A 121,896-nucleotide genomic window follows, 5' to 3' on the forward strand; every position below is an offset into this window, starting at 1 on the left:
GTGTGGTGTGTGTGTATGTCCTGTTTTAACACCATGATCTGATGAAGGCCACTCAATGCCTGGAGGGCAGTGTGAATCCATACTCCCCAGGCCATGCTCAGTACTTGACCCATCTGGTGTCTGGGGTGGAAATTAATCTTGGCCTAGGAGTGCCACTAGGGTTGCCATACTTCCAGAATTTTCTGGACATAGCCAGTATTCAGCATCTGGGGGGCGAAAATCACTGAAATGTCCATGAAAATCTGGATACATGGCAGCCCATGTCTCTTTTTTGTTGAGATCAACAACTTTGGCCAAAAAAAAGCTCAGCAAATTTTGTGCCCAGACTTTCTCTTTTATAAATATGGCAACCCTAGGGACAACCTTCACAAGCTTACGCTTTAGCCTGTTTTTCCACCTGCTTTATTTCTATGTGTCAGGCTAGCTAATGGATCTGTGGGTTAAACCACAGAGCCTAGGACTTGCCAATCAGAAGGTCGGCGGTTCGAATCCCCGCGATTGGGTGAGCTCCCGTTGCTCGGTCCCTGCTCCTGCCAACCTAGCAGTTTGAAAGCCCGTCAAAGTGCAAGTAGATAAATAGGTACCGCTCCGGCGGGAAGGTAAACAGCGTTTCTGTGTGCTGCTCTGGTTCTCCAGAAGCGGCTTAGTCATGCTGGTCACATGACCCGGAAGCTGTACGCCAGCTCCCTCGGCCAATAAAACGAGATGAGCGCCACAACCCCAGTCGGCCACAACTGGACCTAATGGTCAGGGGTCCCTTTATCTTTACCTAGCTAAGACCCCAGAGCTCTCCCTCCACCGGCCAAAAGTGAAACCCGTAGCTTGATCTTTTCCTGACACCCCCCTCCCTTGTTGATGTTAAATAGTGAGATTTTCTGCTTTACAACATTGTCATCTCCTCCACCCCACTGCACCGTCCCCGCAGCCCCATATTGTGTGATTGCCGCCTTTGTCTCTGTGCGTTTAACACACTGCCAGATGGGCAAAACATCAACAGGTACATTTCCCCCTATCGCTGTATTTTAAGGTATGGCTGCTAAATTTCTGCCTGCCGTGCTGCTTACATAATGCCTCGGTCGGGGGGGGGGGGTGTGTGGAGTGGCAATCCTAGCATGTGTGTTTAGAGATTTGATTATGCAGAATATTGCCTAGTGATGAGGAAGGGAAAGGGGAGGAGGAAGAAGAATTACAGTGGCTCATCTCCAACCCGGAGAGGAACAGAACATTCCTGCTTGGAAAGCAGACACTGTCATGTAATGTTACATCATTAAGCGGTTGTGGGAAGGCCCTGCAGGGAGGGAGCAGAGAGGAGGGGATCTCATTTTGGAAGCTGCTAGTCATAGGGCTAAGCAAAGGGAAGAACCTGCAGAGCAAACAATATCAGTCACCTAAGGAAGAAGACTTGGGAAGGGTTATCTGCCACGGGCAGTCCAAAGTTACTCGGGAAATCTATGACTGAAGACAAGAATGGGGAATGTTCCTCCTGCTTGTCCTGTTTTATGGAGATGAAGTAGGAAAACCTAAGCTGCTGAATTTGTGTTGTGTTGTGCTGCTCTCAAAGGCAGGGCGGTGAGGAAGTTGGTGACTGACAGCAGCTGTCAGAGCAGCTTCCCATTCCCTCTGCTTGCAATTCCCCCTCTTCGTATCTGCTAACTGAGGATAAGCTTCACTGTGGAAGATGAAGGGCAGATAATTGCTCCTGAACCAACCTTCTCATGAAGGCATAAAGTGGTGCCAAAAGGCCATTAAGTAATTAATTCTAGGCCTTAATTGACATGAACAACAAGTAAATCACCGGGCCCGGATGGCATCCATCTGAGAGTTCCCCAGGAACCCAAATATGAAATTGCTGGTCTTCCACCAAAAATAGGTAGCTTGTCCATAATATCAGCCTCCACGTTTTAGGATTGGAAAGAGACTAATGCAAAACCATTTTTTTTTAAAAAAAGGGATGGGGGTTCTGGCAAACTGCAGGCTGGCTAGTTTAACATGTGTTCCAGGAAACTTGTGAAAAACTAGGACTCATCCAGGAAAGACAGTCAGACCGTCATATATTCTGAAAGGCCTCAGCTCCTGTGGATCTCTAAGATTTGGCATCCCCTTCCCTTAAATTTGGCAACGTAACGTTCTGTAAATCTTATCCACACTTTCACTGAAATTGAATCCTGTAACACTGAATTTGGGAGGCTGCGTTCTAAGTGGTGTGCAAACTTGCTTACTTGTGTGTCTGCACTGATTACTGCTCCTTCTCTTCACGTTGTGCGTTTTGTCGTCTAGTAGAGGAGAAACAAGAGCCCTTTACTTCTCCTGTTCTGATCCAGAATATTTTTCATTGCAAGCACCCCCTTTTCCTCCGAACTGGACCATTTCGGGTCCTTAAGGCTCAACCTCTTATCTGAAGGTTGCAACTTTTAGTAAGCTGGAAGCCATTTCTCTCTAGCCTCAGATACGTGTGACATGACTTTGGCTATTTGTGAGTGGCAAAGCACTCTGCCCATGCTCAGAGGCACTTTCGAGTTAATTTGCTTGTTTGTTTCTGATCTTCTACTTTTTATCCGTGTCAAATGAATCTGCATTTAAAAGTTTTATTTGGTTTTACTCCAGAAGTATTCCAACACATCTCGCCATAAGTCAAGGGCTCTGGCTGTGCATTCATCCTGGGATATGACCTCTTTTGCAGGCTGTAAGCCTCGCTGCCCCAGGGAGGTGACGCAGACTGGGAAGTAGGTCATGCTTCTGTTCATGCCCCAGCTCGCTGCATCCTGGTTGCACACACCCAGCCCATCCTGCTGGCAGCTCCACGTGCCACCAAGACATGAGGCCAGAGCCCATAGGCGGGTCAGGGTGTGGGGTTTGGGTTGTTTAGCTGGAAAATTATTTTCTTGACTTGACCCAGAATGAGAAATAAATGCATGGGTCAAGGAAAGAGCTGAAGGAGAAGATGTGGCCCAGGAGCAACTAGGGTGAAGAAAGTAGTGCAGGAAGCTCAACAGATTTCAGCACAAAACAGAAATGTAGAGTTGGAATGGACTCCAAGGGTCATCTAGTCGAACCCTCTGCAGGAATCCTTTTGCACAACGTGAGGTTCGAACCCATAACCCTGAGATTAAGAGTCTCATGCTCTACCAGCTGCACATTAGCATTCACATCCTTTCAGCTGGATAGTGTTTGTTTGTTTGTTTAAAGCATTTTGACCTGTTCTTTCAGCTGAAAAGGCCCCTAGAGTGACTTAACTACAATCAGTAGCAAGACAGCCCCTGGCCTCAGGTTTATATTCCAAAAGACATGGCACACAAGGAAAAAGGGATGGGGAGGGAGGAGGGGGAAAGCAAGCTCAGGCACCCAGGTACAGTTATTGCGCCAACCAGCTGGGATGAAAACAGGCAAAATAACATCTGGCTCCAAACTCCCATCATTTAAGTGAACACGTCCTAATTTATATAGTCACATAGGAAGCTACCTTATACAAAGTCAGACCGTTGTCTGCACTGTCTTGCAAAGGCCCTCACGTGTTTCAGGCAGGGGTCTAATAATAATAATAATAATAATAATAATAATAATAATAATAATAGGATTTATATACCACCCTATACCTGGAAGTCTCAGGGCGGTTCACCGAATCAAATCAAAATATAAAACCAAAAAATACATAACCAAAATAAAAACAACAACCTAATAACGCCCCCCCAAAAAACCCCCACCACATTTTACTTGGCAGGTATATAGTGCAGTACCATTAGCAACAAGGCACACTGACACTCATTTGGTCCGCAGTTGGGGTGGTAAGATTTGGTGACGAGCTGCATAGCAGAGTTTCATATCTGATCGTCAAGGGATCTTGCGGCTTTGGGTTGTATCATATTTTCCATTTATTTTTGAAGGGAGGGGGAGAATAATAGAGACCTGCTTTTTTTTAAAATACTCTTTTTAGCACAAATTGCTTTTATGAAATATGAAACACCCCCACTTAACGTTTCTCCCCCCCCACACACAATGGTTTGGCCAGTGAATTCTAGTTCCTTCCAGTCTGTTCATATGAAACAAATAAAGCTTTTTCCTTAAAAGAAAAAGGGAAATGTTTGCACAGCGCCCTGCCTAAGCAATGGTGCTCCCATTGCTTCCTCTATAAAAATTATGCGTGTCAGAAAAAAAAGTTGTGCTTCATTTTTTTTTAATGAATATTTATTAAGTTTTCAAAAAAGGACAGAAAAAAAAACATAGAAACAATACCAAAAATACAAAAATACAAAACTTTTAAAAAAGAAACACTTAAAAAAACCACACACATAAAATTTCAATTACTTATTTTCTTTAAACTTGTTTCTCAGACCTCCTCACACCTCCCCTTCTTGTATTCCAATTTAAATTGTTAACTCAGCAAATCCTTATACTTATTTCTCAGCTTTAACTTAATAATTTATTTTAACATGTTGTTATTATATTTTTCCTCCTCTTCCATTTTCTCAAATTATTTTTGCAAACCTTATTTTCATTTAATTTCATTTTGAAAACCGATTTTAACTTGTCCAATCTTAAACATAAATACTTATACACCGTTCCTAGTAAAGTTGTGCTTCATTAAAAAAGCCCAGAGCAGCAGCCAAATGAGCAAACCACGTCTGGGGTGTGTGCCCTGGTGGGATATTCTCCCCCCGCCCCAGCTGTGGGCAAATGGCACAGCAACATGCCAGTCACATTGAAGGCTGCCCTGGACAATGCCCTAGTTGTTTGCAGCCTCCTCCTGCTGCAGCTCCACGTAATATCTCCCCCTGCCTCCCTGCCTCTATTGTTTCTTTGTGCAGAAACAGTTTCTAGGCCAGTAGGTTGTTGGCGCTGTGCCTGCGCTCTCTTTCTGGAGCTGTTGTGCAATCCATAATCATCAGACCTGTTTTGACTGCTTGGCTTGATAAATATTCAGTGTTTACTGACCTATATTCCTGCTGCTTGTGCCTGATGCGCGTAGATCACATGCAAAGGGAAAGAAGAGGGGGGAGAGTGCCACCGCCATGGGGGAGCGTGCCACTACGTACACATGGCCCTGGCTTTCTCAGGGGAGGGGAGCTGGAGCATTCCTCTGTATGTGTCAGGGTGTCCAGGAGGAGTGGCGGCATCGCTTTTCCTTATACAACCTCCTTTGCCTGGTGGCCTGATTCCTTGGTAGTCAGAACGGGACCTGGAGAACCCTGCTTGCCTCGGATCCATAGGTTTTGCAGATCGTATTCTCAGCCTGGCACCGTTCATCACACACACAAACACCGTAAGCCCTACAGCCAGAGCCTGGATGAGGTTGTGCGAGAGAGAGAGAGAAGTGGGATTAGTTTTCCTGTGGGAGGGGAAAGAGAAAGCTCTACTCAAGGTTTGCGAAATAACAGGCAGCTGTGCATGGACATGTTTGGGGACGGCACTGGAGTAAATGGAATACATCCCCTAGTTGTTGTTGTTTAGTCGTTTAGTCGTGTCCGACTCTTCGTGACCCCCTGGACCAGAGCACGCCAGGCACTCCTGTCTTCCACTGCCCCCCGCAGCTTGGTCAGACTCATGTTTGTAGCTTCGAGAACACTGTTCCACCATCTCGTCCTCTGTCGTCCCCTTCTCCTTGTGCCCTCCATCTTTCCCAACATCAGGGTCTTTTCCAGGGAGTCTTCTCTTCTCATGAGGTGGCCAAAGTCTTGGAGCCTCAGCTTCAGGATCTGTCCTTCCAGTGAGCACTCAGGGCTGATTTCCTTAAGAATGGAGAGGTTTGATCTTCTTGCAGTCCATGGGACTCTCAAGAGTCTCCTCCAGCACCATAATTCAAAAGCATCAATTCTTCGGCGATCAGCCTTCTTTATGGTTCAGCTCTCACTTTCATACATCACTACTGGGAAAACCATAGCTTTAAATATACCCTAAATCCAGGTTGCAACCATTTCCTTGCTTTAAGGCCCCCCTCTGTGCTGCAAATAGTGTGCATTCAGCTCCCCTTCCTTAGATTGGCGTGTGCCCTTTATATACGCCATGCGCCCCTTCTATGTCCAGAAGTCGTTACAATGTGCGGTGCTGCCAGGGGCCCATGTAGCAGAAGACTGGTTTGGGTCGCATGCTTCAAGTAGGTGGGGATATGGTACACAGTGTGCGTTGACCAGCAAGCAGAACTTGTGTATGTATATGCATGAAATCCTTTTTTGGGACGGTGTGTTTGGGGGCTCCCCAAAGGGAGTGACCCCACGCAGGTGTGACCCCACCCACTGTGTGCTAGCACTCATATTTCTGGAGGGAACTGGAATGTGGGGTGTGGCCCTTGTCTGCCAGGGGCTGTGGCACTGCTGCCTGAACCTGCTGGATTATGTAAATGGAGCCTGAGGTGTGTGACAGCACTGGGCAGAGATGTAACAGCCTCCTTTTGTGTCCTTCCTCCTTAGGCGTTTCACTCCCTTCTGGGCCTGACGCAGCGGTTGCCACTGATTCCTTCATTTCCCACTGCGCCTGCCAGCCGGTAACATCTCTGCTCTTGCCGTCGGCCGGTGTCTGGATTCAAAGCCCCGCAGGTCTTCCAGTGATTCATCATCCGGATAGCAAAGAGTGACCAGAAAGTCTTCGATTGCCTGGGCCTCCCGCCGAAAGAATTCCTGCTTCTCTGGGTGTCCTGGAAGATGCTCTCCTTGTGCTGGACAGTTCCCTTTGCACCGGTGGGAACTCGGAGCCCGTTTGACTGTTGCAGCTGGAGGACAGCGCAAGGCTATATTGTAAGTAGCGCCTCTGGCAGTACAGTTTGACAACAGCGTTGGGCGTAGGGTTCGGCAAGAACTGCCCTTTCCAGCTTCAGCAATTGGAGGGTAAACGTCAAAAAGGGCAGGCAGGCAACGAGCACCTGAACGTTTGTGCCGAGGGATCGCCAGCGACGCCATGGAGAGTCTCAACTCGCCCACGCTGTGTTCGGCAGGGAGCTTCCCTGGATTCCACCAGGACGGCATGATGCAGCGAGCCCGGGCGCTGAAGGGCAAGCCGAGTGCCAACTGCCGACGGAAGCGGGAATTTATCTCTGACGAGAAGAAGGACGCCAGCTACTGGGAAAAGCGCCGGAAGAACAACGAGGCCGCCAAGCGCTCGCGGGAGAAGCGGCGTTTCAACGACTTGGTCCTGGAGAACAGGGTGATGGCGCTGAACGAGGAGAACGTGCGGCTCAAGACAGAGCTCCTGCAGCTCAAGCTGCGCTTCGGCCTCATCAGCACGGCGGCCTTTATGGAGAAGAGCCAGCAGCTGAGCGCCGCCAGCGCCAACGCTATGGCCCACTTCTACGAGAGCAGCGACGGCAGCATGTACTCTGGCAGCTCTTTGTCCCGGGCGAATCACTCGGAGGACTCCTCCGAGACGGAGCAGTCGAGTCGGGACAGCGGCAGTGTGTCCGCGGCCAAGTATTCGTCCCGGGGCTCCCTCTCGGACATGTCGGACGGCTCGTCTCGGGACAGCCCCATGCCGCAGACGCTGGGGGAGGCCCAGGCAGTCAGCCGAGCCTACGGCGAGGCTCCCCCGCAGCACCACCCGGAGCCCAAGACCCCGGTTCCTCGCGGGGTCATCCTCTTCAGCGCCAATGGCTTTACCGCAGTGGCAGCCCCCCAGCCTTTGCTTCCGGAGCGGGAGGAGCGGGCAGGAGGACGCGGTGCTGGCGAGGCCCCCAAAAGCCCCTGCATGGAGCAGGAGGGCCGCAGCCAGCGGGAGGAGCTGCCCCCCCACCCAGGGTACTGCACAAAGCCCCCCAGCTACAGCACGCCCAGCGGTTATTTGGAGGCGGATCTGCCCCAAGTGGAGCACATGAGGAAGGCTCAGGAGCCCCAATCCCCCTTTGAGGGCTACAGCAGCGAGGAGAGCGGGGAAGAGCGCAGCTGGGGCGGCTCGCCTGTTCCCTATCCGGGGCCGCTGGATGCTCACCCCGATGTCCGGACAGCAGCTCTCCCTCACAAGCTTCGCCTCAAGTGCAGGGCCCACAGTAGCGGCGTCCAAGAGCTGTTTCCTGGTCCTAGCACTGTCCCGGCCGGCTGCTGTCAGGAAGCTCCTGTGGCACCGGACTGGGCCGGCGACCGGCCCGAGGAAATGTCGGCCTTGGTGCGGCAAGCGCTGCTCCTCAACGAGCAGCCGGCCACAGGGGGTGGTGCCCTGGAGAGACTTTTGTGCCGCAGCTCCGGCGTCCACTCGGACAACTCAGTGCCCAAGGACCTTGTCAGCCGGTGGGAGGAAGGTTGCCATGACGACGGCCCTCGGGCCACTTGAAGGAGGCTCGGGTGTGGGTAAAAGATGGTGGGCTTTTGTTTTTGAAACTGATCTGGGGTTTTGTATACAAGAGAAATTCTGCACAGCAGGATCAGCCTTGGATTTGGGGAGCGGACGCGGGCCTTCGTCCACTCAGACCCCAGGGCCACAGGATCGAGCAGAGGGGCAATCATGAGACACGAAGGGATCGTGACCAGGCTGGACTTGAAAGGGGTCTCGTGAGAAGGCAGGCTGTGGAGCTACTGAGACCTGGAAGTTGGTGGCCTCCCTGCTTGGATGGGCCAGGGATTCAGCACGTGGAAGGAACCTGTCTCTGAGCTCTGCTGGCTGTCCAGTCAGTCCCTGCAAGGATATTGTTACTTGAGCTGATTTTGGGGCATCGAGATCCACGGAAAAGTTGGCATCTAATCCACCCTTCGCTGGTGCCGAGGCTCCTGGGTAGCTTCAGCTGGCACAGCTGGTGGTTTGCCAGGGACTGCTTCATCTTCTGAGGCAGGAACTGCTTGGTTGGACAGAAATATTTGTGATTTTAAATACTAAAATAAATGTGCAGAAAATTTCAAGAAATGCTGAGGAATTGCTGAGTATTACTTGGGAGTGGAAACAGATTAGCATAAAAGGGATGTACAAGACTGGTGCCTTATCTTTCAACCAGGGCAGCCAAATGTACAGGAAAGGACTGTGTTTTGTCTGTTTACATATATTTATACAGTGTGTCACCTTCCAACATCCACCAGGTGGCTAAATCCATAGCAATTTTACAGTGCCCCCCACCCTCCATTGAAGTAGTGAATTTGAACTGTCCATCCTAAGAGATGCATATAAGAACAGCATAAGGTCGATAACTTATTCTTCATAAGCCTGACAGAGTAAGAAAGTCTTAACCTCATTTCTCAAAATCCAGCAGGGAGTATGAATAGGCCAAAGCTTTCCCCTAGATTGCTGCTGCCACAAAGGGCCCTTCTCCTCTGCTCGAGGTTGGACCTTTCCAAAGATCCTGCTGTCCAAGGAAGTTAATAAGAGAATTGCCGTGACCCCAATCCATGTGGAATTGTGAAAGTCAGCATTTAACATAGAAACAGGTAGTCAGGGCAGTTATTTCAGCCCACGTGTTAGGAATCTTGTAGGTACATCGTAAGTTCAAAGCCTCATTTGGGAGGGCTTTGCACTGTGTGACTTGAATCATTTCGCCGCCTCTTGGAGGAACCAAAACCACACCTGGCTTTCTCCCTGCCAGTGAGTCTAGGACATAGATGCTGAAAGCCAGGCCCTTTGAGTGTTGTTGGATTCCAGCTCTCATCAGCCCCCACCAACACGGCCAGTGTGGTCAGGCATGAGGGGAGCTGCTAGAGGACCACAAGTTCCCTGTTCCTGCCCTCAAGGATGTTTAGGATTGCAGGTGTGGGGTATTTGAGAGGTTGAGGTGTGTCGAGGGTTGGGTCTGGCCTCTGCTTCAGGCTGCGTAAACCTGGCCAGGTGCCTGTAAGTTTCATACGGTTTGTCTCGTTTTCCTACCAGTGGTACAATAGGAGGAGGAGAACACATTTACCTTTTTTTTTTGTAATGATGAGAAATGAAAGTGTCTGCTGCTGGATACAAAACCCTGCATGTGGCGCATAGGAAGAGTCTGGTGGGCTCAAACATTGGACCGTCACAAGTCAGCCTCCCCTCTCCCACAATAGCCAATGAAATGCTTTTGGGAAGGTCACACATTGTGCATTAGAGCAGCAGCCTTACCTCACTGGGTGCCCTCTAGCAACTGGTCGGAGGTGCACTGCCCCGGAACATGGAAGCTCCACTTAGCTATTATGGTTAATCGAATCAATTATTGCTGTCCCTGCAATATGAGTGTAAGATGTAAACTAGCTGTAGGGACAGCAAAATGTGTCAGACTGCCTGTGGGATTCAGAGACGAGACTCCTGCGATGCTAATGTGGCCGTTCTAAAAATTTGAGGGTTGGCCTCCACTGAAGGTTTATTTAGAATTTCCACCTTAGCGCAGGCATTCCTATTAACAGACTAGGAGCAGGTAGGGTCTGAGTAACAGTAGCAGTCGTGTTCCCCCACTATGTTGAGCCTGCTACTTTATCCTGGCTTTTTGCATCTCTTTGAAGCCTGTCCCCGCGCTTCCTCATTCTGCCACATCTCTGGGTCAGGGTAGGATTATCCACGATTAGCAAGGGCAAGAAGAAAGTGCCGTTAAAAGTAGGTCATCGGCTACACACACACACCCTGCCTGCCCGCCCCTTCTGCTTGCACACACACTGCTTGAGGGTGGCTGGCAGCCAGTGTTGTGTACCATGAAAGCAGCCCATCAGAATGCCTGGCCTGTGTTGCCATGGCAGCGGCAGCCTGGGATAAAAAGATAGAGCGGAGAACAGCCTGGGATAAAAAAGATAGAGAACAGAATAGGATAGCCAGGATGGGGGTTGGGGGCAGCCCATGTAGTGTTCCATATGGACAGCTTTGGAGGCGAGCAAGCTCCCGAATTTGTGGCACCAAATTACAAGGGCATTGCCATATTTTTGAGGCAAACAGGCAGTGAAGAGACAAAGGCTCAATACTTACAGAGAGGTATTGAGCAGGTGGCAGCTTTCCACTCATGGGGATGAAGCAGGGTGGAAAACTTACACCCCTCTAGTTTGTGTGTGTCAGGATGCTCTAAAGGCAGAGGAGCAGAGCTAGCAAAAATAAAAAGGAAATATCACAGCATCACCTCCAGGCCCCACCTTGGCAGCCCTACGGGCAAAGGTGGCACAACTCAGAGCTGGAATTTGCGAGTCAAAACAAAGTGGCTCCCTAACCCGTTTATGAATTGAGACTCTGGAATGTCTTAACGGTAACACTGTACATGACACCCGGGTGTTACTTAACTGTGGTGTCAGTCGGCAGCCTCCACCTTCTGCCACAAGCTGCCTTTGAAACATAATCATTGGTTTGGTTTCCACCCAGCTTTCTTGCTTCTCAAGCAATATCCAATTGCCTTAAGCTCTCTGTGATTGCCATGCAGAAGGCAGCCGGTGAAGCAGTTATGCAAGGAAGGGCTAGGGACCAGCTTCATTCCACCGTAATCCTGATCGAGACACTCAGCGCAAGTGTCATGAAAACTCTCCATGGTAATTCAGTTGTATAATATGGGGGGTGGAAAATTTATCAGGTCAAAAACGACAGCTAAGGGGAGGGACTTGCTCAGCGACATATCCTGCCCTTTGTATGCAGAAGGTCTCAGATTCAATTCCTGGCAGTCTCCAGCGAAACATCCGCAAGTAGGTGATGGGGAAGACTCTGCCTGCCGGCCCAGGGGCTTCCCCCATCCCCATGCCCTCCAGATATTTTGAACTACCAGCTCTCATCTGCCCCAGTCAATGCAGCCTGGAAGGTACCAGGCTGGGGAACACTGGCTTTGACAACACTGGCTCAAAGCTGGCCCTACCATTAGGCAGAGTGAGGCAACCAATTTTGAGTCTCATGAATGGGCAGCAAATTATTGCTGTGTTGTTATTGCCAGGGCGGGGGAGAATTATTTGTGGGGATTTCATGCCTCAAATGCCAAAATACATTGACTAGCCATGGTATTATGCACCTTGACTTGGGAGTGGGCACAGGATTGGGGGGAGGGGGAGTATTTGAAACTCTGCTTCAGACAGCAAGATTTCTTGGACCAGCCCTGACTGGACTACACAAGTAGAGGTAAGGACATTTCCTGTGTTCCTGTGAAGATGTAGTGCTGCTAGAAGACACGCGGTAATTGGGAATAGATGCTCTGTATGACTAGCATCCAGAAGGACAGTTCCCAATTGCTGGCTTAACTGAAGCAAGTTTAATCTTTGCTCCCTTCATTTTTGCATTCTGAGCATTTTATTCCCTTTGTTGAAAACAATATTGCTGTTTCACACCAGTTCTGGTGAGACCACCTAAGCTCAAATCGGCACAAATGCAGGTTCTCATGCTGCCTTCCTTTTATGCAGCATTTACAGTGGTACCTCAGGTTACATACGCTTCAGGTTACACACTCCGCTAACCCAGAAATAGTGCTTCAGGTTAAGAACTTTGCTTCAGGATGAGGACAGAAATCGTGCTCTGGCAGTGCAGCGGCAGCAGGAGGCCCCATTAGCTAAAGTGGTGCTTCAGGTTAAGAACAGTTTCAGGTTAAGAACGGACCTCCGAAACGAATTAAGTGCTTAACCCGAGGTACCACTGTAAATAGAAATCAAGGCCATTACGCCCACAAAGATGGGGCTTCCCCCTCTTTGTCCTCTCAGTTTAGGTGGTTCGTGTTTTTTAAATGGTTCGGCCCTTCTCTTTTGGTTGATTGGAGCATCTTGGTAGTTTCCAATGGGTCATTTACTCAAAACATAACCTTTCCACTGTGTAATCCTCAAGGTGGCTTGCAACAACCCAAATGAATACCCACATAAGTAAATAATAATAAATCAAAGTCAACAGAACCAAAACAATCGTGGCCTCCCTTGTATCTAAGATGCATTCATTGAAGATAGGTCTGTCTGCAAAATAGAGCCCCCATGGACAAAGTTAGCCTACCTTTCAGTATCAGCTGCTGGTGACAAAAAGGGAGAGTTATTGGTTTTAGGCCTTGTGATCCTCCCACAGGCAATTGGTTGGCAGCTGTCAGCTAGTATGATGCTAGGCTGGATGGAATAAGGATGTTTCTTAGTGTTTGGGATCTGCCGTTAGTAAGGGTAGGCAGGATCCTGGACTGGACTCCTGGAGAAGAAATTACAGAAGCACAGCTTGGCTCAGGTATGGCCAACCCACATCACCATGTCATTCTGTTAGCATGAATTGGCCCTGGAAAGCTAGTGCACTGGGGGAAACGGGGGCTTCCGGGTTTAGCGCCATCGGTAATGGCGGAATCCTTCTGACCAGGAGGGATTTGCTTCGAGGGAAGTGGGTCTTACCGCTATGGCGAAAGCGGGGACCCTTCAAAAATCACAGGCAGGTGAAGCCTGTGAACGTGGGGATTTGGTGGGCACCTTTTGTGCCCCCCCAATTCGCAGGGAACCCCGACTACGGGTTCCGGAGCGAAGCGGGGTGAGTGGCGCAGTGCTGTGAATCGACTGCTTCTTCCTCGGAGCGAAGCCGCACAGCCGTTACCGGAGAGCGCTGACTTCTTCTTGGGACAATTCGATCTTAAAAGCAACTACCCGTGAGTAGGGGAATTTTGGAAGTATAAAGAGAATTAATTTGACACCGAAGCGGGGAAGCTTTAAACAGGAAGTCCGCCTTCCGCTTTTGTAAATAGATCAAAGCAAAGAGATTACAAGCCAAAGCCTCGGAAAACTGACTGGAAAAGGCTAAATTTCTGACACAAAAAGCATCGAACCCCCCTCCCAAGAAAGCAGGGGTAGGAGGGGGGAAGTTTTGGACTATATATACCTGCAGAGAGAGGGAAAGAACTTAAAATCCATTGTTCAAAACTTGGCAACGGGCTGCCAATAGACAAAAGACTGTGTGCTTTGAACTGCGCATTAACTTTGAACTAAACGTGTGATGGACCACTTGCTTTAAAGCCTAGATGTGAAACAAGGTCTCCTTTGCAGTATATGCACCCAAAGTCAGGGTACTTGAGGGAGGAAGCAAAGACGCATACAATCACTTGCCTATTCAGACATAGTAGAACCTGCTTCTTGAAATCCTGAAAACATTTGAACCCAAAGCCATTTGTGTAGAATGTGGACCCAGAACAGCCTTCTTCTTGGCACTGAGGTGTTGGAGTGCTGGAAACGTGGAAAATGCTCACAAAAGCTCGTATTACCTAATGTGATGGCTTATTATTGTTCCTGTGTCTCTCTGCCATTTGGAAACATGTGTTGCTAAGCTGGGCGATGAGGTGGCAAGCTACCAGGCTCGCCTTGAATTAAGAAACGATGAGTGACCCAGAAACTGCACGGAGCCATTTCCACTGGCTGCTGGGATCCAGGTGACTGCCCGGTCACCTTTCCTCTCAGGAGCCACTACCTTCCAGGCACTGCTGAGTCACTTTGCAAGGCAAGGAGATGTTGACAACTCAGTCCAGACTGCCATGAGTACTTAGTGGGTGTCTCCAGGAAAGAAGCTGCACCTTCCTCTTAACCAGTGCCCCTGTGGAGATGCTGCCTATCATTAAGAATTGCACCACTTGGCTCAGGCATTCTTGTTTTTCCAATTCCAGGGCCAGCAGGCAGAAGGCACCAAGGTTTAGCAGGATTAGAGAGCAAAGGCAGAAACCAAGATTGACGAGTGGGGAGGGGGCACGGAGAATGATTAAGATGCCATGTGAGGTGCAATGGTGCCCAATACCCAGAATTAGGCATAGATGCTTTGTTGGCCTATTATGCTTTCAACTTTGCTCTCTCAAGAGAAAGCTGTGCGTGTCTGAATGTGCTCATTTCACATTACGCGTCCGAGAATAACTGCCACCGTGTGCCATCATCTCTACCTGCCCAGTTGGTTTCTCTCTTCATCTGCAGGCATATACTAGAAAGTTTGGGGAAATCTTTGTTGTTAATACCCTGCCTTTGCCAGGCATTCATGTGGGGACTGGAGGACCAAAGCATCATCATCATTTATTAAATTTGTATCCCGCCCTTCATCTGAAAATCGAAGGTGGCTCACAACTTAAAAAGGTTCCCCTTTCATCCTAAGGTAAAGGTAAAGGGACCCCTGACCATTAGGTCCAGTCGTGACCGACTCTAGGGTTACGGCGCTCATCTCGCTCTATAGGCCGAGGGAGCCGGCGTACAGCTTCCGGGTCATGTGGCCAGCATGACTAAGCCGCTTCTGGCGAACCAGAACAGTGCACGGAAACGCCGTTTACCTTCCCGCCATAGCGGTACCTATTTATCTACTTGCACTTTGATGTGCTTTCGAACTGCTAGGTTGGCAGGACCTTTCATCCTACATATTTATAATTTCAACAGCATACTGAGGAGTCTTGGCAGCTCAGTGAGGGAAGGGTTGCGTTGAGAGCTAACATACCTCTGTTGAGAGACAGGCAGGGTGTACACGGCCAGCCCAAAACATTTTGGTACCTGATGTTGAAATCCCTAGTGGCACCCACCTTCCCACTCACTAACATGGGGGCACAGTCCGCTGGGAACTTGTCTTGTACAAGCCCCGTTGAAGTGTACAGTGCTTGTCTGATTTCTGTTCATGTTAGTGGGGCTTCCATAGGACAATTTCCTACTGGAAATTGAACCTAATAGAAAGATGTTCTTGATTGGTTCTTGACTGATAAGCAACACATTAGATTGCCTACTTGGTTCATCGCAGGACCATCCTTGGGGTGTATGGGAGGGTTGCCCCAGGTGTTGTTGGAGCCCAACTCCCATGGGCCCCAGGCAACCTGGACAAAGGCCAGGGATTTTGGGAGTTGCAGTTGAAGAACAATCCCAATCCCTGGTGTAGCGGTTGGGATGACACCTACTTTTCTGTTTTGGAGGTGACAGAAGGAGGTCCCTTGACATTAGCAGAGGACTGAACTCATTGTCTCCTTGTGGTCAACACTGGCTCTTCCTCATGCTTTGCCCAACACAGCAGGTACAGAATCAGATGGAAATCAAGAGGCTGTGTAGGAACAAGTCTAGGAACTGGCAGATGTGCTGATTAACCAAGCGCAGCAGAGTGTTACGGCACCCAGGTCAGGATGGGGAAAAGATCCTACCATTCGTTCACCGTTCTAAGAGGGGTGGGGGAAAATGATCCAGATAATGAGAGAACCCCAGGCGGAGTCAGAGACTGGCCACAAGAGGCCAGCCCTTGAGTCAGAGGCCCGGATTTCCTATTCCAGGCAATTCAGGGTTGCTCAGTGAGTCAACTCGTCAGCTATGCAGAAAGGGCAGCCCCACAGAAGGAAAACTAGCAGTGGGTGGCACCTTTGCCAATGCGCCCTGCCCTGGTTTCCTTGTCCTGGCACAGAGGGCTGTGTGAGACGAGCCTCACGTGTACAAGAGGCACCTTGTTTGTAATACTAACCTCCTGGCACAATGCCCTGGCTGTTATGTAAGCACTGGGGTTGTAGGCTGCTGGAGGGAAGCCAGGTCCATGCAGGAGGGAGGAGACCTGAGGGCAGAACAGGGAAAATAAGCTCCAAAGAGCCGAGTGATTCGGGCATCACGTGGGAGGGAGGGAAACCCTGAGCCCTAGGCCCTGCTGGGGCCGCTCGTTCTTTGAACCGAACCCCACACCCTCAACAGTGAATGAGGAAACGACCCCAACCCCAGATCCAGCTCTTCTGCCCCAGTCTCTTCTGGGTCTGGCTTCCTTTCCTTGGAGCTCAGGGAATAAGAAGGTGGGAGCTCTCTGGTCCCCTTCCCTCCGTCCCAAACAGGCAGCAATAAGAGAGAAGCTAAAGGCCAGATTTGCTGTACAGGTTGGTTTATTAACATGACACAGTGTGCCTGCCTTAATAAGCCTGGAAACAAGTTATAATGGCCCAGAAGACACACACTGCGGGCAGACACTGTGTGGCTGTCAGCTTCTTATCTCCTTGTGAGGGAGGTGGGCTATATGCCTTTATCCACATTACAGATAGATGCCAACATAGCAGGGGGTGCTTCGGGAGTCGTTCATGCATGTCAGAGCTTGGAGGGCGCAACAGCCATTGACACACACTCCCTGCAAGGTGGACAGACTGGCAGGAGCTCCTACTTCCCTGGAGTTCTCCTCCTGCTCTCCGAGTGCCTTCCTTCCTTGTGGGTCCAGCAGCTCTGGATTGGTGAAGAGAATTACTCAACCAGATAAAGCATTTCCCCACTCGCTTTCCTCCCAGTTTAGGACTTATCCCTATCTCCCCGGCTGTAGGTTCCTCAGCCCATGCATTGCATCTTGCAGACTCACCTGGAGCAACCTCTATGACTAGCACTAGGTCTCGTATGGTTTGGGGGACAGAGAATGCATATTGGTCAGGCTCACACAGCTTGCAACCCACCAGGTCAAACACAGTCCACTTGCCACGTACCCTGGCTTCCCACATGCTTCCCAATCCCTTTTTTGTTGCCCCAGGCAGGGAAGGAAGATTGATCAAGCCCAATGGGCTAAATTTGGTTTGGTCAGACAACAGAAATACTACATGGGTTGTAAAGTCTCAACGGAAGTGAACCCGGCTTCCCCCTAAAGCCCAGCTTCATTACTATTATTATTTCCAGTGGAATATCTGATGCCCTGGGATCCAGCTCTCTTCAGGAAAACAAGTGATTTTTTTCACCATCAGGATAGCTGAGGAAAGATGAGTTAATGGCTGCTGCAGGATAACGAGAGGGAAATTTGAGAGGGAGGGCAAAAGTAAAAAAAAGACTTCTGCCATCAGCTCGCATTGCATAGAGGGTATCTCTCACTTCAGAGGTAACTGGACTGGGAGAGGACCAGTGAGTGAGGAAGGCGGCTGGAGACAGACTGGGAGCTGAACCAGGCGGAAGAATGGTCAAGAATACACATGGAAGAACCCTAGTGGTTAGGGTTTGATGTTGCCATTTGCAGCAGGGCTGCCAACTCTCTGACCATAACCCAAAGTTGCAGGGTTTTTTGCTTCTTAAGATTTACAGGCCAAAGAATAAAACCTCAGAGTGAGGGGGCAGATGCAAAGAGGGAAGAGAAGGCTATTTTTCTCATATGGTGCATCCAGGACCTAACCACTTAGTGTTGGTAAATGGTAAACGGCAAAGGACCCCTGGATTGTTAAGTCCAGTCAAAGGATGACTATGGGGTTGCGGCGCTCATCTCGCTTCAGGCAGAGGGAGCCGGTGTTTGTTCACAGACAGCTTTCTGGGTCATGTGGCCAGCATGACTAAACCGCTTCTGGCGCAACGGAACACCATGATGGAAGCCAGAGCGCACAGAAACGCCGGTTACCTTCCTGCCACAGTGGTACCTATTTATCTACTTGTACTGGTGTGCTTTCGAACTGCTAGGTTGGCAGAAGCTGGGACAGAGCAATGGGAGCTCACCTCATCGTGGGGATTTGAACCGGCAACCTTCCGATCAGCGAGTCCAAGAGGCTCAGTGGTTTAGACCACAGCGCCACCACGTCCCTTAGTGTTGATTTAACTTACCACTAAATAACCTTGGGCACTGTAGGTTTAATGAGAGTTTAGGATTTTCAGCCAGGAAACTGCAGTCACATTTACAAGGCTACAATCCCCAAGGTTTAAGTGGATGCACCTGCCATTTCTCCACTGGGCTCCATCCTCCTCCCATGTTCTTAAGAACAAGGTAAGGATTGTGAAGCGGACTGAGCACTGGAAGGAGTTTAAAGCCACGAGTGGGTGGTGAGAAGTTCGGTTGAGAATTTTTGCCCATTTCCTCTGAAATCAGATTTCACCCATGACCCACCAGGCATCACTAGGCCCCGCCCCTGCCCTGGCAGGCTCCACCCCCTCTTATGCCAAGCTGTACCCTGTATTTCAGGGTCTGAGTCTTTGGAGGCCTGGCGACATTGTGCCTCTGGGCAGAAGCTGCAGACATGCTCTGAGGTTACAGTTCTACAGCAAAACAAGACACTGCCAACTTACAGAACCATCATGCATGATGACTTCATTGCCCACAAACACAGATGACACAACAGCTGCATGATGGGGCAGCATGGTTGGCTGCAGGCATTTTGCCCAATTCGTGGCTGCAGGAAAATGACTGACTGACTGCCTTAAACCAAACTGGCAGCTGCAGAAGCTGCTGGCACAATTGCAATGTGCAACGATGGCTGTGCCCATCCTCGTTTTCCAGCACCATTATTGCCTTCCTAGTGTACATGCCAAATGGTTCTACCCTCCTGGTGCCAGCTCTTGCCACTGAAATGCAACAGCCCAGTGGGCCAAGGACTGCCATGGTAGTTCTACATTAAGGGGCATGCATTTAGTACATTGGCAGGAGACACCATTTTGTACAGCAGGTCAGAGGCTATGCTATGTGAGCACCCATTGGGCACCTCATGTAAGAATAGGGGCAGAAAAGTATTAATAATATTGTGGGAAACTGTTTCCCCCCTTCTCCAAAATTTCCAGGTTGGGATCCACCATGAGCTCAGACTGCACTATAACATGCCTCTTCACCAAGCAAGCAACCACCTTTAATGGTTTTCAGTTGTCTCCAAAATCACTGTCTGAGAAACCACTTGTTTTGATGGGCTCATTAAGCCAAGTTTGAAAAGACGTGGGCTCTCAATTGCTCTCTAGTCTGTCTGGCTTTGCCTTTGCAAGATACTTTGGTTCCTAAGGTGGAAAATCCAAATGGCTCACCCCTTCCACTACTTAAGTCAAGAAGTCAGTTCACCAGCATAAGCCCCATTTAAAGAGGGCTGGCACAGGGATATTTGCCAATCGGTCGTGACCCCTAGGCCAGATATTCCAATCTCCCACAGAACCACTTTTCATAGTGCGTCAAATCTGCCACCGGAGGGGACCTTTATAGTTCAAGCACCTCTGCTTTTTCTAGAGGTGGGGCCAATCTGCCTATTTCTCTATCCAGGCACATTCAAATCCAAACTTTTGTTTAGTTTCAAACATACGTACAATGCTAGGAGCTGACCAATGTGCAATTTGCTTTGCCAGGGAGTTCAATTTGATGTTTAAAGTGCTCACTTTGGCGAGATGATTTACTTACCATATTTTACCGTATTTTTCGGCCAGGGATAGCCACGCTCCCTTTAAAGAGCGCGCGGCTCTTGTGGGGGCTGGGCGAAACAACAGAGCCACGTGCTCTGTCACTTCCCCCACCTCCTGCAAAAGCCAGGGATAGTCGGGCTCCCTTTCAAGAGCCGCGTGGAGTGTGTGTGTGGCTCTTGGGAGCTTTTCCCCGGAGAGGGAGAAGGGCAGCCCATCAGTGACGGGCTGCCCTTCTCCCTCCTCGGGGAAAAGCCTGGCAGCGCTCCACGCGGCTCGTGAAAGGGAGCGCTGAGCAGAGCCTGGGATGCATACAGGCTCTGCTCAGCGCTCCCTTTAAATAATATTTTTTTTCTTGCATTCCCCCTCTAAAAACTAGGTGCACCTTATGGTCAGGTACGTCTTATGGAGCGAAAAATACGGTAAGTATTTATTAGAACTGCAAAACAATAAATTCAGGGTTTCTGCATCTCCCTGCCTCACCTAAGGGAGCCAGGAAAGAAGAACTTGCTTTGGACATGTGCTATGAGCAAATTGAAAGTGGGGGTGGGGACTTTGGCTGTTGAGGGATGGGAGCTCACTTGCTGACTGCTGCCATGGTGCCAGCCTGGACTGACATCTCTCAATCTCAATCAATCAGTGATGAACTTGCATGAAGTTGGACACCCCCTCTGCATGCAAGGACCCAGACGCAACAAGAATTATAATTGGGTTTCTGCACTTAGTAAAATCTTCTGCGTCCCAACTTACTTGGTCTGCGCATGTTCTGGTTCTGATGTCTTTTCCCTGCACATCCATTCATTCCCCCTGTTATCCTACAGACTTCAAGGAGTAGCTTGAAACACAGGGCCTTGGGAGTAGCTTTGGGGAAGGGAGTGATCACAGTATTAACCTTTTCATGTATAGAGTAGTCTTGCTCATATATATATATATATGTATATTTATATAAATAATATAATATAATATATATAGAGAGAGTTATGTATAGGTACTTTACAAGGCCTAACACCAGGCATGCCATTTGCAGGAGAGTGGCCGGGGCTGGGGAAGGCATCATTGCCTCTGCCCTTCATATTTACAGGGAACTTACAGGTCAGCCCCCTCTCCAGCTTCGATGTGGGTGCCCTAACCAGCCCCACTGCTGCCACGGCTGCAAGGCAAAGATGAAGGAGGTGTCCTAAGGAGCGTGGTCTGGGGGTCAGTACAGTGAGAAAGGCAGTCCTCTGTGTCAGCGTGCTGCCCCCTTTTTCTCCAGTGCGGGCGGTGAAGGCCGTGGGGTGTCTCCAGCACACTTGTTCCCGGATCCCAGAGCAGACCCCTCTTCCTTCCCCCGCTTCCCCTTTGCCTCCGCTGAGCCCCGCTTCAGCCCGTTCTTGGTCCCCTCTGGGCAGAGGCAGCTGGGGGTCTTGGCGCAGGTCCCCAGGGTGGTGTGCTCCTCCACCACCTCCAAGATCCACTTCTCCTTGGGTGAGCCAGCCTTGTCCCGGCCATGCTCTAGGGCAGCTTTCCCTGGAGGGCCAGGCTCTAGGCTCTCCTTGGGTTCCAACACAATGGGGACAGGCCCCCGCGGGGCGACTTCCACCTCCACGCTTCCTTTCCTGCCTTGCTCGTGCTCTTGCACGGGGCTCAGGGCTTTGGCCAGGGCACGGTTGGCTCCTGCAAACGCCTCTTCGGTCTGCACGGCTTGGCTTCTCCTGCAGTCCCCCAGCAGAGCTTCCGGGAGCCTGGCCTTGATGCTGGCTTCCAGGGCGCTGGCCTCTCCATCTCCTGCCCCAAAGCTAAGTGGGGATTCCTGGCGGCCCAGGCGCCGGGTGGCAAGCGGCTTTGGAGCCCCCGACTCGCTGGGGCTCTCCCCGTCGGACTCGGCCAGGCTGTGGAGGCCAGGCTCCCCATAGAAGTCCTTGCGGTATTCGGAGTGAACCACCTCCAGGCTGTGCTTCCTGACCACAACTTTCTTCTCAGAGCTGAGCGGGGAGCCCAGCTTCTCCGCCGACTGCACCCGCTTCAGTAGGGGCGAGCGAGGGGGCTCTGCGCTCTTGGGGCGCGGCCTCACCACGGGCGGCGAGGAGTGGAGCTTGGCCGGGAAGCTCTGGGTGGTGTTGGAGCTGCCCACCGTGTGGCCGGGCAGCGGGGGTGGCGAGGACTGCGTGGGCGAGGGCGTGTGAGCCAGGGGCGAGAGGGGGATGTTGCCGGCCGACTTGCAGCGCGCAGAGCGGTACTGGCGGTGCAGCTTGGGAGACAGGCCGTGCAGGGTGCTGGGCCGCATGTGGTGGGATGAGGAAGCTGGCGAGTTGGGGGTGCTGGAGGCTGGGGAGCTGCTCTGTGAAGAGGCACCTGTGAGGGGGGGCAAAGGGGAAGGGGGCAGGCTGAGAGGCAGGAGAACAGCAGCCCTGGCTGGGCACCAGGTACGCTCCAAGCCAGTCTCAACTCCCTCCGGGGTGAGAGGCAGCAAGACCTTGCAACATGCAATTCTGCCCCCCACCACTGCCACCCCATTAAGAACATCTTTGGGGGAGGAATGGATTTGTAAACTAAATGAATATTTAATCTTGGCAAAATTAACTGCTATAATAAGAAATCAGTCAAATCAAAAATTAAAAAAGGAGTGGAAATGTTTTGATGAATATATGGCAAAATATTGCTCAAAAAGAGATATGCTAATATGCCTAGATTAAAATGTGAAGTACTGGATGGAAGAAAAATTGGTATGGAAAGATAAGATGATTTGAGAATATTGTAGAATGCAAAGATTATTGTAAATTGCATAATGTGGAGGAAATCGAGCGGGGGCGGAGGGAAGTGGGATGAAGGAGAAAAGAATAATATGATGGATTGAGGAAATAGAAATGTAAATGTATGGTTGGGGATGGGAAGGAAATGGTGTTGGCTTTGGTACATCTGTATTGTAATGTAATATGTGAAAACCAACCAAACCAAACCAAACCAAACCAAACGAACATCTTTGGGAGCAAATGTCCCCCACCTCCCTAACCCTCTCCCCACCCACCCGCCTGCTGCAGCCCAGCCCCCTTGGACTTCCTACCTAGGTAGGCAGAGTCAGGGGTGGAGCGCAGGCTCTGGGTGGGTGAGCGAGCGCCCAGGCCGTGGGTGGGAGAGCCCGGCAAGCTGTCGCTGGAGGACAGCGAGCGGTTCAGCGATGAGAGGCTCCGGCTGGTGTGCAGCAGGTTGGACTGCTTGGTGATCTTGCGGAAGAGGGAGCTGCGCTTCTTGCTGCTATGGAAGGAAGGGGAGCCGTTAGCCAAGAGGGGAGCCAACCCCTTCCTCTCTCCCCCCCCCCCCGGTTATTGCACCTCACCTGTCTTGCCCTTCTTTGCTTGTGCTCCTCTTGTTCCTCCGAGCCATCTTGGATTTGTAGCTGCTCTTGCGGGCTGGCCCAATCCGGATGGAGGTGTTCTCAAAGGGCGTGGTGGTCACCATCACTTTGTTCCCGCTCTGTGGCGAAAGAGAGGGGAGAGAGCTGGCTGTTGGCACAGCAAGCAGACGCAGCACTTTGCCCAGGTGCCCTCGGAGGCCATGACTGCTCTGTGCTTACCTTCAGGATGAGCTCCACCACTTCCGTGTGCACCAGCCCATGCACTGGCTCCCCGTTGACGTGGGTGATCAGGTCTCCGGCACACAGGCCTGCCTCATGAGCTGGACCACCTTCCTCCACGTGCTGCCAGGGGAGAAGACGAGAGAGATGCTCTCATGGCTCTGCTGTCCCCTTCTGCCCACAGCACACCCGGCTTTGGCCTTGCAAGGGCCGTTGCCTAAAGCGTTTGCCCTTTGGGCTCTCTTAGCATGAGGCAGACAAGGCAGGTAAGGGGCTCTTCCTTCCCCTTGGTGCAGTGTTAATCTTAAAGGTAAAAGGTAAAGGGACCCCTGACCATTAGGTCCAGTCGTGATCAACTCTTGGGTTGCGGCGCTCATCTCACTTTATTGTCCGAGGGAGCCGGTGTACAGCTTCCGGGTCATGTGGCCAGCATGACTAAGCCACTTCTGGCGAACCAGAGCAGCACACCGAAACGCCGTTTACCTTCCCGCCGGAGCGGTACCTATTTATCTACTTGCACTTTGACGTGCTTTTGAACTGCTAGGTTGGCAGGAGCAGGGACCGAGCAATGGGAGCTCACCCCATTGCGAGGATTCGAACCGCCTACCTTCTGATCGGCAAGTCCTAGGCTCTGTGGTTTAACCCACAGCGCCACCCACATCCCAAGTGTTAATCTTACGCCTGCCCAAAGTGCCCTCCGGATTGGCATGCACGCTTACCCAGACGATGTGGTGCACGCTGTAGACATCGCTGTCCCCCATGTAAACCCGGATGGCACGAAGTGTGAAGCCGTACTTCTTCCCGGAGCGCTGGATCGTGATGGGCGAGCGCAGGATGGTGACGGCGGGCGAGTAGTCACGGGACGGTGAGGAATCGCGGGACGATGGGTTGGAGGAGAGTGACCGGGGGGACATGGGGCTGGCCAAAGGTGAGCTGCTATGCTGTTCCACTGCGAGGAGGGAGAGGGAGAGAAAAACTAAAGGGGAAGCAAGAAGCCCTCCGCCATTCCATGGGGCAAGAACATAAGAGCACCTCTTGCCTCCCAGAACAGGAGCCCTGGCCCCCAGCCTCCCCTGCTCTAGGTCCTGCAAACTTGTACTTGCTGGTCTCTGCACCCAGCCTAAGGCCAGCCGCCTGTTCCTTCCAGTCGTTTCCCAAGACCTGTTGGCAGCGAGGGAAAAGTACAGAAGCTGCAACACTTCCAAGGGCAGTTTTGAGCTTGGGAAATGGTACGTCGGAGTAGGTGGGTGTCAAGCAGGCTAGGGCGAAGTGCTCCCGCAGGTCCCAGAGGCAAATGAAGCCTGGTGTGTGCCCTACTAGCAGGAAAGGGAAAATCAGTGGTGCCTTTCCCTATTCTCTGTGGCCCTCCAGGTGCTGTTGAGCTACCACTTCCCATCATCCCTTACCACTGGCCATGCTGGCTAGGACTGGTGGGAGTTGGAACCCAGCAGCATCAGAAAGGGAAGGGCTCCCCACCCCCAGTTTAAGCATACAGCTATAAGACCCCTGCCACAGACAAAGGCCTGCATGGTGCAATTTCGAGCTGCAGAAGGCTGCGGGCTTTTGGCACAACGTTCAGCTTCCCAAGAACCTCCCTTTGCATTTAAATTAAAAGCAAGTTTCCAGCCCTCATGGTGCAATTGACAGTGTGTGGGCAATGCTTGCTTAAATCTTAAGAGGCGTAACTGAATAAGATTCCCAGCATTCAGGGGGTCCTCAGTGCCTTGAAAGCTACTTTCTGTCTCTCCATAAACGACAGAAGCAGAGCAAACTATGCAAAACTGTAGAAGCTGCAAAATCTAAATCAACAGAGGAAGTTATACATGCAAATATGCTTCATTTGCATAAGTTTGTGCATGGCCCAGAGTTCCATTTTTCTTATGGAATACCTTTTTTTTTTATTGGCACAAAACGCACACAGCTCAGCAACTATGTTAGAAGTGCCGAAAGGGTGGGTACAGCATGCAGGGTTGATAAGTGAGAGGTTGGGGGCTGTGAGCTGATGAAGGCTGCAGTGAGTGGGGAGTGTTCATTCCTACTGGAACAGCGACAGATGGGTCCTGTCTTCAGGGACTGGACGGTCTTGATCAGGATGCGGCCCGCCGGGACAGGCCGGTCCGATGGAAGGGGAGCGGTTCTGTGCAAGGGCGGGTGGATACAGCATGAAAGACAGGCCAAGATGCTGTCAAGCAGGATGGACGGTTTGGAGTGAGAAGCCCAGTGCCCCTGGGGGCAGGGGGTGGGCTGAGAGCAGGGGGTGGGGTGCCAGGCTCAAAGTGGGATGCCGTTCCTATGGGGTTAGTGCTGTGCCTGCTGGTTATGTGCAGGGGGGCGAGAGGAGGAGGCCCGTACCTGTGGGGATAATGACGGACAGCGCAGTAGCTGAGGCAGATTTGATGACCTTGCCCCCTGTGCTTGCCTTGCTGCGCTTCTCGGCCGTGGCGTCCCCTGAGAGCTGTTGGTGGCGGGCCCGGCGCAGCACCAAGTCATTGGTGGCTTTGGGGGCTGAAGGGTCCAGCTCCTTTGGGGGCTGTAGCTCACCCGCTTTTGATTTATTGCCTATTGGGGAGGGGAGAGAGAGGGATGATGACTCAAGCCCTACATCAGAGGACCACGCGCCAGGGGCCCCCGCCTTCAAACAAGGAGCAGAGAGCAGAGGGGGCCGCGGCAGGGACTGTCCAAACCCCCAGCCACCCGAGAGGATCACAAACACCATGCCCAGAGATTTCGCTTTTCCTCATCACGCAGACAGCGGGCGGAGCCCCAGGCAGGGTGACTCTGCAATTGCCAAGCTGCCTGTCCTCAGTTCTGTGGACTGCATAAAGGAGCTGAAGCCATGCAAATCGATGCTTGGGCTGCAAGACTCTGCAAGGAATCATTGCCCTTTCCCTTTTCTTATTAGACATGGCTAACACCTTGGATGCCATGCAACGGGATGGCTCTACCTGCCCCCCCACCCCGGGCACCTTACCCCCTCCAAGAGCACCAGCTGAGGGCTTGTTAAAATCACCAAGGGTCAGATAAGGGCTTGTTTTAGGACAGTATCCCAGTAGCAGAGGAACCTTTCGGTCTGATCCTACACACACCTGGGCTGACAAGGCTCTCACCATTTTAGGGTTTTCTGCAGCCACGCAAGCTCTGACAAACGTGGGGGAAAGCCCAGATTCCAATCAAACTTCTTGGCAGATATTACTAGAATAGAAGTAACTGCTGCATTTGCTCTTTTTGGAAATCTCAGGGTTTGCTAGAGCCTTTGAGAACTAGTAGCAGACGTGTCTGTTCCTGGGGTAGAAACAGGGTAGGCAACCCAAGCACTGAGAGACAGAGAGGGGGGCTTGCTATGTGCAATAATAACAACAATATTTTCTTATTTATATCCCACCCATCTGGCTGGGTTTCCCCAGCCACTCTGCAAGAAGGGAGACAGCTGATGGTGGAATGTGCAGCTTGATAGGCTTTTACAAAATAATCAGCCTGCAACCACCACATTTTATTCATAGGATTGCACACCTGCTAGTAGCCCCAATCTAGTGCCAGAATCTATTTGGGGGGGGGGAGAGGAGCATGTGCATTGGCTCTGGGTAAGGGGAGTGTGCAACATCTAAAAAACCAAATTACAGAAAAAAGCATGCCTCCTCCCAAATAAAGTAGTTTGGGAGAAAACAAAAAAATTAAAGAAGCAAAGGGGCAAGGTTGCAGCAAAGGGGCAGTCACCCCTTTTTTGCTTTTGTTTTAAAAGCACTTCATGGAGCTCCTCCCTCCTATATGGCACCATGGAGTGGGACTTCACCTCCAACATGTAAACAAAGAAATAAAAGGGTTGCAAAACGACCCTGGCAGAGGCAGGAAGAGAGTTGTGTCACCCATTGCCACAGAGCCATTCCTACCGTGAAGCAACTGTCTCACGCAGCAAATTTTGGGTGGCAGAGTGGGAAGCAGATGGATCCGACCCATAAGTCACAATCCACCAGGAAATTTTCCTGCGCAAGCCCACTGAAATTACCGGAGGCTGTGCAAGAATGGAATTGGTTGCAAGCGATCGGCTGAAGGGCCTGCACCAAATACACATTGCCTAGTGTACTCCTTATCGCAATGGATGCGTTATCAGGAGATTTGTGCGGTGCTGGTGGGAGGAAGGTTCGAGTTTCTCCAGCAACAAAACCTTGCAGCCCGAATGTTGGGAAATTGCAATTTCCTGGCAATTGATGGGAAAACAGACGTTTGGATCCTCTGCAACCGCTACATTGTACAATGCCTACCGGAAAAGTCCCGAGAGGCTAACTGTACACTTGAGATTTGCCTTAGAACCAAGACCGGAGTGCTTGGATCTGCCAAGGGGTGATTTAAGGGATCTGGGGTGCACTGCTCCCTGCTCCCTAGGGATGTGTGGTCTCTCTGAGACAGGCTGCATCTCCTCACCAGAGGCTGCAAGGGAGAGGACTTTGGCTGCACAAAACAGATGTCAAAAGGGAGGCGACGTACCAAGAATCTGTTCAGACTGTAATAGGCACATCTCATGTAAACAGCAAACTGGGCCCCCGACTGCCAGAGTGAGGGCTTTCAGCAAGAGGCCATTACTCACCTGCCTCAGTCTCTACAGGGGCAGGACTCTGCCCAGCCTCTCCTGCTGCCCCTTCCTTGCTCTCCTTGCCTTCGACCTGGGGCGTGGACCCCAGGGGCCCGTTTTCCGCAGGAGCCTTCGCAGGCCCCTTGCCAAGACTCTCGCTGTCGGTTTCCAGGGGCACGGCAAAACGGCTGGTGTCCATCAGGGCCGAAAAGCGCCGACGTGCACCCAGCGGAGGACTGGATTCACTCTCGGTGTAGGACGACTCCGAGGCTGAGAGCCGCTTCCTGAGAGACAGAAAACAAGCAAGATGGCTCACTCCCCCGCCCCAAACACCTGAGGCCATGTCCAAAATGCCAGCCAGGGCTCAACTTGTGTCAGGAGGCTTTAGAGCTTTTTTTATTATTAGTGCTGTAACTGGAGCACATAGGACTTGCCGATCAGAAGGTCGGCGGTTCAAATCCCCGGGACGGGGTGAGCTTCTGTTGCTCGGTCCCTGCTCCTGCCAACCTAGCAGTTCAAAAGCACATCAAAGTGCAAGTAGATAAATAGCGGGAAGGTAAACGGCGTTTCCGTGCGCTGCTCTGGTTGGCCAGAAGCGGCTTAGTCATGCTGGCCACATGACCCAGAAGCTGTACGCCGGCTCCCTCGGCCAAGAAAGCGAGATGAGCACCGCAACCCCAGAGTCGGTCACGACTGGACCTAATGGTTAGGGATCCCTTTACCTTTACTAACTGGAGCACAATCTACTTTAGCTAAAGCCGGGATGGGGAGCCTGTGGCCCTGCAGATGCTTCAGGATTACAACTCCCATCATCCCTTTCCACTGGCCACACTGGCTGGGGCTGATGGGAGTTGGAGTCCAAGAGTCTCTGGAAGATTGCAGGTTCCCCAGTTCAGAAGTGAATCTTCAGTGGATTCAGTTGCAATAAGTGAGGAGACATTTTAATTGTTAGGGCTGCAGCTTAAGAGTACAGGGGTGGTGGTGTTGGGAAATAAATGCCTAAAGCGTTACATTTTGCACTGAGAGCATTACAGTTGTACCTTGGATCCTGAACACCTTGCGAGTCAAACTTTTTGGCTCCTGAATGCCGCAAACCTGGAAGTGAGTGTTCTGATTTGCGAACGTTCTTTGGAACCCGAACATCTGACGCGGCTTACGCGGCTTCCAATTGGCTGCAGGAGCTTCCTTCAGCCAATCGGAAGCCATGCCTTGGTTTCCGAACATTTTGGTAGTCAAATGGACTTCCGGAACGGATTCCGTTCGACTTCTGAGGTACCACTGTACTATAATAAGGAATGAAAAAGAACTTTAAAAGATTATCTTCCCTCCAAAGAATGAGGAGAAAGCAATTGTTTGTTGAACTTTATGTCATCCTGTACTCTGGTCCGTGCCTCACTTATATTGCACCTACACTGAGATTTCGGTAATTCAGAAATGCATTACATTTAAGGTCAGTCGGTAGAGCATGAGATTTAATCTCAGGGTTGTGAGTTTGAGCCTCATGTAGGGCAACAGATTCCAGCATTGCAGGGGGGTGAACTAGATGTCCCTCGCAGTCCCTTCTAACGCTACAATTCTGTGATTCTGGGAACAGCTGATTAATGTACTAGTTAGACAGACGGCGTCCATTTTCTAAGCATCCTGTATTCAGCTGATATTTCTAGTTTTCTCTGCTAAGTCCTCAGGCCATATGGGGAAGTGCTGGACTAACAGCAGCTAGTGTCTGCCAGGGACCAGAGATTGGGACCAGAGCCCTGGAATATCCAGGAAACCCTGAAGCCCACATTTGCCTCTCAGAGCTGGAGTGAGAGCTCCTCTTTCAAGTGCCCTCAGTCTCCTCCAGGTCTGGGGGCTGAGGAACAAAAGCCACAGGGTGGAGACTCACATTTCAGGGGAGTTGGTACGCCAGCTTTTCTCTCGAAGGGTGAAGCTGCCCAGGCTCTCCCTTTTGCTGAGCTTCTCATCTTTGTGTTTGTTGCTCTGGTCCCTCTTGGTGACACCTGGAGTCTTCTGCTCATGCTGGGAGAGGTGTTCCATGCTGCTGTACACCTGTATTGGGGGGGGGGCAGGCGGCAAAGGCCAGAACGGTGAGAAATGGTACAGCAACGTGCTATAAGGAGCAGCTTTATTGCTTATGTAGTTATTTTTAATTTTTTAATTTATTTAACATAATTGTTACAAAATATAAGCAAAATATTGCAAATACATACATATATATTTCAAATAAGCCCATATATATGAAAAAAGGAACAAAAGAGGAAAAAAGAAAAGAAAAAAGAAAACAAAGAGAAAAGAAGAAGAAAAGTTGGAAGAACTTATTGCAAGTTTATTCTACAAATATCTCAATATGAAAATAATAATACAATTTCATTGGTTGACTTCCATTGCTTACACTGCACTTCCTATATACATTTTAAGCAAGATTGTATCTGTTATTCTGTATTTTTCCCGTACAATCTCACACAAATATTCTAATCAATAAGTTTTCTAAATCTTTCATAAATCAATTCTAAACACAACCAATACCTTACGTTTAATCCTTGTCTACATAAATAAATATGTATTCATTTTCCTTATTTATAGACTGTTTTTCACTACAGACGGCCGCAAAGCAGTTGACCCAACCATCCACAAAACAATCCATCAATCATTCATGCAGTACTAAAACCACAGGTGAAAACGTAAGTTCGATTAATTAGGCAATAAACTTGTCCTCGAGGACACACACTCAGAAGCATGTTGTGTGGAGGATATAACAACAAAAACAAAACACAGCACCCAGAGCCTTCTAAGACATTCTTTGGTGTTTGTAAGGGAAAATTTGAAAGGTATCTCAGCCGCCAATAATTAACACATAGCATGGCTGTGCTCTTAAACCTTCCCAAATCTTTCAGTTCTCCACAGAAAATCTCCCACTGCCCACAAGGTGATTTCAAGTACAGTGGTACCTCGGGTTACAAACACTTCGGGTTACAGACTCTGCTAACCCAGAAGTAGTACATCGGGTTAAGAACTTTACCTCAGGATGAGAACAGAAATTGTGCGGCAGTGGGAGGCCCCATTAGCTAAATTGGTACCTCAGGTTAAGAACAGTTTCAGGTTAAGAACGGACCTCCAGAACGAATTAAGTTTGTAACCAGAGGTACCACTGTATATGTTTTTCATCAGTGAGGTTTACTGCTGGTTTCAGATCCTATACCAGGGGTGCTGGGAACAGTCTTTAAAAGGTCTGAGTGTGCAGATCTGGCCCATGCGGGAGACTTCAAGCATCCCTTCTTCCTGCCAATCTTCACCTGAAAATACCCAGCCACCTACCCACACATTAGCTCAACAAACACACGACTTGGACACCATAGTTCTGCACACTTAAGTGAATAAGTTTGCATAGGGCTGTGCTGCTGCTGACAATCTCCTATTGTATTGCCTCCCTATAGAGATGTGCTATGAAGATAGCCAATACATTTATTGGCTACCCATCCCCAACATACGCCATTGAAATCCTGACTCCTCATTGCACTGTGCTCCCAAGCACATTTTGCTAATGACAGGCTGATGGCAAGGAGAAGAATGAAGAAGACAACAGAAGCATTTCATAGAGCAATTAAAAGTATTTATAGCATTTCACATACATTATCTTAGTAATCCTTACAGCAACCCTGCCAAGTAGGCCAGTAACAATATCCTTGTTTATTTGCAGAAAGAAAGAGAGGCGACAGAGATGGAAGTGGCTAGGGACACTTGTGACCTTGAGGCTGAGGTGAGATTTAAACTGTGGGCTTCTGAGCACACACTATAACCACAGAACCAGTGTTAAACAACAACAACAATTCGAATTAAATGCAGTCAGTGAGGACTCTCACCTTGCTGAACCTGGGAGAGCAAGATGAAAACTGCCTTATTTCCACAGGTTCATCTTCAGTCGTGTCATCTTCATCATATGAGTTAATGTGGTGGTAACGATCGGAGCGAGCTGGAAAGAGGAAAACTGTCTCATGGGAGCTGCAGGAGACCTGGGCAGCAGGATTGCTGTGGAGCTGCCCAAATTCCCTCTAAGCCTGGCCCCAAATGGCTAGAGAAAGAGAAACATCACAGGGGCAGCTTCCTTCCTACACCCAAGTGGAACATCTCACCCTGAACAGGAAGGAAACTTGGAAAAACAGAAACAAAGCCCCACCAGGACAAGCAGCCTCTCCCTTTGCACCCCCACCCCAAAGATGAGGAGCATACCCATTTAAAAACAAATGAGAACCCTAGAATGTCCCCGTCATCTCCCAGAATTACGCTGCCATTGTCACATAAGAGCGGATGGGGACTCCTTTTCAACCTGAGGATCAGATCCAGAATTGGCCCACCCTCCATGGACCATTTTTGACAGGTGGGTGGGGAGGTCACCTACCTGTCAATCACCTACAGTTGTATGGCATGGATGATAAAGATTTCAAGCCCAGAGCAGGCAGAGGCTTATCTTTGATCTTGGCCGTGTGAACCAAACTAGGCAGGACATCAGATGCACCTTAGCATTTAGCGCATTACGTTTTAAGAATTTGTTTGTCAGGGTCTGGGCAGAGGAGGAATGGTGGAGACTGCCTCCCCAGCCTGACCCTTCCAGGGAGGAGGAAGAGGAAGACAGTATAGACTGACAACAGGGGTTTGAGGGAGGTCACAGCTCAGAGGCAGAAGAGGGGGAAAGTTGGGAAATAATGGGAGAGGAGAAGGCAGGACCGCAATGGCAGCTGGCTGACATGGTGTCTTTAGAAAGCATTCCAGACTCCCCATCTCCCAGAACCCGGTGAGCCTTTAAAGTAGGAGAGCAAAGAGCTCAAAGACACATAGCAGGACCCGTAGAGGAGACAATGAGAATGACGAATGAGGAATGAGGAAGTGGGAGAGATGGGTGTGTGTGGGTGTGTGGATGTGGAGATTCACTCAGGACAAACCCATTATCCAAGAGGCTGGGTTCAATAGCCTCTCTCTGTAATATTGAAATAAAAAAGGACAGTAAGAAACTTTTCCTTGTCTTCATACTTTCCTGGGCAGCCAGCTAGAAGCCGCTGGCAGCATCCTGACAGTGTAATAATAATAATAATAATAATAATAATAATAATAATAATAATATTTTATTATTTATACCCCACCCATCTGGCTGGGTTTCCCCAGTCACTCTGGGCGGCTTCCAACACAATATTAAAATACAGTAATGCATCAAACATTAAAAGCTTCCCTAAACAGGGCTGCCTTCAGATGTGTTTGACATACATCTTAAAAAAATAATAATACAATAGCAGTTGCAGTGGTGTGACTCTCACTGGAACACAGGGCACTGCCTCCTACAGAGGCAACCACTGGTTCATAATGTTCCACACTGTCTGGCAGCAGTTCTCCCGGGGTTCCAGGCAGGGGTCTCTCCTAGTCTCAGCTGGAAGTGCCAGAGATTGAATTTAGGACCTTCTGCTTGCAGGCATTACTCTGCCACTGAGCTGTGGCCCTTTTCTCCTGGTGGGGGCCCCTGGTGAAAATGTTTCCTCTGAAGCTGATATTTGCAATGGAAATCCCCCACTGACGCCTCTCTGGTATGGAAGAAGGAAGGAGAAGGCCCTTATTAACATGAGCAATCTGGGATTAGGTGTTTCCGGATAGTGGGAAGTGGTGCAGGCCAGCAGCCTCACTCTTGTTTGTTAAAGGAAAACATTTGGGAAGGGGGAGAGAAAAAGAAAGCAGAATGTTAACACTTGCTGTCAAAGTAGCTGGTGTCTTCCTCAGACTCCAGGTGAGGGATGAATTCTGCTTTCTGCCTCAGAAGCCCGTTCCAGTCCAGATCTTTGAAAAATGCATGCTGTTTCACTTCGTAGGCGCCACCTGCAAAACACAAAGACCAAAGTCTTGCTGCCCTCTGCTGGACAATCAAACTGGACATGGCAAGAGGTGCTCTTTCCTAGAAACATGCGATTCTGCGGCCTGGTAGCGGCGGAGGGGCGGACAACATCCTAAGCACTTAGGGAATGTTGACACAGACCTACCAAGGCCACAGCTGGTCAACAATTTGGCGTCCCAGGTTGCAACACCCCGAAAGAGGATCTAGAGATCTGGGGGCAGGACTACCCCTCCCCTCCTTCTGGATTGGATCACACACTGAAGCCCCACCTAACTAACTGCCCTGCACCCTGACCAAGTGTCCTTACCTGCCCCCAGGCGGAGAAGAGGGTTGGTCTGCAGGAGGCAGGAGATGAGATCTTGAGCATCTGCTGGGAGGGCCTCCTCCCCTTCCGGCCACAAGATGTCATCTGAAAGCAGAAAGAACAGAGAAGCTCTTGGTGGACAAGGCTGCTCATGGGGTGGATTAGGGAGGGTTAGAAGGGTCTCCTCAATGTGTAGATTATTATGACAGCTTTTATTGTTACTGGGAAATGGGCTCGTATGCCAAGCATCTTCCTAACATAGAAAGCAGCTCACAGAGCCTCTGAACACAAAGCTCCACCTTAATGCTTCTCTCTGTTTCATGATACCCTCCTAAGGTTTTTCTCCCCACCAACTCAAACAGCACCCTCCTCTCACCCCTCCATTCACCTTGGTTGAGCAGGAGCAACTGAGCCAAGCCTGGAGGAAATTCCAAGGCCAGCAACTAACAATGTTGAGCTCATAGCTGGATCACAGCGACCCAAACACACCTGCCCTTCACTTACCAGTGATGACCTGACCAAAGAGCTCCTCAGGGGTGTCTCCAAAGAATGGCACACAGCCCACCAGGAACTCGTACAGGATGATGCCCATAGCCCACCAGTCCACTGGCTTCCCATAGCCTTGGCGAAGGATCACTTCGGGAGCAATGTATTCAGGGGTTCCACACACCTGCCAAGACACCAACTGTCCTTCAGCTAGCAGCACAGAGATTGGATGAAATCCCAGCAATGGCCGGGAAAATCCATATGTTAGCTGAGACAACTGAGAAGGGGGTGATCTGCATTCCTTTCAGAGTCCTGGGCCGGGTGGAAAGGTTTCAGACCTCTCTATCCATCCCAGAGCTGGGTATATAATTTTTGTTTTGATCACCACCACCCTGCGGGGTCTTGGGGGTCAGAAAAGCTTCTGCCAGGCCCCTGGGGTGGAGGTTAGACACCCTAAGTCTACAGCTTTCCCCCTCACATACACAATGACAATTTGTCATGTCCTGCCTCGTGTCTTCCTTCTAAAATACCAGAAGGCCTTGTTTGGTAAGAAAGGCTTTCTTCTGCTGACTGACAAGTTCTGATTTAAAGTCCATGCTGGGGCTTCAAAACAAGTCAACCACATCAGAGCTTCCAGGGGTTTTTGTACTCTCTTATCTCATACCTCCCTAAATATTTACCAAGTGGTCTGGCGGCAGTGAAAACCCCCATAGCCAATGACTAACTGAGATTAATGTCCTCTTACTTCTGTCGTTTGTATGTAAACACAATCTGAGAGGAGCAGAAAGAACTCCCCTGGAGCAGCCTGGATCTGCACCACAGGGCAGTGTTATAGTCTCCCACACAATTTCAATGGCATGCTTCAAATTCTGCCCGCTCACCCACCCACAACCATAGCTATCAACCTTCCCTTTTTTGCAGGAAATTCCCTTATTCCAGCGCTGTTTCCCGCTGCTATCCTGGATTGTTAGATATCCCGTAGACTGTCCCCAGGACAGGTGAGGCTGCTGATCCCTTATTTTTGAGGCTGCTGAAAGTTGACAGCTATGCCCACAACGCTCCCCTCTCACACACACCATCAGGGTGCCCACCTGTTTGTCCAGGAACTCCCGGGCATCCTTCTCAATGTGACCCTCGTACAAGTTGGTGGTGAGGCTCATCAGCCCCATCTTGGAGAGGCCAAAGTCTGTCAACTTGATGTGCCCCATGGAAGTGATCAGCAGGCTGAGGAGAAAGCCGGAGAAGCAACCGTCAAGAGAGCTCAGATCACAGAAACACCTTGCCCCCCCCCCACCCCACTTTTGGCAAAGGAACCCAGGAATGACAGCAAAGCTCTTCTCCCGGCAAGATAGCCCAGGAGAGGCTCTGGCTCTCTGCTTCATACTTGTCGGGCTTTAGGTCACGGTGGACGATGCCATAGTTGTGCAGGTACTCCAGCGCAAGGACAGTCTCGGCAAAGTACATGCGGGCCATCTCCACGGGCAGTGCTCCTATGTTCTTCAACAGCGTGGCACAGTCCCCGCCTGCTGGGAAAAGGGCCAAGTGGTTAGGGAGGCAGCTAGCAGGCCACTCTCTTCGTACAGTGCAGGACTACTACTCTGTTCCTGCCCTTGATCGGAGCTTGCAGTCCTCCAGTGTCTTGCCATTAGGAATGCTAAGAAGCGCAGTCTGTAGGAGGCCAGATACAAGGCTTGGCTCCCTGTGCCTTACTTTCATGCTGTATTTAATATTAAAAGACCTAGGGGATCTTTCGACTTGGGACTGGTTTAAAAACAGGTGTTTCCAATCTTGCATGCTGAAAAAGCTAACAGGATGCTGGAAGCCCCTGCCAAGCACCAAATGAGCTCTGCCATCTCCTACAATCCAAGCTTGCTTTGAATCCAGAGACACAGTTGAATAAAATATATTTTTTGAATAAAAGACAGTGTTTGGGGGGGGCAGAGAAGCTTGGTTAATTTCATTGTACACAGGTTGTACATTGACAATAAAGGTATTATTATTATTATTTTTTATTATTATTATTATTATTATTATTATTATTATTATTATTATTACTACTACTACTACTACTATCTCAGGACTTCCAGTAACATCACTGTCCTGACTAAAAGTAATGAAACTACTGGTTGAGGAGCTTGGGTGCTAATGAATTGAGAAGGATAAGATCAGTTTGGATGGCCAGGAAAGATGCTTTTCTCAACTTCTGAGCTACATTTTTAATTTAATAGATAAATTTAATAAATAATAATAATAATATAACAACTGGATATTGTTTGTACAACAAAGGATGTGCACGTTGTTTGCTCAAGGGTATCTGATAACCACTGCTGCTCTCAGAATGGGTTGTTTCCTGCAAGCTCACACATGGGATTTAATTTTTATATGTAACCTGAAAGCTGACTTGTGTGATACTGAGAGACCAGGGGGTATCTGAGTCCCTTCAGGAGTTCTGAGGCCGTGTACCTTCGACATATTCCATGACCATGCAGAGGTAGCGCTTGGTCTCAAAAGAGCAGAACATGCTGACCACAAAGGGGTTTTCTGCAAAAGTCAAAATGTCGCGCTCCACAAAGGCCTGCTGGATCTGGTTGCGCAGGATGAGGTTTTGCTTGTTGATCTTCTTCATGGCAAAGCGCTGCCGGGTCTCTTTGTGCCGCACCAGATACACAGCTCTGTGAGAGGAGGAGGCGGAGAAAGCAGAGGGGATGTGCTCAGCAAGAGGCAGCCCCAACCCACAAAGCACTTCTCCAAGAACACAGCAGAGAATGTAGGTGTATTGAGGGATCTTGATCCTCGCTCTATAAATACTAGACTCTTTCCCCTCTTTAAACAATGGGCTGGTAAACTAGCTTTTAGCCAGAGCTTTTGGGAGGGTGCAGTGAGGCTTAAAGGTAAAGGTAAAGGGACCCCTGACCATTAGGTCCGGTCGTGGCCGACTCTGGGGTTATGGCGCTCATCTCACTTTACTGGCCAAGGAAGCTGGCGTACAGCTTCCGGGTCATGTGGCCAGCATGACTAAACTGCTTCTGGTGAACCAGAGCAGTGCATGGAAACACCGTTGACCTTCCCGCCGGAGCGGTACCTATTTATCTACTTGCACTTTGATGTGCTTTCGAACTGCTAAGTTGGCAGGAGCAGGGACCGAGCAACGGGAGCTCACCCCGTCGCGAGGATTTAAACCGCCGACCTTCTGATCGACAAGTCCTAGGCTCTGTGGTTTAACCCACAGCGCCAACCGCGTCCCTTGTCCGCTCATATGTCCACTGCATCAACATTACACGTCACTGCAAACCCTTAATGTGGCAAAAGATCTTGGGCCATCCTTGGATGGGAAGCTGTCTGAGGATTGCGACCTGAAGAACGCCCCGCTCCCACATTGCCCTGCCTTCTCTTTGATGCCTTCTTCAGAACCCTCCCTCCAGGTGCCTCTGCTGTCTCAGTGTGAGGCAAGTAGCAAGACGAAACAGGGCCTTCTTGGTGGTATCCCACAATTGACATCATATGTGACAGCTGGTTTTAGGCAAATATGGATGTCCCTTAAATGGGGCTCCCTGCTGTTCCTATACAAGTACGGTTCCCTGTCAGCATTAATACAGTGACAGAGAGCCTGGCTAGGATGGACTGCTGAGGGGGATGGAGGGAGGAAGCAGTTTGCATTCCAAAATGCTGGAGCAAGTGTAAATGCAAACTGCTTCCTTTGAAGAGAGAGAAATGCTCCACTTTCTCTCCAGAGGGAGCAGTTTAGATGCAAAGCATTCCCTCTACAAATAGGAAAATGCTGTTTAAAAATTTGAGTATTTTGGATTCAAAATACAGCGCTCTGAATCCACATTGCTTCCTATTGAGAGAGAGGGAAATGCTCAGTTCAATGATGTAGCATCTTCTCTCTCTCCAGAGCAAGCCTGTTGGAAGGTTTCCTTGGAACTCTGACCTGTATAAAGTCATTATGATGCCAGGTGATGGACAGGTGGGTTGCCCCACACATCTGCCAAACTTGGCCTGCATGTGTCTGTGTGTAATTTGGGAATCTGACCCACTCAACAGATCCAGTTCCCTACACCATCTTACTATGACAGGAATTTACCGTTATTCTTCTCCTTTCTGTGTGGTTGAAAAACCCTTATACAGTCATACCTCAGGTTAAATATGCTTCAGGTTGAGCGTTTTCAGATTACGCTCCATCGCGACCCGGAAATAACGGAAGGCGTTACTTTTGGGTTTCGCTGCTCGTGCATGCGCAGACGCTCAAAATGACGTCACGCGCATGCGCAGAAGCAGCGAATCACAACCCGTGCACATGCAGTCGCGGGTTGCGTTCTACTCAAGATGCAAACAGGGCTGCGGAACAGATCCTGTTCGCATCCAGAGGTACCATTGTAATTCTTCTTTTTTCCCAAGGGATATCTCCTGAACTTCCAAGCCTGGTTCAGATGCTTCCCTATATCAAAGATCCTGCACCCCTCCACAATGATGCTCATAAAGAAACATGGGACATGGATTCCCCAGCATGGATGATTGTAGCATAACGGTGCGATACTTTCAACTCAAACCAGCTGAAATAGCCTACTCCTCTACTTTCGGAACAGCACCTTTGGGCCAGGTAAGCATTTGAACCAGGCCTGATTTGGTGCTGAAAGAGCAAACCAGAAGCAAGAGAGACCCTTTTATGCAGGCAGATCCAAGGAGCTTGGGATCTGAGTCAGCTCACTCACCCATATGCCCCGTTGCTTATGAGTTTAATTGTTCCAAAGTCTCCTTCTCCCGGTGGCTTCTTTGGCTTTGGAGTAGTTCCACGACTCTGTAATGGTAAGTAAATTGGGTGTGAGGGCATAAGAAGCTCCTAAGAAATCCAGCCACGCTAACTGAAGACAACCCTATTGAGGACCCCTTCTTTACCAAGGTTAGGAGCAGTGCCGTACGGCAAATTATTATTTTTGGTATGGGAACAGTTAGGGCTAGAGGTGCCAACTTGCAAGGGCAGCTGGGGGAGGGGCTGCCGCCGTTGCGAGTGTGACATCGCTATGTTGTGACGTTGCGTGCTGAGCATTGCGCCTCCTTCCGAAAGCTGGGTGGACTTTGGGAAGGTGGCAGAAGGGCTCTTGGACCCAGTTGGAGCATCACACCTCCCTCTCTAAGCCAGGGAGTTTTGGGAAGGAGGCACCAGGCTTTAATACATTTAATACTCTAATTTACCCAGAGCATTTAGGGAACTAGCCTGGTCCTCTGACCGCACGCCACTGGTTAGGAGTGCAGTTGTGTATGGAATATAACAGATTGTGAATGCAGCTAACACTGGTACCAGAAAATTGGTAGAGAGCCACTCTGAAACTGAACAGGCATAGCCCATTTAGTTTCATTTATAGATGCAGAAGATAGAAAAAAAACCAGAGCCAAAAGCACAAACGTAAGACGGGGCAATCCCTGGCTGTGCAACGGCACTATGGATTTAATGATGAACCTTGCAGGCAGATCCACCCACTGACTCAATTGCCTAATAATAAGGAGTTATTCTGGTGGAGTGTCTTCTGTTATTCAAGAAGCCACACGCCTCAAGCTTGGGTCACACAAATGAAAGGTTAGTCAGTAAGAGCAAGAAGGACAAGAGATTCCACGTGTTTTCAGTTCCTTTAGATTTATTTTCATTCCTATCTATCGCAGATCAACTGGGCAGGGAGCTAAGAGGGAACCATCCTGGGCTCTTTTTCCACCTGGTATGAAGGAGGTGGAAGCCTGCTAGATCTCTTTCCCTCTTCTCTATCCCCACCCTTTATCTTTACTAAATAAATAATTTTATTTCCTATTAAAAAAAGGAGTCTGCACAGCAATTTTTGGGGGGTGCATGCGATCACCTTCTATTTTCCTCTTAATAAATGTGCACTGTTCTAACAACCTTTGTGATGCAAAACCTAGAAAGGGATCTCCCCTGACAGGGGCGCTGACTTGCCCCCCCCCCCACTGCAGGTCCCCAACGTTGGTGCACACTGAGTTGCAGCATAATGACGTGGTGATGTGATGATGTCATGTCATGTCATCACGACTGAGCAGCTCCGGCACTGCGGGAGTGACTGGATCACGGCCTCCATGTGCCGTGGTCGCATTGGGCGATACACAGAGGCAGGCAGCAGAGGCCAGGCACCAACAGCAAAAATTTTATGGGTGCCTGGGCCCCTGGGGCTTGCTGGAGATGGCGCCAGTGTCCCCTGCAACTGGGTTCATTCTACTGAATGGAGTATTTATTCTTCCACAAGAAGGGCTGCTTCTGGGTCCTCCACTCTGCTGAGTTTTAACTGAGGTCAAGTGCAGTTTAGGAAGGAGTTGTGCTTGTCACCTTCCTGCCTAACCAGACTGGTCACCATGCTAGAGGGCTAAGGTGCCCCAATGGGAGGATGAGAAGCTGCTTGCCACACCAGTGCTTTCTCTGATTCTCAGACCAAGGCAGGCACTTTCCCAGCAGTGGGGCTTCCTGCCTTTTCAGGTGTTTGAGAAAGCGCTGTAGCTTCTATGACACTCTCTCTCTCTCTCTCTCTCTCACTCACACACACTAACACTCTCTCTCTCTCTCTCTCTCTCACACACACACACACACTCACTCTCTCTCCATCTCTCTCTCTCTCTCTCTCTCTCTCTCTCTCTCTCTCTCTCTCTCATACACACACTCTAACACTCTCTCTCTCTCTCTCTCTCTCTCACACACACACACACACACACACACTCTCTCTCTCACTCACTCTCTCTCTCTCTCTCTCTCTCTCTCACACACACACACACACTCACTCTCTCTCTCTAACATACACTCACTCTCTCTCTCACTCTCTCTCTCTCTCTCTCACACACACACACACTCACTCACTCTCTCTCTCTCTCTCACTCTAACACTCTCTCTCTCTCTCTCTCTCTCTCTCTCTCTCTCTCACACACACACACACACAGTACTTCCCTTCCTGAGACCTGAGTGGCTGGTCATATAATCCACTGCATACCGCTTCTTATGACAGACAGTTGAGGAAGTTGGGTATGCTTAGACTGGAAAAGAGGAGACTGAGAGGAGATATGATAGCAATCCTCAAATATCTCAAGGGCTGTCACATGGAAGATGGGGGGGAAAGCTTGTTTTCTTTCGAGAGTAGGACTCGAACCAATGGCTTCAAGTTACAAGAAAGGAGAGGCTGACATAACACCAGGAAGAACTATCTGTTCCGACAGCTGGTCTGACTTTGGTTTTTAAGCAGAAGTTGGATGGCCATTTTGTCAGGGATGCTCTAGTTGAGATTCCTGCACTGCTGGGGGTTAGACTAGGTGACCCCATCCCATTCTACAATTCTATGCTTCTAAGATTTTCTGTTTACCAGCATGCTTGGACATAATTGTTTTGGCTACCCCATGCCATCACCTCAGTTTCCTACGTCTGTGGCAAACAACCGTGCCATGCTTCTGCAGGCTTCTGTGCTGCAGTTTTATACTTATTTCTACTTTAGCATCTTTTTTGTAATGGATCAAAAAGCCAAATGCAAAACACACCATTCAAATGAGCCAACACATAACATCAGTGGTGGAAAACCCAAACCCTCTACCAATTTAACCCCACAGCCCAAATAGCACCCAATGAATCCTAGCCGTATGTCTGAGACACTTCCGTGCTCAAGATTTGGGGGATCTTCAAGAGGGAAGAAAAGGCAGGCTTCCTTAAGTGTGGGGCAAGCACTAAGAACACCTCCCTACGCTCCCTTTGCTGTCAAAATGAGAGACATGAATGCCATCCCTGTACCCCTGACAGACTCTGATAAGAAGAAGAAGAATTTGGATTTGATATCTTGCTTTATCACTACCCGAAGGAGTCTCAAAGCGGCTAACAATCTCCTTTCCCTTCCTCACCTACAACAAACACTCTGTGAGGTGAGTGGAGCTGAGAGACTTCAGAGAAGTGTGACTGGCCCAAGGTCACCCAAAAGCTGCATGTGGAGGAGCAGAGACGTGAACCCGGTTCACCAGATTACGAGTCTACCGCTCTTAACCACTACACCACACTGGATAAGGCAGAGAGGGGGGTGGATAAAGCAGTCCCTAGGCTTAAACCCAGCAGGACTTAGGACCACCTCGCACTGTATATTTTAAGAAGCTCATTTTCCTTCCCTGTACTTTCTACCTGCTTCCCTTCCCGGCATTCTCACACAAGCCTCCTCTCTTCCTTCCATTTGCCCATGATGCTCCTTGTCAATCACCCGTGCCTTCTCTTTTCCTCTCACCCACTAATCACATTCCTCCTAAACCTTCTTCTTGGCTGCTTCCAACACCATCCGGGCTTCTTTTCCCTCCCACCTCATCCACCCATATTCTGTGCCTCTCTTCCACTTGTCTCCCAGATCTCCCATGTGAACCTTCCTTCTCTTCCCTCCTCATATGCCTGCCTGGACTTCTCTTTCGTAAGAGTGGAGGAGGCAAATGGGAACTTCATGCATTTTCTCCAACTTCCACCACACCGGTTCTCATCCCCCCCCCTTGTGGTTTTTTCCAATTTTTCTGCCTCTTTCCCTTTTCTTGCACATCTGCTATGCTACTACCGTACGGGGCTGCCACAGATACACAGTCAAACCTCGGTTGTCGAACGTAATCCGTTCAGGAAGCCCATTCGGCTTCTGAGATGTTCAACAACCGAGGCGTGGCTTCTGATTGGTTGCATGAGCTTCCAAAAAACATTCAAAAACCAGAGCATTTACTTCCTGGTTTTTGGCGTTTGGGAGCCGAAATGTTCCAAAACAGAGATGTTCGGGAGCCGAGGTTTGACTGTATTGCTGGTCCAAAACCAGTGTGCCACGAACCCAAGAACTGCACCCTATCATCCCCTGCTGTTTCGCAAGGAGTTGGGGAGTGCACTTGTGCAATGGCACGTAGCTTCATGGGCACCCCTAGAATTGCTGCTTGGGTCGCCATCCTTGGCACTGCTGCTACCTCTACCCAAGTCAGGGTGCAAGGAAGTCAGCTGCTTCCACAACGCCCAGGGAGTCATCTAACATGCAAAATTCGTAACTCGAGCTGCAAGTTTTAAGCCGTCGACTAAAAGCTTGGGTTGATTATCAGGTGGGTCTCCAAGCGCATTGATTTCACTGTTCAGGTCCCAGCGCATGGTCATGTTTTTTTAAAAAATAAATTAATTAAAGGTGGCCTTTTGTTTTGACAGTGATAATAATAATTTATTTATACCCCGTCCATCTGGCTGGGTTTCCCCAGCCACTCTGGGCGGCTCCCAACAAAACATTAAAAACACGGTAAAAGATCAAACATTAAAGCGAGATGATGAGTCTGTTTATTATGTTTATGCCCCAGTCCCCGTCCCAAAGTTCTATTAGCCCAGAAAGGATTTGGATTTGGGGTTGGGAGAACAGCTATGGGAATAGAGAGGAAGTGTCACTCTGCCAATGATGAATTCTGACCTGCCAAAAGTTATCCATTGGGAAACCTACTTTGGAGTTCATTGGACTTTCCCCTGAAATTGCAAATATCACCTTTAGGTAGGGATGAAAAACTTCCTCTCCTCGCCCCCACCCCGCAGTCCTGAGGCTGTTCGTGGCTTGGGGGGACGACTGCTTACTTACATAACAAAGGCGTGTAAATTAATTGCATCCAGGCAATAAATTCTGGCTATAGCCTATTGGTTCCCAACCTTTTTTTGGCCATGCCCCACCTAAGCATCTCTAAAATCCTGATCCCCTTCTGTGACATATAATTCTTATTATTCAAAAAGTGAACTCCTATTCACATGGAGGATTCCTAAAAGGCCATTAACTATAAATAACTCATTCTCGAATTGCCCCCCTTAAAAATCAAACTGCCCCCCCGGGGGCATGTGCCCACATTGGGAACCACAGCTTTGGCCTGATTTCCAGCTGCTTCCAGTAGAGACCGAACGCCCAATGATAAATAGAGGGCTTTAGTTGCATGCACCCAGATTTCCTTTAGTTTGTCTTCCTGCACAACAGCCCACCAAATGGGATGACTGCCTGAAGTCAAGTAGGTGCAGGAGCTTTGCTTTTCCCTCTTTCCCCAGGATCAAGCTTGCGATGTGGATGTAGTGGCAGAAACATTGAGCAGCGGTATGGAGAGAGAGAGAGAGAGAGAGAGAGAGAGAGAGAGAGCGACAGACAAAGAGAGACAGAGAGAGAGTTGTGTCTATGTGTGAAGAGTTGGGATAGACAGCACAGAGCTGGGGTGCGGCTGGTGCCCCCTGTGTACTGACCTCTGTGAACTCCTCTGTCTCAGGTGTGTTCGATCCTCCGCTATCATGCTCCTCCACATACAGCACATCTGACGAGAACAGGGTTTGGAAAGAGCCAAAGGGAGAGCCAAGGGAACAAGGCTTTAGCAACCCCATTGTCATTCATGAAAGCACAGAAAGGGCGAAACCTAGACATGTGCATACAGCCATGCATATATGCCAATGCACATGCCTTGTGGTACGTACATGCACACACGGCGGCATGCTAACGCGTGGGGGTATGTGTGTGATGGAGAGATACACGTGTCAAGGCGACAAATCAGGAGACGGAAGCATGCTCTCGCTAAGACAAGTCACAGGCGAATATGCTTGCATGCATCTTAGCACACACCTTGGGAACAGATACACAAACACCTGCGGGTATGCGGGTTCACATATACTTACATTCACACTGGAATATGACGTCAGCTGTGCTACCCTGCTCACACAAATGCATGCCCATGCCCATTTAATACACACAGATACAGATAGTTTATGCCAAATTGCAATCCCTCCATCATCTGGTGCCTTGGAGACCACTCGACTCTCCAACATCGGCACGTGAACATGGTTTGGCTTACCCGGGTGTCAGCACTTTGATACCACATAGCAACTACCAACCCTGTCCCTGGGTCAAACAATTGGCAACAGGTCTGGTACAACTTTCCCCCATGGGGATAAAGCAGCTTAAGGTAAAGGTAAAGGGACCCCTGACCATTAGGTCCAGTCGTGGCTGACTCTGGGGTTGCGGCGCTCATCTTGCTTTATTGGCCGAGGAAGCCGGTGTACAGCTTCTGGGTCATGTGGCCAGCATGACTAAGCCGCTTCTAGCGAACCAGAGCAGCACACGGAAACGCCGTTTACCTTCCTGCCAGAGCGGTACCTATTTATCTACTTGCACTTTGATGTGCTTTCGAACTGCTAGGTTGGCAGGAGCAGGGACCGAGCAACGGGAGCTCACCCCGTCGCAGGGATTCAAACCGCTGACCTTCTGAGCTGCAAGTCCTAGGCTCTGTGGTTTAACTCACAGTGCCACCCGCGTCCCTTAAGAAGAGCCAAATGTGACTGGGAAACCAGCCTGAGAGGAAAGCATTAAACATGCACCTGGCCTGCACCGCTCGGACAGCCAGTGTGGCATAATGGCTACAGTGTTAGACTAGAACATGGGAGACCAGGGTTCAAATCTCCACTGAGCCATGAAGCTCACTAGGTGACCTGGGGCCAGTCAGTCTTTCAGCCTAACCTATCTCACAGAGTTGTTGTGAGGATAAAGTGGAAGTGGGTGGGGAGAGGTGAGGTGTGTACACCACCTTCAGCTCCTTGGAGAAGAAGAGGGATATAAATATAACAGACAGAAAGAAAGACAGGCAGATAGATTTGGAGACCTGAATACTATAGCAAACGTGTTAAGTTGGGGTTTCTTCGCTGGAAGAAATTCCACATGTATATAACTACATTTTGTCCCTTAGTTTACACAGATAAACCAAGAAGCACACCCTGAATGACCATTGAAATCTGCCATATAAGATTAAGGCATCAAACATTAGCTGTTTCATCCCAATTTAAGATTTCAAAATCAAGAAGTTTATTGATGGAGATAAAGGGTAAAAGGTAAAGGACCCCTGGACAGTTAAGTCCATGCAAAGGCGACTATGGGATGTGGCACTGATCTTGCTTTTCAGGCCAAGGGAGTCTGTGTTTGTCCTCAGACAGCTTTCTGGGTCATGTGGCCAGCAGGACTAAACCACTTCTGTTGCAACGGAACACCGTGATGGAAGCCAGAGCGCACGGAAATGCCCTTTACCTTCCCGCCACAGCTGTACCTATTTATCTACTTGTACTGGTGTGCTTTCGAACTGCTAAGTTGGTAGGAGCTGGGACAAAGCGGGGGCTCACCCCGTCGCATGGATTCAAACTGCTGACCTTCTGATCAGCAAGCCCAAGAGACTCAGTGGTTTAGACCATCTTGAGACCAAAGCAAGCACACTTTCTAACATGACAACTTAATAAATAAGATACCAGGGCGGTGAACAGTATTTCAAAAAACGTTCATACAAAGACATCCTTTCAGTCATAATGCAGATTCACACATATGTGGTCTTTCCCCCCAGGTGTCATGTATTTGTGATACACGATCATATGAACAAATAAATGGCTGCTAATGTGTGTGTGAACTAGGTCCAGATTTACACAGCAAGGGTCAATACTGGGGATCTCTTAGTGGCAAAGGCTTCACTGATCTGTATTAAGAAGGGAACCAAAGAATGTATCTTATCATCATCCGAAGTGCCTTTCTATATCAGACTGAAGTCCATCTAGTTCTGTCTTCTCCACAAAAATCCCAGCAGTAAGCTAAGGAATTGTCCAATGGGATGCGGTCTATCCATGATCTATCCTTTCTTAGGGGGATGCTCTGTCCCCAAGGAATCCTGGATGAGTTTCATCTCTTTGTTAAGATACTGGAAATATGTCAAGGCTAGAAGGTGTCCTGACACCCACTCCCATCAGTGACATCACACCCTCGGTGTGTTTTTCTGTCCTGTTTAACAAGTAATATAATAATAATAATTTATTATTTATACCCCACCCATTTGGCTGGGTTTCACCAGCCACTCTGGGCGGCTTCCAACTGAATATTAAAAACAATACAGCACCAGACATTAAAAACGTCCCTAAACAGGGCCGCCTTCAGTTGTCTTTTAAAAGTAAAATAGTTGTTTATTGCCTTGACATCTGCTGGGAGGGCATTCCACAGGGCAGGCGCCACTACTGAGAAGGCCCTCTGCCCAGTTCCCTGTAACCTCACTTCTTGCAACGAGGGAACTACCAGAAGGCCCTTGGTGCTGGACCTCAATGTCCGGGTTGGATGGTGGGGGTGGAGACGCTCCTTCAGGTAGACTACCCTAAACAATAAACCTGCACATGAAGAGGTTACCCTGAACACCGTAGAGGAAATGGACTTCCGGGTTGGCGCCTCCAGGCAATGGCGGAGTTCCTCCGATCGGGATTTACTCCGTGGAAATTAGGGTCTGACCGCAACAGTGAAAGTGGAGATCCGTTGAAATCACAGGCGGGAGAAGCTTGTGAACTTGGGATTCGGCTGGTACCCTACTCGCGGGGAAACCCTGATTTGGGGATCCGGAGCGAAGTGGGCATTAATTTGGCATCGAAGCGGGAAGGTTTTAAACAGGAAGTCCGCCTTCCTCTTTTGTAAATAGATTGAAGGAAAGACATTGCAAGTTAAAGCCTTGGAAAGTATTTTGTAAAGGATTAAATCTCCATCGGTTAAAACTGTTAAAACCCCCCCCTTGGAAGCAGGAGAAGAGGGGGGGAAATTTTGGACTTAGTGAGCCTGCAGGAGAAAGTGAAAAATTAAATTACCACTGCTCTGAACCTGGAAAAGGGCTGCCAGCAGAATTAACATTTTGGGAGAGTTCATTGACTATGAACGGATAGCATGTTGACAGATGGCTAAATAAGAGAAATATATTGTTTCCATTGTCCTCTTCTGCGTTCAAAAAGGAGGGAAAGTAATTGAAAATTGAAACTAACTTTATATTTTAAAATGCGCATGAAAGGATCGATACAAGTGGAGACTGTTTCCCTCTAGAGGGAGCTTTTGAAACTGTTACAAGAGTGGGTTTTTTCCAGCTGCAAGATAAGAGCTGTGAGAATCAGAGATTGACCTTGGACTTTAAGAATGTTGACAGAAGGAGCTTTAGTGACTGTTTTATGTAAGATAAGCTACTCGCTGGAACAGCTTCACAAAAAGACGGATGTTATGAATTCCAAACTTGAGAACTTGGAACAAAAAGTGATAAATTTGGGACAAAAAGTGACCATTAATACAGAAATTGCTCAGGATTTGATACACGAAACTACTTTGACAGGACAAACTGGGGAGAAGAAGGAGAAAGTTGTGGTTGTTGAACCTAAAGTAATACAAGTGGAAGCCCCAGCCTTTCAGAGGCAAATCGAGGACTATAAGTGGAGGCCTCTTATGAATGAATATAGAAAAAGTTAGAATTTGAAGATTGGAGCCCTGCCTGCACTGGAGAAGGAAGGTTGGATAGTCTCTTTCATGCAGGGATTTATTGACTTTTGGGTTCTGAATCTGGGTCAGGAGGTGATTGGAGTTGTGGGGGTCTTTGGATCTGGAGGAGTCTTGAAACATGATTTGAGATATTGTATGGACCTTGGTTCTAGCTGTGGAGAGTTGGCTGGCCTGTCGAGAGGGAATGGGGGCATGGCTGGGTTGGGGCCTCCCCGAGACTTGCTCTTCAGCATTTTCAGCATCAAAGAATATGAAGAATTGCAGAAGGGACTTGGAAAAGATTTAAGAGCCTCGGACAGAGGATCTCCAGGTTGATGAACTATATGGAATGGACGGAAATGATTGGCAGAATCCGAGACCAGGGAGAAGAGATGGTGGTAGAAGATTGGGAAAGTCTAAAGTTTGTACATAGAAGTATTGTAAAATTAATGAGTGTTTGAAAATTGTTGGAATGAAACTTTATGGCTTTAGCAGAAATGCTATAAGGAGTTAAGTATAAATAAGTATTTTAGTATTAATGGAAAATAAGGTTAAAATATGTTAAGACATTCATAATGATAAAAATAGAGAAAGATGGAAAGGATTTGCTGAAACAAGTAACAGAAGTGGAATACAAAAAGGGAGGTGAGAGGAAGTCGATGAAATAAGGGAATGAAAGATAGACTAATGAAATGGTATGCTATATGTTTTTTAAATTGTTGTTGTTTTGTTTTGTTTAATTTAGTGTTAAGGTTGTGTTTTGTATTGTTTATTGTATTGTTTCTTCTTTTGTTCTTTTTTCTTGTCTGCCGTAAGTTTGAAAAGTAATAAAGATTATTAAAAAAAAAAAAAACCACCGTAGAGGAAATGTGATTGGCCCACGCATGAAGAATCCTCACGAGGGGGAAGGGGGACGGAACAGCCTGTGCTTCTTGGAACCCGTGTCAAGCCAAACTCCACAGCTAACAGGACGGGTCACTTGCCACGTAGCCACGGAGGTTACAATATGAGCATGCTAGCACATGCATGAAACCACATACACATATGTTCACAAAACACAGTAGGTACTGCGGCCCAGGTACATACGTGGAATGCAGCCTGCTTTCCTGCAGGTGATTTTTTGTTGAATTACCTGGGAAGGGATCTCGGGTAAGTCCCAGCTGGCTGATGATGTAGCGAGGGATATCGGTCTTCACCAGGTGTCCCTCTTTGGCATGGTCCTCAGCAGCTTCCAGTAAGTGGTAAAACTCCTCGGGATTAAACTCCTAGGGGACAGTAGAACAGCTCAGAGTTGGGCCCTGCTTTGGATTGGATCAGGCCTCTTCTAAGACTGCGGGAAGCTAGCAACAATGAGCTGCCTTTGCTTTTTCACAAAAGGGAGAGTTGGTGTGGTGTCATGGTCAGAGTGGTGGGAACGGGATCAGAGTATCCTGGGCAAGCCTCAACCAGCCACTCTTTCTTTCTCTTTGCCTAATCTACCTTGCAGGGCAATTGTTAGAGTAGAATGGCACAGTCCCCAAGCACACTGTCCTGAGCTTCTTGAAGGAAAAGTGGAATAATATGTTTGGGGGTTGGATCAAATGGGTTCTTTGGGGGTCCCCTTCAATCCTGTGACTTCATTCATAGGACCAAATTCTGTAGAAACAGGAAGACTGCTGAAATGGTCAAACTAGTTTCTTTACTGAGTATATAACCCTAGCTGCATCTGTTAAGTATCTACCTTGTCATATAAGCTAGGGCAATGAGTTGCCACCAAATCTGCCTGGCTGGAGGAATGTCACCAAGGGGAAAGAGAACAAAGAGACTGGAGTTCTTTGTGCAAAAATATGAAGTTATGGTTTTGGCTACTCTGCCACAGAAACTTAATGGGGGAGCAGGATCTGTTGGAAGTGTTAATGCTATGAGTTTTCTATCTTTTGCACAGACTATTTGTCTACGGAAGCAAGATCATACAGCACAGAAGCACTATCTGTCTCCATCAAGGGAACCAAACCTAAAGTATGTGCAAGTACCCTTGAAACTTCTCACCACTCAGGGACTTGGGTGTGCAAAACATTATTTTATCCACAAAAAGCATAGGATTTTACCATAGTAAGCAGGCTAAAGATTCTCTTTGGGTTACTTGTTTAGAAATGAAGGTCTGCAAAAATGGGGTGCTGTGGGCCATAGAAAAAGGCTGGTGCAACGTGGATTGGCCAGAGGTTACAAGATGGTTAAAGGTAAAGGTAAAGGGACCCCTGACCATTAGGTCCAGTCATGACCGACTCTGGGGTTGCGGCACTCATCTTGCTTTATTGGCTGAGGGAGCCGGCGTACAGCTTCCGGGTCATGTGGCCAGCATGACTAAGCCACTTCTGGCGAACCAGAGCAGCACACGGAAACGCCATTTACCTTCCCGCCGGAGTGATACCTATTTCTCTACTTGCACTTTGATGTGCTTTCGAACTGCTAGGTTGGCAGGAGCTGGGACCGAGCAATGGGAGCTCACCCCGTCGCAGGGATTCGAACTGCCGACCTTCTGATCAGCAAGTCCTAGGCTCTGTGGTTTAACCCACAGCGCCACCTGCTGTGGTTAGGCTTATGTTAAATGATGAATTGGGGTCCTCCCATTTCATTTATTTTATTCTATGATATCAAATATACCAACTGTGATGCAGACTGATTTATGTAGCTGAGCTAGGGATTTCTGTGTTTCTGCTGTGGGGATCCTACAGTGAGTGAGTGAAGAAATTATGTGACTGAGGTTTCGATCTGAACCATTATACTAATGTGTGGTAATTTTGCAGTTTGCTTAATATGACAAAGTAATTGTCATATAGGTCTGTCATAGAGGGTTGCAACCTCTTTGTGAATCAGAAATTCAACTAAATTTTACTCAGAGTAGCTCTACTGGCATTCATAGACCAAACTTGGCCGTGTTCATTAATTTCCATGGGGCTACCTAGTGGATCACACCACCCAGATTTAAAAAATAATGTAGGCTACAGACCTAGCTGCAGCAATTTAGGTTGCTTCTAAGGAATGAAACAAGCTGACCAGGCTATGAAAGAGTAATAAAAAGACTGATTCTGACTGCAGTGTGTTTGGTTTTGTGGATTTGGAAAGGATGGGGAGAGACAAAGCAGTAGACAGGGAATTAGAGAGATGAGACTGGGGAGTTATTATAGAAAAATAGGAATTTGAAGTGTTCCCACTTAACATTGGTGAAAGCTTTATGTGTGGGTGTTTTTGCTTCCCTTGAACTCCCAGGTCCAAAGGAAACCGTATCAGGGGAACCAGTCCCAGTTCCTGTGCTAGAATAAATAAAGGAGGAACAGAAGCATTTGCCCAACACTGTTTCCTTCCGATCTGGGATTCTTCATCAGTCAGGCACAAGCCAACAGCCGGTGGAGAAAAACACTTGAAAAAGGAATAAGGAAATCAAACAGCTTCCCATCAGCCAGCTTTTGGCAAAAACAAACTGACAACTAAGTATATACATATATGATAAAAAGAGGCGTAATCAGTTGCTTTCCTCTCTACTGCTACTCTCCTCCTCTTCAAACAAGGGATGCCCACATAAGCACAGCAACTGATACTGCATTGGCTTGGCACAGCCTCCTGCTCCTCAAACCACCTGGCAACTAGCAAGGCTGAGGAAGCACGTCCTGTGATTGGATAGTATGTTGCCAGGGAAACCGGCAGGTGGATGAAAGCTGATGCCCTGTGGATGGCAGAGAGCAGAGCCAGGATTAAGAGGCAGAAAGAGAAGCAAGTGGTGCCAAGGCTCAAGGGTGCCTGGCTCAGTGCTAATACTTGTCATGGTACGAAGGACTGAACACTTTTCCTGGACTATGGCTCCTCCCCACATACAGGGCTGATGAACAGGCACCAGGATGAACTCCTACCACGTGGGAACAAAGCTGACAAAAGTAACACAAGCCAGGATGTCCTTTGTAGGCAGAATTAAGGGCTGGGCCAAGATGTGCTGGGGCAACACCAAATCCAAATTGCTGCCTCACCTCTAATTAGAATGAAGAATGACTTGCTGAAGTCTTCGGCTAAAGCCCTGTTTAAACAAATGAGCACTGGGCCGTGCTCAGGAGAACTTCCTGGGAGACCGAGTACTTGTACAAGATCTGTCTCCCTCCCAGTTTGCCACCCTTAATTTATTGACCAATGGGACTGCCCTAAAGCTGCCTCTTTCACTATCTGCCTCATAGAAACAGATACAGAGCAAGGATAGTGAACATGTGGCTCTCCAGCAGTGTTTGGACTCCACCTCCCACAATAGTTCAATAGATTTTTTCCCCCCTTCCCAATGATTTTCACTACCCGTATGATCAAATCCTTCTTTGGCTGTGTGTGCCCCTTTCCTTAAACCAGTGGTTTTCAACCAGTGTGCCGTGGCACCCTGGGGTGCCTTGAATGATGGTCAAGGGTGCTGCAGGCAACACTGGCCTCTGTCCCCCTTTCCTTCCCTGCCTTCTCTGATTGCCTCCCAAAGGCTTGCACAGCTGTTTATTGCAGCAGCCCTGGCTATAAGCTTTGGGAGGCACCTCTCTTTGAGGCAGGGGGCACAGCTCAGAGACCAGGGATGGCGGCAGCAGCTAGAGGACTCACGAAGAGAGGGGAGAGGAGAGGAGGACGAGGGAACACTCAAGGGAGGGTGTTCAAAAAAGGGTGAGAGGCTGCCAGCTCTGCAGGCAAGGGGTGACAGAACTGGGCTCCTGAGCCCCACAGGGATGCCACAGAAAAAAATGTAGTTAGTTAAGGAAGCCGTGGACTCAAAAAGGTTGAACACCTCTGCCTTAACCTTTTGTGTGCAGTCTGATAGTTATTGAGTAATACCCTGTATTTACATCATGCTTTTTCATTTTGACTGCATGACTGGTGTTGAAAATACCAGTGGGCTGTGGCTCATTTTAAGCTCTGATAGTGCATGGTTAGGATGGAGACAAGAACCCCTGAATTCGCTTCCCAGAGGAAGAGGAGGTAGCCCTGGGAGAAGAGGTGGTATCCATTTGTGGTGTCCATCCCGTCCCGTCCCCCCACCCAGCTAGCTGGCAATGGCATATATTTAAAAACCGTTGTCCCATCTCCTATCCCTGTAAGGCCCTCTCAACCTAGGCTACAATGCAATTATTAAAAACTTGATATAGAGACATAACAGGATGTATGGCAGCACTCTTAAAATACATGTCCCCCTAAAATATCATGTTTTGGAGAGTGCACCCTCTAGAGACAAAGGGAACTGGAAACTTCTGGGGTCCATTGGTGGGAATAGCCAACGGGCCTTGAACAAAGAGAGAAGATTCCAGTGGAACTTGTGCTGAGTTAGAGCAGCTATGTTCATGCATTCCATTCATTTTAAGGAACTTTGTGCGCACACATGATTTTTATGTTCTTCCTAAAACATGTACATTGCTTTCTCATTTGCTGTGCACAGCCCACATGTTGTCCCTCAGGGATGTCATATGTTGTACTTGTAAGAGTTCCTTCAAATGGACCATTAATTGCTACTGTGTGCAAAATATGCCTCTGCAGAAGTGTTGTAGGCTGTAGCTCGGTACAGTACTTTGTGTGAGTGATGTTAGAACCCACAACATAGCTCCTATCTGCTGGCCACTTCACTGTAAATTTATGTTTTGAGTGTTCTGGTGGCTCCCTGCTACTCCTATCACACAACTTCTTTGCAGCAACATGCATTAGCAAATGAAAAAGGAGGATGGTGGGAGAACAGCAGAACGGCACTCTTCTCCCCATCCTCACAGCAATGCTACCTGTCACAATCCCACAGTCAATGACCAAGATACCAAAGAGGCAACAGGGCTAGTGGCTGAGGTGATGGACTAGGTTCCTGGCTTTGAGCATGATACTGAGCCCACTGAACCTGAGGCTGGCGGACAGAAAGCTCCAGGGTTGGATCCTACTGAACCAGAGCCCTTAAACCCACAGCCTTGACCCTCACAGGTGCCTTCCCCTTGACCTGAGAAACTGAGCCCCTCACCAGTCCAGAGAGTGCAACAGGCAGGAGATCATGGAGTGATCTTGATGTGAACATGTGGGAAGATATCAAGTGACAACAGAGACATATAGCTTTGAGTTCTGCCAATTCCTAGGGAAGCAGACAGACACGTATACCCCTCAGTGCCTCACCAGGCATTCCAGCAGCCGGGCTGGTCGGGAGATGATAATGAGCAGCTTCTTCACAAGCTGAGTGACAAAGGTCACCTCCTCACTCTCAGAGCGCTCATAGGCCTGTAAGCAATGGAAAAAGGGGCTTGTTAGAGAAGGGTTTTGGTTGCAGTCATCTCCATGGCATGCCACTGTGCCCACAAGGAACACCTCCTCATGTTCTTGCTATCACCCCACTCAGAGACCCTGCTCTCACATGGCTTGCTTCGTCCATCATGGTTGCTTCCATCGTAACTTGCTGCCACTCACACTTAAACCTAAATTTCTCCAGAAAATACTCCAAGCCAACCCAGCTCCCTCCCTTTGACCACTGCTGCCTCTCCTGACTGTATCTTTTTTGTGACTTCTTCTGCACATCTTGCCGTGCACTGCACATTCACTGAGAGGCCCCGTGCTCACATCTTTCAGAAGTTTCTCCATGTTTTCCTGCAGCTCATAGAAGTAGACAGTGGTGATGAGGCCTTCTTGGGACTTGGCCAAACAGTCTCGTGCCAGCTCAATGACTTGGTGGTGGATGAAACTGAGAGCCCCATCAGCCAAGGGCAACACACTGTCTGGCTCATAGCTCTTGATGAAGTCTTTCAGCTTCTCTTCCATCTGCGCCGTGGCCTGTGGGGGTAAGAAATTGGAGCTCTTGTGTCAGGAAAAAGAGGACTCTAGTAAATAACCCAGAAGAGGCATTGCTCCTTTCTCAAAGCTTGGAAAAGTATAAGGGAATCCTGATTCCCAGGCCCTCAACTACAACCCAGTTCACAGCACTCTCTGTGCTCTCCCTGTAAAAAACCAAAAATTCTGGGTCACGAGAGCCTTTCCTTTTTATCACCTTCCTCTAAAAGAATCACTGGCTATATCACAGCTGCACCACAGTAAGACATGATGTCTAACAAGGCACATCCAACCTCAGGGACTCTCTCTCTTTCTCAGTCTTATAAAGCATAAGGTATTTCTCTTCTCCATCATACCTATTTATATGAATAACAATTACACACCCTAGTCAGGTATCATTATACCTGTTTGCTTTCATTTCTGGGCCCAGTTCTTATTCTCTCTCTCTCCATTACCCTTTCTCAGTGTGTTTGTTTGGAATGTGGGCTATTGCAATAATCATGAGAGAATGAGACAAAGTAAAACAATGAGACACTACTCTGGGCAGGAGTATTCAAGTTTTAAAATGTAAATTAAGGGCTGATCCACACTTTTCCTAGACACGATCCACAGTGTAAAACTCCGTGTCAAAGTGCCCCCTTTTCTGCTGTGAAATCCCACTCTTTAAAGCTCAATCGGAGCAAAAGGCAATCCGCAGAAAACCCAAATGGACATTTGCTCCAATTGAGCACTAAAGAGTGGGTTTTTGCAAAGAAAGCTCCAGGACAAAACACACACATACACACACACTTGGACTCAGAGCTTTTAAGCATGGAGCTGTGTCTAGAAAGAGTGGGACAAAAAAAAAAAAAGCCCTAAATTTACGTGCTAAATGTCAATACAGGTAGATTGTCCGTCTTTTGTCAATGGAAAGTGGCTAAATGAAACAGATCCCTTTGCCTCTAGCAGCCATTTTCCAGGATTCCGGGCAAAATGGTCCCGGTAGGATGTTATTTGATGGAAATGAAATCTTTAGATTCTGCCTCCGACTATAACCCTTACCTTGGGGAATCGTTCCTTGTACACATGATTCATCATTACTATCTCATTGTCATAGGAGGATGGAGACCGGCCCGGGCTGCAAAGGAATAAGAATGCATCAGCTCCTGGTATCTTCTATTTTCCTGCATTCCCCATCGTCCTGAATTCTATTTGGGCATTTCCCACTTTTCTTTATTACTACTTAATCTTTATTCTTTCGTTGCTAATGGTGTGAAATATACTGTATGGAAGAAGTGGGGAGAAGGTAGATTGGGATCTATGGTATATCTCTGGGTACTTTGTAGGAGACTTGGAAAGGGTTTTTTACACACACAAAAGACTTCCCTCTCACTTTCTGAATAAGGCTGTTGAAATAAAGAAAACATGGTGGTATCAGAATGGATTTTTGTGTGAAAAGACTGTGAGGTCAGTTGCACTACTGAAAACAAACTCATGGGCTGAGTGTGTGCACCACACTCTCCATTTCTAACTGTCTTGTGCACTTGGCTTCCAGCAGTTCCAGTAAAATAGAAAACAGATTCCGAGACCCTCGCCCCTGCGTATAGGAAAGATCAGTGTGGTGTTCAGTATTACCCATATTGCTTCCTATACAGTCGAACCTTGGATCCCAAACACCTCCATTTTGGAATGTTTCGGCTCCCAAATGCCAAAAAAACGGAAGTAAATGCTCCAGTTTTCAAACATTTTTTGGAAGCTGAATGTTTGACACGGCTTCCACTTGAGTGCAGGAAGCTCCTGCAACCAATCGGAAGCTGTGCCTCGGTTGTCAAATGTTTCAGAAGATGAACGGGCTTCTGGAACGGATTACCGTATTTTTCGCCTTATAGGACGCACTTTTTCCCCTCCAAAAATGAAGGGGAAATGTGTGTGTGTCCTATGGGGCGAATGCAGGCTTTCGCTGAAGCTTGGAGAGCGAGAGGGGTTGGTGCGCACCGACCCCTCTCGCTCTCCAGGCTTCAGGAAGCTCTGCGCAACCCTCAGGAGACTTCGCGCCGGTCTCCCGAGGGTTGCGCAGAGCTGCCTGCAGTCCCGGGCTTCGCGCAGCTCTGCGCAGCCCTAGGGAGCCCGGTGCGACTTCCCGCCGGGCTCCCTAGGCTTGCGGATAGCAGGCTGTTCTTGGGGCTGGGGTCGGGGGAAGCTCGGGCTTCCCCCGCGCCTGGGGGGGGGAAAATATTTTTTTCCCCTTTATTTCCCCCCCCAAAAAAAAAACCTAGGTGCGTCCTATGGGGCGGTGCGCCCTATGGGGCGAAAAATACGGTACATTCTACAACTGAGGTTTGACTGTATTATCCTATTGCTTTCCTTAACCAAGGCAACACTTTCAGAATGGCACACAAACCTGCTTTGCGAGATGTACAGGGAACCATTAGCAGGAGCTATTTAATCACAGTTCTCTTCAATTAATTGCTTCCCAGCAGGCAGGACAGAAGAAGAGCCTTTTGTATTCAACCTGTTTAACCTTTCCTGCTGGCCTGGATCATACCAGTGTGAGAAAGTAAAAGCTCAATCCTCTAATGTCTACTCTTAGAAGTTCAACAGGGCTTACTCTTAGGTAAATATATATAGGATTGCAGCCTAATGACAGAATTCAAATAACTAATCCCATCAGTCTTTATCACATTTGAAATGCAACAAAAGTTATATTTGCTAAGTTGCTAAGCTGTTTTGTGCTTATTTTCTTAGATGTTTAATGGATCATTATACAATGGTACCTTGGTAGTCAAACGGCTTGGCTCCTGAACAAATCGGCTCCTGAATGCCACAAATCCGGAAGTAAGTGTTCCGGTTTGCAAGCATTTTTCGGAAGCCAAACGTCTGACACGGCTTCCGCAGCTTCTGATTGAGTGCAAGAAGCTCCTGCAGCCAATCAGAAGCTGCGCCTTGGTTTTCGAACCATTTCAGGAGTCAAATGGACTCCTGGAATGGATTAAATTTCGAGAACCAAGGTACGACTGTGTTTCTTTTTGTCTACGTAAAACTCATTCATTCTTTAAGATTACTGGAGGCCTTTCATTTGTTGCTGGACTATGACTCCCATCAGCTCTGATCACTTGGCATCCTGGCTAGGGCTGATGGAGCTGATGTCCAGCAGTATCAGGAGAACCAGAGATTCCCCACAGATCATTGCACTAAAATGCTTCTTAGCAAGTACACTCCATTGGTGATTTTTTTTTGGGGGGGGGGGAGCTTAGGATCTACCCATGCCAGCCAGGGTTGACCCTGAATCAAACTGGAACACTGGTCTTTTATCCCATTCTATAGACCTTCAATAATTGCAATGCAAGTCTCTCATTTGCTTATATTCCTACAAAAGTTTCTGAGTGAAGGATGAATGCGCAATGAACATACGAGGGACCCAAGGGAGTTGCTCTGTAGGGTGACGGCTGCTCCATCCTTACCTGAGGCTCCGGGACCGGGGCCGCACCGCAGGTGACCTCCGTCCCCCGTCATCATCAGTAATGCTCTCACTGCTGCCGAAATGCTTGGAAAGGAAATGCAGCTCATCCATAGTGGGCTGATAAGGCAGCTGGTGAAGGCGCTCTTGGGAGGAGCAGGACGACTGCAAGGAAAAAACAGAATTGGCCCTAAGTTGGTGCCAAGTGTCAGCTATTTGCAAATGTCTTCCCAAATCTGCCACGGAAATGTATCCAGGTCTGGGAAATGGCCCAGCTCCTATACATGGGCTGCATAGCCTTCTAAAACATGCAACAGTTTTATTGCAGGAACCAAAAAATAATCCAATTGCCAATGCAACATGAGAATTGTTAATGCAGAATGGTTTTTGTATGTCAGCTGGGCATTAACCCACAGAATGTGACTGAACGCAGGAAGCTGCTTAAACCATCTGGCCACTGGCCCATTTAGCTCGGCATAGACTACATCAGCCTTCTCTGCCCTGTTTGCCTCAGCCAGCACAGCAGAGGTGATATTGGGGTGTGGGTGTGCAGTTGTAGTCCAAAACTTAACAGAGGGCACCAAGTTGGCAGGAGGTTGCTCTATGGTTTCAGGCACGCATATTTTCCGAGTCCTACCTGGAAATGCCAGGAATGGGTTTTGTGACTTTTCATATGGAAAGAAAGCATTCTACCACTGACCTACAGCCCTTCAGGCTGACCTGAAGCTAAGAATTCCAGATGTTATTACAGTGAACCACAGATACACACACAAGGATGTTAAAGATTGCACTGAGTTATGTGACGACATTTGCAATGGGTATGCAGTCTGCTTCCTCAACCTGTGCTGAGTGCTCACATTATGTAGACTCCTCTACTCCTAAGGGTGCCCCAAGGCAACCCAGACTGACAACACTGACCCCCCTCCCCTGCCTCTGGCCTGTATGCTGGGGTTGCCATATCTTGAAGGGGGGGGAGACAGCCAGAGCTGCTGCCAGCCCGAGCCAGGGAAAGAGGCGCAAGCGTGCGCAGGGCCACTGCACCCATGTGCCGCTCTCCCTGGTTCATGCTGACAGCGGCCGCGGCGTGCAGAGCCACCCATGCCCACGCCAAACCCCACCCCAATTTCAAAAAACCCAAACCCCAGACATTTCCTTTAGAATGTAAAAATCCCCCCACCCCCAGGATGGGCCTGTTTACCCCACAAAAGAGGATGTGTCTGGGATTTCCTGGACATGGCAACCCTACAGTGGACATGTAGAGCTCTCTTGGGTGGGGGGGTCAATAGCTCCAAACTGGGAGTCAGTTGGCCTACACGTAGTTTTAGCAATTTCTACCACCGTATTTATGATTTAGACTTGCATGGCTGGCCTATCCTCAAATACCCCAGCAAAGTCTTTGGGCCACTATCCAATAAACAGCTCCCATAACCAGTCAAATCTTGCCTCCCTCCCAGATCTTCTTAACGGCAGGAAGGTCTTACCGATACGGTGGAGCTGGGAGTGTTGGTTCCATATCCAGATGATGGCAAGGAAGCCAAGGACCAACGCCGGCCATCTGCCCTGAAATGATCAAAATGAACAGGAACTTTAAGATAGTCCATAGTTTAAAGATTCAGGCAGAACCAGTTCTGATAAAAAAAAGGAAGAAAGCCATATTGTCACAAAGTCCATGTTTCAACCATTTGTGCTTTCTTTGCTGGTATCTCCAGTAAACCAGCTGGCTGAAAATAATTGCCTGTTCAGACTTTCAGGACACAAAGGTGTGTACAAAGCATATGAGTTTGAATGCTACACTAGGCCTCCTATCAAACTCTTATCTTGACATATATGTCACACCATTTAGGTACAGCCTAGAAGACCTCTCTCTATTACTGTAGACACAGATCCATTTCTGGGCTTTAATGAGGCTTCATAGAAATACCAGAAACTTTGCTAAGGGTAACTCATATTTGGACAATGCAGTGAATGGAGGATGGGGCTGGGAGCTCTATGGGCTTGAATACTATGATTCCCATCAACAGAATCCCTTATTCTTTGTCCCCTAGTATCTGGTGTCCAAAAACATGCTGCAGGGATTGGCAACGTGGTGCCCTTCGGATATTTTGGCTCCAACTCCTATCAGCCCCAGCCAGCATGGTCAAAAGTCAGGGAAGATGGGAGTTGTAGTCCAACAACATCTAGAGGGCAACACATTGTCTCCCCCTGCAGTATGTTGCTTCTGAATGCAGAGGTTCTATTTACCTCTCATGACTAATAGGTGCTGAAGGCAACAAGTCATTTGATGTTTTAAAGAGAAGCACTTCCGGTAAGGACTTCAATCAAAAGGCCCAGACTCAGTCCATCACTAGTAGCTGGATCATCTTAGGATCTAGATCAGGGGTCAGCAAACTTTTTCAGGAGGGGGCCGGTCCACTGTCCCTCAGTCCTTGTGGGGGGCCGGACCCACCCTCTCCAGAAAGCACCCCCTCCCCTGAAAGGCCCCCCCTCCCGCTGCTTCCTCCCGCGCGGCCTTTGGGCATCGCTTTGGTCCATCGCTTCGGATTGGCTGCAGGAGCTTCCTGCGGCCAATCCGAAGTCGCGCCAGCATCGCCGCCTGCCCAGAGGCGTCCGCAGCTTCGGATTGGCTGCAGGAGCTTCTTGCGGCCAATCCGAAGCCGCGCCAGCATCACGGATCTCAATCCCCGTGTGGTGAGGACCGAGCGGGCAGCAGGGTCCGAAAGGTTCACGGGCCGGATTAACGAGCCCAGTGGGCCACACCTGCCCCCCAGGCCTTAGTTTGCCAACCCCTGATCTAGATTCTAGAGGATCTTGGCCATTTCCACTGCCCCCACTGCCCCAAACACAGCCTCTTTCAGGGGTTTATGCTGGGGATACCACTGGCAGCAGCTCCCACCTGGCTGTATCGTTGACAGGTGCGGTGAGGACCTCCACAGCACTGAGGCCTCCTGCTAACAGAACCTGGCTGCATTTGAGTGGAGGGAAATCTCTGCCACTTCTTAACTCCCTCCAGCACAGCACAGCACAACAGCTTGCTCTGTTATTTTGCCCAGCCTGAGCCTAGTGCCAATCAATATCACTGGGGCACCCTCAAATTCTGTTATCCTCATGGAGAAAAATGTCTCTTTTTCCACATTGTTGATGATTTTAGACCCCTCTGCCATTGCTCCCTATCTTTTTACATTAAAAAGTTCCAAGTGATTTGGATTTTTCTCATGGGAAATGTGCTCTTGAAGCATTTTCACATGTTAAGACGTGTGCAGGGGCAAGCCCTCTGCCCCCTCCAAAACCTGCATAAGCTCAATTCAGGTGCAATGTGGGTTCAAAGATGTACAGTTTGAGCCTGGACCAGGAAAAAAGAGACTTGATTGTGTGAACTAGCTGCTTGCTCTATCAATGAAAGCTATAAACACACTGACAAGTGGTGTTTGGCTGTTGCAATTAATCTTCTGGATCCAATGACAATTGATTAGCCTGGCCTTGAATAATTAATCAAACTTTCATGTTTGAAGTGTTTGCTAAGTAATCTGGCCAGGCAGTAGTGTAATTTAGGGCTCATCCACAATTCTGCTCATTCCACACCTAGAAAGCATGGATCTGAGCAGTTTCCCCCTTGCCCCATACCAGGGAAAACCCGCCCTTTAGTGCTAAATCAGAGCAAACACTAATTCAGAGAAAACCTGAATTGCCATTTGCTCTGATGGAGCTATAAAGAATGGTTTCCCCCAGGGCAAAGCTGCAGGACAAGAGAAAGTTTGGATAACCATCACCAGTGGTTAGGGATGATGGGAGTTGTAGTACAACCACGCCTGGAGAGATACTGTCACACAGCTTAACCTGCCTGGCAAGGTTACTGAGAGGATAAAATGCAGTGATTATCTTCCCAGAGAAGTGCCCTTGGCGGATTCCCCTGCAATTCTCAGAAGACTCAACAGAACCTTGCTTTTGGAGAAGTTCAAGTCTCTTTGGATTCATGACTATTTTGGTGTTTACCTTTGTTTCTTTGCTAAACTATTTTGTAGAGTTCGTGTTTCCAGTTATTATTACCTTAGACCATCTCATTCAACTAAGCAGTTGCGCTAGTGGGAGCCAGTCTAACAAGTTCTGCTTTCTCTTCTTTCCTCCCCTCCCCTCCATGGCCCTATCAGTTTGGGGACAGGGAGTGAGAGAAATTTAAGTTTGATTTAAACATTCCCATCTTTGCTTCCGTATAATTAAAAATATTCATGCCCAACACAGCTCCCCTTTCAGCCTCTTTCTTTGGTGAGGTTTTTTAAAAATACCTCTCTTGTTAATAAAGCCAGTTCCACAGAATGCCTTATATCAAGTTGTACCTGATGAAGGCAGAAAAAGTGATTCAGTAGTTATATGTGATGGTGGCATAGCTTTCAGGGGTGTAAACCGGATTACTGAAAGTGGAGCACCTGGGTGAAATGGGGAATGCCACAAACCCTTTAAGGAATCGCAACCCCAAAACACAACGTTTGGCAGTTCTGGCGCAAGGGTTGATTCTAATTAGAGTCCTTGCATTAGAATTCTCCTCCCAGTTCTATTTTCCCTTCAGAGGTTCAGAAAGAAAGGAAAGCACAAGAGAAAATGTCCTTGTCAACATAGGGCAGATTCACACCATGCGTTTAAAGCACATTTAACACACCTTTAAAACGTATGGCTTTGCCCAAGGAATCCTGGGCAGTGGCGTAGCGTGGGTTGTCAGCACCCGGGGCAAGGCAAGTAATTTGCGCCCCCTAACCCGTGGATTTGCGCTCCCTAACCCTAACCCCCAGATGTTGCACCCGGTGCGGCCGGCCCCCCCTGCACCCCCACGCTACGCCACTGATCCTGGGGACTGTTGAGTGCAGGGAATTGTAGCTCTGTGAAGGCGAAACTACAGGTCCCATGCTTCTTTGGGAGAAGTCAGATACTCTAAATGTGTGTTGAATGTGCTTTATATGTGTGCTGTGGACCTATGCTGCATCTCAGACTTTTTATGCATGCTAGAGGGTCAACTTACTCCTCCCCCAGCCCCAGGAGTGCTCCAGATGTCCTGTTGGTTTGCCCTGACCCAAGCTAGCTATAAAACTTCAGTGTTGGGTCTGGGTCTTTGTCTGGGCATGACAACAGCTAGTCTTGACTTTGTTGACTCTCTGGTTGTTATCTGTTAGATTATGGCACCTTGTTCCCAGGCTGCTTGGAAAAGTACCTTACCTTCAATCCCAGCTACTGTGTGACTCTGTTTTGGACTGTCCCTTTCTGCATGCTGCCCTGATCCTTTGGCCAACAATTTCCAAAGCTTTCTGGCAAAGCTTCCCCCACCCCTCCATCTTGCATCTGGAACAGCTTTGACTATTTACTGTCCCATGCAAACACCCCGGCCCTTAACCCTGTGCTTTCTGCAAATTGCCAACATCCTCCTCCTTTTATACGATGTATTAGGGAGCCTCAGTGGGTTTGTTAGGGCTGCCATACGTCCGGATTTTCCCGGATATTACTGGGATTTCGAAGGTGGAATTGATGTTGGGGTGAATTTCCGAAAGGTGGCATTTTGTCCTGGATCTTGGGCAAGTCAATTAAAAAAAATAAATCACATTTTTTGGCATTTTTGTAAAGAAAAGCTCAACAGCTTTCGAATTTTCCTTAAACCCCCCCCCCCACAACTCAACAATTTCAGTGGTTTCCTTAAAAAAAGCTCTTTCGGGGTGTCCTGGTTTGTTCCAATCTATACACTTTGCTTGAGATCTCTCTCTCTCTCTCTCTGACATGAGTGACTTATCCATGGAATAAGGTATTTTCTAATCATACTCCTGTGATAAAACCATACGTGTGTTTTAGTCCAGTGTGAAAATTCACAGATCTGTAAACAACTCTGGGCGGATTTTACTCAGCACTTTGTTGATGGCAAGATGGAACTTCACAGTCTGTTCCCTTGCTTTTGAGGGTGGGGATGGGGGTGGGAGGCAGAAGCTGCATGGGCACGACTATAAAAAGAGCAGAGAGCAGATGGGGAGTGGGGAGCAGCAGCTGTAGAGTCTTCAACCGCCTCAAATGTTCCTGTATGCCACATTCTGGCAGCATGGCCTGGTAGATCAAACACGAGAATGATAGCCAGGAACCTGCAGTTCTCCTCCGAAGCCTTTGAGAGGGTTAGGGACTTCTTGGGATGGGCTGGTGGGGAACTGAGAGATTGAGCAGGGGCTGAAGCAAGAAAAAAGTATGAGGAATGGATATGGTTCTCCTTGTGGACAGAGGAACTGGTTTCTACCCCAAGTGGGCTTCCATTCATTCAGTAGTCTATGGGAACTTTGCCCAGGAGACTCTGTCTCTGCAACCAGATGTGGGACTTCATCAAATAAGGACTGCAAGTGGAGAGGCAGGTCTCCCATGAGGCAAATCTCTAAGGGGGCTTGCTGTACCATCAGTAGCTATTAGCAGCATGGCAAGACTTATTTTTGTATGTGTTTACTCCCCTACCCCCAAATTCACAACCCTTCATTTTGCCCATTGCAAAATATGCTGGTAAACCTTAGTTCTTGACTATTTTCTGCGGTTGTTTTTTTAAGGTGTGGTTATATGTGTAGGTAAAAAAGTAATGGTAAAGGACCCCTGGACAGTTAAGTCCAGTCAAAGGCGACTATGGGCCTGCAGTGCTCATCTCGCTTTCAGGCTGAGGGACCCGGCATTTGTCCACATACAGTTTTCAGGGTCATGTGGCCAGCGGGACTAAACTGTTTCTGGTACAACGGGACACCGTAACAGAAACCAAAGCGCATGGAAATACTGTTTATCTTCCCACTGCAGCGGTACCTATTTATCTACTTGCGCTGGTGTGCTTTCGAACTGCTAGGTTGGCAGGAGCTGGGACAGAGCAACAGGAGCTCACCCCGTCACAGGGATTCAAACCGCTGACCTTCTGATCAGCAAGCTCAAGAGGCTCAGTGGTTTACACCACAGTGCCACCTGCATCCCTGGTTATATCTATATCTATATCTATATCTATATCTATATCTATATCTATATCTATATCTATATCTATATCTATATCTATATCTATCTGTGCTCATGCCAACCTTAAGTAAATGTTAATGGAGGGTGTGTATGTAATAACTGAGGGGAGCGGGCACCACAAGGATACACGCAACTAGTGCAGATGCAAAACACTGGTTTAGGAATCAGAGGCAGAAAATTTAAACGACTCATCTGTGGACACTGTTGCACCCAGGTGCATACGTAAAAAATGGACTACTTATTGTGCAACACCCCTGTATGGACACAGCAGTGGTCAGTGAAGGAGTCTGGGTTTGCAGTGGAGACTCCCAAAAGCCATTGGACACCAGAGCCCCAAAGAATGAGGGACTGCTCTTACCTGCGGGAGGAAGCGAAGGAAAAGTGGGCTGGTGTATTGGGGGAAAAGTTCCGAGGGCTGTCCAGAGGGCTGCTACCTGTGGACAGGGCAGGAAAAGAAGACACAAAAGGGAAATCAACACATTGCCTGGTGAGACTGCCAGAGGATCAAATCGAATTCTTAACCCTGCCTCACTCAAGGAGCCAGCATATTCATATTCATATTCATATTCATATTCAGAGCCTGCCATAATGAGAAAGGTTGCCATAGTGACTCCAGCAACAAGCCATGGGAGGTGATGCAGAGGAATATGAAGACAGAAGACAGAAAGAGGCCAAGAAATAGAATGCTGGATGGGTGAATAAACAAATAAGACAGGTGACAGACAGACAATGGGGGGATTAATGATCAAGTGTCAAATGGCTGGGTAGATAGTCAGAGGAAAAGATTTGAAGTCAGACAGGTGGACAGACAATGGCAGGGATAGTTAGTAAGATGGACAGACGAGAAGGTGCTGCTATATATGTGGCCAGAATAATAGACAGATGGCCTGGGATGCATGGAAAGATGAGAAAAGAAACCAGTGGGAAAATTACAGTTCAGATGCAAAGGCTGACTAGAAAATGGATGAACCCACAAAGACAACATTGGTTCTAAATCAAACTAATATGATTGCTTTGGAGTCAACGCAATACTTATTGCTAAACGTATGGCAAGGCTGACAGGATGGAAACTGGGTGAGGTGGACATGGATTTTAGACGAAATTTCTCTCAATATTTCTGTAGGCATCCTGGCATGTTATGACAAACAGGTGTAACACAAGACTATGTCCATCTAATCCTATCCAGCTGTAGCAATGAGAAGGAACACCACATTTTAAAAAACAAACGAGGGTAGATTAAAAAATGAAGAACTTACATTACTGCGTCCTCAGAAGGAACGAAGGGCAACTTATTAGACCTGGGTATTAGCAATTATTACTCGACTCCAAGGTGTGCTTTGTCAAAGCCAGTCTAGCCGGCCTTGTTTGAAGGCCACTGCCTGAGCAAGGGCAGCAAGACAAGGGGCATCTTCTGTTTGTGACCCACCGTGTAGTGTTGGATAAGGCACACCCAGGGTGGAACTCTTTTAGAAGGATGGGGCAGGTCAAGGGCTTAACTCACCAATATGACCTGGGAGTGGAGAGTGAGGCCGCGGCAGCGTCGGCGATGTACTTGTCAGGATCAGGCTCTTTCTGTTACTGGTTCGGCAACTGTACAAAGGGGAGGAAAGAAGGAGAGGGAAAGAAGACAGGCCTAGATCAGGGTGTGTGTGGATGAAAAATGCCGGACCAGGCTGCAGCTCATGTCACTATGTGGTTTGCCTTGAAAGACTGCAGTTCTTGGCCAATCAATTCTCTTTTCAGCTTGGTTGGCTACTCCAAAATGGTAGCAGGTTACCTTCTGTAGTCCTTTCCCAAAGAAGAGCTCGCCAGTAGCCAGGAAGCCCCATTTCCCACTTAACCATTGGCCCACCTTGTGCCATGGAGCTCCCTTATTACTGGGTCAAACCGCTGGTCTTCCTGGTCCAGTACTGCCTGTTGAGACTGGCAGCATCTCTCCAAGATCTCAAGCAGACTGAGATCCATTTAGCTGAAGTCGCTCAGGCCAATGACAGAGGCATTCTGCATACAGCTGTTATCTCTAATAAACAACTGAGCTACAGATCCCTTATGAGAAGGTGGGAAAAGCAGGAGTATTGGTTCAGTGTGGGAAAAGTGTCTACCTAGAGGCAACAGAACTCCACTACAAATGTGGGTGGGCTTATCTAGAGTGTGATCCAAAAGCAGAACTACCAAACTGAGCTCTTTTGCTATAAGACCTGCCTCCCAATTGAGGCCTTACTGTGCCTGCGTTCTCTGTCTTTCTCACACACATATACAAGCTTTAACTCAATATTGAAATTCAGAAATGCTGGATCCACTCTTGCTTGCTATGATCACTTAATACTCAGCTCTTTTTTCCTCTGGAAGGTGACAAAGAGGGCATTGGTGGTGTTAATTAACTGCTATTTGCATGGAACTACGAATCATACTTAATAGAAGGGTGGAGCCAGATTTTTCCTAACCAACAATTAAGTAGCATTACTAGGTGTGATTTACAGCCTTCTTTCTCCCCCAAGCCTTAACATTGTCACAAAGGGTTCATTGGCAGGGTATCCACACCTTTCCATGTTTATTAAGCCATAACTAGTCCTCAGATAAGTGAGCTGAACTCAGTGATGAGCTGAGGTAAGGCAAGTCATTCCACAACCCAAGCAGTTCAAGAAAAGAAACTCTGCCATAACGTTTAGGCATTATAAAGTAAATTAGAGTAGCCCCAAGGACAACACTGTTCAGATGTGTGCCTTGACAAGGCTGTGTTGAATTGCCTCGCAGCTCCCAGATGCAGCTGGCTGGCTGTTAACCTTATTTTGCCAGCTAGTCTTCAGTGCTGTACAAACACTATGGTATAGGTTACTAACTGCACAGGGCTGGGTGTTTGCCCAGGTTTATATCGCTGTCAGTTTCTCAGGCTGCACAGTAGCTTATGGGCTGCCAACTATGACTTGCGTGTTGTGCAGTGCCCCTTCAGTCCATTGCATGCTAAGGCTCAGAGTTGCAACTGAACAAGTTTGAATTAGCGATCATCTGAGCCAGAAGAAATGCACCTCCAAAGCTCTTATCTTCTTGAAACATTCATACGGAAAGCCCAACATGCACAACTGAAAGAGAGCCAAGTGTCCCAAGCCTCCATCACAAAAGCTATAGAAAGTTCCCAAGGTGGGCTCTGGAGAGACGCAAAACTCACATATGCGACTAGGATAAACAGCACTTCTAAACAAGAGATAACTTTGATGGCATATCGTTCATTGTGTGCCAACAGGATACTAAAGTACATACCACCATATACACCCCAGAGTGATCCATCATCCTAACGCCTCTCTGACACTCAGTTCTCAAAGAGGATACACAAACAAAAGAGTTGTGTGGCCTTTAAAATAGTCAGCATGGATTTCTGAAAAATAAGTCATGTCAGACTAACCTGATCTCGTTTTTTGACAAAATTACAAGCCTGGTAGATGAAGAGAACGCAGTGGATGTAGCCTACCTTGATTTCAGCAAGGCATTTGACAAGGTGCCCCATGATATTCTTGTAAAGAAGCTGGTAAAATGTGGTCTTGACTATGCTACCACTCAGTGGATTTGTAACTGGCTGACTGACCGAACCCATCAATGGTTCCTCTTCATCCTGGAGAAGAGTGACTAGTGGGGTCCCACAGGGTTCTGTCTTGGGCCCGGTCTTATTCAACATCTTTATCAACGACTTGGATGATGGACTCAATGGCATCCCGATCAAATTTGCAGATGACACCAAACTGGGAGGGGTGGCTAACACCACAGAGGACAGGATCACACTTCAAAACGACCTTGACAGATTAGAGAACTGGGCCAAAACAAACAAGATGAATTTTAACAGGGAGAAATGTAAAGTACTGCACTTGGGCAAAAAAAATGAGAGGCACAAATACAAGATGGGTGACACCTGGCTTGAGAGCAGTACATGTGAAAAGGATCTAGGAGTCTTGGTTGACCACAAACTTGACATGAGCGAACAGTGTGACGCGGCAGCTAAAAAAGCCAATGCAATTCTGGGCTGCATCAATAGGAGTATAGCATCTAGATCAAGGGAAGTAATAGTGCCACTGTATTCTGCTCTGGTCAGACCTCACCTGGAGTACTGTGTCCACTTCTGGGCACCACAGTTCAAGAAGGACACTGACAAACTGGAACGTGTCCAGAGGAGGGCAACCAAAATGGTCAAAGGCCTGGAAACGATGCCTTATGAGGAACGGCTAAGGGAGCTGGGCATGTTTAGCCTGGAGAAGAGGAGGTTAAGGGGTGATATGATAGCCATGTTCAAATATATAAAAGGATGTCACATAGAGGAGGGAGAAAGGTTGTTTTCTGCTGCTCCAGAGAAGCAGACACGGAGCAATGGTTCCAAACTACAAGAAAGAAGATTCCACCTAAACATTAGGAAGAACTTCCTGACAGTAAGAGCTGTTCGACAGTGGAATTTGCTGCCAAGGAGTGTGGTGGAGTCTCCTTCTTTGGAGGTCTTTAAGCAGAGGCTTGACAACCATATGTCAGGAGTGCTCTGATGGTGTTTCCTGCTTGGCAGGGGGTTGGACTCGATGGCCCTTGTGGTCTCTTCCAACTCTATGATTCTATGATTCTATAAAAAACTAACACACTTATGTGGCACAAACATGTCAATTGAAGAAGGGATGAGCCTGTTCAGAGTATTCTGGAGGAGGAGAGCAAGGTCAGGGGAATTCACACCATGACATTATACAGTGGCATCGCAAGGGGGGGCGGTGCGCCCCGGGTGCCATGTCTGGGGTGTGTGACAAGAAGGCACCCCGCCGCCCCCAGGCGCAGCAGTGCGAGCAGCCATTGTGCCGCCACAGCCGCATGTGGAGGATCCTCTATTCGCAGCTCAGCCGCGAGCAGAGGATCCTGCCAGTGTTCGTACGGTGCTCAGGCGCCGGCGGCAAACCACTATGTACAACGCATGCACGGTGTTGCACGCATGCGCCGTATGTAGTAACGCCGCACATGTGCCGTACATAGCGACACCACACACATGCCCTACGTAGCGACACCATGCATGCATCGTACGTAGTGGCGCAACACATGTGCAGCCAGCGGTTTGCCCCTCTGCAGGTGTCGGTTAGCCTTCAGTCACCCCTGATATTATATACCCCCATTCAGTGCTTTTTTTCTAGAAAAATAGGTGCTCGTACTCACCATGATGTTGTTACAGTAAGTGCCACACTTTTTAGTAACAACAAAAAGAGGTGTGGATACTGCATACCTTTGAGTGCCCCTGAAAAACACACTAAAAAGTATAAAAACTCTGTTCTGCTGTCATTCTGGAGGCAGCTGGCCTATCTATCTCTCATTTACTGTCAAGCTTTCTGCTACTAGGGGAATAAGAATAATTAAAGGATGGCAAGCAAGGGCTTAGACCACCTGAAATAGCAAGTGAGATGCAAATTTCTTAGGCCAGAATAGTTACCCTGGTTGTACCCCACCCCATGAGTCCGGTAAGTCTGAGCAAGCAGGGACATTATCAGTGGGGGCAGTCAAACTGCACAATCCATCCCAATCACCCCAGTTTTGATATAAAAATAAGAACTAAAGCCAGAACGTTGCAAACCAATGTTTATGAAAGGATCCTGACACGTTTTGAGACTCAGGTTTTCCACTGGGGAATAAATTTCATTTAAAAAGACCAATCTTTCATCTGAGCAAGCAAATGTAGCAGGACCCTTTCATAAATATTGGACCACATCTTTGTAGATCCCCTCTACAAATCCCCCCCCAAAAAAAAAACTATTTGCAAAAATACAACACTTTTGCCAGTTGATGATGGTAAAAAGAAGCTAGAAGGAATGCATACAGTGGAGGATGGAATTGGTGTGCAAAAGAAAAAGGGAATTCAGCTAAATGATGGCAAGGGAATGGGTACAGTGCATAACCCTCTTCTCTTTCAAGACCTATGGGAAAGAGGTCCACAGAAATATCTTCTGACACTTAATTCATATTTCTCTTACAACCATGAAACCTAGAGACATCCCTTTTATTTACGAAGTGAGATTTTTACAATCTGATTTCAAAACCAAACCAAACCCATGCACTTTTTAAAAAGTTTCTAGCCCTCATGACTGCGAAGTTACATGTGAAATAGTGCAAGCCTCACCTGATGAATAATAAAAATCAGAGGGCTAACCTAATAATATTTCAGTTGATCAGCGAATGGGGCTTTTAATGTCTTGTCTTAACAGGTGCAGAGTTATGCAAATTAATCAAACATAAGCAATGTTGCTTAATTTTCATATTCTTATTACAATTACAATTTTTATTACACTGTTACCTTTCTGGGAGCAGAATTTGCATAACCCTGGCACAGAATTGCGTGTGTGTGCTTTGAAAAGGCATAGGGTGTTCACAACCCTGACCAGTTCATGTGTGGCAGCTATAAACTCACTTTGCACAGTTCTGTGGCCAAGCAACATTTCCACATCTTGAATTTTTACATCTTGAATTACATACAGTTCTATCTGATTCCCTCATTTGAGGCCCACCTACAATCCAAGCCTGGCCTGTCTCATTCATACACATCCTAGCATATGCTCCTCCATACCAGACCCAATCTGGTACAGTCACTGTCTTTAGGGCTGTGGCATTTTCCAGGTGCCCCCTGACTGGGTGGAGAAGAAGAGCCTTGTCACTTCTGATTATTATTGAAAGGACTGAGTCACCATCAGGGCTCTATAGATTTTGTCTTGACTTTCTAGCCAGCCATGATTTCCACCAATCTCTCCGGCATGCACAGAGGGCGTGGGGAAGAGGCAGAGATTCTCTTTGCTACTGTTGATTTTTAACCTTTTCCTTTAAATTTTGGAATGTGTTTGTAACACCTACTAACGTCCTTAGGGCCCTCATTTTTACGGCACTGGCTCTCCTGGTATGTCCCGCAGAGGACCTTAAGGTCCACGAATAAACATAGGGCCCTAAGGAAGTCAGACTACCTTCCACCAGGGCCAGGGCCTTTTCAGTGATGGCTCCGACCTGGTGGAATGCTCTGTCCCATGAGAACAGGGCCCCGAAGGAGTTAACCTCCTTCCATCGGTCCTGTAAGACAGAGCTATTCCGCCTGGCCTTTAATTTGAATTCAGCCTGATCTTTTATTTCCCTTCTCTTCCCTCCCACTCTCCTTTTATGAAGATTACCCGCTCTGAGACCCCACAGCTAATTCTCCCCTGGCCTCCTCACCGGCCCAAGTAGGACTAATTCAGCCGGCTAGCCCTGGTGACTATCTAATACTTATTAGATGGATTTTCCCCAAATTGATTCTTGAACTTTGAATTTTATTGTTATTCATGTTTTTATACTGTATTTTATGCTGCTTCTACAATTAAGTGTTTTGAATTTGTTGTTAGCTGCCCTGAGCCCGGTTTTCTGAACCGGGAATGGCGGGGTATAAATAAAATTTTATTATAATTTATAATTTATTGTTATATATTTTTGTAAAGCACTCAGAGGTGTTTGGGTCTTTTGCTTTTCTTTTTCTTCACAATCAAGAGGTATATAAATTTTGTTTAAGTAGATCCAATCTGATCCATAAAAAGTGTTTTTAAAAGATGCATTTCCCCCCAACTTCTCTCCAGAAAGGCTCCTCATAGGCAATTTCCTTTCCTGCCTGCCTTATGAAACCCTCCTTTGGCCCCTACCACACACCTCACTTTATTGAGCTGTTTTTGGGTTTTTCAAAAAAATAAAATAATAATAATACCTGACCACCTTTCTCCTCCTCCTCCTTCCCGCCTCCCACCCCTTTTAATATCTTGTTTTTTAAATCTCTCTGGCATGGTTGATGGCTTTTAGCTCCTGCATTTGATTGTGATTTCAGCTTTTCTGCTCCAGTATTGCACTTGTGTGTATCTGTGTGTCGGCCTTATGTTTGTTCCTTGTATGCTTTTACGCTGGTTGGATTTTTAAGCTTGTTGTGCATTTTGAATGTACCATTATATAATTGCTGTGTTTTATTTTTCTGTATCAGACCTAGATAGTTTATTTTAGGGGGTACCATATAAATGGCAAACGATAAATAATTAAATATATAATATACACATAGCCCCTTCTCCCCGGGCAGAAAAGAGAGTAGGTCGCGCAGACATGACTCCTAACTGTGAGGCTCTATTTACGGCTGGGACACACATACATGAATCATTGTTTGAGTTCTGTCACTCCATGACTCACAACTGTTTCCATTGAAACAAGGAGCATTGTGTGTGAGGCGATATGAAAGGCTCACCTTAGGTGTCTGGTGCATGATGGCTTGTTCACAAAACGCACGTCACAATCAGGTAACAAGCCTAAACCGAGAAGCCCTAAGTGAGGCTGTGCAAAAGGGAAACAGGTCTCTAGGCTGGGCCCTCAAGACTCGGCTGGGACTCCTGATGCAGCAAAGAGCTCTCTGAACACAGCCCTGAGGACAACCTAGTACAACCAGGGCACAGGACTAAACTGGAGATGGTTCCCTGTCCAGCTCACACTTGGGCGGTGACTCCTGAGCAGGGCACCTGTCTGCCTCGAGAGACAATGGAGTGCACCATCAGGGGTGAAGTCAAACCACTAGAGCAGGCTTCCTCAACCTCGGCCCTCCAGATGTTTTGAGACTACAGTTCCCATCATCCCTGACCACTGGTCCTGCTAGCTAGGGATCATGGGAGTTGTAGGCCAAAACATCTGGAGGGCCGAGTTTGAGGGGGCCTGCACTAGAAAATCACAGCACCTGCTGTGGCTGCAGAGAGTGGTAACTTGTAACTGCTTCCTCCTGTGTTGCTTTTGCTGTGTTAACAGCACTGAAGTAACCTCTCCGGGGCGCAAGCATAGGCAGTGTGTAGAGAGGTCCTGGGCTGTCCAGATGACAAGAATCCCCTTTCAGCATCACTGATGTGATCCAAAGGAAAGGAAAGCAATAAGTTTGGCACCAGCTTTGCTGCAGGAGCTGCTTGAAGGAGGCATACAGGGAGCCATCCAACCACCTTAGGGACTCCACTCTGGATTTCTGTAGGGTTTACTCCGAAGCCTTTCTTCTTCCGAAGATATCCCACAAGGCAGCAGAGGTACAGGCTCAGAGTTTTCCTTCTCCTAGATGAGCTAGCTCTTGTGGCTCACTTGAAAGCCTTAATAGAGGGAAGCAGTTGGGCATCACTAGAAAAGGGATTTACCAACCAGGGGGCCATGACCAAGAGGGCCCTGTGCTGCCTTCCAGCTCACCAAACCTCAGAAGGCCATGGAAATATTCACAACAAGACCCATTGGCACCTGGTTTAGCTGGCCAGTCGAAGATGTTCCTGGGATGTGGCCACTGTCACATGCTGACAGGTAGAAGCCACAGGTGAGAGCTGAGTGTAGGGTGGGGACCAAAGATGGACAAAAAACCCCAAAGGAGGGCAATGTGTCCCCACCAGAGGTACTACCCCTCCCATAACACTCCATACACCCTAGCTCAATAGCAACAGAAATCACATTACTACCTTTTGCATTAATCCATCCAGAATAAGTATGAAAGCTCAGCTGAAAGCTCACAATTGCCAACACAAATGAAAATCTCTATTACACTTCAAGCATACTGTTATGAGGTTTTTTTTGGGGGGGGGGGAGGAAGTAGGCTGTATGCGATATCCTTCTGATCCCTGGATTGAACAAATATTAAGATAGGCTAGCTTCCTGTGTCAGGTGATAGCCTGGGTAATGGGTCATTAAAGGAAACAAATGAAAGAGGCTCTGTGTGAGACTGCAAATGTGTAGGGCCGTTCCCCCCGTTTGCGGTTAGTTAAAAGGACAAAGCCAGTGTTCAGAGCTGAGCTGCAGGGATGTGGACCAGAGGCAACGCAGCAAGCAGAGAGAGACAGCTGTGCCGGATGTTGATGCTGCGAACCCCTCCATTGTAGGCTCAGGTAGTAAAGGTAAAGGTACCCCTGACCGTTAGGTCCAGTCGCGGATGACTCTGGGGTTGCGCGCTCATCTCAGTCTATAGGCTGAGGAGGCCAGCATACAGCTTCCAGGTCATGTGGCCAGCATGCGAACCAGGGCAGTGCACAGAAATGCCATTTACCTTCCCGCCAGAGTGGTACCTATTTATCTACTTGCACTTTGATGTGCTTTTGAACTGCTAGGTGGGCAGGAGCTGGGACAGAACAATGGGAACTCACCCCGTCGCAGGGATTCGAACCGCCGACCTCCTGATCGGCAAGCCCTAGGCTCTGTGGTTTAGACCACAGCGCCACCCGCATCAATATAGGCTCAGGTAGTACATGTGTAAATAAACCATTTACCATAAAGACACCATAGTCACTGCTGTGCCTCTTTCCAAAAGGAAACATGAACGCTGGGTAAACACCTGGAACATCTGGAATCTCACACCACTTGGGGTTCCATGCAGCAATACATTGAAAAGCGTAAATAAATGCACCCCTTATTCTCCCTCATTGTGAATGCAACAGGGTGGTTAATACCATTACAATATTATTAATATTTAAAAATAAATAGCATTCCCCTCCCTTTGAATTTTTCTGTTTTTCCTCTCCTCACATCTCTGAAGCTGAAAGTAATGCCTGAATGAATGAATGAATGAACAATCCTCATTTTTTGGCGGCATAACCCAGGGGGAAAGTGGGTTCTCAATTCCTGGGCATTCTAATAATAACAACAATAATTTTAGTATTTATACCCGCCCACCTGGCTGGGTTTCCCCAGCCACTCTGGGCAGCTTCTCATCCCTGAAGCAGCCAACCTGGGGCTACTTTTACAAGCCTTACCCGTATTTAAAGGATCATGAGCCTATGCAGGTTTTGAGCTTTTCATACCACACCCTGCTCTCTGGTCTCCTGTGGACCCGAACTAGTTTGGCAGGGACTTTTCTGCACCAATGCAATGGAACACAGCCAAACCTCGCACCCAGGCCTCTCTAAGCATGCTTTGATAACATTTGCATTTAAGAAGGCCTTTATGATTAGCTTTAATCTGGATGTGCTGGCATTCAATTAAGTTTTACTTAGAGCAGGCCTATTGAAATTAATGGATCTAACTTAGTCATGTTCATTAATCTCAGTGCACCTACTCTGAGTAATATTTTGAGCATGAATTTTAAGAAGGCCTTTCAGCTGTGCTTTTAAATGTGATTACCTGTGATACTTTATTGGTTTTACTGATTTATGTGAGGTTTTTCTTGCGTTTGAATTTTGTAAGCTGGTCTCGTAAGATGTTACTCCAGAAAGCAGGGCATATGTAAACAAATAAACAGCAGAACACCTAAGACAGAAGTGCAACAGAGCTGACAACTCCTCCTTTGGGGAAATCTTTCTCTTGCACATCTGGAACGAAAATTGTGAGATTGGGTAATGCTCTGGGTTTGCGACTCAGTTGCCAAAGACCAAACTACAACAGAGGTGGTACTTGACGTCAGGTCTCCACGATCCCAGTCCAACGCCATCTCATGAACTGCACAAGAACGTTTCAAATGTGAAGGTTCATTTGCATGACAAGAGTTGCATAACAAGAGTTATCACACAGAAAGGAGCAAAGCTCTCCAATATTAACAATGATATATAAGACAGTGATGGAGGACCTGTGGACATCCAGGTGTCACTGACCTCCAACCCCATCAGCCTCAGCCTGCCTGGATCTGGGGCAGAAAGTTAAGAGTCCAGCAACTATCTGGAGGACCACAGGTCCCCACCCCTGAAATAAAATTTTTAGCAAGGACTGGTGCGATGTTTGGGGTGAAAGATTTGACCTACCTCCCAGAGGACTGTGCCAAGGAAGTGGAAAGAGCATAAAAGTCTATTCCTAATCCTAAAAGTCTTGAAAGCCATGTTAGATACAACAGGGGCAGCCATGTTTTTTCCTTCTTGTGTCTCCCCATGCAGGTACAAAGCGACTGCTGGTGGCTGGATCAGCTTCTGACATTAGAAGAGACAGACAAGGAAGGAGAGCAAAGCCCAGCCATTCCCTTCCTAGCCTCCCTGCAAGCTGTGTTCGAAACTCCCATTGTTCTAGGCGCATTTCACGACAGGGAATTTCATTAGCGCTAGCAGTTTCTGAGCCCTGGGTGCAGTCCTGCGCCCAAGATTTCGGATTAAAACTGCAGAGTGGAAGGAAAGGAGGACCCTTTTCTGCCTCCCCACTTCCAGCTACACTCTGAAGACCAGAGAAGAGACCCTCTTAAGAATATTAGTGGGGGTGGGCAGGGGAAGGATTAGACCATGTGAAAAATGAACATAATATTTTAGCTGCAGCCAATTCATTTTCAGCTTTGTATTCTTGTTATGCAAAAAACGTGCCTAGACATTCCGTTGTTGCGCCCATTACCTAGGTTTAAGGTGCCATTTAGCTCCTAGCTTTCACAGCTCAGTTTCTAACACTGCCTGCAAGCCATTGCTCCATAGTCTGGGCTGAGGGGAAAGGGCCTGGGGCAATGAAGCACATGGAAGTTGAGGCTCAAAGGGCTCTTCTCTTCTCACCGAAGCATCCCTTTCCATGTTAGAAGAGAAAACGCGTTTCAATTCCACAGCGTACAGGAACGAGGCAGACATATGAACAACAAACATGGCTACCCCTGGTCATGTCTAGGCTGTTCCTTAGTATGCACTCTCAGCTGCTCCCCTTTTCTCTACCAAAGGCAGCAGTCGATCTTTTCCAAAACCACATCTAGTATTTGGAAAGCAGTGGGGTCCATTTTCTGGAAATGCTTTGCAAAGACGAATCCTTAAAAAACAATAATTCATCCTGGGTGACCTTGAACCAGTCTCTATCTATCTATCTATCTATCTATCTATCTATCTATCTATCTATCTCTCAGCCTAACCCACATTTGCAGGGCTTTTTAAAGATAAAATGGGATTCTCCTTGTATATGCTGCCCAGAGCTCCCAAGACAAAGGGCAGGATAAAATGTGAGAAAGAAATATCTGTTTTAGCTAATCCACAAGTATGGGATATAAGCTTATTCCTGATAGTTTGAAAATACATCTTTCCTATAGGTGGAGCAATAGGGCAGAGGACCTGTCACCATCTGCCTACTGTGAAGCTCAACAGACTCCCTTCTTTCATAGGGAATATTGTCCGAGTCTCCCGGGGATTCTGAGTTCTGGCAGAGAGCCCACTGCAAACTTGCAACACATCAAGGCATCTTCTAGCACTGCAATTTGGCGCAAGGAATTATAGTAAGCCACCTGGCTTCTGGTCTGAAGTTCCTACACCATTGTTCAACCACACAGAATGACAGAGTGACAGCACACACTCTGCTCTCTACGTCCTATGTAAACAAGTAAACACACACACACACAAACGTCTGTGATTTCCCTGTATTTCTCTCCCCCCAACTCAGCTCTTTCACTGAAAACTCACACTGCCAATTACTGATGTTCAAATGAACAGATGTAGACTGCACACATGCAGACTTAAACAACACAAACTGAGCTAGTCTTGTAGAAGAACCCACATCTGATAAGCTGAGACAGCAGGGAGGACTTAGCTTAACTGCCACAACCCCACCTGACTGACACTGGACACGTCTTTAAGTCTCTCTGTTATATGCAGTTATAAAAGCATTGCCCTGCAGCTGAGCAGATCGCAAAGATAAATACCAGAGAAAGCAGTGGTGTATATTGAGGCATTATGGGAATGGAGGGCAATGGCAGGGAGAATTTAAGCAAAGGATGGGGGTGTTACTGCTATACATTCCGTACTCAACTGCTATGATGGATGGGTAAAGGGGGTGGGGAATTAATGTAATCTAGATCACTTTTCACACAATCGCTCCTAGGGCTAGAATGCATTTAAAATTCCTAGCTGCCAGAAGTGGCAGCTAGGCATGCAGGCACTTGAAAAATTCACAGGCGTGAGCATCTTCGGGAAGAAGAACAGAATGCCAGAGCCCAGCCATAGATCCTTCCATTTATTCCCACTCATCCCCTTCCCACCTAACTTTCCTGCGGCAAATATATATAGACACCCACAACACCATCCTTCTGGAGTGCACTCAGACGCGCAGATCTCTCACCCTCTGCATCTTCCTTCCATCCACTAAGGCTCAGCCCCCTCCTATCCATCTCCATTTGCTCGCTGCATCCGACAGTCCCCAGCCCCATCCAGCCACCCCCACCCCCAGCCCCTCCATCTGCCCCCCCAGCAGCCACAAGCTTGTCCAGGCTGAGTGACCCAGAAGAACCGAGGGGGGGCATCCATGGAGCCAGAGGGAGATGGACAGCTAGAAAGACAGGCAGACCAACCATTTGTCATAGGCAGTGTTGCCAGTTCATATACAGCTCATGTCCTTGGCAGTTGCCATGGCATCCTAGTCTTTGTGAATCTTTCTTTCCCCTCCCCCAACTGCGCCACAACCCTGCCAGCCACTGCAACCCCCTCCCTCCCTCCCCAGGAGACACCTCCTTGGAGAGTCCTGGCTGCCTGGCCACAATGCGGGGGGGGGGGTGTTAGAGGGAAAGGAAGATGATAACACACAAGCTCTTTTTCCCCCTTCTCCCTTGCAAACCAGCGAAGTGGGGGGGGGGTGGAGCAAGAGATACAGGAGACAGAAGAGAGAGGAAGAATGATAGGGGATGAAGGGATGAAGGAAGGAAGGATGGAGGAATGGGAGCAGAGGGGGACAGAATGCTGATGGGGAGGGGCTACGGAGAAGGGGGAGAAAAGATGGAGGGATGCAGACTAAATTAAGCTTCCTTTCTCTGTACCTTTTTGTACGGCGAAACATGCTGCTCTCAAGGAAATCGGGCATAGAGAAATTGGAGAGCGCTGTCCACAGGGACTCAGACATCATCCCCCAGGGGGGTCATGGTGGCGAGGCTGGGGGTTGTATATGCTGCAGAAGCACCTTCTGAGCCCCCACTGGAGCCAAGAGTGGAGGGGGGGAGGTCTGTGGTGAGCCTTCCCTTTTGAAGAAGAAAGGAGGACTGGAATGGAGGGGAAGACAGAGGGAGGGAGAGAATGCGGGGAAGGGCAGGGAGAGGAGGGGGAGGTGTGAGGGGGCGGCGCTGTATTAAGTGGCAGTGTGTGCATGAGCGCATGCTGCAAGTGCTGCTGATCTGCATATGGGTGTGGGTTGTGTGCACACATATTTGGCTGTGTGCAAATACCTGCCCATCGTAGGTGCTCTCACCATACGGGTGAACGATGTCTTGCACTGATGGACATATTTGTACACTTTGATGGTGTAAAAAGTATTTCTTCTTCTTCTTCGGCGATCACTCGTAGCCGAGTAAGATTGTCTTCCATAAAGTATATCCACTTACTTACTCTTCTGCAAATGGTCCCACTGTCCCTGGCTGCGTAAATGCCTAAGAGCATCCATGGGTACGCAGGCCTAGGATGAAGCTGATTTCACTAGCCATAAACAGCAGACTACATTAATGCCAAAATCTGGAAAAACGGTGAATGTGGCGTTCTTGCTCAAAACAAGCTCCTTTGCTCTGAAGAGTAGTAAGCATTCCCAGTACAACTTAGGAAAATATCTGGAAACATACATTAAGTCCATGCTCAGAAGCAGGACACCAGGTGGCCATGTTCATGCTGCATTATAGTGGCTAAAAAAAGAGCGCTATGAATAATGACCCTGCAATCATCACCTGAAGCCCTTCTTTGTGTGCCTCCTACACAAGAACGGGCCTTTTCTGTGGTGGCTCCCCATCTGTGGAATGCTCTTCTCAGGGAAGCTCACCTGGTGCCTTCGCTCCATATCCTAAGGCACCAGGCAAATATATTTCTCTCGAACCAGGCCTTTGGGTGATTTTATATTCTACAACCTAATAAATGTCTTTGTGGGAAGGGGGTTATTAGTTTGGTTTTGTTTTTATTATGTATTTTGTGTTCTCCCTTTTTAATTTTTATGTTGTGAACCACCCTATGATCTTTGAATGAAGGGTGGTATACAAATTTAACAAAGAATAAAAGCATAATAAGGAAGACCCTGCCTCTGCCATGAGCTCATTATGAGCAAATCTCTCTCAGCTTCAGCAGCTTCTACTCTGCAATAAGGGTCTTAATGATACTGACCCTAACCTTACAGGGTTATTGTATTTCTGAAGTGCTTTGAACCATCTAAAGCACTATGGAAATGTCAATTATAATAAGGGGAAATAGTCATATGGCTCACCTAAAGCAGAACTGCACTTCTCCCTGCCACTGCAACCTTCTAAATGCAGAATGAGCACTGACTGGCATGCAAAAACTGCAAAAATTAACCGTGGAAAGTAAGTCACCTGATTTGTTTGCCTGAGCAAGGAACACAATGAAGGGCATCAGCTTCCAGCCATAATGGTTGCTGCATAATGATGGCCAAGCTAGTTCATCTTTGTATCTGACTACACTGTCTGCTTCCACGCCAATTGGAGCAAAAGCTGATCAGGCAAGCTCCTTTTCAACCTGTTGGCTGGGTTTTGTTTTGGGATTATTGTGAGACTTGCTTTATGCCAGTGGTTCCCAGGGGATCTGTGGCACATGTCAGTCAACTGTCTGGGACATCTTGTTTTTGGCGACCTTACTCTCACAGGAGATCACGGTGTCCCAAAATGCACAAGATAATGGTGCCCCAAAACCACACATTTTGGGACGCTGTGCTCTTGTGCGGGAACGCAGTTGGGAAGAATGTGCCGGGACATGTTGGAGGGTATGGTGGCACCATTCACATATCAAAAACTACCAGAGAGATATCAACATTTTCAAAAGCTTTTGGCTTTTGAAAAACAGGGGGTCTGCAGTACTTAGCTAATTGGGAACCACTGCTTTATGCAACTGTATGACTTGCATACAGTTTAAAATAAAAATACTGTAAAAGAAAAACAATCAGTAAGTTTAGGAGAGAAGAGCGTGAAAATAAAAACAAGTCACTTTTTGGCATAGTAATAAAGTAGCTGTTGCAGACATTCAGGACTGAGGGGATGTGGTACAGTCCTCCACACAACTGTTGTATGTGTGTGTGGGCGCTCTGTGCAGGAAAGAGCCCCCATGCCAAAACCTCCATAAAAATGGAAATTTTCCATGTTAGGATAAATACTGGGCTTAATCTTTCCTCTCTTTAAGTTTTCAACATAGGGATTTTGATGGAGCAAGGATGCTCTCAAGCCAGCAATCCCTGAGGACACAGTATCATTGGCAGAAATTGCCACAGGCTCTCCACCACAAACACAGCACCTGGTAGCACTTTTTGATGCTTTAGACATAAAGGTGCTTTAGACATAAAGTCAGAACTAACCCTGTGAATCATGAAAATCTGCACTTCCTGCTTCTGATCCTTATTCAGTTTCCAGTAGTGTGCTCATATTCGAGCCCAATACCTCCAGGGGTGGAATATCTCCAGGTGGGGGGCAGGGGGGGAGAAAATGAATCTATAGAAAAACCCTTCCTATCGGGTATATGTAGAAACACATGAATACTCATTTAAATGCAACAAATTATACACATGTGCGGCTTCAGTTGTGCTTCTTTAAGCACAACTATGTGACATACCATTAACGCTCTAACAAGTGTACACACACACAAACACACATGTAAAAGGTAGGATTCAGCTAAGTTGTTGCATGCATAGAATGTGCTCTGCTTGCACGATAGGACTTCCCCCTTCAGAGGCAGGTTTAGGGGAGTGTGTGGAACCACAACAGTCACCATAACTATGATGTACAGTGGTACCTTGGTTCCCAAACTTAATCTGTTCCAGAAATCTGTTCCAAAACCAAAGCATTCTAAAACCAAGGTGCGCTTTCCCATAGAAAGTAATGCAAAATGGATTAATCTGTTCCAGACTTTTAAAAACAATCCCTAAAACAGCAATTTAACATGAATTTTACTATCTAATGAGACCATTGATAATCAATGTACTGTACTATAAAATAAGTAAGACAATATTGTAGATGATAAAAAAAATTAATTTTTTTTCTTATGTGCACTGATGTGCACTCATTGTTTGAATGGGAGCTTTTATCCATTTCTGTAGCCACACAATCAATCAATCAATAGCTGAACTGGGTTCCACACAGTCACAAAAACAAGTCACAAAAATGAAGTCACAAGCCACAGTCACAAAAACAAAGTCACAAGCCACAAGTCAGTCCCATAAAACGAAGAACAAGTTACAGTCAAAAAAACGAAAACGCCACACAAACAAAAATGCCAAAAATAGCAAAAAATAAAAGCTCCAGATATCACCTCTGTGTTGCATGGGTGCCATAGCTGTCAACTTTTCCCTTTTCTTGCGAGGAATCCTATTCAGAATAAGGGAATTTCCCTTTAAAAAGGGAAACATTGACAACTATGGTGGGTGCTCAGGATTCAACAGCGAACAGATTCAACAGGAAGCCTGTTAGCAGCTGGGGGCACACTTTGGCTTGACTTGAAGCCATCTTGCCATGTGTGGGCATTTTATGAGATGCAGGAAACGACTACTATCTTCGTTTTAAAAAACATTGGTTTCTAGTCCTCATGGTTAGAGGAAAATACTTCAAAATGAATGCAATTATATATATTTTTGCTGAGTTCTCAGAAATGCAACTCCTCTCCTCTTGCTTTCCCTACACACACAGCCCATCTATCCCTAATATTCGTGCTCTTAAATCCTGCTGTGCTCAGCAGTTTCGTCTTTCTTGTCAGTGTCATGCTGGAAGTGCTTCAGGGAAATGAGCACTGGACTCGGCACTGGAATCCAAGCAGAAACTGTAATGGAAAGTGAGCATTCAGCGTATGTGAGGAGGGAAGCATCTTTCTCTAGACCCCATTAGCCTTAGTCTGACCTAAGGCAAAGATGACATTCAAAGTTGGGACATAGTTCTGGGTCTAATAAGCACAAACTGATTTACGCAACATGAACACTGCCCAATAATATCCTGTGAGATAATGGATTACAGTGCAAGACATGGAGATTCTGCCTGATGAAACTCAAGGCCAATGCATGGGCAATTGGCTAAAAGATGCTGATTCATCCTGGAAGTCCATATTTGTCTATGCTGATGATCTGGAGTCTTCGGTGCATGTAACATGCATAAATGTGAAACTGGTGTGTTCTGCTTTTCTTTTCTCTATTTCTTTTTTTTAAAAAAATAATTTTTATTGAATGATTTTATGTTACAAAAAACAATACAGCCATACTACCACTAAATATACCATATTTTTTCACTCTATAAGACGCACCAGACCACAAGACGCACCTAGTTTTTGGAGGAGGAAAACAAGAAAACAAATATTCTGAATCTCAGAAGCTAGAACTGCAAGAGGAATCGCTGCGCAGTGAAAGCAGCAATCCCTCTTGCTGTTCTGGCTTCTGGGATAGCTGCGCAGCCTGCATTCGCTCCATAAGACGCACACACATTTCCCCTTACTTTTTAGGAGGGGAAAAGTGAGTCTTATAGAGCAAAAAATACGGTAATTAAGAAATAAAAATTACATACATCAATATTTAGTTTGTTATTTGTTATTTACCATCTTATTTCCTCCCAAACATTGCATACAAAAACACACATATGTGTAGACACCCACACACGCACAACCACACACAAAATGCTTTTCTTTAATGTGACTAGACTATGTATCTCCAGTATGCCTAAAGTGACAGCTACTATGGTGCTGTAGTTTGGTTTTTATGATGTTATTTGTTTTTGATTTTGTTAATGCTGGAAAAAATATTAATCTTTTTTTTTTTTAATTAAAAAAGCTTTGCTCTGGAGTATTATATAATAATGTCCTACACATTTGTGGGGACGTTACTCATCTCCTCCTCCTCTGACCATCCGTGCAAGAGGTGCCTCCAGAAAGTTGAGAGGGCATTAAAGGTAGCAGAACATATTAGGGGAACTTACGATTTTCAATTTATAAATTTCAATTTTTTTTATTTATAGAGCGCACTTTAATACCCTTAGAACAGAACTTTCCAAACTGTGCATTGTGACACATTAGTGTGTTGGCTGCAGTGTGTAGGTGTGTCGCACGAATGCTCCCTGTGCTCCTCCTGGGGCTGGAAAGGGTCAGTTTAACTTCCGGTTTTCTGGTAAAACTGAATTACTGTGTCACGAAATGATGTGAAACCCTCTTGCTGTGTCACGAAACGAGGCATGTCCTAAAAGTGTGTCACCAGCTTGAAAAGTCTGGAAGATCCGGAACCAGCACGACAAACTGTTTCAAAAGGACTGGAGCAAATTTATATTATGTATGAAAGTATATTGCAAACATCTGAAAACGTTTGTAGCTTTGAGTTGAAATGTTTTGTAATGATAGTACAAGGAACTGATTTACATTGAATAAGGGGAAATATAAAAATAAGCAAGAAGGTAAAAAAGTGGTTATAGAAATGCTAAGAATAAAGTAAATACGTACGGAAGTCAGAAAGAGGGGCAGGAGGAGGTCCATGCTCGGATAGAGCGATGTTTGAGCTTATTGATTTATGTATGGATATTACAAAAATTGAAAATGTAATAAAAATTATTTTTAAAAAAATTTGAAAACAAGAAAAGTTCGGAAAGCTCTGCCTTAGAAAATGAATAAGGAGAATATAGCTTGCTCAACTTAGTCTGTATCACTGCTTTGCCATACTTCAGATAGCCAACAGTGACTTACTGCTACCAACAGCCATTACTTCAGTTTCCATCTTCATTTCAGACCTATATGTACATACATACTCCCCAACATACGACACACCAATATGTGTTTGCTAAGTGTAAAAACACAAGGTCAAGAATTAATGTGGATGCACAGAGATGAACAGTCACCTGCACAGATACACCTTAGCCACACACACCATTAAAGGGGCATTTTTCTACTCAAATATAAGAGAAGGTCCATGAGCAGATATTTCCTGCACCATTTATGTGAATTAGGAATTCCAGAAAAATTAATTCCCACATGTAATCCTATATATTCCTCTATGGAGGCAAAATATTATGGCAACAATCTAAACAGTAAAATATGAAGCAAAAGAAACCACACACACAGTCAGAGCTTATTTTGACATTTTATTTAGCAGCTGTTCCAACACCTAATGAGGCAAGTCATTTTTGAAACCAAACAGTGGCTTGCCTCTTCAGGATAACAAATGCACTCCTCCTGACTATCTGCTTATCCACATAAATAAAGGGGTATCTATTCCACAATTTCCACACCCCACCGTTTCCTTACTGCAGAATTAATTATGGCCTCAGTAAACTGATTTCTGCTTAAAATATGATTGCAGAAATGTTGAGATTGCAGAGGACTATGAAGTACTGAATCATACACCTTGGGGAACTTTCCTGCCAAACTTTCAAATGCTGTGAGAACTCCAGGTACAAATATGCAGCTGCAAAGTCATGCAAGTTGAATATTCCATTTGAAAGACAATTCAGTTCTGTTTTGTGTATGTCAATATTCATGTGTGCTGAATGCTTTCATAGAACTAGACCACGGGATAACCACGTATTCCAGTTCTATGTTATCACTTTGAATACCCTAGGGTACAAATACCCTAGCAGCCTGGCATAAAGGTAAAGGTAAAGGGACCCCTGACTATTAGGTCCAGTTGTGGCTGACTCTGGGGTTGCGGCGCTCATCTTGCTTTATTGGCCAAGGGAGCCAGCGTACAGCTTCCGGGTCATGTGGCCAGCATGACTAAGCCGCTTCTGATGAACCAGAGTAGCGCACGGAAACGCCGTTTACCTTCCCGCTGGAGTGGTACCTATTTATCTACTTGCACGTTGACATGCTTTCGAACTGCTAGGTTGGCAGGAGCAGGGACCGAACAACGGGAGCTCACCCCGTCACGGGGATTCAAACCGCTGACCTTCTGATTGGCAAGTCTTAGGCTCTGTGGTTTAACCCACAGCGTCACCCGCGTCCCTTAGCATCCCGGCATAGCAGTCAGTAATTCAGAGTCTCCTTGGACAAGCCTGCCCCTCCCTCGAGGGGTCCTTTCTTGCCCCACAGTTGCCAACCACGAGGCAACAAATCTCAGGCAACAAGATTTGTCAGCAGGTCACTCGGAAGGGCTGACAGTGGGAGCCTTTGCCTTCTAATCTCTTATTTTATTCATAGAGTGGATTTCTAGGAAAACTACCTGTTGGTCAGAGCAAACATATTTTTAAGAAGCAAACGGGCAGAAAGAAGAGGCTTTGTCCACAATGCAGAATGAGTGTTCAAAATGGCCCAGTGGTGGATTTATAATGTGAGGGTTACGGGCAGGCTAGGAGACAAAATAGCAAAAAAAGATGAAGTTGGGAAGTAGCTTTGAAGAGCAGCTTAAAATATTACGACAGCCCCTGTGTGGAGGCTGCTGAAATTATCTTCTCTGTAGTGGTGCTCTGTTTGGTGGAAGCGAACACTTCAAAGCTCCATGCTGCATGCATTGCTGGGACTGCGTACATTTCTCCTTCACCACCAAGGATATGCAACATGACAAGACAATTCACATTATAAGGACATGTTAAACCAGGCTGGAAGCCTTCTCATTGGGGTAATGATATTTAAATCAGTCCACAAGAGGGGTAGTTAGTAATAGTAATAATAATAATAATAATAATAATAATAATAATAATAATAATTACATATCCCATATAATACACACACACAAGGAAAAAAAGTGGCTACAAAGAAAGAGTTTTTCTCTCATGTTGGCATTCTGCTATGTGTCTATTATAAATACAGAAATCTTGTACTTACCTACTGCTTTTCCTGGGCAAAGGGAGGTCTTTCTGCAAATAATTGAAAAAAAAAAATACATTAGCTATAGGTGTAAATTGAGGATAAGTAAAGGAAAGACTGGCCTTTTTTTCACATCCCACCCTCCATGAAGTAAAAATAATAGCAAGGACATTCATCCCTACTATTTATGTAACTCATTCTTCAGTACACATCATTTATATGGAATGTAGCTGTCCTGAGGGAAAGCGGAGCACGACAGGTAGCCAACAGTTCCTCATTTCCAATAAGCCATCGCATTCTCCTCAGAAAGTTTGATGAGGGAGTGGGATACCCAGAGGCAACCTAGACTCCATGGGCAAAAAATGCTAAAGGAGAGGTGGGGAAGACAGGGAGACTTGTGGTGGCAGATACTGCAGAGCACGTAAATCTGTGGTAAGCCCCCATAGAAGGGCTTTGCAGAAGAGCTCAGTTAGAACACACATTTGCCATGACTCCATGAAACACAAGAGGACAGGATGTATATGCTACACGCACAGAAACCATCTCTCTGAAAAACTCAGCTTTCACGTTAGAAAAGAGAGAGAACAACGATCTAGTCCATGGGTAGGCAAACTAAGGCCTGGGGGCCGGATCTGGCCCAATCACCTCTTAATCCAGCCCGCAGACGGTCCGGGAATCAGTGTGTTTTTACATGAGTAGAATATGTCTGTTTATTTAAAATGCATCTCTGGGTTATTTGAGGGACCTGCCTGGTGTTTTTACATGAGTAGAATGTGTCCTTTTATTTAAAATGCATCTCTGGGTTATTTTTCCCTTCAAAATATAGCCCGGCCCCCCACTAGGTCTGAAGAACAGTGGACTGCTGAAAAAGTCTGCTGACCCCTTAGTCCTTATATCTGCAAAGACGATTGAAAGTGGGGTCACTGCATGCCTGCTGAAAACCCAAAGGAGTTGCCAACAGGATTTCCCAGTTGTCAGAGGCATCTATAGCTTCCTGCCCCTGACTAGCAAAACCAGAATAAATTATGCATAATAACAGTAATTGTCCAAAGTGCATCATAAATTATGTAAAACAAGGGAAATGGGGCAAATGTGCTCGATTTACAGCGTGTACCTAAATCACAAAGTTTACCTTTTCTTGTTTGGACTGCCTGGCTGCATTGCTGCTGTTTTTTTCCATTTTAGCACAGGGTAAATGTATTCCTGTTTATGAGGCGATCGGGTGAGGGACAAAAGAAAGGAGGGCTGTCCCAGAGACTGTCCTCACAAAAGGCTCAAAGGTGGAAATGACAAAAGAGGTAACAGGCCGGGTGAATTAGGTGAGGGAACCAACAGGGTGCGGGGCTGGGCTGGCGGGATCAGAGATAAGAAAAGGGAATCAAGGGAGGATGGGTGAAGAAAATAAAGTATCAAGGCTACAACCATATGCCCACTCACTTGGAAGTGAGCACTATTGAACCCAGTGGGGCTTACTTCTGAGTAGGCATGCTTAGGATCACACTGAAAGACAAGCAGGCAGGCAGGCACTGAAGTTGCTTCCTTATATTAGATTTCTTCAAGACAGGAAAACACTTGATTCTCTCAATGTAACAGGTAGCATTAGATATATTTTCTGGTGAGTTATTTTGACAGACATATTGGATTTTCCAGATTGTCAAAGTGCCAGCAGAATTGCTAAATAGCATATTCATGCCAACCACTTTGCAGTACAGATTTCAATTTCTGCTTACCAACAGGGGACAATGTAAACAAAGTTATAGGTCCCTCTCTACCCAGTACCATTAAAATGTATTGTTGCATGCCACCCTAATCTCTGAGTGGTGCAAGTTACAAGGAGTTCCAGAAACTCACCCAAGGTTTCTCTTTTCTTTTGGAAAGGAGGCACAGCAGAGACTGCAGTGTCTTTATGATATATGGTTTAGTTACACAAATATACAGCCTGAACCTATGATGGAGGGATTCACAGCATCAGCACCTCAAAGGGGTCTTGATTCTTTCTGATACACAGGCATGACCATAAATGCTACCCCCACTTCATTCACAGTCACCAATGCATGTTCATGTGCCTTGATACATCTCCACAAAGCTCTACATCACACACATCAAAAGAACCCCAAAGCCCCTCCTTAACCACTCAAATTCCCTCTCAATAAAGGGCTCACTCCCATAACACATTAAAAAATTTAAAGGGACAACCTGCCCAAAGCTCCGCTGTCAAAGTTGTTGCACCGCTAGCGACAGCTCAACACAACTAGCAGGCAATACCGCTGTTTCTATGAATGGAACCCCCTCTGTGTCGATGCAGCAAGTCCCGTAGCAGGATATTGACACTTTCTATCAGAACCAGAAACAATCAGACTTGTTTTCTAAGGAAAAGCACGTATATCCGAATGAAACTATGTATAAAATGGTTTGTAAATGCTTTGTTCTTTATAAGGGAGTTCTAGAATCACTCACACACCCATGCATTATGGGAAACCTTGTTTGCCGTAATTCCCTAAGCAGGCCATCGCGTGTGCGGACGCTTATCAGAGGAAGCGTCCCAAAAGGTTTTCCTTACACAGTGGTCTCTGGTGGTATTAACTGACAAAGTCCACTGCAATGTTCACCAAGACTGTCGGATTAATGAAGCGCATGGATCCTATTGATTACCCGGGTTGTCACTTGAATGTAACTTGTGATAACTGCTTAGAAAGTCCTGTATCCAGCCAGGCCTTTTTATTTTGGCTGCATCATCTTAAATTCAAAGTGCTATTATCTATAAAGCCCTAAAAGGCTTGAGATTAGGCTATTTAGAGGGTTGCCTCTTCCTCCATGAACCTGCCTGTCAACTGTGGTCATCTTCTGAGGTCTTGCTCTGCATTCTGCAACTAAGGTAGGTGCAATTAATGGAAATGTAAGACAGGGCCCTTTGGGTGGAAGCAGGTAAGGACATGTTTTTCCACCAGACTTTTAATACACCTTAATTTTATCTAGTTTTGATTTTGTTCATCTGTTTTATTTTGGTTTTGAATACACCTTTTAATTGCGTTGGTATTTTATTGCTGTGAACCACCTTGGAGGCTCTTCTTAGAGCTAAGGCAGGATGGAAATGTCATTCAAATAAAGTCTTATTATCAATCACCACCCTGCCCGTTCCATAACTTTTGCTAAAACCCAGACCATTTTTCCTCAACCTGGTGCCTTCCAGATGTTGTTGGACTATAATTCCCATCACTCCCAGCCAACATGATCAATGGTCAAAGAAGATGGGGATTGTAATCCAGTACTAGACTGGGAAAAGCTGAACTAGACTGATGCCCAAGCTATTTCCTGAATTGACTCCAACCTAACTTTCCCTTCAGTTATCTCTTTCATTTTAGAGCTGGCTCACACATGCATGTTCATCACAATGACTGCAGCATCAGGTGGCACTTTGCAAATGAGTCACCACCACAGGTTCAGCTCCGCAGAGAGAATGTCCTCCTCACCTCAGACAAAGTGCTTTTTGAGGTCAGTTCACACATCTTTGCCATGGGCACCAGCATCCCCACAACAAGTTTTCCCACTGCCTTGCAGTATTTCCCCCCTACAATTCATCACAAAGCAAAGATCTGCCTCAAACAAACTCAACAGTGTGTGTATGTGATGCACTCGAAACACAATAGCCTCAGCTCCAGTGAAGTGTGATATCCTTCTAAACCTGATGACCCAAGCAGCATTTCTTGTTTAAACCAAGGCCTCATCTGCTACTTTTGCCATGTAAACACACCAGGAGTTGGCTGCAGCAGTGCTGGCATGCTAATGTTACAGGGGTAACAGCTGAGGGCCCAAATGGCAAATGATGCTGGTTGGGCAGGACAGAAAATCAATTTTAACCCACCCAGCATCAAGTTTAAATCAAGCCATGCACTAAACAAAATGGCAGGTGCCACACATGTGACAGAACAAGGTGGCAAAACAGCAGGGGAATTCTGGGCAAGGTTTGGGGGCAGAAGTCCGGGGCTCCTACAATGCAGAATAAGCAGACGGACCCAGACAGGGCTGGCTTACCCATTTTTTTATTGATCTTTATTAGTTTCAATGAAAAAAAGAGAAGTCTATATATACAGCAATATTCAGTACCAAAGCTGGAACAAAGGAGAAAAAAGAAGATAAGGAAAAGCAAGTACATAATTTTATACAGTTCTTCTGTACGAATATAATAACAAATTGTCCTTTATGTTCATACAAATACAATTTCGTAAAAATAAGTGGGGGAGAGATTTCTATAAAGAAACTATTAAAAGTCTTCCAAAAAAATTCATTTACTGTGTCTATTCTTTCCTTTATAACGTGCAGGGCTTACCACATTTTGAAATAAGTGAAGTACACTTTACCATCCGAAGGCAGGAGGGGGCAGCAAAGGCCATTAAGTCCAGAGTCTAAAATTACCTAGCTGTGCCACTGTGGCTGAACCATGTTGAAATGGTTGTATGTGAGAAGGTGCCATTTGTGAATGGCAATCTGCCCCCTATATTTCCCTGTAAGGAAACAAATAGCACTCTCAGGGATGTTCTAAGCCTGGCCTGCCTCCCACATGCCATAACCTCCCACATTTCTCCGACGAAAATAGGGATGTCCTCTTCCATAATGATAATTTTACCATTTATACTCCACACTTCTTACTGAGTTGCTCCAGCTACACTAGGCAGTTTCCAACACATATAAAAACATAGCAGAATATGAAACATTAAAAAAACACTTTCCTATGCTGGATTGCCTTCAGATGGCTCGGGGGTCGGATAACTCCAAACCCTCCAATATTTCTCCAATGAAAACAGGGACATCTTAAGGAAAAGTGGGACATTCAGGGATCAAATCAGAAACTGGGACAGCTTCTCTAAGTCAGGGATGTCCCTGGAAAATAGGAACACTTGAAGGGTCTGATATGCTAGTTTACTACCTGCAAGGAACTGTGTGTGTGTGTGTGTTTTAACAACATGGACCATTAAAAAACCCCTGCAGTCTGAGGTAGTACATTCTAAAGGTAAAGGTAAAGGTACCCCTACCCATTCGGGCCAGTCTTGCCAGACTCTAGGGTTGTGCGCTCATCTCACTCTATAGGCCGGGAGCCAGCGCTGTCCGCAGACACTTCCAGGTCACGTGGCCAGCGTGACAAGCTGCATCTGGCGAGCCAGCGCAGCACACGGAACGCAGTTTACCTTCGTGCTGGTAAGTGGTCCCTATTTATCTACTTGCACTGTTATGTACTGAAGTTCTCACCCTGGGCCAGCAGGGGTATACTGTAGATAGTTTTCACTCAGGTCCACATCAGTTAAACCAGGTCTTTGCCCGGAACTATGTGGGGGTCATTCCATGGGTGCCAGCCACAGTAGTGGGAGTCACTGAACCTCGCTCGTACCAGGTGGCACTTGAAGACGGACGCTTGTGGCTGGCCCCTTTCACGGCCTGACCTTTATGGTAGTGGTGGACGCCTATTCCAAATGGCTGGAGGTGGCCCTGATGCCCTCCACCACTACCGAGGCCGTCATCCGGGTGCTGCGAGGCCTGTTTGCGATGCATGGGTGTCCTGATGTCCTTGTCTCCGACAACGGACCGCAGTTCACGTCAGGCACTTTTGAGCGGTATCTTTTGGGACTGGGCATCTGCCATGCCCTAACGGCACCCTTTCATACATCCAGCAACAGGCAAGCGGAGAGAATGGTGCGCTCGGCAAAAGAGGCACTGGCGCGCCTGGACTGGGGAGACTGGCACGAGCGGGTCGCCGAATACTTGTTCGTGCAACACATCACCCCCATGCGGCCACAGGGCGGAGTCCTGCTGAACTGCTTATGGGCTGCCGCCTCAGGTCACCGCTCGACCGGCTGCACCCGGACTTTGCCGTGGCCGAACCCCCAGGCTATGCCAACGCGCCACGGTCATTTGTTCCAGGAAACCAGGTCTTTGCCCGGAACTATGTGGGGGACATTCCTTGGGTGCCAGCCACAGTAGTGGGAGTCACTGGACCTCGCTCGTACCAGGTGGCACTCGAAGACGGGCGCTTGTGGCACCTGCACATAGACCAGCTTAGGCGCAGGGTTGGGGACTTGGACACTACCGTGGTGCCCCCAACTGCGCTTGTGGCTCCAGAAGAGACACTTACAGATGGCGAGGCTCCACCTACACCTCCCTCGCAAACTGCCAGCGTGGAGCCGAACCAAGCCGCTTCAGAGGGTCTGCCAGACTTACCACAGACTCAGACCACTCCACTTGCGGAGGCTCCACCCACAGCAGCGGATCCAGGGGATTTGGTTTCAACGCCACCTAGGGTCGCACCACAGCCTCAGCAAGAATTGTGTGGCCCCCCGGACTTGGCTACCAGTCCCCAGCGGTCTGGCAGAGTTTCCAAGCGCCCAACTTATTTAAAGGACTATGTTGTTGGACATGTATCACTGTTGGTCTAAGTATGGGAAATGTAACCGATATGCTTTTGTGCCTAATTGAACCATTACGTGTAGTGCTGTATATAAGGAAACCATTACGATTGTAACTAACGCCTTATCTTGGTGGGGAGGGGTGTTATGTACTGAAGTTCTCACCCTGGGCCAGCAGGGGGATACTGTAGATAGTTTTCACTCAGGTCCACGTCAGTTATTTTAGGCGGGGAAACCCTGGGTTGTTGTTGCTACAATGTTGACAGCCGGCTGCCTATAAAAGCAGGCCGGCTGAGCTGTTTGCTGTTCAGTTCTGCCCAGCTTACAAATAAAGAGCTGCTCTGGAGAAATTGCTGTGTCGTCTGCTATGTTCGCCCACAACTTAACATGCACCCTGCGGTGCTTTCAAACTGCTAGGTTGGCAGGTGCTGGGACCGAACGACGGTAGTACATTCTACCACCACACAATTTCACCTTGTCATTCTGCTGCTTGTATAGACCTAGACTAGGCCTCAGAAGCAAAATTATCAAATACTGAATAATCAGAGTGACCAGAAATAAGGTAATGTCTAGGCACGTATGAATCAGCCTTAGGCCAGGTGGCAGAATGAATGGACAATATTATTCCATACTGAAGGCGGGGAAAATCATAGTTTAGTGTTCCCCTAGGCCAGGCTTCCTCAAACTCGGCCCTCCAGATGTTTTGAGGCTACAGTTCCCATCATCCCTGACCACTGGTCCTGCTAGCTAGGGATCATGGGAGTTGTAGGCCAAAAACACCTGGAGGGCCGAGTTTGAGGAAGCCTGTCCTGTCCTAGGCAAACAATTAACTGCAAGTAGAAAGCCAGTGCAGCAGGTACAAACTCAGGCTAGGAATCTTTCTTCCTGTGATCCTACTCTTCTTCTTGCATAGATGTTATTTCAACACATCGTTCATTGTTGTTTTTTAATGATGTGGTAAATTGTCTCTGGGCTCAGTGATTCCATGCTAACTTCCAACACATTTGCTTCCCCTTCCCAAGAGTCTTAGGTGTCTACAAGACTTTGCTGCAACAAACTAAGGTTATAGTGTGCATATAGCATTCAAAGCACATTATTTCCATCAAATAATTCTGGGTGCCATAGTTTGGGGCCACTAGGAGGCGCATCGGAAGATGGTTGACAATAACATCTCTCCGACCCACACGAGGTAATTTGGAGGCTATGGTGGGAGTAATTAGCCTCCCTACCCCCCCCAGGATGGTGGGGGGGGGACTGCCTTGCCTGCTGTGCCCTATACCACCCCCGAATTTGTGGGGATGGGGGCACTAGGCACAAAGCCCTCCTGTGGGATTCCGGTGCTCCTGGACGCCGTCCCTGATCCGCGCCACTAGCTGCAAGAACTTCAAAAGAAACAATTTGGATGAAGGAATGCACATATCTCAAGGAAGAAGGGGGAGTAAAGACTGCTAACAGAAGAGATCTCTGATAAAATAAGACGAGTCAGAGGAACAAGAGAAATCATGAGAAGATATGCCAAGACTCGGTATGGCAAATGACTGATAGGGGAGGGAAAAAAACCTTTCCTTTCTTTCCTTATGTGATTAAACAAGAATCCCCTCCCCTCACGAGTCAGAAATGTCGTTTTAAGGACTTAAGCTGTGGATTTAAGGCTGTGTGGAGATAAACTTTCGAACCAAAGCATGTTTTAAGTAGAGCGTGGAATGTATAAGAGCTTTGGAATGACGCAGTTAAAAATGCCATCGCCATATTGGGAAGTTCTGTCGGAGGACTTAAGTCTGAGAGGAGAAATAGAGAAATAGAGCTGTTTTTATATTGTGGGTGAAACTCCTCAGTGGGACTTAAGAGCGACAGTTTTGCGAGATTAATGATGGAAAGAGTGATGTTATCTATGAAGGCGATGATATATGGAAACCATCTCGATTTGAGGATTGGAAGAACGGAAAAATTCACACAGGATTATTATTGGTGTTTATCATCTTAAGGAGACTATCAGAAGAGATCATAAAGAAAAAAGAGAAAATATATGAACAAGATGTGATGTGGAAACAGCAAGATAAGACTGGATAGAATTATGAACTCTGTTTGGACTGATTTGGACATTAACGCAGTAGCAAGAAGATGATCAGAATCCCCCTTCAGATCTTGAAATATGGGTCCCCCCAACAAAATTTAAAATTCGGCTTTGTAATTCAGAATTTATGTGATGTGATTTAATTTGATTTGATTGGCCGGTTAATAAAAATAATTTTTTTAAAAAAATTCTGGGTGCCATAGTTTACACCTCAGAGGGTTACATTTCCTAGCAACCCTTAACAAACTATAATGTCCAGAAGTCTTTGAGGGGAAGAATATAACTTTACAGGGATCGTGTATACAGCCTCCAACAAGGCTATGTCTCTGGATATGATTTGTCCCTCTGATGACAACAGCAGGCTGAGCTGAATGTGAAGCACATCCAAAATTCCTTTTTCTGGGAGGAGGCAAACAGAACCTGGGGCAAGGGAACCCTCCTGTCCACCCTCATTTCAATGGGGGTTGTGCCAGAGATTGTCCCGGTGGACTGCGCCCCAGGTCAATGACCAAAGAGGACGTGTCATTTGGTGTATCTGCCCGAAGCGCCCATTTCCCCCTCAAATCAGCTCCATTCTGGGTGGGATATTCAGGGCCAATGCAAAATTTCGTTTTCATTTTTGTTCATTTGGAAGCTGCCAGGTGGATTATGACCAGAATATTTATCTGCCATCCAAATTTCCAAGCAGAATACGCCAAGGGTAGGTGGGAGAGTGGGAGGTTCAGTGGGGAACAAGGGGAGCACAAGGGGCGGTCTTATTTTTCTAGAAAAAGAGGTGCCAGAACTCACCAGGAATGCCTCCCTTATTCTCTTATGAAGGCAATGGCACCCACCTGAGAGGTGGCAGAACAGAGTTCCGGCTGAAAAAAAACCCCTGACAAGGGGTTATGCTTCAACACCACATTACCGCACCAGTATGTTTCTTTCCACAGTCGCTCCAGGCAAAGAGATAGGTAAAGTCTAGCATGACAATTCAATTCTCTGGAGACAGAGCCTCCTGGTTCTTTTATATGCTGTTTTTCTCTCACACCTAGGGCTGAAGTGAGAGAAGCGATGGAAAATAATAAACGAGTGTAGCTATGATTTGACCGTCATAAGTTCATCCAGAAACAAGACCACAGCTAAGACAGAAATAATTAAAACCGTGAAGTTTCATTTTAAAATACTTAAAATGATTTCCCTGCCAATGCCAATATACAATATTGTCTTCATAATGCTCTTTTTTTTGGAGGGAGGGGCACAGTGCTGTAGCTGAGAGAGAGAGTGGCTGACAAGAAGCCTGCAATACAGCCTACTATTAATATTTCACAGGGCTGCACAAAGATATTTTGCTGACTGAGGAAGAGCGGCAAATGGTGCACACCAGTCAGGTACAAGCTATTTTGCCACCTGATGTGGAAAATCCTGCAAGTTTCTTTTCCTGGAAATTATATATATATATATATATTTAAAATAATATTTATTAAAGTTTTAAAGGTTACAAAAGGAAAAAAGAGAAAACACCAAGTTAGGCAAAAACTAGACAACACATCACAATAAGAAAGAAAAAAAAAAGAAAAAAATATAAAAAACAGAAAACAGAGAAATAGAAACAATTAAAAAAACACAACAAACCTTCCCATAACTTATCTTTCATTCTCTAGTTTCCTTGACCTCCTCACACCTCCCTTTTTTGTATTCTAGTTCGGTTAGCTATTTCAGCAAATCCTTTCCATCTTTCCCAGTTTTTATTATAATTTATCTTAATAGAGTGTAACTTTACCTTCCCTCCTTTCATTCATTAACAGTCTATTTTTACTTAGTCCTTTATAACATTTCTGCTAAAGCCACATAACTTCATTCCAGCCTCCTTCTAACATTCCTTAATTTTACAATGTTTCTGTAAATAAGCTTTAAATTTCTTCCAATCTTCTTCCACCGACTCTTCTCCCTGGTCTCAGATTCTGCCAGTCATTTCCGCCAATTCCATGTAGTTCTTTTCCAGGAAATTATATAGTTGTTAAGCTTTTGTTTAGGAAGACCCCCAAACTGCTGAGCTTTTTAAAGGAAAACCCTAGTTGTTCAGCTATTATTATTATTATTTATTTTTTAATTGACTTGCCTAAGATCCAGGACAAAGCGCCGCCTTTCATAAATCCCCCCCCGGACATCAATTCCGTCTCTTAGCATCAATTCCAGCCATTGCTTGTTAACTTACCATAGTGATCATGTAACCATTTGGTAAGCTGGTTATGCATGCCGTCCTATCTTTGTGGGCGAGGACAGATTCTGCACGCTTCCATGCCTCAACAGAAAACTGGAGGAGGCTTCTCTTTTCTTGCAAGGTGTTGGGTTTTTGGTGTTGTTTTTTTAAGTTCTGCTTGGCATGGAAACTGTTTATCATCGATACACACTACATAGATATAATTTCAGTATTCAGAAACACCAGTTCCTTATTCTCAGAGTCTAATGTGTCTATTAACCTCAGCATTTCAAAATACTGAAGGTGCAGTTCAAATTCCACTTGCCATTCTACTTAAATCAAGCTGGTTTCATTTGCTATCACTTGACCCGTGGTTAGCCCCAGTAATGATCTTATCTGTCAAATCTTTACTAACTGCTGGTGTTAAATTCAAGGCAGCATTTCAGCAACAACTTGGAAGCATTCATTTAGGCACTAGATCCTGCAGCTACTTGCTGCATACATTTAATAATCTGGGGCAGGGGAAGTGAAGTGTTTATCTCCAATTACGGTACGTTAAAAGGTGCTCCTATCTATTTTGAGATCAAGAAACAGACTATCAACAGCTGAACCCAGCCTCCCCCAAGCTGGTGCCTTCCAGATGTTTTAGACTCCTCCCCCCACTAGGCCCTGGCCAATGAGAGTTGCAGTCCAAAACATCTGGATGGCACAAGGATGGGAGAGGCTAGTATAACCTTAATACCCCACACAGTGTCTTCTATCCTTCTTTTGTAAAACCTTCCTCTATGTGTGTGTATCTTGGCATAATTTCATACATTTGTTCATTTTAAATCCATCACTATCTCCAAGCTCTCACAGCAGCAGCCAGCATTGAGGCCTCTACTCACGCAAACTACCTACCCAGGCCAAGAATGACAGTTCCCACATGCAGGCCTGCAGCATATATGGTTATATTTTGTAGTGACTTTTGGCATGTTGCTGAGAATACTCAGAAATATTCAGCACAGTCAACATGTGTTGAGCCCTGCTGATATCGCTGGTTCAACATGTGACTGTCTCAAAATGGGTGAGCTACAGGTTCTGAGAAACCAGAAAGAACTGCAGCTGCCACACTGGGCAAGACATATAGGTCATAATATTGAAATGGCCGCATGGGAGAAGCTGTGGAATGCAGATTTAAAATTTACAGCAGAAGGAAAACTACATGAAAATGATGTATAGATGGTATTTCTTTGGCGATCACTCATAGCCGAGTAAGATTGTCTTCCATAAACATGGTTTTAACAGTGAGTCAGTAAGTGACTATGGGAGCCAATTCTGGATCCACACATCCTTCCACAGTAGGGACATTGGTTTCCAGGCGGGAGTTGATCACGGTGTGGATTTGCCAAGCGTTACTTCCTCTTAGCACATTTCTCCCTTTCGTCCTGAGTTTGAGCATCTTCAAAGCCCATGACACCTTTGGTAAAGGCTGTTCTCCAACTGGAGCGCTCGCAGGCCAGTGTTTCCCAGTTGTCAGTGTTTATACTACATTTTTTAAGATTTGCCTCGAGAGAGTCTTTAAACCTCTTTTGTTGACCACCAGCATTCCGCTTTCCAGTTTTAAGTTCGGAATAGAATACAGTGATACCTCGGGATGCGAACGGGATCCATTCCGGAGCCCTGTTTGCATTCTGAAGCGAACGTAACAAGCAACGGCGCGTCTGTGGGTCGTATTTTGCTGCTTCCACACATACGCATGACGTCATTGTGAGTGTCTGCGCATGCGCAAGCGGCGAAACCCGGAAGTAACGCACTCCGTTACTTCTGGGTTGCTGCGGAGTGCAACTCGAACGCGCTCAACCTGAAGCACATTCAACCCAAGGTATGACTGTAGTTGCTTTGGAAGATGATCATCAGGCATCCGCACACAGTGGAGGAGCTTCATGCTCCAGCACCAGGGGGGTGGGCAGAGAGCAGGCTAGCGCATGTTCCGGGGCGGGGCACACCGCCCACAGGGGTGGGACGTGCATTATGGGGGTGGGGCGCCCAGTGTGGGCAGGAGGCAGCCGCGATGGAACCCCACCGGGATCGCGTTGCCAGGGGCAGTGCACTCCCCCCACTCTCCTCTTCCTCCGCCAGTGTCCACACAACATGACTAGTCCAACGAAGTTGATGTTGAAGAATCATTGCTTCAACACTGGCGATCTTTGCTTCTTCCAGTACACTGATATTAGTTCGCCTGTCTTCCCAAGTGATGTGTAAATTTTTTCAGAGACACCGTCGATGGAATCTTTCGAGGAGTTGGAGATGGTGTTTATAAGTGGTCCATGTTTCACAAGCATATAGTAAGGCTGGTAGTACAATAGCTTTGTAAACAAGCATTTTGGTTTCCGTGTGAATGTCCCAGACCTCAAACACTCTGCATTTCAATCGGGAGAAAGCCGCATTCGCAGAGTTCAGGTGATGCTGGATTTCGGCATCCGTGTTGGCCCTTGGGGAAAGATAACTGCCTAGGTAGGAGAAGCGATTTTCCAACATTACACCATTGAGTTGGATTTGTGGCGCTGCAGAGGGGTTATTTTGTACTTGTTGGCGCAGCACTTTGGTTCTTTGGATGTTGAGTGATAGGCCAAGCTTTTCATAAGCTTCTGCAAAGATATTTAGGATGGTTTGGAGGTCATCCTGAGTGTGCGCACAGTACGTTGTCATCAGCATACTGAAGCTGTATGACGGAAGTTACAGTAATCTTACTCTTTGCTTTCAGCCTGCTCAGACTGAAGAGCTTTCCATCTGTTCAATATATGATTTCTACTCCGGTGGGGAGTTTCCCTTTGACGAAGTGTAGGATCCTGGCAATGAAAATAATGAATGGAGTTGGGGCAATAACACAACCCTGTTTAACACCTGATCCCACTGTGAATGGTTCACTTTGAGAGCCATTGTTACCTGCAATTGTTGCTGTCATATTATCATGGAGGAGCTGAATGATTCAGTTACAGACAGGTAGCCGTGTTGGTCTGCCATAGTCAAAACAAAAAAAATTCCTTCCAATAGCACCTTAAAGACCAACTAAGTTAGTTCTTGGTATGAGCTTTCGTGTGCATGCACACTTCTTCAGAAGTGTGCATGCACACGAAAGCTCATACCAAGAACTAACTTAGTTGGTCTTTAAGGTGCTACTGGAAGGAATTTTTTTTTGTTTTGAGCTGAATGATGTTTACAAATTTATCTGGACAGCCAATTTTCAAAAGGATAGTCCACAGGGTATTTAACCCCTAGTGGCTTAGCAAAAAGGTATAAATCAAAATCAAACACATGCTGGAAATGTAAAGAAAAAGAAGGTACTTTGTCGTGGTCTTGTAAAAGAGCAAAAGCTTTCTGGGAAATGATTTATAATGAATTGAAGAAAATGTTTAAGATAACCTTTAGCAAAAAAACAGAAGGTTTTCTTCTAGGGGTAGTAGGTACAGAGATACCAAAAGACAAAAAACAAAAAACAAACAAACAAAAAACGTGTTTATGTATGCTACAACTGTTTTTTTGCCCAGAGGTGGAAAGAATATGCAGCACCAACCAACGAAGAGTGGCTGATTAAATTAATGGACTATGCCAAAAGGGCAAAACTAACAGGTGTCATAAGAAACCAAGAAGGAAAAAAATTCATTAAAAACTGGGGGAAATTTGTGGAATATCTGAAAAATTCTTGTATGCAAGTAAGTTCATTAGCAGGGTTAAAGTAAAACAAGCAGTTAAACATATTATCCAGAGAAATTAAACCATAACTTAAAAATGGATTAATGTGGAAAATGCAGTATGAAAAACTAAAATAAAAAAAACCACAAGAAGGGGGAGGAAAGTCAAATATGCATGTGTATTGGAATTGTATGTGATCTGTGTCTTTGTGATTTGTATGTCTGTAAATTTTGGAAAACTAGAAAAATAATAAAATCAAATCAAAATGAACTGCAGCTGCCATACTTTGCAAAAGCAGTAACAAGAACCAGTCAATTTTGGATTTCTGACCCATACAGTACATTATTGATGTTCTCCCTTTGCCATTAATTCTGCCTCTTCCCTACAGCCTACCATGCTCAGAAAATACATGTTCATGAAGTGCATTAGATGTGGGAGGCTAGAAGCATCCCACTCCAATAAGTGCAAAATTCTCAACAGCAGAACATGGGGGCAATACTTGAGAAGATGCAAGATATAGATCCCAGTACATAGAGCCAATAATAACATAAAGGTGGAAGAAGGAGATATAGTTTGACATGAATGTCTTCATAAAACACAGATTTCACAATGAATTCACATGCTAAAATTCAATTAAGCATTATTTTCTCCAGGGAAGGAAGATATCTTCAACCTATCTGGGTGACAAAGTGTAACATTACAAACATTCAGAGGGAAAATATTTAAGACACCTGCAAAATAGTGTTTGATGTATTTCTGGACAGCCAATGGCCAAGTATGTATACAGTGGTATCTTGGTTCTCGAACGGCTTAGTTGTTGAACAAATTGGCTCCCAAACGCCACAAACCTGGAAGTGAGTGTTCCGGTGTTACGGAAATTACGGGGGGTAGGGGCACGTCTTTAAAGTTGTTAAATGTTACAAATATTATGCATAAATGTATCCTTTCGACTTGACAGCTCAGGGAAGTTACCTAGCTTTAAAAATAATATAAAATCAACTCCTTTGCCAGTTTCCTTCATTCCACCGCCAATTTGCTTCATTAGCCAAGGACTTGGAAACCACTTGGTCCCCATCATAATCCCTCAAGCGGGAGGTCACATACTCACACGAAGGTACTCATAGGTGTCAATCGCTGGGCAAAGGCACTCCTCCGGACTTGCCCAGGTGGCAGACTATGCAAAACAAAGTTCTATTGCCCCTTTGTAGTACAGTGGTGCCTCGCAAGACAAAAAGAATCCGTTCCGCGAGTCTCTTCGTCTTGCGGTTTTTTCGTCTTGCGAAGCAAGCCCATTAGCGGCTTAGCGGATCAGCTGTTAAGCGGTTTAGCGGATCAGCTGATAAGCGGCTTAGTGGCTTAGAAAAGGGGGGGGGGGAAGGAAAAAAACCCTGCAGGAACTCGCAATACATTTTCGTCTTGCGAAGCAAGCCCATAGGAAATTCGTTTTGCGAAGCACCTCCAAAACGGAAAACCCTTTCATCTAGCGGGTTTTCCGTCTTGCGAGGCATTCGTCTTGCGGGGCACCACTGTAGGTGCTTAGAATGTACTTCCCAATACATATCCTGTATCCACCTGTTGCCCCAACACATTCCTCCTATATTAATCAGGATGTAGCCATGATGTAGTGATGATGCTTAATGAACTGTATGCTGGGATAAGATAGAAACTTTTAAAAGTCCTTGTCACCCCATCCTCGGGGTGCAAAATTCCTCTTTGAACCTGTTGCGCAATAAACTTTGGTCTATTTGGTGGCTGGACTCCTTCCTTTATTCCTCCGACGAGCTGGGTGACTGAGCAGCCTCGCACCTAGATTTTTCCGTAACATCCGGTTTGCAAACATTTTTGGGAAGCCGAATGTCTGATGCAGCTTCCGCGGCTTCCTGTTGAGTGCAGGAAGCTCCTGCAGCCAATTGGAAGCTTCGCCTTGCTTTTCGAACAGTTTCAGGAGTCGAACTGGAACGGACTAAGTTTGAGAACCAAGGTACCACTGTATTTTATTTATTAATTTTATTAAATTTGTATCCTGCCCCTCTTCCCAAAGGAGCCCAAGGCAGCAAATGCATCAGGATGAGCGTCCGTATACTCCTGAAGCGCCGGGCAAAAAATTCACTGTGGGCTCCCAAAGGGCCTAGAACTTCTACAATATTGTTGGGATGCCAATACAGTAGTACCTCGGGTTACAGACACTTCAGGTTACAGACGCTTCAGGTTAAAGAACTTTGCTTCAGGATGAAAACAGAAATTGCGTGGCGGCGGCAGCGGGAGGCCCCATTAGCTAAAGTGGTGCTTCAGGTTAAGAACAGTTTCAGGTTAAGAACGGACCTCCAGAACGAATTACGTTCTTAACCTGAGGTACCACTGTAACTAATAAAAACTATCCTCACTTCTCAAAATATTCAGTACTTTGTTCATTTCCCCCTTATCTTACACTCTGGGTGAGTTTTGCAACCTGGGCAATGTGCCAACACCATTTGCACCATTCTGTTAAAGAGGCTACATTAGAACTGCACCACTTGCTGGGTACTTGAATTTTGGTATTTGATAGCAAGTTAAACTGGGGGACGTGAGCAGCACTGTGGGTAAAACCTCAGCGCCTAGGACTTGCCGATTGCATGGTCGGCGGTTCGAATCCCCGCGGCGGGGTGCGCTCCTGTCGTTCGGTCCCAGCGCCTGCCAACCTAGCAGTTCGAAAGCATCCTCGGGTGCAAGTAGATAAATAGGGACCGCTTACCAGTGGGAAGGTAAACGGCGTTCCGTGTGCTGCGCTGGCTCGCCAGATGCAGCTTGTCACGCTGGCCACGTGACCCGGAAGTGTCTGCGGACAGCGCTGGCTCCCGGCCTCTAGAGTGAGATGAGCGCACAACCCTAGAGTCTGTCAAGACTGGCCCAAACGGGTAGGGGTACCTTTACCTTTATAACTCAAACTGGGATTCACCTATAGGGCTGCCATATGTCCGGAATTTCCCGGGATTCAGCCCTCATAAACAGCGTCCGGGCAGAAAATCACTTTTTTAAAAAATGTCCAGATGTATGGCAAATTTCCTTTAAAATAGCTCAAAATGTTTTTTTAAAAAAAATGCAAAAAAGCTCAACAACTTTGGTCAGAATTAATAAAAGCTCAACAACCTTTGTGTTGGGATTTTCACTTTTTGAAATACGGCAACCCTACCTAACAAAGGTAAGGTAAAAAAAGGTAAAGGTACCCCTGCCCGTACGGGCCAGTCCTGACAGACTCTGGGGTTGTGCGCCCATCTCACTTAAGAGGCCAGGGGCCAGCGCTGTCCGGAGACACTTCCGGGTCACGTGGCCAGCGTGACATCGCTGCTCTGGCGAGCCAGAGCCGCACATGGAAACGCCGTTTACCTTCCCGCTGGTAAGCGGTCCCTATTTATCTACTTGCACCCGGAGGTGCTTTCGAACTGCTAGGTTGGCAGGCGCTGGGATCGAGCAGCGGGAGCGCACCCCGCCGCAGGGATTCGAACCGCCGACCTTTCGATCGGCAAGTCCTAGGCGCTGAGGCTTTAACCCACAGCGCCACCTGAGTCCCACCTAACAAAGGTACAAACAGCAAAATATAAGCTATTGGTATAGGCACCAAAGCAGTGAAAGTGGAACTGTACAGAATGAATGCAGGTAATTTCAAGACCACTGTAGAGCACTGGCAAGGCTGGGGTTCTTTTAAACTCTAGTTTATATAATATTAAGCTAAAATACACAAGGCAAATACATAAATAAAACCTGACTGAGATATACGAACAAACTAAAACAACAATAAGCAGGGCTTTGTAGATTTTTTTAAAAAACCTATGAAAATAAATAAAATTTATTTCTTTGACAGGTAAACTGGCCTGGCAAACTAAGGCAGAGAAATGAACAAAGCAGTTTTTGAGGAAGTAGCTAAGCAGGTCTCTGGAGGCAAACAAGATGAGTCTTGCAGTTCTTTAAAAATTAACAGATCAACAGTGGTATTAGCTTTCTCTGTTGGCTGTGTGTGTGTGTGTGTGTGTGTGTGTGTGTATACAAACAAATCCAAATGACAAGAAATGGGATTACACCAAAACATTAGGAAGAACTTTCTGGTGGTAGGAGCTGTTTGACAGTGGAACAGACTGCCACAAGACTTTCATTGGAGGTTTTTAAGCAGAGGTTGGATGGTCATCTGCCAAGGATGGGGGTTGGACTAGATGACCCTCAGGGTCCCTTCCAGCTCTACAAGTGTATGATTCTATCATTTACGGAGGTAGAAATTGTGGGTCCAAAAGGCCATCCATGTAAAGAGGCAGTGGCACATCCCTAACATTTCTATACAGAACAATTCTTCAATCAACAAGGGATTTGACACAACTTCTCTTGGCATTCTAAAAAAATTGTGAGGGTTTTTTCTTTTTGGTTTTTTTAAAAAAGCAGATTAGGAGGCATTTCCACCATGTGGGTACACACTTCATTGGAAACCTGTTTCACAATCTGGTAACCGATGAATCACTGTCAAGCTGGGAGGAGGTGTGAAGTCAATTTCCACAGGTGCACCATCTTATATCACATGTTGTTTTAAAAATGACATTAATCATCCACTGCCATTTTGAACAAGTTTTTGGTACTCTGGCAAATCCAAGTTCAACAAAACCATCATATCTGAATGATATGCACATGTGAGCCGTTTCCTTTTAATCTTTCAAACACAAGAGTGGGTGGCCGACTGTCATTTTCTAAAAGCTACTTGTGTGTACGCATTTTTGAGAAACTGAAAAGCAGCTAAATAAATGCCCTCGCACAGTTCAAATATGACATATCTATAGCATGGTAATCCTAATTAATTGGTTGGCATCCATCTGTCTCAGGAGACACTGGAAGAAGAGCGTGCCTTCAGGGATGAAGTCAACCAACTTGGGGAATCGCAGCACCTGCTGTGGCTGCACAGGCAGAAACAGGACCTCTTCAAAACCTAGTAAGTGACCAAGGAAAATGGATGCAGAAAGAGACAGGGCTCAGTTCCCCAATTTTCCTCTCTCTCTCTCTTTAGCGAACATATCAACATTGCCATTTCTTACAAAGATATGTAACCACAAGAATGGGGGCGGGGTTAGCATAAGGAGCCCTTCAGCAAGTTAACACAACACTCAGTCTCAGTCTTTGCAATATTTATTTTAGGGAACTACTCCTACATATTCGGGCTCACTGCACCTGCTTTTCATTTTCTTTTTAACACAGCAACCTCTAAATGCATACAAATGAAACAAGTTTCAGATCCCAAACCGTTCGTTCCCAAACCATGTGCCATTGTGCACCAATTGCGCCGCTGAGGGAACTGCTTTGGGCTGTGAGAAAGAGCATTACGTAAGGCGGCTCTGGTGGTGAGCCCCACTCACCCACTCGGCTGCCTATTGTGTCTCGCCTTGCTTTAGGGATATAATGGGAATAAATAATTTCACCATGCTGGGCCCACCTCTTTCTAATCAAGCTGCAGCTGGGAGCAGGTTATTCCGTTGTATCAAGTACAAATGGAATTGTCTAGGCCAGGGCTGGCCCACTCAGAAAGCATGCTGAGGCAGCTGCCTCAGGTGGCAGGTCTACAGGGGCAGCAGATCCCAATGTAGACCTTTATAGGCCAGCCTTTCTCTACCTGCTGCCCTCCAGCTGTTATACTGAAGGGAGCTGCAGTCCAGAACAGCTGGAGGGCACCAGGTTGGAAGAGGCTGGACTCGTCACACAGGAAATTCCCTTACACCAGGTCAGACTATTGGTCCATCTAGCCAAGTGTTATTCCCACTCTGGCGAGCAGCAGCCGACATCCTTCCCATTAGTGTCATACCTCATGTTACGTCCGCTTCATGTTACGTTCTTTCAGGTTACGTCCCATGGCAACCTGGAAGGGTTACTTCTGGGTTTCGCCGCATGCGCAGACGCGCAAAATGATGTCCCACACATGCGCAGAAGCGAAGAATTGCAACCCGAGCATGCACAGATGCGCCACTGCAGGTTGCGTTCCTTTCATGTTGTGAACGGGCCTCTGGAACGGGTCCCGTTCATAACCAGAGGTACCACTGTACATCTATCTGATCATTTTAAGTGGAGGTGCCAGGGACTAAAACCTGGGCCTTTCTGCATCCAAGACATACGTCCAGCCACTGTGCTTGCTGCCTTCCCCATTCGGTGCAGCAGAACTAGCTCACAGAGGCTGCCCCCTACCTCTCTGAAGGAGTCACTATGTTGGGCTTGCCCCCACTCCAGCCAGGAGGTGTGTCCAGAACAGTGACTCATGCAGAAATATAGGGAGAAGCCTTCTTTGAAGGCAAGTCATTCTTATTCTCTCTTAAAGGAAACCCTTTCCCATTTACATTTAGAAGAATGCATAAGGAGCTGAGTGAGCAGGAGGGGCCCCCAAGCACAGCACACGAGGACCCCAAACGCACACAGCAAGGGGCGCTTTCTAAGGAAGTCCCTCTCAGCAGTACAACACGTTGTTTGAAGCTGTTGGGTCACCCATCTGCTAAGGAGCAATGAAAGAGAAAACCCTACCACCCCATGATGATCAGAACATTATCTGACTTCCACAGCATCATGAGGAAGGGCAGTGGGGTGGAAAGCAGAGGGAGAAGGAGGAAGCACTGAAAACAAAGGCAGTCGTCAGGAGTGGGTGCCAGGAGCAGGTTAGTAATACTCACACAGCTCCAGTGAAGTTAACTTTTTATTCAAAGAAACTAGACAGCCCAGAAGGCCAGGCCTGCAGAGCACAGCAACTCTTCCAGGTAGAACTTGCCCCTATGTGAGGACTAAAGGTCCTTGCCTTCTCATAGTTGCCTAAGCTTCCTCCTTCCCTGAGTCCTTCCCATGCAATCTGCGACTCTGTTGTATTACCTGTCTTTGCTCCACCCTCTTCATACCTCTTCTGGTTCTGGGAGACCAGGGGGGAGGGGAAGCCCCCCAGACTTCTTCAGCAGCCTGCCTCATCTCTTCCTCTTAGCCCCTCTCCTCTACAGCCTCTGGTTCTGGGCTGCTCTCTGCCACAGCCTCTTCCTGCTCACTGATCCTTGTTGCCCTTTCAGTTTCTGACACCTCGTCCTCTGCCCCCTCTTCTCCCTCTGGCCACTCATCGTCATCCAACCACCAATCCCCTGGGGTTTCATGGGGGGTTCCCCAGCTGGTGCCTCCCATCAACCCTCTGGATCCAGCCAGTCCATGAAAACAGTGACTAGCTAAGAGAAAAAGTCAGCAGTGACTCAGATATGGAGTAAGTGCCCTCTGCTAGGCAGGAAGAGGGGTGTTTATGTACCAAATGGTCTTCGAGAGAAGGCATGCTCACTGCCAGAGCCATGCTGAGGTTCATCAGAGCAGCACCATCACTCTTGTGGTAAAAGCTGCACCTCTCACTGCTTTCACATGGCGATGCTCTCCGGAACCCAATTACACATGAGCGTTAGTAGCTTCTCTCTGCAGGCACCCTAATCTCACCCCACCTATAGCACACAAGGGAGGCTCTCTGAACACAGGGACACCACTGCTCCATTTCCGTGCTCCCTCTGCCAGTCCTAAACTACCCTCAGAACTGTGAACATGCAGAAGGTTACCTCTAAGATCAGTGAAAGAAAAGGCAGGCACACTTGAAATGTGCGCGGTGGAACAGCAAGTGCAGGGTCTGAAGAACTGGGGATGCCGTTCAGTGGAGCTCAAAGCTCGTCTTAGCTACAGAGTTGTGGCAACATGATATGGCTAAAATTGGATGGAGTCAGGATTGGGGCATGTATATTTCATTAACCTCCCCCCTCCCCATCATATTTTTTTTAAAAAAATAATATTTATTACTTTTAAACACTACAAAAAAGGAGGACAATACAATACAAAAACACAACATAACACTAACACATTAAACTAACAAAACGAAACAAAAACTGTCCCTCAGATCTTGTGGGGGGCCAGACTACCGTATTTTTCGTCCCATAGGACGCTCCGTCCCATAGGACGCACCTAGTTTTTTGGGGGGGAAATAAAGGAATTTCCCCCCCTTTATTTCCCCCCCAAAACCAGGTCAGGGAAACCAAACCAGGTCGAGGAACAGCAGGATGGCGGCGCTGCGCCTCCCTGCTGTCCCCCGAGCTTGTGGGGCTGGCCAATGCGCGGGGCGCTCTGCTTCAGCGCGCCCTGCCCACGGGCAGCAGGCTGCTATCCGCAGTGTGGGGAGCCCTGCGGGGAACTCCTGCAGGGCTCCCCATGCTGCGGATGTTTGCCCGGCGCGAGGGGCGCTCTGCTTCAGGATGAGATACACGCTGCATTTGCAAGATATTAAAATCCCAGCCTACACTTACCTGTGTTAAATAGCCATCCTTGAAGGTGAGCCAGACAATGCAATGCTAGGGTGCTGTAGCTGTTACTCTCAAACTAGGACTGGGGGAGAGCTGGGTTCACTTCCCCACTCGGCCATGGACCTTACTGGGTAGTCTTGGGAAGATCACTCCCTCTCCCTCTCCTAACTCAGAGGGCTACTTAAGAGGAAAGTAGGAAGAGCCACGACTACCACCTGGGCGCCTTGGAAGATCAGCAAGTTAAAAATGTTTTGCATGCATCAGCTTTGCATGTGCTCACCCCCACAACTTGAGTATTGTATTTGGACTGTGGGCACCCTATCTGGCCTGGTCTGTCGCTCCAAGAGACTTAAACCTAGCTATCAATAAGAAGTCCTCAGTTCAAATCTCACCTGTGCTATCAACACATTAGATGGCCTTCTGCAAGTCACACTAATATTGTTTGTTTGTTTGTTTGTTTGTTTGTTTAGGAGGCTGCTCAAAGCTAATAATATTGGGCCTACCTCATCCTCGTTATTGTAAGAGTTACTGTATGCAAAGTGTCTAAAACGCTCCAACATGACATATCACATATTATGATAAAGGATTACTAGCTTTATAATTACTACATGAAAATGGTTGCAAGTCATGAAGACTGTTGCTAAATTCAAGTCACATTTAGAAGAATGTAAGGCATACTATTTCTATCTGCAGCTCCACAAATAATATCGAAGCCACAGTATAATTAAGGCGTAGGGGTGATATTTTCTTTGCAGCATCGTGAAAACAGTAGGCAAAAAAAACACCACGTCAGTCAATACACTTCATCCACACTTGATCAAATGGTACAGGAATGCCTTTTACCAGCTTCTGTCATTTCTGGACTCATCCACTGGCTACCTCAAAGTTGGATTGCTGCAATGTGCTCTATTGTGGGGCTGCCTTTGGGGCTGATCCGGAACCTGCAGTAGCGACAAATGTGGTGCCTCGGCTACTCAATGGATTACATTATTGTGCAGATATTATTACCTAAAGGAGCTCAATTGGCTGATCATTAGCTATCAGGCTAGGTTTAACTTCCTGGTTCTGGCTTTAAAAGGTAAAGGACCCCTGACAGTTAAGTCCAGTCACGAATGACTCTGGGGTTGTGGCGCTCATCTCGCTTTACTGGCCGAGAGAGCCGAAGTTTGTCCGCAGACAGTTTTTCCGGATCATGTGGCCAGCATGACTAAGCCGCTTCTGGTGAAACCAGAGCAGCGCATGGAAAAAAAGCTGCTAGGTTAGCAAGAGCTGGGACCAAGCAACGGGAGCTCACCCCGTCGCGTGGATTCGAACCGCCGACCTTCTGCTTGGCAAGCCCTAGGCTCAGTGGTTTAGACCACAGCGCCACCCACGTCCCTTTGGTTCTGGCTTACAAAGCCCCAAACAGCTTGGGACCAGATTGACAGATTGCCTCCTCCCATATTGCCCTGTCTGATCAGCTGAGGCCTCTTGGTTGTAGAACATTGTGAAGAAGTGCATTTGGGGGTGATCAGGAATAGAGCCTTCTCTTGGTGGCTCTTGGTGGCAGGTCCCGCTGGACACCAACACTGATGGTGTTTGGGCGCCTTCAGAAGATGCATTTGTGACCCTAGGATCTTTGCTGGTGTCTAGTTCCAGAGGTGGTTTTGTGTTGATTTGCCCTGGATAACTGCTGTGTTTTACTTTTGAAGATTTTAACTGTTTAGTGTTGTAACCTGTTTGAGGAATCATTTTATTTTTCCTGCTGTGTAGCATATGAAAGGCAGTATACATACAAGTCCAAAGTATTGTAAGGACCATTGGTAAAAGAAGGAGGAAATGCTTAAACCTATCGCCTGGACAAATAAACAATGGTTGGCTTACATGTGCAGAAGCACAAACCATAGTCTGGATTTTGAACTCTGATTAGTGCAGAACATGGTTAGGCATGATGTCTGAAGAGATATAGCAAAAGATGTCTAGTGGACGTCACTTAAAGATGGCATTTAGTTTCTAACAGTGCAAATTCCAGGACTGGAAACAACACTTTCAGACCCGGGAACCCTATGGCTTAGTCCTGGGAATCTGTAGCTTTATGTTGGATGAAATTCTCTCTTCACATGGTCAGAAGCACTTTCATCACTTCTCACTTCATATGCTTCAGGACAGCCTGGGCATTGCATAAAGACACCGCAGATGGGCCTACATAAATTAATTAAACCCTACTCCAAGATTATATGAGTGATGGTGACTTTCTCTTCTTCATCAAGGAGACTGCAAAATGAGGTAGGGGAGGTTATGAATCGCTGCATTATTAACTGAAAGTATTAACTGTCATCATCATCTTCATCATCATCATCATCACTATTAGATTATCCATCCATCACCGGAAACCCCCAGAATGGATTACAGCAAAATAAAATACAAAATAAAAACAGTTCAAAACAAAATACAATCACAAATAGAACTATGAAACTAGCTGTCCACATCCAGTCAACTTTTTGCTATTTCATATGTCTCTTAGCTTCCAATGTCTACCAATGTGAAATAAAGAGAAACAGATTTTCTCATTTATCACATTTATATCCTCACTTTCCTCCAAGGAACCAAAGATCCATTTTATCCTCAAAAGAATCCTGTGAGTTGGATTACACCAATGATGGTTGGCCCAAGGTTACTCAGCTAAGAAATCTGAATTTGCCTGGGTCACCCCAGTCCCAGCACTCTAACTAATACAGCAGCCTTTGTCAGCCTGGTTCCCTTCCAGATGTTTTGGATTACAACTCCCATCAGCCTTCAGCCAACCTGCTGTGGTCCAAAACACCTGGAGAGCACAAAGTTGGAAAAGTCTGCACTACACTTTCTGCGGCCTTCCAGGGACCCGCTGCAAATACAGCTCGGGAAATGGTAAATTTGGTTTCTTAGGAACAGATTGCTTACAAGAAATGATGGGCTTTGAAAAAGTTTTGTTTCCATTTTTAGAATGCCTCGCCTTCACTAAGCACATGGTCCAGCCACGGGGACTTCTGCTGTTTCGCTTTTCCCTTCCGCATGAGCTGAGCATCCCTGTGCCTTTTTCTCTCTTGTATCCTTCCTTGCTGCTGGGACAGTATGCAGATGAATGGACTGCGCTACTCTCTGGGAACCTAGCATATGCATACATTCTCATGCCTCCATAATTCCAAACAATTTGTTTATATACCATAAACACCTTTCAAGCTCTGTGAAATAAGAGGGACAAGGCTAAACAACTGTTAAAGTGAATTATTTTTAAGAAATAACTAGAAGTGCCTGGACATGTGGAGAGTTTATTTGTTACCTCCAAAGCTCATACTGCCTGCAAGGAGCCAAGAGAACTGTCTATTGATTCAATTTCCAGGGGGGCTCACAAACATACCAGCCAGGCAGAACCTGCTTAGGCCCAGAGTCCATGGGACTCTGGGTGGGTGCCCCATTCTGTGTCTCTCACCATATCCATACTACTCCAGCTGTTGAATCTCATTCATGTCACAGTCCTAATTCTTCTGTGCACACAATGTGTGTTATCAGCACACAATGCTTCACAGAGCATTTGTGGAACTTCTGGAGTAGCCAAGCAAAATCACTAATGTCAAAGATGTGGTGGGTTGGCCTCCAGGGGCTTTCCCTAAAAAGCTTTAGCAACTGGATGTTTCCATTGCAGTCTTTTGCTGTTCAACACTTCCTAACAACCAAAGTGGGAAAGTGGGAATGAAATGTAGCAATATAAAACACCTTGGCTTTGGAATGTGTTCACAGTCAAAGGCTCACCCAGACCCACTCCAACTCTTTCTCGCCGTTTTTTTTATCCCCCGCCCCCTCACCCTTTTTAGTGTTTGTCAATTGCTCTATTCCATTTGGGTGCTGTCATGCTCAAGCTGTAGTTTACTCTACATATTAAGGTCTATAAAATAATAATGTTTGTATAGCTGCCCTGATAATGTACTTAAAGCGTAGGGCAGAAATCTAAACAAGTTATTTAAGTAAATAAATGCAATAATTCTACCCCTTTTAATCCTTGCTCCCCCCATTTCTCCCTTGCCAGTGCCCTGTATTTAGAATGGAACTTCCTCGGGGCAGGGACTGCTGCTTGTCATTTTTCCATGCTGCCAAACACTACATAAACAGACTGTAGCCTGACCCCACTGGGAAATTCTTATATTCCTACGACTGAGGTCCAGCCTCGGTCTCTTCAGTCTGGTTTTGCCCCAACGGATGGAGCAGGGAGAAAGGAGGCGGAAAAAGGAACCTTCTCCCAGATCTCATTTTCAGCAAAGCCAAATGACGATTCGCAGGCGCCGCTAATCTTTCCCTGGCGCTGCCCAGGGACTCGCGTGACCCCGCAGCCCACCCGAGGCAGGCGGCCCTCGGCTTCCCCGCTGGTCTTCGGCCATTCCGTCCCCCTCTGCCGTGCGGGGAGCGCGGCCACCTCCGGCGGCGGGGGCCCCCCGGCAGCAAAGGAAAGCGCCGCTCGGTTGGCACCGAGCACACCTGCGCCCTGCGGGAAGGAACAAGCCCGGGCTGGGCTTCTGCTCGGAGGCTCCCCCGGGATGGCGGAGGAGAGAGCGGCGGCTGCCGCCCTGTCTCTGCTGCCCGCCCGCCCGCCGGCCGGCCGGCCTGCCTGCCTCCCTGCGTCGGCGAAGAGGGCGCGCGGATTGCGCGCCGCATCCCGGGCACCGCGGCAGGCTTGGCCAGGGCGGAGAGGAGGGAGAAGGGACCCGCCGCGCGCCCTGATTTACCTGCAGCCGCCTCCGGCGTATGATCCCGGAGTCGTCCATCGCTGGCCGGCCCGAAGAGCTGGCCCCATGGGCGCCGCCGCGCGCCTAGTGCCAGCCGAGCCGAGCCGAGCCGAGCGCGCCTTCCAGGCCGCGGCTGCGCTGCGCTGCGCTGGGCCGGCGTTCAGGGCGGGGCTGGCCAGGTGGGCTGCGCGGAGGGGGCGCCCCCCGACTGCGGCACAGCCCCGGCCTCGCGGCGGGCTTGGCGGGCGCCTGGCCCGGGGCGCGCCGGGCGGATCCTCTCTCGGCGCCCGGGCAGCAACGCCGCGCCCCTGGGCTCGCCGGCAGCATGCGCGCCCGAGGCTGCCGGAGCTGGAGCGGCGGCACAAGGAGGCGGCGAGGGCGGCGGCCGCCCCTCCCCGGCTCCCGCTCCTGTGCGCCGCGGGCGGGGCCGACGTGCGCTCCGGCTGCCACCAAGCCCGACCGGGATGCGGCGCCCCCTGGCCGGCCCAGGCCAGCCTCCTTAACCCTTTCCCCTCGGCCGCCTTGGCGATCACACGGCGCCGCGCCGCGCCTGCTCCAGTGCTGAGGGTGGGGGGCGCAGCTGCAGCGCGCCGGGCTTGGACGCACTCCCCCGCCCTCGGGAAAAAGACCCTCACTGAGAACTAGACTCTTGCCGTCTCACCTGCGAGGCAGCCCTTAAGAAGGAGCCACCCCACCCGCGTCAATGGCGCGCCTTGCCTCCGGCGCCAAAATGTCTTGGTCGGCCGCATAGGGGCCGTGGGGGCTTCGACCCCCACAGTAACATATTAGAGGGGGCCGGACCCCCGCAGATTTGATGTCCATTCCCATTCAAATGGTGTGTGCGTGCTGCATCATGCAATCAATTATGTGGGACAGAATGATAAAAAAGGAAAAGGACCCCTGGATGGTTAAGTCCAGTCAACGGGGTGCAGTGCTCATCTCGCTTTCAGGTCGAGAGAGCCAGCGTTTGTCCGCAGACAGCTTTCCGGGTCATGTGCCCAGCATGACTAAATCACTTCTGGCGCAACAGAACACCCTGACGGAAACCAGAGCTTACGGAAACGCCATTTACCTTCCCACCGCAGTGGTACCTATTTATCTGCTTGCACTGGTATGCATTCAAACTGCTGGTTGGCAGGAGCTGGGGCAGAGCAACAGGAGCTCATCCCATTGCGGGGATTCGAACCACCAACCTTCCGATCAGCAAGCCCAAGAGGTTCAGTTGTTTAGACCACAGCAGCACCCACTCCCTTACCTGCCTCCCCCCATATCTTATTCAAGTTGGCCCACCTGGTCTACCCTGATTGAATATTATATAGAATCATGGAATTGTAATATTGGAATTTACCCCAAGGGTTTTCTAGTCCAGCATCCATGGCAGTTGACCATCCAACATCTGCTTTTAAACCTCCAAGGAAGGAGATTCTGCCACCTCCCAAGGGAGTCCCTTCCCCTGTCAAACAGCTCTTACTGTAAGAAGGTTCTTCCAGATGCTTAGTCAGAATCTCCTTTCTGGTAACTTGAAATGAAGATCTGCCTTTAAAAGGGTGGGGGAGTAATATCAGATTCTAGCACCCATAAGCAGTGGCACAGCATGGGGGGTGCAGGGGGGGCCGGCCGCACGGGGCGCAACATCTGGGGGTTAGGGTTAGGGGGCGCAAATTACTTGCCTTGCCCCGGGTGCTGACAACCCACACTACGCCACTGCCCATAAGCCACACAGATAAAACATTCCAGTTGCCAGCTATATCAAATCCAGCTCATCATTATCCAATGGCAGTTGGTAGTGTAGTAGCCTGACAAATGTGCTTTAGTAGGTTACACAGAAATATATATTTCTTATAATATATTTTAAATTTACACAGGGCTGGCACAAGCAGAAAATCTGAAGTGGCTCACATTATCCCACGTGGGACACAATGCATTGGTAAATTCTCTTTATACAAGTTGCATTAAAATTGGTGGGAGCTGTGGAGGAGCTAATCCTTTGCAAAACTTCCCAGATGGTGTCTTGTGGGCCGCTGCTGCCATAGGAGCATACGAAGCTGCCTTAATGCACATGGGTCCATGATGCAGCCTAGCATAGCCTCTTCCCACCTGGCATTGGTTTCCCATGGTCTCAGGACAGACAAGGCTCCTTGCTTCCGAAGTTAGCCCTCAGCATCAGGGGGACACTGAAGTTGGCTCCTAGTTCCTTATTTGCACGAAAGTTCAAATGCAACACCATCAAAGAACTTTTAAAATGAACTAAGATCTATGTGTTCCTGAACCCCAAACTAAACTTTGGTGCACCCCATATCTATATCTCCTTGACAAAGTCTCTGTTTCCTTGGAGATCAGTAATCGTGTAGATTCCTTGGCGCCTGAAGCAACTACCGTATTTTTCGCTCTATAAGACGCACCAGACCACAAGACGCACCTAGTTTGTGGAGGAGGAAAACAAGAAAATAAATGTTCTGAATCTCAGAAGCCAGAACAGCAAGAGGGATCGCTGCGCAGTGAAAGCAGCAATCCCTCTTGCTGTTCTGGCTTCTGGGATAGCTGTGCAGCCTGCATTTGCTCCATAAGACGCACACACATTTCCCCTTACTTTTTTAGGAGGGAAAAAGTGAGTCTTATAGAGCAAAAAATACGGTACTTTGTTGCTTATGTCATTGAGTTGGTACAGGTGTTATTAGCAGCAACAAAACCCACACCATACACTACTCAGAAGTAAGCCCCATTCCATTCAATAGGACTTACTTCAGGAAGGTTCACTGTGGTGGTCAAGGCTATGCTGTGTCAGTCTATAGGTGGTGGTGAGTTATGCTCCTCCATACAACTTTCCCCCTTCCTCTACATAGAAAACTAGGATGTCAGTGAGATGGATTCTATCCCCGACTTGCTATTTTTCTATCTGCAGGGGATGAGGAGTGTTCCATGATGCAAGTCCCCACTTACGCTCTGAAGTGGCGCAGCTCAGACACATTTACCACCTGAGTAAGAACTAGTCCTTTGTAAAGCAAGAGTTTCTCTGGGCACTAATGGCATTGGGATTAAGGGCAAGATCAATCATTGACCCTTTCACATATAGATCTCCCAACACTTTGCTTCTCTTTCTCTCTAGCTTCTCCCTCTCTCATCCCAAAGAAACATGTTATTATATTACGGGTCATAGCGTACAAGGGGAGGCGAGGAGAAATGGGATAATTTAGTCTGATGAGCTAATGTGTCTGGGGAGAATGACATTTAATAAAATGTTTTTTGGCTTTTTTCACAAGGCTCATCCATGTCCTGTCCCCCATCACAGTATCTTTGACATATGCTAAGAGCTTTGCTGTATTATTGATCAGTATCTGGTTCCTAGTCCCAGGGGGAGTGGGGGCTGGGAGTGCCAAACTGCCAACACTCTTTCCCTTTCTGTTAAGCAGCCCTAAAAGGGGTGTGAGTATTTGGTGATGGTGGCTGAGAGAAAAAGTATTGTTACATGCCACCCCGAATTCCACAAATGGTGCAAGATTCCAGGCATTCCAGGAGCACTTTACCCATGGACAGCAAGGCACCGCGGAAACTGTAGTGTTTTATGATATATGGTTTATTTACACATATACAGTGGTACCTCGGGTTAAGAACTGGCCCCCCTGGCACCCCCACAATACGCCACTTTGGTGCCACAGCCCTCAGGTCTGCCCTCGTCATGGGGTGCCTTCAAGCCTCTTTCTCCCTCCCTCACCACCAACTCAGACTGACCAAGCTCGGATAGAAGTGAGGGCTTGGACTGGCGCGGGCACCTTCCGTGCCCTATCTCCCAGGCACACACACATGTGCACCCTGGGTGCCAAGAACCTGCACTACAGTGGTACCTCAGGTTAAGTACTTAATTCGTTCCGGAGGTCCGTTCTTAACCTGAAACTGTTCTTAACCTGAAGCACCACTTTAGCTAATGGGGCCTCCCACTGCCGCTGCCACACAATTTCTGTTTTCATCCTGAAGCAAAGTTCTTAAACCAAGGTAACATTTCTGGGTTTGCGGAGTCTGTAACCTGAAGCGTATGTAACCCGAGGTACCATTGTATATAAAACCTGAGTCCAGATGCAGGGGCTCAACACACTACTTGGGTCCCTTGCTTCTCCCATAGGCACAGCAGGGTTGAGGCTCAGAGCAGAAAAATCAGCCATGCTCTCTGTCTCTTTGTTACAGCCTGTCTCAGTCAGTCAACATGGTGCTCTTCGACCCCCTTCTTGTTCCTTGTTGTTAGCCCAGTGAAACGATTCCCCTCCAACCCACATCATCCAAACTGAAACCCGAAACCCTTTTTGTCTCTGCCCACTAACACACAGCTGGAGGAGGGGCTCCACCCCCCTTGCTGTCCAGCACTGAATGTCCTGATGGCTCAGCCATTATCAGGTGGTTACCTCATGAGGAAGCTGGCCTGTGTTATTTCCATCTTGAGTCTCTGCTGGATCTGGGAGGTCGGTGTTTGCAGTTTTAACTTCCCAAACCTTGATTAAATTCTAACACTTACTAAATCTAGAAATTATGGGTGCCTTGCCCCCACAAACTCTGGCACCTCAAACTTAAAGGTAAAGGTAAAGGTACCCCTGCCCATACGGGCCAGTCTTGACAGACTCTGGGGTTGTGCGCCCATCTCACTTAAGAGGCCAGGGGCCAGCGCTGTCCGGAGACACTTCCGGGTCACGTGGCCAGCATGACATTGCTGCTCTGGCGAGCCAGAGTCGCACACGGAAACGCCGTTTACCTTCCCGCTGGTAAGCGGTCCCTATTTATCTACTTGCACCCGGAGGTGCTTTCGAACTGCTAGGTTGGCAGGCGCTGGGACCGAGCAGCGGGAGCGCACACCGCCGCAGGGATTCGAACCGCCGACCTTTCGATCGGCAAGTCCTAGGCGCTGAGGCTTTAACCCACAGCGCCACCTGCGTCCCACCTCAAACTTATAACAGTATTATTTCATTCATCCCACAAATCCCTCCAAGGCTGCAATCTCTGCTTGATGTTTTCATGGTTTGGCAAAGGACGGGGTTGGAGACAACGTATTTATTTATTTCGTAAAATTTATATAGCACTTGATTGTAAAAACGAAACCTCAGAGGATGGAAGGGTTGGCTTTAAGGGCTAATCAATAAGAAGTGAACTAGGGCAAGGCGGAATTGTGATGAAGACCATGGCTGTGGTCCAAAGGATGACTTCAGAAGCTCCTAGGGGCTCAGGCATCTTCAGTGGGGTCTCTCGCTAGGGTTGCCAACTGCCTAGAGGGAGGGGGTGGGACGGTGGGTGGGAGCAGCCTGGCCTGCCGATGTCCCTTGCAGCAAAAGTTTGAAATGCAGAAATCGATAGCTGGGGAAGCTTTTACATAGCATGGAGCTAAGCATTCTCTCTTGCTAATTGCTGCAGAACGAACTGCTGCCATGCAGGGCCTAAAAACAGGGCTTAAAAGTTGATAGCCGTTATGATATTGAGTCTGTAGAACTAGTCAAGTAGTTATTTGGATCCTGGCCAGAAAACAGGTGGAAATAGGAATCAAAAATGTACAGTGACTGTGGGTGGGTAGGTGTGGCATGAATTGCCTTCCTGTTCTCTTGTGCACCATTTGTCTTGGGTCCTAAACCCTGTGCATCATGGTTACTATCTGCCCTGAATCCTTTAATGTAAGGTGCACTATAAGATCTAATGAAATGGGTAGTAAACCCATACATTTCACAGGTATCATTGTGTGGTGTGCACTGTGGAGAAGTGAGGTCTTATGCCTAACCTGAGAGTGATGGAGCTGTTAGGTAAGGTAAGGTAAGGTAAAGGCCCCTGGATGGTTA

The 121,896-nt window shown here is 47.4% G+C and overlaps 2 protein-coding genes and 1 long non-coding RNA gene across 4 annotated transcripts in view; 1 reads left to right on the forward strand and 2 right to left on the reverse strand.

The window, feature by feature from the left end:
• LOC307206088 overlaps nucleotides 1-3,488 on the reverse strand; it is a 3,561-nt gene extending 73 nt beyond the window's left edge. The window contains exons 1-3 of the long non-coding RNA XR_013834269.1: nucleotides 770-3,488; nucleotides 364-420; nucleotides 1-332 (exon numbers count right to left, since the gene is read on the reverse strand). The exon at nucleotides 1-332 is cut by the window's left edge and continues 73 nt beyond it. This is a non-coding gene — a long non-coding RNA (uncharacterized lncRNA). The remainder of the gene's footprint in view (nucleotides 333-363; nucleotides 421-769) is intronic.
• The window catches only part of LOC307206722 (uncharacterized protein), a 12,950-nt gene extending 4,136 nt beyond the window's left edge, over nucleotides 1-8,814 (forward strand). For both annotated transcript variants that reach the window (XM_079960103.1, XM_079960104.1), the window contains exon 2: nucleotides 6,402-8,814. In XM_079960103.1, the coding sequence (XP_079816229.1) occupies nucleotides 6,886-8,247 (1,362 nt within the window). In that variant the 5' untranslated portion in view covers nucleotides 6,402-6,885 and the 3' untranslated portion in view covers nucleotides 8,248-8,814. The remainder of the gene's footprint in view (nucleotides 1-6,401) is intronic.
• Nucleotides 8,815-16,606: 7,792 nt separating this feature from the next.
• On the reverse strand, nucleotides 16,607-116,182 carry MAST1 (microtubule associated serine/threonine kinase 1). The gene is made up of 28 exons (XM_079959983.1): nucleotides 116,090-116,182; nucleotides 88,749-88,780; nucleotides 67,625-67,713; nucleotides 66,482-66,557; nucleotides 60,606-60,684; nucleotides 59,129-59,289; nucleotides 56,730-56,805; nucleotides 55,482-55,691; nucleotides 55,044-55,145; nucleotides 50,038-50,170; nucleotides 44,855-44,922; nucleotides 39,336-39,421; nucleotides 37,087-37,295; nucleotides 36,008-36,146; nucleotides 35,715-35,847; nucleotides 34,642-34,807; nucleotides 34,141-34,242; nucleotides 33,695-33,817; nucleotides 31,822-31,931; nucleotides 29,847-30,010; nucleotides 27,977-28,245; nucleotides 25,747-25,953; nucleotides 24,114-24,343; nucleotides 23,395-23,517; nucleotides 23,158-23,294; nucleotides 22,885-23,075; nucleotides 20,263-22,175; nucleotides 16,607-19,837 (listed from the first exon to the last, which is right to left on the reverse strand). The coding sequence occupies exons 1-27, from the start codon at nucleotides 116,126-116,128 to the stop codon at nucleotides 21,070-21,072; spliced, it is 4,560 nt and encodes a 1,519-aa protein (XP_079816109.1). The 5' UTR covers nucleotides 116,129-116,182; the 3' UTR covers nucleotides 16,607-19,837; nucleotides 20,263-21,069.
• Nucleotides 116,183-121,896: the final 5,714 nt, after the last annotated feature.

The sequence above is a fragment of the Podarcis cretensis genome (assembly GCF_951804945.1).
Source record: "Podarcis cretensis genome assembly, chromosome: 17".
In the NCBI taxonomy this organism is placed as follows: Eukaryota; Metazoa; Chordata; class Lepidosauria; order Squamata; family Lacertidae; genus Podarcis; species Podarcis cretensis.

Excerpts from the sequence above, each read along its gene's own strand:
- MAST1 (XM_079959983.1), bottom strand. The coding sequence starts at position 116,128 with ATGGACGACTCCGGGATCATACGCCGGAGGCGGCTGCAG. Across the intron at positions 50,171-55,043 it reads CCCGGCTGCTGGAATGCCTG|GAGTTTAATCCCGAGGAGTT; the intron begins GTGAGGCACTGA and ends ACTGTCCCCTAG. Across the intron at positions 44,923-50,037 it reads TACCCGAGATCCCTTCCCAG|ATGTGCTGTATGTGGAGGAG; the intron begins GTAATTCAACAA and ends TGTTCTCGTCAG.